This window comes from Macrotis lagotis, chromosome 1, assembly GCF_037893015.1.
Source record: "Macrotis lagotis isolate mMagLag1 chromosome 1, bilby.v1.9.chrom.fasta, whole genome shotgun sequence".
NCBI lineage: Eukaryota > Metazoa > Chordata > Mammalia > Peramelemorphia > Peramelidae > Macrotis > Macrotis lagotis.
This window is the reverse complement of record NC_133658.1, coordinates 931700068-931836604: the sequence shown is the minus strand read 5'-3', so window position 1 is coordinate 931836604 and position 136537 is coordinate 931700068. Positions and strand designations below refer to the sequence as shown.

The following is a 136537-nucleotide window of genomic DNA, read 5'->3' as shown; positions in this document are numbered from 1 at the left end:
TGAGACAGGCTTCAGAATTGATCCAGGTCAATGCTCATCAATGTACAGAAGGAAACTGAAGCAAAGAGAGGGAATTGTCCAAAGGTCTCACCCTTTATAAGAAGCAGCGCCAGCACAGGGAACTATAATCTTGAAAAGTCCAAGGGAATATTGGAAAAAGCTATTTTCAGTTGAAATAAAATTGAGAAATATTCTTCTATGCTAATCTCCTTAGAAGAAGGAAAGTGATGTGTTCTCTCAGAAAGATATGAGGATTTCTGGAGGAAAAATAACTGTCAAAAATGATAGATTAAGGAACTTCCATGAAGAGCTTGTGAGGGGCAGCACAGTGAAAAGAGCCCTGGCCCTGGAGTCAGAAGGACCTGAGTTCTAATTTGACCTTAGAGACTTAATAATTGCCTAGCTGTATGACCTTGGGCAATTCACTTAACCCCATTGCCTTTAATAAAAAAATTTTTTAAAGAGTTTATGAGAAGCTATAGCAAGTGCTGTTTTGTGGGGATAAAACATTTCCTGTGGTCAGTGGAGAAAAAAAATCGTTATTTTCCTCAAAGTGAGAAAGTCTGAACAAGATGAAAACCTGAGGAGGATTCTTTTTTTTTCTTTTTTGGATTTTTGCAAGGAAATGGGGTTGAGGGAATTTGCCCAAGATCACATAGGTAATTATTGTTTCTGAGACCGGATATGAACTCAGGTCCTCTTGACTCCAGGGCCCATACTCTATCTAGCTGCCCCCCAGAGGATTGTTCTTACAAAAATTTATTTATTTTTCTCAACTACAAGTAAAGATAGTTTTCAAAAATGATTTCTTTGTAAGGTTTTGAATTTCACATTTTTCTTCCTCCCTCCCTTCCCTATCCCTCTGATGGACAGAAAGCAATCTAATATAGGTTATACTTCTGTATTTATGTTAAACATATATATCCATATTAATCATGCTGTGAAAGGAAAATCAAATCAAAAAATGAAGAAAAAAAACATGAGAGGGGAAAAAAAGTCATAATACATAAAATAATTTTTAAAAAATTGAAAATAGTAAACTTTGGCCTGAATTTAGACTCCATAGTTCCTTCTCTGGAAGTGCCTGGTATTTTCTATCACAAGTCCTTTAGAACTGACTTTGAAGAAATTCATCATAGTTGATATCACAGTGTTGCTGTTGATAGGGACAGTGTTCTTCTGGTTCTGTTCACGTCATTTGTTCAAGCAATTCTTTCATGAACCTCATCCCTCATGATTTCTTACAAAATAGTACTCCATCACATTCATATATGATAGTTTGTTCAGTTACTCCCAAACTGATGGGCATCCTTACAGTTTCCAAGAAGACCAGCTATGAATATTTTTTACATGTGGCTTTTTTTACCTTTTTTGTTATTTCTTTGGGACCTTGGCCTAGTAGTGGTATTGCTGAATCAAAGGGTTTGCAGTTTTATTGCCCCTTGAGTATAGTTCTCAATTGCTCTCCAAAAGAGTTGGATCAGTTCACAACTCCACCAACAATGCATTAATGCCCTAGTTTTCCCACATTCCATTCAATATGAATCATTTTACTTTTTAGTCACATTAATCACATTACTTATTAGTCACATTTTAGTTTTTAGTTACACTAGTTGAGAAGTAGTACCTCAATTGTTTTAATTTGCATTTCTATAATCAATCAATCAATGATTTAGAGTATTTTTTCAAATAACCATAGAGCTTTAATTTCTTTATCTGAGAACTGCCTCATGTCCTTTGACTATTTATCAGTTCTGGAATGGCTTGTATTCCTATGAATTTGACTCAGTTCTCTATAAATTTTAGAAATGAGTCCTTTATCAGAAAGACTAGCAGTAAAAATTTTTTCCCAACTTACTGTTCATTTTAATATTGGTTGCATTGGTTCTACTTGTGTAAAAACTTTTCTATTTAATATAATCAAAACTATCCATTTTGCATTCTATAATGTTTTCTGCCTCTTTTTTGATCATAAGCTGCTCCCCTTTCTATAGATCTGACAGATAAACTATTCCTTGTTCTCCCAATTGGCTTATGGTGTCACCTTTTATGTCTAAATCCCATATCCGTTTCTACCCTATCTTGGTATAGGATGTGAGATGTTGATCTATGCCTAAGTTTTAATCAGCATGAGTTCTTATCCTTGAAGCTGAAGACTTTGGGTTTGTCAAACAGTAAATTACTATAGGCATTTATGATCATTTCTTTTGTACCTAATCTATTCTTTATTTCTTAGCCAATACCAGAAGGAAACTGAAGCAAAGAGAGGGAACTTTATTTCTTAGCCAATAACAGTTTTGATCATATAATTATCATATAATTTTAGATCTGACATAGCTAGGTCTTCTTCCTTTGCATTTTCTTTTTCACCTTTCCTTCCTCCATATGAAATTAGTCACAATTTTTTCTAGCTTAATAAAGTCATTTTTAAATAATTTTTTTTAGATTTTTGCAAGGCAAACGGGGTTAAGTGGCTTGCCCATGGCCACACAGCTAGGTAATTATTAAGTGTCTGAGACCGGATTTGAACCCAGGTACTCCTGACTCCAGGGCCGGTGCTTTATCCACTACACCACCTAGCCGCCCCTAAAGTCATTTTTAATACTGTGATTTGTATGGCATTAGATAAATAATTTAATTTAGGTAGATTGGTCATTTTTATTGTATTATGAAGAGGTTCTTAAGGGTTCATAATTGCAATCTACATTGAGGTAGCACGAGTCTATTTTCATCAAAGGATGGAAGATATATTGAGGGCTTAAAGAGGCTCTGGGTGTGATGTGACAAAGAATAAACATCTTATGCCTTGACTTTTTCTTGCTTTATTTTGCTAATGGTACATTTTCATTAATTTTTATGTTTATATAGAAATAAGAATAATCACAATGGGGACAGGAAAAGTTCCTTCACTCTTTTTAAAAATAGTGTATGCTCTAGCGTAATGGATAAAGCACCGGCCCTGGAGTCAGGAGTACCTGGGTTCAAATCCGGTCTCAGACACTTAATAATTACCTAGCTGTGTGACCTTGGGCAAGCCACTTAACCCCATTTTCCTTGCAAAAACCTAAAAAAATAGTTTATGCTCTATTTGGAATCAGTATTTTGTCTTTACCTTCCCTTATTTCTATTAATTAACTTCTGAACAGGAAACAGATATAGTAACCCAGTCCCCCTTTTGGAGATATCCAAGACTACAAATTTCTCCTTTATATTAGGGTCTCTTGATTCACTTGTGTTCATTGCATTGTCTTTATGCATAATGTGTTTGTTCAATATAAGATGGAAGTCACTTTCGTTATTGATTAGTAATTGATCCCAAATGGATTATCTAATTCTAAGAGAAATTATTTCAACTCTCTTTCCTCCAATATCATTTATCACCCTGAGGCTAGATTATGATTCCCTACCTCCATTTTAGGAAACCTTTTTTTTTTTTTAGATTTTTGCAAGGCAATGGTGTTAAGTGGCTTGCCCAAGGCCACACAGCTAGGTAATTATTAAGTGTCTGAGGCTGGATTTGAACTCAAGTATTCCTGACTCCAGGGCTGGTGCTCTATCCACTGAGTCACCTAGTTTTCCCCTCTACCTCCATTTTAGAAGCTCAGCTCAGATATCTCTTCATTTCTAACCATGCTTTACTATGTGGGAACCTTCTCTGACTCCCTTCTAGTTAGATACTTTCTCCCCTCCTCCATCTTCTGCCTTTGGGAGGATGTTCTCTTTTACTGCTAGAATACCAGTTTCTTGAGGCTATGGATTAACTAACTATATCTGTCCATGTGTTTGTATCTAGCTCTTAATAAAGATTTTGGTTCAGAGCTGCCATTTTAGCAATTTTTGACAATTGATAATTTCCCCCAATCACTCTTGTTTGGGTACCTCTTATTATACTTTAAAAATGAGACCATTCAAGCTGAGCCCCTTCTGCTTCCAACTGCCTTTTAGACAACCTGAACTACAAGACTAATTCAAGATGACCTACAGTCAATATGTGTAAAAATGAACTCATTTTCTTTCCCCTTCTAGTCTATATTCTGGTCAAGGACCACTCCATCCTTCAGGCCCTCAGGCTCCCAACCAAGAGGACCTATCCCAATTCTCTATCATTCTACTATATTTACTTTCATAATATCTCTAAAATATATCCCATTCTCATCACTGATTTTTTTTGCAAGGCAGTAGTTAAGAGACTTGCCCCCCCCCCCCACAGCTAAGTAAGTATTAAGTGTCTGAGGATGGATTTAAACTCAGGTCCTCCTGACTCCAGGACCAGTGCTCTATCTACTGTGCCACCTAGCTGCCCCTCCACTGATATTTTAGTCTTGATAGTGCAGACCCTCCTCACCTCTCTTGGACTATGGCAATAGCTTGAGGGCATTTGGTCTGATTCAAGACTGTTCTGTTGCTCTGAAGTTCAAACTAAAATTTCCTATAGAAAGTCTTCCCCAACCTCTCTTAATTTTAGTGTCTTCTCTGTTGATTATTTCCTGGTTATCCAATGTATGACTTTCTTTTGTATGTGTGTTTACTTGATAAGCCTCCAGTATTGGTTGGTCCTTGGCCTTTGTTATCTAAGAAGACCAAAATGACAAATGGCAGTGTGTCTGACTGTGATTGATCAGACCAATACAAGCCCAGAATGCTCTACCACAGATCGGGCACAAATAGTCCTGGGGTATCCATTCTAAACTTAGGGATGTCACATTTCCCTTGAGCTGTTTCCATTCTGCCTTCATCATAAGGTGCAGCCCCCTCACTTGATGAGGTCACACCATGCTGGATGGTCCTGGGCCAGTGTCTCCCATTCTGCACAATCAATTCTGAAGTTCTTAAATGAGACCTTCAGGTGTCTCTGTATGGTTTCTTGTGAGCCCTTTGGGAGTGCTTGCCCTGGGTGAGGTCTCCATAGAATAGTTTTTTGGCAAGTATACATTTGACATTCAACAATATGTCCAGCCCATCATAGTTGCATTCTCTGTAGTAATGTTGGAATGCTAGGCCATTTAACTGGAAAAAAAGACCTCAGTGTCTGGTGTCTTCTCCTGCCAGGTGATCTTCAAAGTCTTCCTAAGACAATTTACATGGAAGTGATTCAGTTTCCTGACATGGCACTGGTAGACTGTCCAGGTTTCACAGGCATTAGCAATGAGGTCTGTACAGCGGCTCTGTAAACTTTCAATCTATTGGTCAATCTAACACCTCTTCTCTTCCACACTTTCTTTCAGTCTCCCAAATACTGAACTAGCTCTGACAATGCAAATGTCAGCCCCATTGTCAAGGTGGACCTCCCTGGAAAGGACACTGCCAAGGGAAGTGAGCCTGTTCACATACTCACAACTTCTCCATTGGCTCTAATCGATGGTTCCACATCTGGATGGTGTGGTACTGGCTGATGGAGCACCTGGATGTTCCTGGTGTTCATTGTTAGACCAAAGCTAGCACAAACAGCAGAGAATATTTCCATACTTGTTGCAGCTCAGCTGCTGCACTGAGGCACCATCACCTGGAAACAGAAGATCCTGCACCAACCCCCTCTCATCTTTGATCTTGGTTTGAAGCCTTTACAGGTTGAAGATGTGGGGCAGCTGACTGTGAGACTGTGTTCATCCTCAGCGAAGGTGTGTGATAACATGGCTGAAAACTGTGCTAAAGAGCCTGGAAGCAAGGACACAGCCTTGTTTCACTTCATTCATGACCAGACGGGCTCCAATAATTAGTGAGCTCTTCAGAGGCAGGAACTGTCTTTGCCTCTGTCTGAATCCCTCTAGTTCAGCATAGTGATTGGGACAAAGTAGGCTCTTAATAAGTGTTTACTGATCGATTGATTTAAGCTCCCAACAACCTAGAGAAGAGTGGTTCTGTTGCTCCTCATTCTTGAAGATGAGGAAACTGAGACAGACAAAGGTTCAGGGACTTGGCCCATGTTGGGGCAAGGGAGGCAGCTTTTGAACTCAGGTCTTCTGGACTGTAGGACCAGCTCTCTCTAGGACCCACAGAGAATAGACAGAAGGTGATCAGTCCATGGGGAAAGGCATTGGCTATTTGAGGATCAGAAAAGGTTCCTAGAAAAAGTGATTTTAACATGTCTTGAAGAATTCTTTAGCTTTTGACTCTTATTCTTAACTTGATGAATGTCTTCACAAGCACAAACATTTCCAAAAGCAGAATAGAAAAGGTTTGATTCCGGTGAAATCATGAGTTGTGATCATGTTTGGGTGTCCTGTTAAAAGTATGGGATCATCTCACATATATCCCTCCCAAACCCCTCCTGGATATTTTAAATAAAGTTCAATGACTCTCTTATTTGTCTGTTTGCTTATTTATTTTTGGTGGGGGAAGAATATTCCTTGTTAAAAGAAAGCATGGACTCAGTGAATAGAATTCTAGACCTGGAATCTGGAAGATTTGAGTTCAAATCTGTTTTCAGACACTATGTGTGATGATGGGTAACTTACTTAAGCATTCTTTGTCTCAGTTTCCTCACCTGTGAAATAAGGATAATAGTATTTAATTCAAAGGATTGTTGTAAAGATCCTCAAAAGTGGATTTGGAGAAGAGCTTAAACTCATTCCATTTTATCTCTTCTAAGTCTTGGACATGCCCTGTGGGCCTCTTTGGACAGTTGGTGGTACAGAGGACAGAGAGCAGGCCCTGGGGTCAGAAGGATGAGGGTTCCAGCACCAGCCCCCTAATTGTTATAAATAAATGAAAGAAAACCCTGCTAGAGTGAGAGAAAATTGTAGATTTTATTCATGAATCCTACAGGATAAGGGTACCTCACCTAGCATGAGGCAGGAGGCAGCATTCAAACATCAGTTAATTTGAAGTCTTCAGAAACTCTTTCTCCTCCCTCTTGGATTTTCATAGGCTCTCCGAGATTTTCCTAATCCCATTCCAGAGATGACAAATCCAAGATTAGAAGAAACTAGTCAGCAGCCAGTCAAGAGTGACCTACAGATCTTAATCTAATACAATTGAGTTTGCACAATTAGGTAATTGAATATTATCCCACACAGTCCCCGTAAGGATTGGGGTTCATCAGCATATCATGTGCTGTATGATATGGGGGGGGATCATATTAGGGACATGTTATGGAATTGGTGGACCTCAAATTCTAGCCACAGATACTGCATAGCTGGGAGACCTTGGGCAAGTTATTTCACCCAATTGGCCTCAGTTTCCTCATCTAGCAAATGAGTTGGAGAAAGGAATTGTCAACCACACCATTATCTTTACCAAGAAAACCCCAAAGAGGGTCAAGGACAAGAGTGAAGTAATTGAACAAGAACAACAAAACAGGAGTCTTTGAATACCACCTTTCCCTCTGGGACTCTGAATAATTTCAGAAATTCCCTCTTTCTACCAATCTTCTCTAATTAGGCAAACAGCAGGAGCTTAATAAATGCTGTTTAAATAACAGACTCATAAAGAAGATGCTGATTTATCTTTGTGATGGTTATGGTTCTGCTAAAGGTCTTGGAACCCTTTAAGCCCACTCTTTGTTTTTTTTTTTAATTTACTTGTTCTGTACCTTTTCTTGTCCAAGGGTCTTGTATTTTGGGGTTTACTGAATGTTAACCAAAAATCCTTGCATGTTCAGCAGTTCAAGAAGGAAGAGAGACAAACAAACAAAGATGGAGAGAGAGGAAGACAGAAAAAGGGAGCTAGAGAAAAAGGGAGAGAAAGGGATGAAGGGGTGGGGTGGGAGGGAGGGGAATGGGAACACTGGACATGCATGGAGAAAACAAACACATGACCCTACAGAACAGAGAGGAAAGAGTAAAGGGGTCATACTTGCAATTCAGTTTTCATAAAGGAAAACTTTAAAAAAAGTAGGGAAGGGGCAGCAACTTGGGGAGAGGGGTCCTTGCAGGGAGATAGAGTATGTGATGGTCAACTTCCTAAGAATCAGTTTAAAACACAGAAGGAGAGAGCAAGACAGTGTTGTTACTTCTGGATTCAATTTTCTATCTATTTTTGCAATGAAATGAGCCATAAGGGGAGTTAGATGGTACAGTGGAGGGACAGCTAGGTGGTGCAGTGGATAGAGTACCAGCCCTGGAGTCAGGAGGACCTGAGTTCAAATCTGGCCTTAGATACTTAATAATTACTTAGCTGTGTGACCTTGGGCAAGTCACAACCCCATTGCCTTGCAAAAGCAAAGAAAGAAATTAATAAAAAGGAAATGACCCATAAGGATGGTATTGCCAGCCTCATAGACAATGCTCTAGGTCTGAGGAATTGCTCACTTAGGCTGATTTTGGTTAAGTCTGCAAATGGATTGCTCTCACCTGGGGTGGGGTCTGGAAGTTTTCTGAACTGAACACACAATTTTCAGATGAAGAAATTAAAACTACCCATAGTCATATGAAAAAAATGATCCAAATCATTTTTATTGATATTTTGTATTATTTTTTACAAATACGTGTTATTAAAGTTTTTCAGTATTCGTCTACTTGTATATTTAGAATTACACATTTTCTTGTACCCTCCCTTCCCACCTCTCTTACATCAATAATCTAGTAAATGTTGTACAAATATATTTGTTTTTAACATGCTTACATATTAGTTATTTTTGATATGAGGAATTAGGATTAAGGGAAAAGAAAGAAATCCATGGGATAGGAAGGAAAAACATGAGAGAAAATTTTTAAAAGTGAACACAAGGTTTATTCAGATTTTGTTGTTTTTTGGGGGGGTTCATCTGGATGTGGATGGTCTTACAGGGTTATCCTAGCTCTGAACTGTGGAGAGGGGCTACTTCCATCAGGTTTTTCATCTCTCAATGTGGTTGTTAAAATGTACATTGTTCTCTTGGTTCTGTTTCCTTTTCTCAGCTTCAGATCCTGTAACTCATTCCATGCTTCTCTAGAGTTCACAATTCATGGTTTCTTATAGAACAATACTATTTCATAACCTTCATATTCCATAACTCGTTCAGCCATTCCCCAATTCATGGGCATCCCCTCAATTTCCAATTCTTTACTACTATAAAAAGAGCTGCTACAAATATTTTAGACATATAGAAATTTTCCCATTATTTATGATTTCTTCTGAATATAGGTCTAGTATTGGTATTGCTGGGTCAAAAGGAATGCTCAATTTAATTTAATTTAATACTCTTTCAACATAATTCCATATTGATCTCCAGAATGGTTGGATGATGTCACAATTCTACCAAAGTGCCTTAATGTTCCAGTCTTCCCACAATCTCTCCAACATTGTTTTTCCTTTTTCTCATCTCAGCTAATCTGATAGGTATGATGTGGCTCATAATTGTTTTAGTCTGCTTTTCTCTAATCAATAATAATTTTGACCATTTTTTCTTATAATTATAGATAGCTTTAATTTCTTTATTTGAAAACTGCCTGTTCATATCTTTGACAATTTTTCAATGATTTGCAATCTTATAAATTTGGTTCAATTCTCTATTGTAGAAATGAGACCATTATCAAAACTCCTAACTGTGAAAGTTGCTTCCCAACTTTGTTTTCCTTCTAATCTTGGCAGCATTGGTTTTATTAGCACAAAAAAACCTTTTTAATTAATAGAATCACAATCAGCCATTTGGCAATTTTGAATGTATTCTTTCTCCCCTTTCCATTGATCTGACAAAGTACTTTTTGGTCTATCAATTTATCTATGATGTTGCCCTTTATGTCTAAGCCCTGTTCCCATTTTCACTTTATTTTGGTATGGGGTGTGAGATGTGGGACTTTACCTAGTTTTTGCCATACTATTTTCCAGTTTTCCCAGGAGTTTTTGTCAAATAGTGAATTTCCATGCTAAAAGCTAAGGTCTGGATTTTTCAAGCAGTAGATTTACTATTGTTTCTTTTAAACCTACCCTAATCCACTGACCCACTGCTCTATTTCTTAACCAGTACCAGGCAGTTTTGATGCCTGCCACTTTATAGTAGAGTTTTAGGTCTAGTAGAGCTAGGCCACCTTCCTTTACCTTTTTTGAAACATCAGTTCCCTTGATATTGTTGACCTTTTGTTGCTCCAGATGAATTCTGTAACTATTTTTCTAGTTCAGTAAAATAGTTATTTGGTAGTTTGATGGGTTTGGCACTGAATAAGTAATTTAATTTGCGTAGATATGTCATTTTTACTATGTTAGTTTGGCCTATCCATGTGCACTTAATGTTTTCTCACAGTTTTTACATTTGACTTTATGTGAAAAGTGCTTTATAATTGTGTTCTGGGTTTGTATTGGGAGTTGCATTCCCAAGTATTTTGTCTTGTCTGCAGTTACTTTAAATGGAATTTCTCTTCCTATCTCTTGTCCTTGGATGAGGTTGTTCATATATAGAAATATTGAACAATTTCATATCCTGTTTCTTTGCTGAAATTGTTAATTATTTCAAGTAGTTTTTCAGATGATTTTCTAGTATACTGTTTAAGTATACTACTTTCTAAGTATACTGTCATATCATCTTCAAAACGTTAAAACTTTGCTTCCTCATTGTGAATTTTAATTCCCTCAATTTCTTTTCCTTCTCATTGCTAAAGCTAATTTCTAATTTTCTATTGAATAGTAATGGTGATAATGGGAATCCTTGTTTCATTGATAATCTTATTGGAAATGCTACTTAGCTTATCCCCAAAAGATAGAATATTTGTTGATGGTTTTAGATAGATATTGCTTATTTTAAGGAAAACTTCATTTATTCCTATACTCTCTAGAGTTTTTAAAAGGATTGGATGTTGTATTTTGTCAAAGACTTTCAGCATCTATTGAGATAGTCATAAAATTTCTGTTGGTTCTGTTATTAATATGTTCAATTACTGAGTGTTTTCCTAATATTGAACTGTTACTACCTATGGAGTATAAATCCTACCCAATCATGATGTATTATCCTTCTACTAACAATAATCTCTTTGGTAAAATTTTATTTAAGATTTTTTGCATTAATTTTCATTAAGGAAATTAGTCTATGATGTTCTTTGTTTTGACTCTTCCTGGTTTAGGGATCAGCACCCTATTGGTGTCATAGAAGGAAGCTAAGAAAACTATTTTTTTTAATACTTTATACAGAATTGGAATTAATTGTTCCTTAAATGTTTGGTAGAATTCACTTATAAATCCTTCCTAACCTGGAGACTTTTCTTAGAACTTTACTGATGGTTTCTTCAATTTCTGTTTCTGAAATGGGGTTATTTATTAAGTATTTTATTTGCACTTTTGTTAATGTGGGTAGTTTGAATTTTACAAACATTCATCCTTTTCACACAGGTTGTCAAATTTATTGGAATAAAATTGACCAATACAGTTCTGAATTATCTCTTTAATTTCCTCCTTATTAGTGGTGAGTTCCCCCTTTTCATTTTTGAAATAGATCATTCCAGATCATTATTGATTAGAGAAATGCAAATTAAAACAACTCTGAGGTATCACCTCATTTCTATCTATCCCAAAAGTGAAAATGATCACTGTTGGAGAGAATGTGGGAAAATTGGGACATCAGTGCATTGTTGGTGATGTTGTGAACTGATTCAGCCATTCGCGAGAACAATCTGGAACCATGTCCAAAGAGCAATAAAACTGTTCAGAACCTTTGAGCCATCAATATTGATATGAGGCCTATATCCAGAAGAAATCACTAAAAATGGAAAAATCTCACATGTTCAAATATATTCATAGCAGCTCTTTTTGTAGTGGCAAAGAATTGGAAACTGAGGGGATGCCCATCCCCTGGGGAATGGCTGGAGAAGTTGTGGTACATAAATATTGTGGAGTATTACAGTTTTGTAAGAAATCATGAGTGGGGGTAGCTGGGCGGCACAGTGGATAGAGCACTGGCCCTGGAGTCATGAGGACCTGAGTTCAAATCCAGCCTCGGACACTTAATGATTACCTAGCTGTGTAGCCTTGGGCAAGCCATTTAACCTCATTGCCTTGCAAAAACTTTACAAAAAAAAAAAGAAGAAAGAAATCATGAGTTGCCAGACTTTGGAGAAGCTGTAAAGACTTGCACGGGTGGATACCAAGTGAAGGGAGCAGAACCAAATGAACACTGTGCACATTAATATCCACATCCTGAAATGGTCCAGGAGGATGGAGGCGGCTCCTCTCAGCTGTCCAGTGACCAAGGATGGTCCTGAGAGACCTGCTGTGGACAAGGCCATCCACAGTGAGAGGAAACCACAGTGGACCCTGGGGGCAGAGCAAAGCAGCCATGTTTATGTTTTATAAGCTTCCTTTTTGTCTTTCCTTTCTACCTCATGGCTTTTCTCCTTAGTTCTAATTCCTCTTCCACAACACAACTAATATGGAAATATGTGGAACAGAAATGACTACAACTTTTACCAGACTCTGACCCTTCATGTGGAGGTGGGGAAGAGGGAAAGGGGGGAGACAGAAAAATGTGGAAGTCCTTGAAACAAAAGACAGCAGGAGAGACTAGGGCAAGGTTGCTCCTCGGTTCTGCCAGTCTCCTAGACAAGGTGCTCTGTGGCTGGTCTTGTTTAAACCTGGAATGGGAGGGCACTCACCTGGCGTGGGGGGCTGCGCCCTCCAGGGGCCATTCTCTCGAGCTTCTGGAACCTTCCTTGGCCGGGCCTGGGTCCTCTGCAGCCTGCGCTGGGGAGGGAGGATCCCAGAGGGACCGAGGTCTGTCCTTGTCTTCCTGGGCAGGGGGTAGAGCTAGACGGAGTGCCAGAGGGTGAGACCCCACAAGGGGCAGAGAGAGACGCTGACCTTGCCCTTGGGGAGGGGCTCCAAGGTCAGGAAGGGGCAGCAGGTGGGGCCAAGTCTCTCCTTTATCTCCCCTCCCCAGGCAGAGGGGGAGGTGGACTCCAGAGGGGATGAGGCTGCTCAGAGGCTCCAGGACTCCCCCCATTGCTGCCACACACACAGACACACTCCAGACCACTGACTTCTTGCTTGCCCCAGGAGGGAGGGACAGCTGGCCATGGGGGGGCTCTGGCCCTCTGGCCGGGGAATGACCAGGGGAAGCCTGAGACTCAATCCCTTCTGGGAACCAGCTCCTGGAAGGGAGCTGAGGCTCTGGAAGCCGAGGAGGCAGGGCCCCAGGAGTCTGGGGAAGGGGAGCAGAGGGAGGGTCTCAGAGGGCCCCAGCAGGGAGATCAGGATGGCCAGAAGGACTCCAGAGGGACATTGAGCCTGGGAAAGCTGGAAGACCATGTCCTGAGGTCTGACTAGGAGCTGGGGGTCTCCTGGGACCTTCTGGGAGAGCAGAAGCTTGGGGTCCAGTTTCCAGGGCTGGGAGGGGACTGCTCAGTGCAGACCCTCAGCACGTGGTCAATCGGGCAGGATGAGACCCCAGACCCAAGGCAGCCACAGGCACCAGGAAGTGGGGTGGGGGCGGGGCCTGGGCTCCTACTCACGTGAGCCCTGCACCCCGAGAGACCCCAGTCCAGGAGCAGAGGGCCGGGCTCTGAGGGAAGAGGGCAGAGCCTACTCAGCTGGACAAGTTCTAGCCTCTTCTCAGCCCACTCTGGGGCCCCCAAGTCCCCAGAGCCCCACTCAGCCCAGGACCCCAGGACCCCTCCTCCTCTTCTCCCCAAGCCCTGCCCCCAGTCTGATGGAAGGCCTTCCTAGAAGTCTCTCCCCACTGGAAGCAGCCCTTTTCCACTCCAGACTCCTCCCATCCTTAAAACTCCACCCAAGGCTCCAGGTCTACCTGCCCCCCTCCCCTGCCACTGATCACCTTTGAGAGCTCCTCCTTTGAGACCACCTGCTCCCCCTTCCCTGATATTTAGACCCTCCTCCTCCTCAGGAGCAGGAATGTCATGATCCCCTTTGGGCAGTGGCCTGAGAGGAGATCTTATAGTTTGAGGGTAAACTGAGGGTCCCTCTGTGACCCTTTAGAAGTAATAGTCATTTGTCCTAAACTCAGTTGTAATGTGGAATTATTTCAAGCTGCCTGTGTTGGTCTAGTAGGGGAATTCCAATGTTTGACCTTATAGAGGGAGGTCAGAACTTAGTGCAAAATTGCTTAAAATATGACAAAAAGGTGATATCTTTACAAAGTGTCGCAATCATAAAAGTGTAATTGGAACAACATGACCTGGGTCTCTGAATGCAGCCAATGTTGAACTGATCTAGGCAGGAAGTGATTTTCTATGGATAATAATTTGTAAATGCAGAGAATTGAATTGAAGGCAATTGATTGGCAATTATTTTAGTTCATATTTTGTATCCAAAATATTATTCATTTTATTCTTATATCTGAATTTTTTGATAACTATTATGTATAAAATGTTGCTAATTTTAAAATGATTTCTAGAGGGTGATGCAATGACACCCTTACTAAATTAACCTCTTTAGATTTTTGATGCTGTGAAATGATGAATTAAGCTATCTGAGAGTGTGGTACAGTGTTTTAAAACTATTTAATTGAGTACATTTTGCTTTCAAACAAATAATGATAATAACTTATCCTTTGGGAAAAGTACCAAAGATCTTTTCAATTCTCAATATCTAGGAAGTTTTTGTGGGGTATTTAACAGGTTTCTGGGGACTTTCTCTGAAAAAGGTCCTAAACTCTTCCCAAGTCCTTGGGAAGAAGCTGCTGAAAGCTGCTTGTCCATTCAGACCAAGTAGCTCAGCCTCCTCCCACTTCCCAGGGGTGGGGTTAGAGGGCTGGTTTTGAGAAGTTTGTTTTTAGTGAAGAAATGATTTTGATCTGAGAGATCCTCTGGCCACTGATGATGTGAATTATAAAACTGAAAAATGAATAATATTGAGATAAATGATTGTTTTTCCTTATTTTCCTTCCTCTTTCAGAGGCTTCCCCTTGAAGGTAAGACAGTCTCTTAAGGACAGGACTGGATAGCCCTCTATCTGTGCCTGGCTCCTCTCCTCACAGACTTTCTCAGACTCCCTTCTCCACCCTGCCTTCCAACTGGATACCCTCTCCCCTTCCCCCAATCTTCTACTACCTTTTGGCAATGCTCTTCCTCCATTAGATTCAGGTGAAATTTGAACTCAGGCCTGGGCCTCTATCCACTGTACCCTCTAGTCCATTCCTTGAGACTAGGGACTCTCCATAGAAGAAAGAGGAATAATGATCTCACAGGGTCAGGATGTGCCAGAAGTCTCTTCAACAGAAGAGGATCTGGTGGGCTGAGAAGCTGAACTAATCACCTCCTCTAAGAGATGAAGAACATATACTGCAAAATGGAATGGCTATTTCTTGGACACAGACAAGGAAGGTTTTCCTTCATTGTGCTCTTTGATTTTTTCCTTTAATTTTTATTTTCTAATTACAGGTAGAGATCATTTTCAACATTCATTTTTGTGAAATTTTCTCCCTTCCTTCCCTTTCCAAGATTGCCACCAACATGATACACACAATCATGTAATATGTTACACATATGCATACATTATACATTTACATGAATTATCATGTTAAACATGAAGGGATTGTGGATTCATTGGTTTCTGAATTAGACACAAGAGGTGCAAGGGGAATTTCAACAGATTGAAAAAGTAAAACTTGATTTCTAAAAATCATGAGAAAACACATTCAGATTAAGAATGTGAGGTGGTGTCTTTGCAGAGAGCTCTCCTCTGACTTAAATTCTATCTACTTGCTTGTCTTAGGATCAACTCCCTGAGGTCAAGGTCTTCTTGGAGAAGCAAGGACAATAAAAATGAGATCATTTATGTCAGATTAAGAATGACTCCTAAATTCAGATGCTTTCTCATGTTCCTCCCCTTACTCATTGAGGCCATTAGATCTCTATGATCTCCCTCTGTTCACTTGTAAGCTTTTGATTTTGTAGACATGAATAGACCAGGAAGTAGATCTTGGAGGGAGAAGAAGGGACAGAAACAGCTCATGATGTTCATGAGAGTGATGCTGGTGAGAAAGATGCAAGGGTTCAAGGAATTTGGGGAAAAATCCATATGGATTATTTTTTAACAAGGCAATGGGGTTAAGTGCCCAAGGTCACACAGCTAAGTATTAAGAACCTCAGGCCTAGGAGCAGCTAGGTGGTGCTGTGGATAGAGCACCAGCCCTGGAGTCAGGAGTACCTGGGTTCAAATCCGGTCTCAGACACTTAATAATTACCTAGCTGTGTGGCCTTGGGCAAGCCACTTAACCCCATTGCCTTGAAAACGCTAAATAAATAAATAAATAAACAAACAAACAAATAAATAAAAATAACCTCAGGCCTGGAGTCCTCCTGACTCCAATGCCAGTGCTCTATACACTGAACAACCTAGGGAACACTGATGTCTTCATTGTCCAGTGATATGTATCTGAGTTAGAAAAGAAAACCAAACAGTTGAGGTTCAGGATACCAGTGTTCTCTGGAAAGAATTCTGACTCAGAATTTCTCCAAATCAAGATGCAGGGTTTAGATAATACAGATCATGCTGATGAGGAGCAGTAGCTCAGAGAGCAGGGACACACAGATGAGGGTCCTACATCAGAGACTCCATCTTTTCAAACTAGGACAGGTAGTTACTATCTTGTTTGTCTTATGCCTAGGGACAGGGATTTCTTGATTCCTTACTAGGGAGCATTGCCTTCCCAAAGGTTCAAGGAATTCATCAAAATCACTATTAGAAAAATAAAGTGGGTGAAAATGCCACTAAAGATTATGAAATTAAAACAATTATAAGTTATTTTATCCAATTATATGATCAAAAAAATTTTACAAATTAGCAAATTAAGTGAAATGGCAGAATACTGATAAATGTATAAATTGCCTCTGTTAACAGAAGACCAGGACATCAGGGAGTTGATGCTATGAAATGCAAGCAAATTGGACAAAGGACAGTTTGTTGAGACAATCCCCATCCAGTGATTAAGTATAGGCAAGAAAGATAAGGCAACGAGACTAAGAATCACCACTTTTGCTTTGTAAAAAAAAAAAAAAAAAAATTAAACTGCAAGGCTAAGACTATCAGGATTTCTTAGTGATCTAGACAGGTAAGAAAGAAATGTAGCCTAGCCTAGTTTAAATAATATCAATTGCAATTTTCATTCAATCTGAGCCAATGAGGGCCCCAAGAATGACCATATTCCTGCCTAGATTCCCTTGCTTCAGTCCCAGGTATGGCAGACTCTCTGTGACCCCACTTTGGGTTTTCTTGGCAGAGACACTGGAGAGCTTGGCCATTTCCATCTCCAGGCCATTTTACAAATATGAAACTGAGTCAAACAAGGGCAAGTGACTGTCCCAAAGTCCCACTGCTATTCAGGGTCTTAGTCCACATTTGAACTCATATAAATGAGTCTTCATGATTCCAGGTCCAGAGCTCTATCCAATGGGCAAGGTAATCCCTCCTTGAGGGGAGGCACTGGTTAATCTTTCTTTGTATCCTCAGCCCTTAGCCTCCTGCTTGACTCATAGTAGATTATTGATTGCTTAATAAATGCTTCTTGAATTAACATATTTGAATCCCTGGTTCAAGAGAATTTGAAGCATTTTCTTATTTTCAGCATTTCTGGACATCATACCAACTCTAATCAAGGAAGGAAGACCATTTTGAATCAAGATGGGTGTTTCTTGAGACTAACATAGCTCAAAGGTGTGTCACACTGATTTTATAATTTTCATAATCAATGATCACATCAAAGTGACTTCTTTATTGATGAATGATTTCCCAAAAAATCTCAATAGGAGAAAGATATACAGCATGATAGTAACAAACAGTGCCCCAGATTTAGAACATAAAAGACAATTGCCAAATGATATCAATTCAATTGAATTAATTTCTTAATTATCTTACATTGAAAATCACTTCATCCATCTATTCATTTGATCCTAGACTGATGAAATTCAGAGTAGATAAGGGTCTTTATGATCCAGTTACATTTAATTCTTATTCTTTTTTTTCTTTTTTTTAGTTTTTGCAAGGCAATGAGGTTAAGTGGCTTGCCCAAGGCCACACAGCTAGGTAATTATTAAGTGTCTGAGGCCTGTTTGAACTGAGGTACTCCTGACTCCAGGGTCAGTGCTCTGTCCACTGCGCCACCTAGCTGCCCCTAATTCTTATTCTTATAGCTCCTAAACCTATAGCATTAATTTGATTTTAATTTTAATTATTTTTACCATCAAAATGTGATCTGAGTCAAAAATCTAATTATCTAATGGGAGGACACATCTGACATTTCATAAAATTTTGATTAGGAGAAAATCCAATCAAATATGCTCTTTCAGTTAAGAGCAGCATACAGAATCGAGCTCTTAAGCTATGAGGAAATGGTTACAAGCTGGGTTGGTAAAAACATAAAAGACAGCTAAAGTTGGGGAAAGGGGGAAGTAGAGATAGTTGTCACTAAACAGCCAGGCTGATTAGCTAAAGTCAGTTAAGACCAGCAGTTTGGAGAAGGTGCACGGGAATTAGGGGAGACATTAGGGTGGCTCCAGGGGGGACTTATATATGATGTAACATTATGTTTCTGGGGCAGCTCAGAGTTAAGATCAACATTAAATTATACTATACTGAGGAATTTATAGTGCTGAACCCAAAAAGTGAGCCAGAGACCAAAATTTGATAAGTTTGGAGATCTTTCATTTCCCGGGGAATGCCTGGGGATAAGGAGGCCCCAAATCAGACAGTCCCTGAGTGTTCAAGGGATAGGGTTTTTAGAGTGTTTTGGTGGGGTACTGAGAGCAAGCAGGAAACAGAAGCAAAGACAGCAGTTAGATATGTTGTCTTATACTACTCCAGACATAGGTAAACATATAGTTCAGTATGGATAGAGGACTAGACACAGTGGGAAAGGGTCAAAGTCTCTGTGTTATATCTGAACATGTTTCCTGAGACGGAGGGAGTCAAGTATTCACGGGTTTCCCACAGGTTTGAGGGAGTGGAATTGACCCTCTTATGGTTCCAGCTACATCTGGGGAAGGGGGGGCAGTCCTGGGAGAAGGCAAGAATTTTGACAGATACAGCAAGATAATGAGACTAACAAGGGGGCTGTGTGAATATAAGACACATTTATGGTCTATCCGTGACCCCCAGAGGCAAGCATTTGGGTCCTGTTGGATTACTTTCAGACCCAAAGGTGCCTAGCCAAAGTTATATTTCTGAGGAGTTTCTGGAGGCCTAGAAAGGTGTCAAGGACTCCTTCTATATAGGGATTACACAAGTATTGATATTGTACTTCAATAGTACCTTAATTTAGGGTGTTAGGGAGTTAGGCTCTTTCTTACCTCAAGGGTGCCTTGTAGAGCTATCAGAGCCTGGTGAGATAACTTGGAGACACCAATTTAAATAGAATCACATGGCAGACTAGTTCAGGGTCAATATCAGCTTCTACAGATGAAGTATTTTCACAGAGGGTCTGGTTGCCTGACCCATTCTTTGGTTCTAGAGCTTTGGTGGTATTATGACACTCTTAATACTGAAAAAGGTTTCCCTTACGCTACAAGAGTAGTTTGGGTCTCTTTTTTAGAATAGGTTTATCATTAGTGTGATCAAACAGGATGCAATTAAATACTCCATATACTCCATCATTTCTGTAGTACATAAAGGTTTGCAGCTGCATGGTGCAGTGGATAGAGCACTGGTTTTGGAATCAGGAGGATGGGAATTTGAATCCAGCCTCAGACACTAACTATGTGACCTTGGGCAAATCACTTCACCCTGACTGCTTTGCATCCAGGGTCATATCCAGTTATCCTGATTCCTTACTGGCCACTGGACCCAGATGGATCTGGAGGAGACAGTGAGGTCAGTCACAGCACAGTGCCCCCCCCACTCAAATCCAATTCACATGCTTGTCATGGACTCACCTCCCTCATGTCATGGTCTTCTTTGGAAACAAAGGACAAACATCATCAATGGTTTGGTCATTTGATGCATCTTCTTCCTCAAACCTGTCTGTTCCTTTAATCCAGGTGTTTTGGTAATGATGTTCCCTGCAAGTGTGACAGCTGATGCAATGTAGCATCAGTTGGTTCAGCTGCAATTCTGACTCCAGAGTCAGAAGGAAAATAGTTGTCCAGTCCTGGATTGGTTACACTATGATCTCTCTAGCTCACAGCATTTCCCCTGCCCAGAGTTTCCCCTCTCCAACAGACATCCATAGGTGCAATGGATAGATAAAGCCAAGAAGACTCATCTTCCTGAGGTCAAATCTGGCCTCAGACACTAGCTGGATTCCCCTGGACAAGTTCCCTTAGCCTGTTTGCCTCAGTTTCCTCATCTATCAAATAAAGTGGAGACTGAAATGACAAACCACTGCAGGATATTTGCCCAGAAAATTCCAAATATCAAACACTTCTGAAATCACTGACCAACAAAAAGAAATCAAAATGATGAAAAAGACATCAATTGTATATATACAAATTCTCCCCCCCACCTTTCCCATTGCTTCATTCCCTTCTTTGTTTCTCAGGTTTTCCTTCATTACAACTTCCACACCAGGATGAACACTTCACTCCTTGGTCCAGAGGCAGCCCTCTGGACATATACAACCTGGAAAATCATTTTCTGTAGCACCACCAAGGCAACTACTGATGGGACTCGAAATTCAATAAATCACAGAGCTTTTTAGGGGTGAATGAGTTAAAGGTTTGACCAAATATAGTAGGTTAAATTATGTTGATGATTTTTCATGGATTGTAAATAGTATTATAAATATCTAAATGGTCATTAAGAGAAAAATATTCCCCACCCCTGCCTTAGTCTGTATTCAGTAGGGATCAAGTCTGCTCTCCATGGTGGCCTAGCCCCCTTGTCCCCAGACACACACACACACACACACACACATCTTCTCCCCTCTCCTTTATGTAACTAGTGGCCAAGTTCTTCCTTGTAAGAAGTTGAAGGACCAGGAAAGGCAGAGATTGTCCTCCTGGTTCTGCTCATATCCTGCCTCAGATCACACAAGCCTTCCCAGGACTTTCTGAATCCCTCTCAGCTACCATTTCTTAGGTGAAGTCATTAAGCAGCCACTGCTCAAAACTTCAGTGGTCACAAAGGACCAGTCCCTGCCCTCGAGGAGCTTCCAGTCTCATGGGGGACATGACAAGTCAACACAGTGTTGCTCACCTGGAATAGATTCTCTACCATTTCATCAGAACTCACCTCTTCCAGTTGGGTGGGGTCCTGCCCAGGATGGAGGATAATGTTTCCTGGGTTAGTCCCATCTTATCTCCAGCCTTGTCCTTCAGAGATTGACTTTCAAGGGAAATTCCCTGAAACAGGAAGCGAAAAAAAGAAAAAACCTACAGATGACTAAACTACTAATAATTGGTTATGAATAATGGGAAATAATTTCTTTCAATATTATTTCATATGCAGCTTTATAATTTTTATCATTAGTGACCAGACATTATATCAGATAGAAATCACTTCAAACTTCTAAAACCCAGCCCCCTGCCCTAACCCCTTAGAACTGGGAGATCTCTTAGTTACTTAGTCAGAATTGGACAACCAGCTTTCACAGCTTCTTCTGAGAGGTTGGGAAGATTTCAGGAACTTTTCCAAAGAAAAAGACACCTGTTATGCCCCCCCCAAAAAAAACTTCTTTGATATTGAGAATTTACAAGGAGTTTGATACTTTTTTCAAATGATAATTATTATCACTTTTTGTTTTAAAACAATGTATAATTAAATACAGTTTTTAAACATCAGAACCTCGATCTAAAGTGTGGTTAATTTAGTAAGGATTAATTGTATTACTCTCATTTTTAAATTTGCAACATGCAGTAATTTCCCCAAAATTCTAATAAAAAAGATTAGAATAAGATAAATGATAATTCTATGTAAAATGTGAATTAAAATGATTGCCAATCAATTGGCATCCCAAATGTTCATACACAGAAAATCACTTCTTCATATATCACTTTGCCACACTGGTTGTATTCAGAGACCCAGCAGCATCATTTTGATCCACCCTTTATTGATTCTTATAAATAAACATATCAACTTTTTATTAAATTTTAAGTATTTTGTATTAAGGTCTGACCTCCCCAAGTAATGTCAAACATCAGAATTATACAACTAAGAAAACATGAAGCTTGAAATGATACCCCATTAGCATTCAAACTCAGTCCCATTTGGTTTAGAAATATAAATGGTACTATAGGGAATCTTACTTTACCCTCAAACTTTAGGGCCCTCTCCTTAGTCAGCTGCCCAAAGGGTTTCATGGCATTCTTTCTACAGAGGAGGAGGGTCTGAATCTCAGACAAGGGTAAGGGAGGTGCATGAGGGATGAATGATGAATGGATGGTGACCCAGGTGGAATTTGGAGGACTGAGAGGAGTCTAGAGTGGAAAAAAGGGATCATTTCAGGGATAAGGGCCAGGCAGGACCCTAAGGTGGAGCTCTTGGGACTAGGATGACCCTCCCAGAGTGGCCTGATAAAAAGCCAGAATTTGTCCAGTTGAGAGAGCTCTGACTTCTTCCCTGAGATCTCTGCTTTCTAGAAACCAACTCTGGGTGTTTGGGTTCCGGGTAAGTCTGAATCAATCCTCCCCACCCCAGCCCCCGACTTTCTGGTATCTCCAGGCTGCCCTTACCTTGAGTCTTATCGTTCTCATCTGACTACATGGTGAGTGTCTGGAGTGTGTGTTTCCCTTCCAGCCCTGGCTACTGGACAAGCTCCTCACCACTAGGTCTTTTCCAGACTCCCAATCCCTTTCCAAGTGTCCAGGCTCACCCTCCTCATATCGGCCACTGAGTCACCTTTCCCCAAGCTTCAGACCTTGCCCATGGGGACCAGGTGTCTTGTCTCTCTACCCTCACTCCTGCTGTGAATCATGATTGGACTGTTCTGCCTTCTCACCTGAAGTTGGCAAAGGATCCACCTTGTCTGTCTTCCTGCCCCCAACACCCTACTTTTGATGCAGGAACAGAGCTCCTGTCTGCCCTGCCCTCCCAGACCTCTACTACTCCTTCTACTCCCTCTGCTCCCAGTGCCCTTACCCATCTGTTTTCAGTCCTTGGTCCCTGCCACGGGCTTATTCCCAGACAGGATTGAGCCTCCAGCCTTAGACTTCCCCTGGTCATTTCTGGAGCTCCATCCCAGCCTTCCCTCTCTCCTGAATCTAATTAGCAGGCCGTCTGTTGTCTAGATTTGCATATGTGTGTCTTTGTGTGTGTCTGTGAGTGTGCCTATATATAAGTGTAATAGCAACAATAATAATTACTATAAGTTTTTCCAATTCTATTCCTGGTCAAAGATTTATTTTCTTAGCTGTCCTGAGGAATGGAAGGTGCCCCCCCCCCACTTAGTCTCAGAAGGGAAGACTAGCCCTGCTCTCCTGGGACTTCTCAGCAAAATGTTACCTTCCTCAGGCAAGATAACTTTGGAGAAGGAAGGTTCCCTTCCTTATCTATGAACAGAATGGTCTCCTGGGAAGTCAAAGGTCTTGCTTACTCTTGTCAGGTACATTCTGTACCCCTCCCTTGGCTGCTCTTTAAGTTTTCTGATCTCCCTTTAGCTTGGGATGGTCATCTACTAGAATCACCTTTACCTATACATTGATGGTAAATCCCAGAGAATTAAACTTCATGTCTAACCTATATTTTCCACCACTGCTATATTTTTAAGATTTTGTTTTTAAGATTAATTCTTTGTTGTTTGTGTGTCTGTGTGTGTGTGTGTGTGTGTATCTTATTTGGGGAGATGGGATGCAAGGAGGACTGAGAATGAACTGCAGGGAGAGCTCTGACTCAAGGGCCCATGACTCTCAACCCTTCAGAGATCCAGAGTCCCTTCTGCCTCTTGGGTCTCTAAAGGAAAATCAGGGAGACAAAAAGGGGAGAATAGAAAGAGTAGGAGAGGAAGGGGAGTGGGGGAGAGTCATCCTGCTCAGTCAACTTTCATTGCCAAGCTTGACCCTCCCTGCTACCTCTCTCTGTAGGTTGGGGTCTCTGCCCTGGGGTAGGACCAATGCTTTTGCAATTCCTCTACACCTTCAGCTTCACCCTCTGCGAATCTCTCAGTCATTCTCTGCCCTGGAAGAGAAGGGAAAGACATCTTCTTTTCTGGGATCCATCTTCCTCCCCAGCTCAGTCTGCAGAGGATCACAACCTGACCCAAGAAGGGAGGCTGGAGCCTGAGGGGATGGCCCCTGGGAGCCACAGCCCCCCAAGCCCAGGTGAGAATAGTCTGTTCAAATGGAGCCTGAGAAGGTGAGAACTGTTGTGAAAGTGAATGAATTCATGATTAGCCCTAGAGTTGAAATAGCTCAGGATTTACTTTTCTAAATAGTTGGGGTTTTATTTCACTAGCCTGTAAATTCACAGATTAAAACAAAGGACTAGGCAAGGGAAAGAGTGAAAGGAGGATAGCCAGAAGACCTGGCTGGGCTGAGACTCCAGTGAGACTTGCGAATGGAGAACAGGCCTTAACCTGGAGGACAGGCTAAGCAACAAAATGTTAACTGAGACTTCCTAAGAGGAAGAGAGTAAAGAAGAGAGGCCAGAGTTCTTGCCTAGGCTGGGAGTATGTGGTTTTAGCTGAGAGAGAGAGAGAGAGAGAGAGAGAGAGAGAGAGAGAGAGAGAGAGAGAGAGAGGTTATTGGGCAGAGGGGGAAGAGAAGGAAGAAGAGAGTTCTCTTAGGGGACCCCTCACTTAGATGCATTTCTAGAGTAAGTTGGGCAAGAGTAGCTTCTTGGGGAGTGATTTATCACTTGGTTCCAAGTACTATCCAATACACTTACCACAGAGGAAGCCATCCAAGGAGTGGCCAAGACAGAGAGAGTCTAAACACTAGTCTTTCCTGTCCCAAAAGGCTTGACCTTTAAGTCTCAATGCCATTTTCTGTGGCTTAAGATGATTGTCATGCCTGCATAAAATATATCTAGCTTGACCCCTCAGTGAGACTGTGGCCAAGGTCAGAGTGAAAGACAAGAGGAAGTGTTTTAACAGTAAAGAGATTAAAAGGACCAGTAAGATGACAGGATTTTAACAGTGCAAAAAGATTACAAAATTTGTTTCCAATTAGAATATTTCCTTTGCCCATAATTCCCTGCTTCATATTCACCTAACCAAGATGAGTCAAGGATGTCATTTCCTTCAACCTTGAGGACTTGTTTAAGAGGTTGGCAATACCTTACCTATGATCCTTTCTCTACAAACCTAGGTAATTCAGTACGGAAGTCACAACACTGCCCTGCTCTCCCTTCTGTGTTTTAAACTGATCTGAGACACTTTAGCATCTCAAGCACTAAACACCTGCCTACCCCATCACTGCTTTCTTTCTTCCTGTGTTCATTTTTTAAGTTGTTCCTTGTGATCCCTATGAGAGATGACCTTTAGTGAAGTTTCCTTATGAATACACTCCTATGTCTTTTTCCTCACTTTGTCAGCATTTCCCTAGGAAGCCATGATTTCCCTGAAATGAGGTAATTCCAAAGGGAACCAGACTAGCTTCCTTTCTGATAGGACATCTCCAAATTTGGTAAAAGGAAATGTGTAATGAGCTTTTGTAAACTACTTTGCTCCAGAAGGACAAGGATTAGTTATGAATAATTATGGTAAGGAAGGATTACAGCTGCTTTGCTCCATCAGTTAACCTTAGTAGAAAGATTGTGAACTTGCCCCACCAGTAAAAAGTGAGGTAAGACAGGGATCAGAGTCGGGCTGAGGATAAGAATAAGAGAAGCTTGCGAGCTTCTGTATTTTGGCACTCCCTGGCTGATGCTTGCTTGAGCAACAGGGCTGTTTCCTTTCTCACAAGAAGGAATAAAGACCTTTTCTGCTGTCTGACTCAGACTCCAAATTCTTGATTCCTATGGTTGTCATTGCATACAAGTTCTGACAATTTTTTCGTGAAATCCTATCCCTCACAATTTCTTACAGAAGAATAGTACTCGACCACATTCATATACCATAGTTATTCAACCATTCCCCAATTGATGGAGCTGCTATGAATATTTTTGTAGATGTGAGTTCTTCCTCTTTTTTGTGATCTCTTTGGGATATAGACCTAGTAGTGGTATTGCTGGATCAAAGGTATGCACAATTTGATTACCCTTTGGGCATCAATGACAGGGGGGCAGCTAGGTGGTGCAGTACATAGAATGCTGGCCCTGGAGTCAAGAGGACCTGAGTTCAAATCTGACATCAGATACTTATCAATTTCCTAGCTATGTGACCTTGGGCAAATCACTTAAACCCATTGCCTTAAATAAATTGAAAATTTAAAAAAAATCTAAGGAGGATATATTTTTCTCATTACAAAAAAAAGCTTGGAAAGGACAGATCAGGGAAAGGGCCCAGGCTGGTGACCAGGGAGGAGGAGAGGAAATAGAGATGTACAACTAAACATCTTTACAACAGAGGAGGATCTGGTGACCAGAGAAGCTGTCTCAACTGAACTAGACAAAGGAGCAGCTCCAAAGGAGAGGTGATGAAATAGGCCATACTCTTCCTAAGAGAGGAAGGATGGCTGCAGCATCCTCATCCTCCCCCACGAGGACTCCCTCTACTCTGGCCCCGGTGAGGGAGGAAGAGGATGCTGCTTCTCCAGCCAAGGCCCAGGGACACTCCTGCGGACTCGGAGGCCTGATCCTCCCCAGAAGGAAGCCCCAATTTGACTTGCGGGTGAGATCTAAGCAGGACAGGAAGGAGCAGAGCTTGGGGACGATGGAGACGAAGCTGCCTCTTGGGCGGCCTTGGCCGATGCTTTAGATCAGAGGTTGCCTCCTCTCCCTGCTCTGTAACTCTCCATTTTTAGCACTGCTTGTTGAAAGGGTTTTTTCTGTTTCTTCTTTGCGGCATGACTAGGAGGCTTTCTGTGTTTGTCGGAAATGCAGGCTCAGAAGCATCTGGGCGACCTTAGGGCGGCCTCGGGGTGGGCCTGAGTCTGGTTTCAGCCCCTCCTCAGATGGGGCACCTCGGTGGTGTCCATAGGCGTTCACCGACCAGCTGGGGGAGAGGGGAGGAGGAGGAGGAGGACCACTCTGCACCTGTCGAGATGTAATCAGCATTTTAAATGTTTCCCCCATCACTTCTTATTTTTTTTACCAGTCTGAGGATTTAATTAAACAAGGGAGGGAGGAAGAGGGTTTGGGCCGGGGGGGGGGGGCACCCCTGTAAAAATGTCCAAAACACGGTGGGGGGGCCACGTGGAAGGGGATAAATATGGCCAGGGAACCCCCTAACCCCCATCTTCTCTGAGCCTACGAAGGGGGGTCGCTGGTGACTTCTGATGCCGCAGATGTCCCCCACCCTGCTCCGCCCCAGAAGGGAAGGGGGCACAAGAGGCCTTGACTTTGGCCTCGGGCTTGATAAGCCTTCAGGAGGCTGGCGGGGGGCTTAGCTTCCAGGGGACCCTGTGGGGGAGCCCACACAGGGGCGGGAACAGTAGCTCTGCCTCCAGGGACCCCCGTTCTAGAGAGCGGCTCTTGCCCTTTGGGGTGGGGTGGGCCTGGCCCCTCTATTTCGGGGTGCCCCACCCCTGCTTGGCCAGCCCTTGCCCTGCGGTGGTCCCCCGGGGGGGGGGGGGGCTGAGCCTCGATGACGTCACACGCAGAGGCCCCTGGGCCCAGAAACGTGCTCCGAGGGGCGTCTCTCGGCCCCGGGGGGCCCAGGCAGGAGGCTCCCCACGTCTGAAGGCGGCTGTCTGGGGTGGCGGGGACTAAAGAACGTGCTGAACCTAAAGCCCTAGCCCTCTCCTGGGGGCGGGGCGGCCCGGGGCGGCCCCGCCCCACCCCTTTGACTCCGCCCCCACGTTCGGCCGCCAAAGGCGCCGCCCCGCCTTGGGCGCAGCCAATTGGAATCTGGGGCGACACCGCCTCTGCTCCGGGCCGGACTCCATTTCCCAGAAGGCGAGTCGTCACCGCCGGAAGCGGCCTTTCCCGGGACCTCCGGGCCTTCCGGTCATGGGCCTGGAGGCGCAGGTGCGGCCGCACCGAGACCTCCGTAGCGGGGGCGGGGCCCGGCCCGCCCGGAAGTGACGTCTCTGGCCCGGAAGCCCGCGCTGCGCTCGCCGCCCCGGCCGGGCCGGCCTCGCCTCCTCGGCCTCCCTCGTGGTGAGTGTGTCCCGGGCCGGCCCTGCCCGGGCGCCGCGTCGTGTCCCCCGGCCCGCGGACCCCGCTTTGGGGGCGCAGCCCGGCCCCCCCGGGCTGCTTCCCTTCCAGCCGCTCCCCGTAGAGAGGCCGTGTCGGAGCTCTCCCGGGTCACCCCGGCGGGCCCGGCCCCGAACCCCCCTTGCCGACCGCGCAGTCCGTGACTACACCATCAGTCTGGTGTTGGGGGGCGGGAGGCCGGCCGGGGCAGGGCTCCTTCACCGGCCCCCCGGCACCCCAGAGCCCCCGAGGGGGACCCTCTGGCGCCCCGAAGCCCCTTCGGTCTTGGGCAGACGGTAAAGGCCCTGCCGTCCGCGGGGTGACGCCGGGACACGCGGGCGAGTCGGCCTGGAGAGGGTCCCCGGGTCCCCCCGGGTCCGGGGGTCCTGCAGAGCAAGAGCACTGGCCGGGCCAAAGGCGATCGGGTTAAGTGACTAGGCCAAGGCCACACATCGGCCGTTTCTCGTGACTCCAGGGTTGGAGCCACCCAGCCGTAGAGGAGAAGGGAGGGTAGAGCCATCTTCACCTGTAAACCCCATGTCTCCCTGCCTCCATCGCTGGGGCCAGGACTTTGGAACTCCTGTTGGACCTTATTCCCTGTAAAGCCCTCTAGGTCATTGTCGGGCCCTGGAAGAGAAAAGAAAGACTCCTTGGCCCTCCCCTGCGCAGTTTGCAGAGGAGCCAGAAGGAATGGCCCCTGGGAGCTCCAGATCCCCACCCCAGGTGAGTGCCGGCCGCCCACTGTCGTGTTAGACCTTCTAGGCCTTTTCTAAAGTTAGAGAGGGTTGTCTGCAAAGCTGGCAGTACCTGACTTGTGGATCAGTTTTGGTTTTTTTGCAAGGCAGTGGGGTTAAGTGTTGTGCCCAAGGCCACACAGCTAGGTAATAATTATTAAGTGTCTGAGGCTGGATTTGAACTCAGGTCCTCCTGACTCCAGGACTGGTGCTCTATCCACTGCACCATCTAGCTGTCAGTTTGTTGTGTTTTAACAGAAATGGGTTTTTAGCAGTGTGCTCTCTTGTTTTGAACTAATTCACCACTTTGACATTTTGAGTACCAATAACCTGCTATCACTGCCTCCTGTATCCATTTTTAAAGCTCTCATTATGACTTATGGCTCATCAGGACTGCTATTTGACTTGTTAGTCTCCTTTCCATATAATGTCTTGGCTGTCTGTACATGCCTGGCATCACCTGCCTCAAAACACACACGCACGCGCGCGCACACACACACACACACACACACACACACACACACCCTTTTCTATTTTTCCCTTATTTTTGTTGTGACCAAGCTCTTCCTATTGGTAACTGAAGGTCCAGGAAACCTCTTTACTCTTGAGTTTTGTCTGGAGAAACCTGGAGCAGAGTCCTAAGGGCTTCCCCAGCTACTGGCCATTCTAGTATTGTCTCAGGGATGTCATTTTGATCTTCTTCATTGAGGGAGGAGGAGAACCCGATTGTCTCCAGACAGATATTGGTCTGGTGCTGCTCATTTCTTTCTTCCTCAGATTATCCATGTGTTCCCAGATCTCTTTGAATCCCTCTTTTTTAACCTTTTTTTTTTTTAGAGCTAGTCAGGTAGCATCTAGAAAGTGAAAGGCTTGTGTAAAAACATTGGTTGTTCTTCTTTGTGCTCAAAAATGACGTCACTGAGTTGGGGTCAACATACTGTGACTGAGCAGACAACAGACCATGAGCTCAGAAGGTTCTACTGCAGTTTGGACATACATGGTCCATTTGAAGATTTTTAATGGAGATGTCTCTAAAATTTCCCATCTCAAGTTTCTTTGGAATAACTGTAGTTCTGCTTTGCTCATAGAGCTCAGAGCCTTTTTTTTTTTTAACATAGGCAGGCCAGACTGGGTGGTCCTTTTCTAATGACTCCCATGTTTTTCTTCTTCAGAGAGACTTTGAGAGTATCCTGGTTCCTCTGACCTCTTTGTGAGTGATTGTGTGAGTTCTCCGAAAAAACACTATTTTAGGCAAACATACATTTGGCCTTCATGCATGTCTACAGTCCAGTTGCGTTCTCTGTAGTAACCTTTGAATGCTTGGAAATTTAGCTCAAATAAGGACATCCATGTCTGGTATCTTCTCTTAAGAGGTGAATCTTCAGAATCTTCCTAAGAGAATTTAAATGGAAATGACTGGGTTTCCTGACATGGCACTGGTAGACTGTCCAGGTTTCACAAGACATATAACAATGAGGTCAGCACAACTTGTAGACCTTCAGTTTGGTCTCTCTCACACTTCCCCCTGCCAAACACTGAGCTGACTGGCAATTCATACATTAATCTTCTCATCTCTGTGGACATCCCTGCAGAGTACCAAAGTAAATGGAGGATGTATAACATTTTATTCAGAAATGATTGTGCTCTCAGTGCCACCTCTGAGGCTGAGACACAACAGAGTATGGGTCAGTTCTCTGCTGCTTGTGCTAATCTTGCCTAGATGGACCCCAAGAAAACACAGATGCTCCAGCAGCCAGTGCCACACCATTCCTACATGGGATCATTGGTTACAGCAAATGAGTTTTGAAAGCCGTGCATAGCTCCACTTACCTTGGCAGTCATCATGGCAGAGAGGAAGACAATGAAAATAAGAAATAAGATCCAAGGGGGAACGTATCTGTGGGGTTGGATCCCTTGCTGCCTTTTTTTCAGGCTGTTGCAAGCTATGGCCTTGATAATTCTTGCAAAAGGATCAAATGAGATATTGCTTTTTTTTTAGATTTTTTTTCAAGGCAGTGGGTTTAAGTGGCTTGCCCAAGGCCACACGGCTAGGTAATTATTAAGTGTCTGAGGTCAGATTTGAACCCAGGTACTCCTGACTCCAAGGCCAATCTCTATTCACTGTGCCACTTAGCTGCCCCATAAATGAGATATTTCTTATAAGGTGCCTGGCATATACTGATGCCATATAATCACCCAAACAGCTAGGTAATTATTAAGTGTCTGAGGCCGGATTTGAAATCAGGACCGGTGCTCTATCCACTGTGCATCAGTAGACTTAAGTCATAATTCTACATCGTTGACTGCAGATTTTTCTTGCAAAAAGACATTCTGTCTACCCCCTCAGAGTAGTATTTATAGGAAGTCAAACATCTGATTTTGGGGTCAACCAGTGTCCTAGTTATCAAGCAAGAGAAAATGTCAACAGGGAGCAGTGGTGATGATTCACAAGTGAGAAGAAGCTTCAGGGTTAAATGCAATGTGCTTTTCCATAATAGAAAGTTAATATAATTTTATCCTATTATCTTCAATTATCCCATCAAGACATAATATCAATATTCACTAATACTTAAAGAGGCTATTTGGTCTTAACATATATATAATTTTTATCCATAAATTACCATCATAATAAACTCGGTCTTGCTCTATTAACCCATTAATACAATTAATGATACCCATCAAATTACAATAAATTGAATAAATACTGATTAAATTAATAGGATGTCAACATTTTCTTCATAGTTCCCCCTTGGATCCAAAAAACAACAGGGGCTGTTTTTGGATCCCATAGATGCATAGAGGACATGTGGTAGGAGGCAAAGGGAACAATAAAGAGGAGTGAAGGACACTAATATGCTGAATATAAGTAGCTATTCACTTATATTCTGTTGGAACCTTTTGATTCAAACTGACACACTGCATGGTTGCGTGTATCTTCTGAAGAAGCAAGTTCAACGGGCAATGTAGGAGGGGACAAAAAGGCTCTTGATCTGGGCCAGCATCAAACATGCCCTTTGGTTTTATCCTGTGACATTCCAACAAGCTGGGGAGGCAGGTTTTGTAGCTGTCACAGCCATCCTGAGGAGCATGACATTCTTGCAAGAAATACAAGGGCTGAGAGCCATGGAATGTGAATGGTGTGAGTATCATAGCTGAGAGACCATTGGGGAGGCACTGGGGGCAGAGCCTCAATTGGATGAGAGGCAGCAGAACCAGAGAGGTCGTTGTCTTTGAGTTTGATCCTGTGATCAGGAGATGTTTGTGTGCCTCACCTTGGGGTAGGATTTCTTCAGGTGACAGACACGTGACTGTACAGTTGTCATAGTCCTGACAAAGGACAAATTCCCTTGTCCTGCACCTTCTTTGTTGCTGTTGTAAAAAAATACCTGCATCTGCCACATCACGTATCTCTGAAGTAAAAACAAGTCCACATGGATGATACAAAGGAAAACCCGTTGCTGAGGAGTGGACCTAGTAATTAGCCGGCTTGGTGGTGCCGGTGAAGGAGAAAATGCAGTGACTTGTTGAGTTGACGCTCTAGGAATGTAATTGTTTAAGCAAGACAAGTGATCAGGGGAAACATAGACCCAGGTCAGGAGGCACCAGAAGTAAAGTGAAGGTGGGTTTGTATCATCCTTGGGCATAGATTCAAATAGCTGGGGCAATTGATCTGGATAAGGTTTAATCAGACCCTGTCAAAACAAGACCTTGTAAAGAAAAAGTTCAATACTTACATGTGGACTCTTCATCATCAGAGAGCCGCTCAACCTACTGGTTCTTCTAAACATATTTGTTCAGCTGGCAAAGAACAATCCCCCTGGTGTGGAGCACAATGGCCTGAGGGTTGTTGTTTAAAGTGATTCTTCCTAAGAGCTTGGGCCAAGACCAGAACCACAGGCATTAGTGGTGAAGGTTCCATACGGAGTCCTGGCTGGGGGGGGGGGGTTTCTCTATACATTAGGCAAATGCTTGAATAATATGCAGAGAATATGAAGAAGGCATGGGAGCTGGGGAATCCTCTTTAGGAACCAAGGCATGTTGACAGTTAACACCCCATCCAATGGATGTGAAAAGTTCATCAGGCCATGATTGTAGGTGGAGATGAAAGCTCAGGGCCACTGAAGGTAGACGGATCAGGCCAATCTCCTTGAGTGTCCTGGGTTTGTGAATTTCTTTCAAGGGGCAGGGACATAAGGATAAGCCTAGAACAGTAATCTTGGGCCATTACTACTACAGCACCCTAAAAGTCAAGAAAGTATCCAACTTTCTTCACAGCCTCTTACATTTGCATAACAAAGGGATAAAGAGGCCAGCCATCTGGGAAAGCACAGACTTGGAGCAAGTTGAGTCAAGTGACCTTCAGAAGAGCCCCAGCCAGCCTCTTTATTTCCAGACAGGTCAGCAGCAGTTTGAATTACAGGAGCCATTTCCGCTGACTGTTGCTAAATCAGTTTCTTCACTTATAATAAGTTCCAGTATAGGGAAGATAGGGTCCCTCAGTTTTTTACCATTTGTTTTTTTCATACCTACTTCATGTAATTTGATCATGTGATATGCTGAGCATTTTCTTCCCTTGCTTCTATCAAGGCAATTTCTGGTACAGTCATTACATTCAGGGTTTTTTTTAAAAAATCATTTTCCTCAAAAACACCTTGTAGCTTTTACAAACTTTAGCTCCTGGGGCAACTAGGTGGCACAGTGAATAGAACACTGGCCCTGGAGTCAGGAGGACCTGAGTTCAAATCTGGCCTCAGACACTTAATAATTGCCTAGCTGTGTGACCTTGGACAAGTCACTAAACCCCACTGCCTTGCAAAAACAAAACAAAAACTAAAAAAAAGTATTGAAAACCTACAGTAATGAAAGTAAGCTAAAGCTATACTATGAAAAAAAAACTGGCTCCATAATGATAATCATAACAAGATCTCCAAAGGAGAAAAGTAAAGGAATAGAAGGAGCAGATTGAGTAGCAACAGGATGAGACATAGGAGAGTCTGTAACTAGACTGTGAAACAGTGACTTCTTGATTTCAAACTCAGATACTGAGGAAAGAGATGATCCTGGAGAGGCAGCCAGGTGCTACTTTCTAGTGTGCGGGTGTGTGGAACTGGAGTTGGATCTTGGGACTTAAAGACCAGGTACACTAGAGGCAGGTCCCTGTGAGTTAAGAAGGAATAGAGAATTTAGCCATGCCTATCTAAAAGTCTCACATAGGTATACAATCCCAGGCCCCTGAGGAGTTAGCCCCAGAATATTCAGTCTTAAAAAAAAGGACCTTTCTCTGATGTTTCTGAGAATCAAAGAACTAGAGCTTTCTACCACCAGGGTTGGTAGTAGGAAAAGCCATGACAAATGGCAGGCCAGTTTCTTAAGCAATCACCATTCATAACTGAATTTTGAAATCCTCCTTAAGGTCACTTAGGGGCACAGGTACTACTAGGATTAATACCCAGCCAGCAAAGAATAAGAATGCCTCAAGTAGTCAAGACCACCTGATAATGAAGGAAGGATTCCAGAAGGGAGGTGAGAGATGCAAGTTTAGAATAGTTTCTAGGTTGTGAACTTGAAGAACTAAGAGGATGGTAATGCCCTTGATAGAAATAGAGACCTCCCTTATCCAGTCTGGTGTCAAGGCTCTGTGCATTCCACATTTGCAACATCACTCAAATAAAGCCCCTTCTTTCCAGAGACACTGCAAACTCCTTTAGTACAGGTCTCCATCACCTCACCCTTGGATTATTGCAACAGCCTGTGAGTGGGTCTGCCTGCCTCAAAAGACCCCCCCCCCCTTGCACTGCATCCTCCAATTAAATGTGACTGAAAGAGAGTTGGCAGAGGAAGGAAGTCTGGTTGAATGGCTTCAAATTTTAGCATAAAATAAGAGAAACTATTTAAGCATCAGTCCTACATATGTTCTTCACTATCATGGGTTGAGGAGAGATATGAACTGCAAACCTTCATTTAAAGGGAAAGTTCATCTCATATATATGACTTCTCATTTCCCACCACATGTGCCTGTATTTTGGAACCTCTGTGACCAGCTTCTTCAGCATGTTCTGATTTGAGTACCTTCTCCCCTATCCATTTTCATCTTTTATGTCTTGTCATTCTCCATCAATAGTATACTGGAGGCCAGGGATATTCTTTTCATATTTATTTCCTCAGTCCTCATTACAGGGCATGGTACACAATCGATAATGAGTGTCTCCTAATTATTGACCACTCAAACAGGCTTCTGTAGTTGACTTAATGGAAACTCTGCCCTTTCTTGGGATCATGTCAATCATAAGGTTTTCATTAAATTAAGAATGTTGTTTAGAACTTAAAAGAAAAAGAGGAAATTAAAGATAAAATATTGTTTATAAACAACATAAAATGACAAAAAAAAAGCAAAAACAATTTAATGCACACAATGGAGAATTTGCCCTAAAGTAAAAGAATTTCTTATAAAAGTGAATGATATCACTGTGATTGAAATGGAAGGATATTACATACCGAGCATAATGACCAAACATGTTCTGAATAGAACAAATGGGAAAACTAAATGATCCTACCATATATCAAAATACTTTCAGATCTGTATGACCTCTCCTATTCTACATGCCTCTCATTCTCTTGTCTCTTGTTCTTTGAAGGTCCTTCAGACTTAAGTGTAGATCATTGATCTCATAAAGAAACTGACAGTGTCTATGTCATGAATTAGCTCCAATGTCAGGTAATAAAACAGTACAGTTTAATTAAAAGAAGGAATCCTTCCATCTTAGATCCTCTTATTTCTATGTGATCATCAAAATTTATGAATATGTTCTTTAACAAATGAAAGCAGGGGTGGCTAGGTACCACAGAGGATAGAGCACTGGCCCTGGAGTCAGGAGTACCTGGGTTCAAATCCAGTCTCTGACACTTAATAATTACCTAGCTATGTGACCTTGGGCAAGCCACTTTAACCCCATTGCCTAGCAAAAACCTAAAAAAAATGAAAGCAATCATAGATAAGATAAAAACTGCTTTGGCTATGACTCAGAATACCCAGAGCTACTTCAAATTCTCATAACAATAGATAGCTCCTTCACAGTCTCCTATCATTCAGTTTAGATTCTAATTTGATATGAGAATCTTAAGAATACTTCATCTAGACAGTAATTTATTTCAGTCTTTTATTTTTTTTTTTAGGGTTTGTTTGTTGTTGTTGTTTTTTTTTTTTTGCAAGGCAAATGGGCTTAAGTGACTTGCCCAAGGCCACAGTTAGGTAATTTATTATGTCTGAGGCTGGATTTGAACTCAGGTATCCTGACTCCAGGGCCGCTGCTCTATCCACTATGCCACCTAGCTGCCCCCCATTTTAAGCCTTTTAGAAAATATGTTATTCCTTTTTCTTTATAGAGTTTTCTTAACATAGCATTTATGCCCGTTTTAATTAGGAAGAAATTTCAAATTGCCCTATGTTTTTCTCTTCCAGAGTTCCTCACATCTCTCTAGTAAAACATAACTTCTTAACTTCTCTAATTTCATAGGGAGTAGTAATTCACAGTAAGAGGTTTTTTTTTTTGTTTTGTTTTGTTTTTTTTAGTTTTTTGCAAGGCAATGGGGTTAAGTAGCTTGCCCTAGGCCACACAGCTAGGTAATTATTAAGTCTCTGAGGCCAGATTTGAACTCAGGTACTCCTGACTCCAGGGCCAGTGCTTTGTCCACTGTGCCACCTAGCTGCCCCACAGTAAGAGTTTCTAACCTTTATTCCAACTGAAAATATCAAATGCTTTTGTCAGTATTATATTGAGCGTTGTGTGACTGTTGACTGTGAATCTCATAAAGGGTGTATCTTTTGGGTAAATCCCTTTTTATTTTCCTTCAGTAACTCAGCAAGCATTGGACTGATCAATTTTAATGAGGGTTTCAACTCTTAAATGAGTTTTTTTAATTTTAATTAAGCCAATGGGGTTAAAAGTGACTTGCCCAAGGTCACACAGGTAGTCTTACGAGTTTTGATTTTTTAGGTGGTGACTTTCAAGGATGTGATTGTGGACTTCACCCCAGAGGAGTGGAACCTGTTGGATCATATCCAGAAAGAGCTGTACAGGGATGTCATGGTGGAGAACACTCAGAACATGCTCTCCCTGGGTAAGAACCACTTCTCTTGGAATGGTGAATCTGCCATCAAAAGGGTTATCTTTACTCCCTCCCTAGTGGGGAGTTTCAGACACTTACCATTTGTTACAAAGGTCAAAGTACTGCCTCCATTGTCCATAAGACAAAGTTCTCCTGCTGCCTGGTGTTGCTATGAGAGGTCTTTGTGTTGTGAACTAGGGAGCTGGGAGTTTGCCTCATGGCTTCTGAAACTGCCTTCTTCTGGTTCTAGACAGCTTCAGGTCAAGGACCAAGCCGGTGTTCCTGAATCTCAGACTTCGGATGAATCTCACGTACTATCAAGTTTAATATCTATGTGGATGTGAATTTTGTCTGCAAAATCTTTAAGACTTTTTCCATGAAGATTGGGCAGTGAAGGGAACCCCCTTCCTCTTTGGAAAGTGTTTTGTCATTGGAGTGTTCTTTTTGTTAATAGGGACAAATTTGTATCTCACTGCCTGTGGTGTTACTCTTCAAGCTGTTGGATACCAAGTGTGTCCTTGTTCTTCCTTCAGATATCTCCTAAATTTCAGTATAGATTCAGTTCAAGAAAGAGAAGGGAATAAGTTTATATACATTGACAGTGAGCCCTGTGCTTTCTTTCATGTATGTTATCTCACTTGATCCTCACCACAGCATTTTGACTTTTTGTTTCTATTGGTTTCAATTTTGTTTTTATTATTATTCTATTTTTATCCTCTTTTTATAGTTTAGAAAACTGAGGAAAACAGGTTAAATGACTACTGGTACACAGCCAGTGAGTGTTCAAGGCCAGATTTTAACTCGGGTCTTCCTGACTCCAGGTCCAATGTACATTCCTCTGCACTACCTAATTTCTAGAAAATGAAAGGTATGGGATGTAGCCATTCCTTTATGAAGAGCTAGACAAAGTTGGAATTTTCTGATTCCAAATTGGTTACATCATCTTCCTTCCCATCTGGCTCATAAATCTCCCATCAATAAACACTCTGAAAACCATCTTTTGAGTATTCCTTGGAGCCATCTGTGGTCCTTGTGTGCATCCTTCCTTTCCCTAATGAGGATTAAATGACAAGTTTCTCTCCATCCTCATGCCTCGCTTATTCTCCATGCCTAGGATTTCCAGTTCCCAGAGATTTGATCCACTACTTGGAGCAAGAAGGTCAGAGGACCTCCTGTCCAGGTGAGTGAACTTTTATCCCAAAAGGTCTCTTTATGGTGCTGTCAAGGCAGTGCTAGGCTTGGGGTGTGTGTTGGGGGGTCTTGACTTGGAATTCTTTTTCAGACACATTTTTTCCAGTGAGATCTTGGTCAGGTCACTGAACCTCTGAGCCTCAGTTTTCTCATCTGTAAAATGAGGGGCTTAGATTCTATGGCCTTTCAGTTCTCTTGTAATGATGAATCAATGGTTCTTTTAAAAGTCTTTGTTGGACATTTGTAATGAGACAATCAAAAGCCCAACAGACAAGACTTTCTGGGTTATTAATAATCGATTTTAGCAGATTATCAAGGGACCCATGATGTAGGACTGTCCTAACCCAAAGAAAATTTTATCTTTGATTTTGGTGGTAGGGAGCCACAGCAGGGTTTTTAATATAGGTAGTGAAATGATCTTATGGAAAGTGAATTTGACGCCTGGTGGGATGATTGAGTGGACCAGGAAGAGACCTGAGGAAGTGAACCCAACCAGTCTGTTCTTATGATCACTCAGATTATATGAGGCTCTCAACCAAGAAAAAGGTAAGATGGAAGAGAAAACAATATAGTTAAGAGATATTCCAAAGGTAGAATCAATACAACTTTGCAATAGATTGAATATAGGGAGAAAGTGAGAGATGATGAGGAATAATTGATAGCTTGATTAGGAGCTTGGAACACAGTAATGACAAAGTAAGAAAATTAAATTGTTCTGACTTTGAGAATACCAGTCTCTCTAAAAGTAGGTCCCTTGAAGTAGAGGGGCTTTCAAATGATGAAGATCTGAGGTCCACTTTGTTAGAGGGCACCTTGGATCTTTTAATGGAGGACCATTAGTTGATAACTCTGCCTCAGTTTCTTTTATTGTAGACAGAACAATTTTAGTCACCACCATTTTGGAAAGAAAATTAATCATTTGAAAGAGGAAAATGGATGGCTAACTCTAGCTGTTTAGCCTCAAAAGAGTTGGAAGAAATGACAGCATTATATCATGGGGAGGAAGGGATCAAGTGATTTTTTTTTTTTTTTTTTTTTTTGGATCAGAGAGACATGGTTATATTTGTGGATCTAGCAAAGAAGCCAGTATGGAGGTTCAAAATTAGTGAAAAAAATTGGGAATGATCAAAGAGGCCATATGCTGGGGAAGAGGATGGGAGGGAGTGGGTCATTTATGACTGTACTTGAGTTTACTTTGGCAAGTAAAAGGACCTCCTCAAACAGCACTATGACAAACATACATTTGACAACTAGGACAGAAACCAAAATCTAGGAACTGAAGTCAAATTAAAGCCTAGTGGCCATCAAAAATCAGGGCTTCATTGCCTCCTGTTCTAGGCAATGTGCTGAGCTCTAGGTACACAAAGACCCTATCGTCAAGCTCCAAATCTATTATAGAGACTTGGAGAAAGTTTGAGAAGAAGCAACAGTTCTTGGGACTTGCTCTTAGCTAATCCAGGCAAAGGAGAGTGTTTAGGCTTGGAAATAGCTCTGGTTCACCAGGCCATAGATGAATTCAAGGAGAGAGGAGAACAGTGGTTTATGAAGGAGAGAATAGAGTGGAAAGAAGCAAAATTAAAAATGACAGTGGTAATAACTAACAATTATCATTCTTAATACACTATATAAACTGTGTGCGAAGAACTTTACAAATAGTATCTCATCTGATCCTACAACAAGCCTGGGAAGTGGATGTTTTTATTACCCTTTTTTTTATGGACAAACCAAGGCAGAAAAGTCCTGTGATTTTTCCCAGGGTTGCAAAGCTAGTAAGTGTCTGAGACTGAATTTGAGCTCAAGTGGATCTGTCTGCCTCCACATTACTTTATCCCCTGGGCCACCTGGCTACTCTGTGCTACAAAATACATATGCCCTAGAGGACTCTTCAAGGAGGTCAGACTAGAAAAATGAAACTCTTCAAGTAGTGTTACAACCAGTCATCTAGGACTGGGATTGAAGAAGGTAGCTATAACTAAGATTCATTAGAGCTGTAATGAGTAAGCCACTTTCACAGATTATGATGAAATTTACCAAGAGTTGGCTGTATGATAGAACATCAAAACCTATCCCCATTCAGAACAGTAGAATGAACCTTGTCACCAAATGCATCTGAAGAAAGGATTGAGAATGAAATGAAGAGGAGCATCTGTCTAATTCAGGGAACAGTCACCAGGTTTGCATTTGAATCTCAGTTACTGAGATTTAGGTTCAGTCAGCCAGCCATTCAGAGCTCATGGTCTGAGTTGAAAAGTTTGATAAGAATGTTCAGTCTGCCTGGGCCTCAGGTTTGTTGCAAGGATCCAGGGGACTTATATGTGGAACTCTTATCAATTAATTCTTTATGTTTATCTTATCGGTCCAAATATTTTCAAATAATTGATTCTGTTATTTAAGTTTGAAGACTTCTTTTTTACTAGGGAAATTGAATGTCAATCAGTTTACTTTCTGCCAGTAGAAAACAAAATTATACATATGTATGTATTTGTGTTTCCATTAGATACAGATACCTGGTTTAAGGAGATGAGTAAAAAGCTGAAAAGGATCTTATGGAAGAACCATTCTCAATATGGTGAAAAGAGAGCTGGCCTTGCTTCACATGATAAAATCCATGCTGGAGAGAAACAGGATTGTAATCAACATGTAAAAGCATTCAGACAGCATTCCACTGTTGCTAAAGAGAAGAAAACACAAACTGAAGAGAAATCTCATGAGTGTCCTGAATGTGGTAAAGCTTTTAGGGACCACTATTCCCTTATTGTACATCACAGAATCCATAACAGAGAGAAAGCTCATGAATGTAATCAATGTGGAAAGACTTATAGATACAACTCCAGTCTTGCTAAACATCAGAGAATTCACACTGGAGAGAAAGCTTATGAATGTAATCAGTGTGGAAAGACCTTCCATAGAAACTCTAGTCTTCATAAACATCAGAGAATTCATAGTGGAGAAAAACCTTTTGACTGTGATCAATGTGGAAAGACTTTCAGATACAGCAACAATCTTTCTGTACATAAGAAAATCCACACTGGAGAGAAACCTTATAAATGTAATCAATGTGGGAAAGCTTTCACACGGAGGGCCCATCTTACTGGTCATCTTAAAATCCATACCAAAGAGAAACCTCATGAGTGTCATGAATGTGGTAAGCGTTTTAGTGTGCACTCTTCCCTTATTAACCATAAAAGAATCCATAGTGGAGAGAAACCTTATGAATGTAATCAATGTGGAACAGCTTTCACAGATCAATCTAGTCTTACATATCATCAGAGAATCCACAGTGGAGAGAAACCTTATCAATGCAAGCAGTGTGGAAAGTCTTTCACACTCAAGTCTAGTCTTAATCTACATCAGAGAATCCACACTGGGGAGAAACCTTATGAGTGTAATAAATGTGGAAAGACTTATAGATATAACTCCAGTCTTGCTAAACATCAGAGAATTCACACTGGAGAGAAACCTTATGAATGTAATCAATGTGGAAAGGCTTTCCATAGAAACTCTAGTCTTCATAAACATCAGAGAATTCATAGTGGAGAAAAACCTTTTGAATGTAATCAATGTGGAAAGACTTTCAGATACAGCAACAGTCTAGCAGTACATAAGAAAATTCACACTGGAGAGAAACCTTATAAATGTAATCAATGTGGAAAAGCTTTCTCACGGAAGGCCCATCTTACTGGTCATCATACAACCCACACTGAAGAGAAACCTCATGAGTGTCATGAATGTGGCAAGCGTTTTAGTGCACACTCTTCTCTTATTAAACATAAGAAAATTCACACTGGAGAGAAACCTTATGAATGTAATCAATGTGGAAAGACTTTCAGAAAGAGCTCCAATCTTTCTGTACATAAGAGAATCCACACTGGAGAAAAACCTTATGAATGTAATCAGTGTGGAAAAGCTTTCTCACGGAGGTCCCATCTTACTGGTCATCATACAGTCCACACTGAAGAGAAACCTCATGAGTGTCATGAATGTGGTAAACGTTTTAGTGTGCCCTCTTCCCTTATTAAGCATAAAAGAATCCACAGTGGAGAGAAACCTTATGAGTGTAATCAATGTGGAACAGCTTTCACAGATCGATCTAGTCTTACATATCATCAAAGAATGCACAGTGGAGAGAAACCTTATGAATGTAATCAGTGTGGAGTAGCTTTCACAGATCGATCTAGTCTTACATATCATCAGAGAATCCACAGTGGAGAGAAACCTTTTCAGTGCAAGCAGTGTGGAAAGTCTTTCAGACTCAAGTCCAGTCTCACTCTACATCAGAGAATTCACACTGGGGAGAAACCTTTTGAATGTAATGTATGTGGAAAGTGTTTCACAAGACATTCCCATCTTACTCATCATCAGAGAATCCACACTGGAGAGAAACCTTATGAATGTAATCAATGTGGAAGAGCTTTCAGATGTAACTCTACTCTTATTCATCATCAGAGAATCCACACTGGAGAGAAACCTTATGAATGTAATCAATGCGGTAAGGCTTTCAACAGAAACTCCCATCTTCATCTACATCAGAGAATCCACAGTGGAGAGAAACCTTATGAATGTAATCATTGTGGAAAGATTTTCAGATATAGCAATAGTCTTGCTTTACATCAGAGAATCCACACTGGAGAAAAACCTCATGAATGTAATCAGTGTGGAAGGGCTTTCACACAGCGCTCAACTCTACTTAAGCATCAAAGAATCCACAAAGGGGGAAAAACTTCATGAATGTAATCAGTGTGGAAAACTTTTCACACAGCACTGCCTTCTTACTCATCATCATAGAATGCACACTGGAGAGAAACCTTATGAATGTCTAGAATGTGAAACTTGTAATATACATTCTTCCCTTATGAGACATCAAAGAATCCATAATAAAAGAAAACCTCATTTATATGATCAATGTGGAAAATCAATTTGACAGTTACATCCCTTATTCATACTATGCAATTGATTTTTTTCTGGAATCCCAAGCTTTCTGGTTATTCTGTTATGCCATGTTATTCAAATTTTTTATTTCTTGTGATTTTTCCCTTTTATGTTCTGATTCTTCTTTCACAACATGACTAACATGGAACTATGCTTAATATGATTGTACATGTGTAATTTATAGCAGATCACTCTTGTGGGAAGGGAGAAGGGAAGGAGAAAAACCTGAATCTCAAAATCCTACAAATTGAATGTTTTTGAAAACTTCTTTTTACATTAATTGAAAAAAAATTATTAAATGGAAAAAGAAAAAGAAAATTACCTGATTTTTAAATAAACATGTGAGCCTGTATCCTCTATAGAACAGCTCCAGCTGCTTCTTGACATCTTGAACTGAATGTCCCCAAAACATCTCCAATGGAACTCTTCAGCTTTCCTTTCAAAGCTCAGTCCTTCCTACCTTTCTCATTCTGTCAAGTACACCATTCTCTTTCCAATCACTGAGGCCCGCAACCTAGAGGTCATCCTTCTCACTCGCCCCCTTCCCTTTTCTTACATGGCCACAATCCTATCAAGGCTCTTATCTCCTCCTAGCCACCCAGCTGTTTTCCTGCTGCAAGTCTCTTCCTTATTCCCTTCCATCCTCCACTCAGCTGCATCTTACCGCTTCACCCTAATTGAATTTCAGTGATTCCTCATGTCCTCCAGGATCAAATAGATCCTGGGCATTCAAGACTCTTCACAGCTTAGATGTTTCCTTCCTTTTCCATGTGTTTTTTACTTTTACCTCCACTACACAATTTCTGATTCCATCTCCATGCTCTGTCTCTCACCTCCACAATCTTCAAGCCTCCTCCACTGCTCAGGTCTTGGACTTTATCTACTTTGTATCCATCTTGTATGGACCAAGTGTTTGTGTGTTGTTTCTCCCAGTGGACTGGGAGTTCCTCGAGGAAAGGTGATGCCAGTATCCCTGGGTTTGTGTTTGTGACAATGTGAGAAATAATCGGGTCAGGCAGAGAGACTTTGTTTATTGATCAAGGGTCCAGGATATTTATACTATAACTACAGCATAAACAAGTTTCTACTCCACTTGATTCTTGCAATACTTGTTATTATCAGTTCCTTAATTTCAAGGTACAGGAGTCACAGGTGTGTTTGTCATGATTGCTCTAGTTGTTTTTCAGAGTATGTGCCTAGCCCATATCTGTACAGGACATGGGCCTGAATCACAGCAGTCATGCAGTCTCAGGCCATGTCACAGGTGAAAACCTGGAGCTGGCCTCAGAGGTCCTTGCAGAGCCTGCATCAGTTATCACAGCTTTCCACAGAAAGGGACTCTGTTGCATTTCTGTCTGTCCTCAGTCCTTAGCCCATTGTTTGGCAGAGAGTAGGTGCCCCCTGCCTGATTCTTTAGAATGGGTGACGTTTTGGACTTGGGTGGGGAAGTACTCCTCCCCAGCCTACTGATTGCTGCTTCTCTGCCCCTTTAGGGGTTCAGTCCCTGAGCAGCTCTTCCTGGGATGTTTTCAGGTTTACAAGCTACTTTGTGGTAAAGGGAAGGCAAAATGGCAGTTTATCAGTTCCACAAAGTTTTCTTATTTGATGTCTTAGACCTTCCAGGGAGGTATGATGAGAAATTGTGAGTTACTGTTTCTCTTGTCAAGTCTTGTCATTGTAGGCTTATGAAATTTGTTGTGTTCTAAAGTTCTTTTTGTGGTACGTGAGAAAGATAGTTAACCCTTTTGCTATCTAGTTTGGGTGATCCTCAAACCTGTGGTGATAGGGAAGTATCCACAATGCCCGGGTGGGCTTTGCCAATCAATATCCCATGCTCCATGTGCTGAACCTGGCTTTGAGGTGACCCAGGCTTCACTCAGTGGTGTGCTAGATGTCCCATTGCTACAAAACAAAAAAAAGGAAATCATCAGATAAGTCCACCAAGGTTAGCCTAAAAGCAAGTCTAATCCAAAAGTTTTTAAGATGTAGAAGTCATGAGGCATTCCTTGGACTGTTCTAACCTCTGTGCTGTCCATCACAGACCCATTTCTATCTCTAGTTTTGGCTGAACTTGTATCTGGGCTGGACCCTGCTGGCAGGGAAGGGAAGAAAAGTAGGAACTCTCATGAGCAGAAGGTGCCTCAGCTGCCATCACAGTCTCTGCTCCTGGGATAAATATTTTTATATGTGCTAGATAAATATATTTTTGTAATTTTCATTAAGCTGCTGGTGGCACAATGGATAGGGGTCTGTCCCTGAATCCACAGGACCTGAGTTTAAATTCAGTTTCATTACTTACTAGCTATGTGATCCTGGGGAAGTCATTTAATCTATTCCTATGTGAGTTTCTCCATCTATAGAGGAGAAAATAATAGTACCTACCTCCAAGGGTGGATGAAAGGATCAATATTTGCCAACTGCTCTGCAAGCTTTAGATCACTATGTAAATGCCTGCTATTAGGATTTTTTTACCTTGGATAAGTGTCATGTGGTCACTGGGTTAAAAGATATGGATAGTATAATCACTTCTGTTTTATTCAGTTGATATGCAAAACAGTATAGATGAAAGCAGGATGTTGCACTGGATAGGGAACAAGATGGTGTTGGATTCAAATCCTGTTTCAGGTGTAAACTATCTGTGTCACTTTGGGTAAGGATCAAGATGTCTGTGCTTCCATTTACTTCTCACTGAAAGGAGGAGGTTGGACTCTCTCACCTCAAGGGGCCCTTCCAATTCTATTTTCTCTTCGAAAGTACATTTAGTATTTTTATGTTTCCCTTAGTTCTCTATATGAAAACTGAGGTGTTTATCAGAGAAGCTAGTTGTAATTTCATGTTTTCCTTCAAATTTTTAGTTATGCAATAGCCTTTTAATTTCTTGTAATCCAATTATCTGTTTTGTTTCCTGTAATCTCTAACTCTTGTGTAGTTCTAAGCTCTTCCTTTCTCCATAGGTCTAACCAGAAACTTTTCCATAATCCCTTAGTTCGTTTTCCATTTTGACCTTAATATTCATTGTGAGATGTTCATATGTCTAGTTTCATCTCCACTGCTTTCTAACTTTCTCAGCAGTTATTGACAAATGTTGAATTCTTATCCCAAAAGCTTAGATCTTTGAGTTTATCAGACACTGGATTAATATGATTATTTACTAATGTATATCCACAATCTGTTTCTTAGCCAGTATCAAATTACTCCTTTGTAATACAATTTGAAACCTGGAAATGTAATAGGCTGCCTTCCTTAACATTTTTTACAGAAATTCCTTTGATATTTTTGACCTTTTGTCTGTCTCATGAATTTTGTTACTATTTTTTCTAACTTTATAAAATGATTTTTGGTGATTTGATTGATATGGCATTGAATAGGTAGATTAACTTAAGTAGTATTGTTATTTTTATTATATTGACTCAGCCTACCCATGAAAAATTGATGTATTGTTTCAATATGTCTTTATTTGTAGGAAAAGTGTTCTTTTAATCCCCACCTTAGCAGATAGACTCCCAGCTATTCAAATTCAAAAGTAATTTCTTTTCTCTCTTCCTGGGTTTTGTTGTGAAACTGTGAAAAGTCTCAGTTACCTTGTTCCAAACAATGAACCAAGATAATTCCATCACAGCGGGGGAATGCTGTGCATGTCCATTGATTAAATTGATGAACTCTGATTGCAGGTTGAAGAAGACTTTATTTGCTTTATTTTTATTGTTTGTGTTTTCTTTTGCAACATGGCTAATTTGGAAATTAGGCAGCTAGGTAGCAGTACACAGGTCCTAGATCAGGAAGACTTAATTTTCTGAGTTCAAATCTATCTTTGGACACTACTAGTTGTTTGATCCTGGACAAATCCTTGCCAAGAAAACACCAAATGGGGCAATAAAGAGTTGGACAAAATTGAAACAACTAAATGACAGCAAGAAGTACGGAAATGTTTTTAGCATGAACCCCATGTATAATTGAAATAAAAGTCCTTGATTTCTCAAGTTTGGATTGGTGATTGGGAGCAAATAAGTGAATTTGGAGCTCAAAATATTTAGAAAAGATTGTTAAAACAAATTTTAATGTAATTGGGAAACATTTTAAAAGCCATTACAAACATGAATAATGAAGGACAACATCCCAGCCTTGTGTATGTCCAAAAATTTATATGTTCTATTCTACACTTTTGCTTCTTTTATCTCTATTAAGAGAGGAGTAGCATATTCCATTATCTATCCTCTGGAGTTCTTCATTTAATTAGTTCAGAAGAGACCCCTGCCCCAATCAGGTCCTCTCCTATTGTTGACATCTGTATTTGCACACCTCTATTATGTAACATTTTTTCTCGCCCTTCCTGGTCCCAGCCCAGTGCATTCTAACCCTTCTGTACTTTCATGAACATTGTCATATCAAAACTACTAAAATTTCCAATTAAACTTTTCACCCTGATCATGGTTGAAAAGAGACTTATGTATCATTTCCCCATATTGCATAAACAATTTATCCATAAGTACAGAAAAGATGGTATAATGAATAGAGTATCGGGCCTGAAGTTAGGAAAACTTACATTTCTGATCTGGCCTCTGTCACTTATTAGCCTTTTGACAAGTAGTTGAACATGACTAAAATGATAAGCTCAATTTCTGTACTTCAAAGTTTGTATCTGCCCTGCATTTTTAACATCAGTAATGTAGTGCAAGTGAGATTAAAAAAAAATTAGGTCAAATTTCTCTGAGTAAAATAACATTTTATTAATGGAATGAATCTGAGAACAAGATGGGTCAATGATTTCCTCAGCCTAAGATCTCAATCAAAGATTCCTTTTATATAATTTGAGCAGCACACAATAACAAATTTGATGTCATCATGGAAATCAAGGCAATATGATTGGTTAGAAGTTGGAAATGAGGGGCTAGCAAGAACCCCCTCCTGAGAGTAAATAATTTTCATTGTTTGAGTCCACCTGAAAGGCTAAAACCTATACAAAGCCAACTAGACCTGGAAGAAAAGCTTGCTGGTGAAAAGATATTACACTCAACTCCCTTATGTCCACTTTCACCCCCCAAGTTAATCAAAAGTCCTTGAGGCAAGAATAGAACAATGATTATTATAAAGAGAAAAGGATTTCTAAACTTAACCCATTACAGGAAGCTTTATTCTGAACTAAAAGAGAACCCTGAAGTTATAAGACAAAATCAATTATAAATTAGATCAATAAAAAATATAGAATCAATTCCATCTTCGCTTTCTTCATTGATCAATCAAGTGTCAAAAAGATCCGTTCTTCTTAAGTGAATCCTTTTAAGATTTTTAACACAGTTATATCAAAGTATGGCACACTAATAGACTTTCCCGGTGGCAGATCAAAACATGCTTTAGCAACTAATGTAAAGTTGAAAAAGATTAGCAAGACTGATTAATCATAGCACAAGCAATAGTAGTAATATCTAAAGCCAAGGGCGAATTTTTGGTTTTGGTTTTTGCAAGACAATGGGGTTAAGTGAGTTAAGGTGACATAGCTAGGCAATTATTAAGTGTCTTAAGTTCAGATTTGAACTCGGGCCCTCCTGACTACAGGGCCAGTGCTGTATCCACTGTGCCCCTAAATACCCCTCTGAATACCTTTATTGTTTGGGGTTTTGTTGTTTTTGCTAGGCATTGGGGTTAGGTGACTTGCTCAAGGCCACACAGCTAGGTAATTATTAAGTGTCTGAGACTGGATTTGAACTCAGGTTCTCCTGACTCCAGAGCTAGTGCTCTATCCACCTAGCTGCCCCTCAAATACCTTAAAAATAATGATTCTAAGCAACTCTAGAGTGGCAGAATCCACAAAAGGATGATGTGAAACATGTAGCTCCAGACAAATTGGAAAATCTGCAGGAAGGATCTGTTGCATCTGGGGGAAAGAGGAGCAAAGTACAATGTAAACCCTGCTAGAACAAACCATCCACAGAAACCCAGAAACAAGGTATTGAGGTAACTGGGCTTGTGGCAGATAGCCCAAGATTGTCCCTGATTGTTGCACTGATGGAACAAGCAAGTCCATCAAGGTTGATCATCACCTCCATGTTGCTGGTAGGGTGTACAGTGTTCTAGTTCTGCTCATCTCACTCAGCATCAGTTCATGCAAATCTTTCAAGGCTTCTCTGAAATCCCATCCCTCCTGGTTTCTAATAGAACAATAGTGTTCCATGACATGCATATACCACAGTTTGCTAAGCCATTCCCCAACCGAAGAACATTTATTTGGTTTCCAATTCTTTGACACCACAAACAGGGCTGCTATGAATATTTTTGTATACGTGATGTTTTTACCTTTTTTCATCATCTCTTCAGGGTCCAGATATTCTTGACCTTTTGTTCTTCCAAATAAATTTTGTTATTTTGTTAGTTCTATAAACTAACTTTATTTTAGTTTAGTATGGCACTGAATAAATAATTTTTATTTAGGTAGAATTGTCTTTTTTATTATATTGTCTTGATCTACCTTAATATTTCTCCAGTTTTTTAGATCTGACTTTATTTGTATCCAAAGTATTTTATAGTTGCATTTATATAGTTCTGGATTTGTCTAGGCAAGTAGACTCCCAAGTATTTTATATTGTCTACAGTTATTTTATTTTTATTTTTTTTAGGGTTTTTTTTTTTGGTTTTTTTGTAAGGCAAATGGAGTTAAGTGGCTTGCCCAAGGCCACACAGCTAGGTAATTATTAAGTGTCTGAGACCGAATTTGAACCCAGGTACTCCTGACTCCAGGGCTGGTGCTTTATCCACTACGCCACCTAGCTGCCCCTCTACAGTTATTTTAAATGGAATTTCTCTTTCTATTTTTTCCTACTAGACTTTGGGTAATATATAGAAATGCTGATGGTTTATGTGGGTTATTTTAAATCCTACAATCTTGTGAGGGTTGTTAATTCTTTGAAGTAAATTTTTTTAGTTGTTTCTCTGGGGTTCTCTTAATATTCCCTTATTTCCATTGATTAATTATTTTTATACAACTTTTTTTTTGTTTGATTTTGTTTTGTGAGGCAATGGGGTTAAGTAATTTACCCAAGGTCATACAACTCTCAAGTATTAGGTGTCTATGAAATGAAATTTGAACTCTGATCCTCCTGACACCAAGGCCAGTGCTCTAGCCATTGCTCCACTTAGTTGCAAGGATGTGTCCTTACTTCCATGCGTTTTAGCTCAAAGGCCTTCAAGGAGGATGACCTTGACTTCAAGGCAGCTTCCTTGTTGATGGCAAATTGTTCAACTTGAAAAGGCTATGAGTCAAAACCAAAGTGGAGGAAGGGTTGGTGCGTGATCTTCTGTTTGCAGATGATTGTGTCTCAGTGCAGCCTCTGAAGCTGAGATGCAACAAAGCATGGATCAATTCTCTGCTGCTTGTGCTCATTTTGGTCTAAACAATTAACACCAAGAAAACCCAGGTGCTCCATCAGCCTGTTCCACACCAGCCAGATGTGGAAGATTGATCACAGCAAATGGAGAAGTTTTGAATACTGTGAACAAGTTCACTTCCTTTGGCAGTGTCCTTTCCTTGGAGATTCACATTGACAATGAGGTTGACACATGCATTGTCAGACCTAGTTCAGTATTTGGAGGCTCCAAAAGAAAGTGTGGGAGAGAAGAAGAATGAGATTGAGCACCAAACTGAAGGTCCACAGTGCTATTGTACTGATCTCATTGTTATGTGCCTGTGAAACCTGGACTGTCTACCAATGCCATGTTAAGGAACTGAATCATTTCCATTTAAACTGTCTTAGGAAGGTTCTGAGACACTGAGGTCCTTTCTCAAGCTAAACTGCCTAGCTTTCCATCATTACTACAGAAAGTGCAACTACCAATGGGCTGGACACGTTAGAATGCCAGATGTACACTTGCCAAAAATACTTTTGTAGAGAACTCACAAAGAGCCGAGACTTATAAGGGGGTAAGACAAAATACCAAGAAACCCTGAAGGTCTCATTAAAAAGCTTTAGAATTGACTGTTACAGCTTGGGAGATCCTGGCACAGGACTGCCCAGCATGGCGTGTCCTCACTCTATGAGAAGGGCAAAATTGAAGCAGCTCCAAGGAAATGTGAGATACATAAGTTTAGAGTATCTACCCCAGGAGGTTATATGGACTATCTGTGGTAGAGCATTCCAAACTCATATTGGTCTGATGAACCATGGTCGGGTACACTGTATTTTGTTTCAAATATAGTGATGTCATTTTGGTCTTCAATAGTGAAGGACAAAAACCAACCAACCAACCACCTCTTAATCAAGTCTTATGATTTTTGCAGTGTGATGGTTTTGTTTCCTCACTGCCTATTCTAATTTCTAATTTATTTTTCTTGCTGAGATAGCTAGCATTTTTTGTACATACTGCATAATCGTGATGATAGTGAGTAATCTTGTATCACTTCGATCATATTGGGAAGGCCTCTAGCTTATCCCCATTACAGGTAATACTTGCTGATTATTTTAAATTGATAGTACTGAATGATTAATCAATGAAGCTGTTCCATGTCCCTAGTATGACCTGAACAAAAATAGTAAAACAAGTCAGGAGCATGGTGACTTTGTATTAAAAAACTTGTATAATTGGGAACCTAGTCAGTCCTCAATAAGGAGGGGAGTGTTTACTGGGAACTTGGCCAGTCCTGTAAATGCAGTCCCTATCTGGAGACAAGACATCCCTCCTGAAACTTGGCTAGTTGGATCTTCTGAGTCCAGAGTCACATAGATACTTGGCACCATGCTTTCTTTGTTTAGAGTCCTAAAACTACACAAGCCTTGCTCAGACCCCTTTGTAATCTCACCCAAGGAGAGGAAGCTAAGCCTGGGACCCTTCTGATCTGGACCATAGAAGGGGTTATTGAAAACCAGGGTTCCCTAGCCTGAGGTATCTTCCATGAGTTGTTGCTTCCCACATCCTATTTGGTTGGGTTTTTTGGAGAATCCAGCTTTGACATTTATTCAAAAAAGAGCAGATAAGGACACAGAGCCTGGCCTGAGACAGGGTGGCTGAGCCCAGGCAAGACTCAAGCCTTCCTCCCTGTTCCAAGGGGCCTTCCTCTTCCCTCCCCATGGCGGGGGGGGGGGGGGGAGAACAGGTTAGGGCTAGAGGGGAATTAGACTCTTATTTGATTTTGTTTATAAAAGAAAATTACACCGAGGTTTGGTGCTCCCTGCAACTAGAGGCCCTCCCAGGGTCAGAGTCCCCAAGAGGGACCAGGATTTCTGTACAATCGGATGTCCCTGGCTACTTGTTGGCCTTGGCCAAGTTGTGGGGTGGGGTGATAGGGTAGCCACCAGGATTCAGGCCACTGAACTGCCTGTATTTGCCTTTGTTCTTGTTGGACGGTTTAAGGATCTGAAAAGAGCACATGAGGGTCTCATCCATACTCATGGCGCCTGCATTGTCAAACTTGCCACAGTAGTTGGGGGCAGAGAACAGGGTCACCAGCTGCCACTTGGCAAAGAACTCATAGCTGTCTTCTACCACCTGGTGTGGTCGGCAGATGAGGTCCAGGTCATGCTTGTGAAGAAACTTGGTCACCACCTCCACTCCAAAAGTAAAGGAGATGCTGCAGTCGTTCTCCCCCCAGCCTTGCATGTCTTTGTCAGGGTCCAATCACAGGAGGTCAAACAGCAGCCCTTGGTCCGGCAGTCCGTGGGCCTCATGATGCGCCAGATCTGCTCCATTGACTGCAGGTCTAGGGACAGTCCTCCATGACAGCAGAAAATCTTCTCATCTATGATGGCTGGGATGGGCAGGCAGTTGAAGCAGTCCGTGAAGGTTTACCAGAGCTAGATGTTGTAGCATCTCTTGCATTCATCATAGAAGCCGTAGATATAGTTGATGCTTGCGCACTCGTGGTTACCTCGGAGGAGGAAGAAGTTCTCAGGGCACTTGATCTTGTAGGCCAACAGCAGGCAAATGGTCTCCAAGGACTGTTTGCCCTGGTCCACGTAGTCCCTCAGGAAGAGGTAGTTGCTCTTGGGGGGAAAGCCCCTGTGCTTGAACAATCTAAGCAGGTCATAGTACTGGCCGTGGATGTCACTGCAGATCTTGAGGGGCGCCTCGAGCTCCAGCAGGATGGGCTGGCTCAGGAAGATCTCCTGGGACTTGAGGCACAGGCCGCAGATCTCGTTCTCCTTCAGCTGCACGTTCTTGCCGGGCCTGGAGCCCTGCACTTTCAGAAGATGCCCGATGATGGAGTCCAGGTTGAGCTTCTCGCTGTCGGTCATGGCAGCGCCGCCCCAAGGGCCCCAGCTCCAGCCCAAGCCCGCAGCCCGCTCACACCACCATGCCCTCTGCCCTCTCCAGATCCTATTTGTTTGGTTGTCTGATGGGTAACTTGATTATCTTTGATACCACATTCTATCTCTTTTGATTTTCTTTAATAATGTTTCCTATTTCTTTCATTATCTTAATTGCACTTCTTATACTTATATAATATGTTAGGAATCATTAATTATCATTGTTGCAAGATTTCCTTTTGTTATAATAATAATAATTATCCACTTCGTGTTTTTCTTCTTTTGGACTGTTTCTTACTATAGGTATTGAGTGGGACAAAGTCTGAGATTTCTTCAGTAGAATATTGTAGATTGGAAAATAGTTAACTATGTGCCCCTCTTCCCCTGACAAATAACTTCTGGGATATTGGTGAAGAGTCAGCTAACCCCACCTTATCTATTGAAGTTCAGATGTCCATTCAATTCCTGGGACTAAAAGGATATTCTGGTTTTGGTTTGAATTACATGCTCTTTTCCTTAGATTAATGTATGAGTCTAGATTGTGAAGACCACATTCCTTATTAATGAGGATGGGTCAGTGGTGGGGAGGGCGGGGATAGAGTTAGGATAAATGTGATTCTTGGACCTTTTGTTTTGCCTCAATCTCTAATTGATTGGGGTCCATTCCTTGAGAAATGAATAAAACTTTCTCTTCATACCTTGAGAGATCTCTGAAACTTAAGTGGTATTTGTCCCACATAGTTTGGGGGCTTTCATGCCCACTGGGGACCTCAGCCTCTCAGGGATTGGCAAAAAGACGCCCCTGCCCAAATTCTGGCAGTTTGCCATTTTCTTGGAAGCCTTGGTTTCCCCTCTGTGCGAGTGACCCAAAGTGGAGAGACTCGGTAGGAAGAGAAGAGCAAATCCGAGGCAAGGACCTGAACAGTCAGTGAGGACGAAAAACAGTCATTAAGTTCTGTGCACAAATGCCCAAAAGAAGGGTAAGCCTAGACCTTGGAATCTGAAGGCACTAGATTCCTGGAGGGTCCATTGGGGTGACTGAAGGTTGGGGGTGACCCCTTTAGGTTTGAGCATAAGAGACTTGGGTCTAAAGGCATTTGGTCCTGACAGGTCTCTGTCAGTGTTTAAAATGGGAAGGGCCCTGTCCTAAGCCTTCCCCCATGGTAAATCAGGTAAATAAGACTAAAATATAATGGGAAAAGTAAGAAGAACATGATTAAGTATTGTTGTCTTATATGAGAAAATAAAGATATAGAAGGAAGAACATATTTGGTCTGCCTTTTGGAGGGAGAGATTGTCAAAGGAGAGGCTAAAATCTCCCCTTCTCAGCATTCCTGAGATGTCAGAAATTTGCCATTGGCCTGTGTTTTGAAATTGTCAGTTTGAAAAATTCTGTTGCATTTTATGTGATCTTTGTGCTTGTCTTTCTTTATATGTTTAGATTGTCTATTTACTTGTGTGATTTGTTAAACAGAGGAAAGGAGGAGTCATCGAGTTCCCCTAAAGAATTCCTTGGGTAGCCTCATTTTGTTATTTTGGATTTTTAGGCAGTATTTATCTAACTCATCACTGGCTCTCCCCTTGAGTCTGTTTTATGCCTTTGTTACAGTGCATAATATGATCCCTCCCTCCTCACTCCTGGCTTGTCTCTTGAGCACTTAAAAGAGGGATTTTTATTTTGATTAAAAAGAAATGGATTGGGGTGGCTAGGTGGCACAGTGGATAAAGCACCGGCCCTGGAGTCAGGAGTACCTGTGTTCAAATCTGGTCTCAGACACTTAATAATTACCTAGCTGTGTGGCATTGGGTAAGCCACTTAACCCCATTTGCCTTACAAAAAACCTAAAAATAAAAAAAAAATAAAAAAAAGAATGGATTATGGTTTTAAATTGACCAAACTCCTCACCCTATTATTCTACCATTATGAGAAGTACCCCCCCCTTCCCTGTTTATGTTGCTGTTTTAGAAAAAGGATTAAGAGAGAGAGTTACTTCAGGAAGAATTAGTAAAATAAGTATTAAAAAGGGACCTTATTTTGAAGTTAAAGAAACAAGAAAGAGACCGTGAATATTACCAAATATGTAAACAAAGATATCATACAAAGAAATGCTATTTTAATTGGAAAAAAGTTAGAAATAAATTCGTTAGGAAATACATTTCAGAAAGACTAGAGAGTCAGGTTAATCCTAAAGTATATAATGTGTTACCAAAATATGGCAGTATAGGGGAAACTAAATAGTTAATTTTTTTCCAGAACAATATGGTAACATTAGAGCATCAGGAGTTTATCATATAGATTCTTATAATGTCGGTTATTACAGAAAATCAACCCCCCCCAGAAAGGATTGTCCCTCTATAAAAGTTATCTAGCTTACTCTATTTGAAGGGGGGGCAGGAAATATTCTAATTAGGCTAAGGGATTTTTTGAATGACTGTTTGCTTTCTCTAGGGTTTTAGCAGCTATAATCCAGAAATGTTAAATATTAAATCCTTGGAATGAAAAGTGTATTGTGAAAAGTGTGGTTCTAGTTCAAAATAGTATTAAAGTCAGGAGCTAATGAAAAGGAATGGTAGAACAGTATATTGTGGAAAATGTGAGTTGTATAGTCTGAGTAAAAGGTTCTGAAAATCCAGATGTAGAGACAATTGGGGTTTTTGAACCATTTGTTAAGTATGGAAATTGGCTGAATCATATAGATAGAGGATTTGAGCAGGTTTGACTTTGTATACCAAAGATGGATTTGGGGAACTTTGTAAAGTACTTTAGAAATCATTCTAAGAGAAGGAAGTGGTTGTGCAGCGGCCCCCATGTGCAAATTAGTCTCTCCCTCACTTAGCTGGTGGTAGCTTTGCTAGGTGTACAGAGTTAAAGAAAAGGGAGGAGGATTCTTTTTTTAGTGAATTTTTATTTATTTATTCTTATTTTTGTACAATATTTTTATATACATTACTAAAATACTCTTGTTAAGAGTAAATATAATATCCCCTCCCACTCCAAAAAATATAGACCCACATGAACAATAAAGACAAAAAATAAAATTTAAAATAATAATAATGATAATAATAGGGGCAGCCAAGTGGCGCAGTAGTTGGAGCACCGGCCCTGGTGCCAGGAGCACCTGAGTCCAAATCTGGCCCCAGACACCCAACAATCACCTGGCTGTGTGACCCTGGGCAAGCCACCCCAACACCATTGCCTTGCAAAAACTAAAAAAAAAAAAAAACTCAAAATAAAATAATAATAATAATAATAATAATACCAGTAGGGTGACCAGTTGGCACGGTGGACAGAGCACTGGCCTTGGAGTCAGGAGCACCCGGGTCTAAATCTGGCCTCAGACCCCCAACAATCACCCAGCTATGCAGCCCCAGGCAAGTCACCCAACCCTATTTGCCCTGCACCTCCCACAATAATAAAATAATAATAATAATAATAATAATAATAATAATGATAATGATAATAATAACTGTGCTTCAGTTTGTGCTCTAACACCTCCAGCTCTGTCACAGGTGGATCACATTCTTTAGGATAAATCAATCACAAAAGCTACTCCATATTTTCCCACCATCGCCATTGCTGATCACAACTCCCTCCATTCATACTTCCCCACTACCATATACTATATTTTCTCTGTCCTTTCACTCTGTCCCTCTTCTTAAATGTACTGTAGGGTAGCTGACTGGCTCAGCAGATCTATCCCTGGCCCTGGGACCAAGAGGCCCCAAGGCCACATACCACCCCTTAGGCCCAGCATCCTCCTGGCCTTGTGGTCCCAGACAGACCATCCAATCCCAGCCCCTTGCAAGAAGTAAAAAAGAAAATGTGTTATATCTGACCACTCTTACCCCCACAGTCCACCCTCTCCTCCATCATTCACATCCTCCCCCTCCCCCTGTCCCCCTTCTCTCCTTCTTACTCAGATGTCTATACCCTATTTTGTATAAATGCTGTTTCCTCTCCTAGCCATCTCTGATGTGAGTGAAGGTCCCCTCATTTCCCCTTGCCTTCCCCCTTCCATATCATTGTAATAAAAAAATCTTATTATATGAAATATCTTAGCCCATTCCCCTCTCCTTTTTCTTTCTCTGATTACATTTCCATTTTTTCTATTGACTCCATTTTTACACTATATTATATCTTCAAATTCAGCTGTCTCCTGTGCTTCATCTATAAAAGCTCCTTCTACCTGCTCTATTAAATGAGAAGTTTCTCATGAGTATTATCAGTATCATTTTTCTATATAGGAATACATGCAGTTCATCATCATTAAGTTCCTCATATTTTCCCCTTCCCCTCCACTCTCTATGCTTCACCAGAGTCCTGTATTTGAAGATCAAACCTTCAGCTCTAGCCATTTTAACAGGAACATTTGAAGTTCCCCTGGTTTGTTGAAAGTCCATCTTTTTCCCTGGAAGAGTATGTTCAGTTTTGCTGGGTAGTTGATTCTCAGTTGCATTCCAAGCCCTACAAGCTTCCAATGTAGTTGCTGCTAAGTCCTGTGTGATTCTGACTGCAGCTCCACAATATATGAATTGTGTCCTTGTGGCTGCTTGTAATATTTTCTCTTTGACTTGGGAGTTCTGGAACTTGGCTACAATATTCCTGGGGGGGGGGGGGGGGAATTGGATCTCTTTCTGGGGGAGATCAGTGGATTCTCTCAATTTCTATTTTGCCCTCTGCTTCTAGGATATCTGGGCAATTTTCCTGAAGGAATTCTTTAAAAATGATGTCAAGTCTCTTTTCCTGATCATGATTTTCAGGTATCCCAATAATTTTTAAATTATCTTTCCTGAATCTTTTCCAGATCTGTTGTTTTTTCAACTAAATGTTTCACATTTTCTTCTAATTTTTCATTCTTTTGGTTTTGAAGTATTGTGTCTTGATTTCTTTTAAAGTCATCAGCTTCCCTCAGTTCTATTCTATACCTAAAGGTTTGTTTTCCTCAGAAAGCTTTCTTATCTCTTTTTCCATCTTACCAATGCTGCTTTTTAAAGCATTCTTCTCCTCAATAACTTTTTGAACTGTTTTATCCATTTGACTTATGCTGGTTTTTGACATGTTATTTTCTTCAGCATTTCTTTGGATCTTCTTGACTAAGCTGCTGACTTCTTTTTCATGTTTTTCCTGCATCTCTCTCATTTGCTTTCCCAATTTTTCTTTTATCTCCCTCACTTGATTTTCAAAATCTTCTTTGAATTCTGTCATATCCTCAGTCCAATTTTTGTTTTTCTTGGAGTCTTTAGATTGAGGAACTTGGACTTCCTCATCTTCAGATTGAGTATTTTGATCCTTCTTGGGATCATAGACAATGTATTTCTCAATGGTGTTCCTCTTTTTTCTGTTTACTCATTTCCCCAGCCTGCACCTGGTTTTTGGGATACTTACTGAACTTTTGAGTATTATTGGGACACCCCCCACAAGGATTCCAGTGTGTGATTCCAGTGTCTTCCTTCCTGGTCCTTGAATGACCACAAAAATACCCCTCTGCCTTGGGGCTGATGTGGGGCAGGCCCTACTGTTCTATGGGGGGCATAGCCTGTGATCAGAATCTGAATGTGGTCAGAGCCCCAGAGTCCTGTTCCAGGTACAGAGGACAGACCTCAGAAGACTCTCTCCACTCCCCTACCTTAGGTATGCTGAGTACTCAAGACTCAGTTGCCTGAGGGCTCCTGCTTACCAGCTCTGCCTGCTTCTGGATCCTGGATCTGGGCTGCCAAGGCCATGCTGCTTGCTGAGTCCCCAGAGGGCTGGGCTTCATGCACTGGCTCTGGCAGAGGGCGTGCACTGATCTTCCAAGTTGTACCCCGTGCTCCCCAGAGTGTAGATCAGGAAACTACCCCTGCTGCCTTGAATCGTAGCTTCCCAGCACCCTGGGGTTGTCTCCTGGAGGCTGAAGTTCTTTCACTCTGTAAGGCCACACCTCTAACCCCCATGGAGCGGAGCATTTCCACTATTTTCCAGGTTACCTAGGGCTGGAGAATTGCCTCACTGGATCCCTCAGTGGGTTCTGTCTCTCAAAAATTTAGTTAGAGTCCTTATTTTATAAGTTTTGAAGCATTAGAAAGAGAGAGCACCTAAGAAAGTATCTTCTCCTGTCACCATCTTGGCTTTAACCCTGGGAGGGAGATTCTTAAAGAGAAAAAAAGCTGTGCTTTGGGGAGAGTTTAGAAGTTTAAGAGAACAAAGAACCTTTAAGGGAAAGGGTGAGAAGTTAGAGGAGGGAAGATTTCCTATCCTTATGCTTTCTCCTTGGGTTGGTGGGTTGGATACATGGTGGTCTCAATCCCATCGCCATCCAGTTAAGACTTGGAACACTAGATCAGTCCACCTGATAGCCCCACCCACCTGTGGAGGGAGAGGCGGAGAGAGGAGACCTCAAATACTTAAGCCTTAAAGGGAAAAAGACCCCATCACAAGTGGGATGTGTGATAGGAAAGAAAAAATAAAATAAAATCCAGGGGGTAGGAGATACATTTATTGAAAGGAAATTACATTTAATGAATAATCTGCTCTGTCCATGTGGCCTGAGTAATGACTCTCACTAAGGTTTCTGAATAGTGTTTCCCAAAACTCTTAAGGGTTTTAAAAGAGAGATATTAGTGTTGTAACAATCCGACAAAATTTTACAGAATGCGAGGAATTAAATAATCTAGATTGTTAAATTAGTTTGGGATTATAAACTTTTAACACTATTGTAACTTTTGCAAGGAGTTAAGCAGTTTGGGATTTTAAACTTTATTGTAAACTTTACTGTAACACCTTTGGGTTAAAGAAAAGTGGTATTGTATTACGAAAAAGAAAAATACTTACGTTACCAGGGATGTTTACTGATTTCTTTTGGGGAAAAGCTCTAATTCATTTTAATGTTAAGCCTAATAATGCTAACAATTGTATTTATTTTGGAAAGAGTTTTTGAATGTGAGTGCTGGATTCTCAGTATAAGGTACACTGAAGTTTTATCACACTAAACTGTTGGGAAATTTAGTTGTTATTGATTTGAGGTTTAAATGATATGTATGAGACTGAATTCTGAGAATCTGGGCAAAGAGGTCTGGAAGACAAAAGTATAAAGATCATAGGACATTCATTTTGCTCTTGTTCTAAGGGAAATGAGATGTTTAAATAAGAATTTTATGATTAAGTTAAGAAAGTGGACTTCTTGTAACTGCAGACACCTGATGAGGGGATTCTGACATGCTGTAAGGTAACTTATTGATGAATAAGATGTGTTTATCAGTTATGTGATATTCTTTTGTATTTGCAAAGAGATTATATTTGCAATATTGATTTATCTCTTGTGAATATGTTATTTAAATATTGTATTGTTAAAGCCTGGGATTAGTATATGATTGCTTTGAAGGGCAGTAAGGGAAATACCAAAAAGTATAACTCTTTTCTGGGATAGATAGATCTGTGGGTTCACGAATAATGTAATAATGGAAGGATTGCTTTGTACAATGTAGTAATTTGTGTGTTACTTTTATTGCTGTTCTCTGATATTGAAGTTAATAACACATGTTAGAAATTTAAGGTTACCTAATATGTTGTAATGATTTTAAAGAATTCTGAAAAGTAATTCATTCACGGGGGGGGGGGGGGGGGGGCGGGGCGAGGCAACTAGGTGGTGAAGCTGAGTTCAAATCAGGCCTCAGACACTTAGTGATTACCTAAGCTGTGTGACCTTGTACAAGTCACTTAACTACAATTGCCTTGCCAAAACAAAAATAACAATGTGTATGTTGAGGATAGCTAGCAGCTAAACAAGTTTATATATAGAAGTTTCTAGTTATATAAGTGAACTGGGAATATTTTGGATATGTATGTATGTTCCCAAACTGGTTGTTTTCTTTGAAGTAAAAGCACCATGAGAAAGATAAACACAAGATCATTTCAGACTTTTCTGTGCAATCTCCTGGACAAAGGAGATGTTTATTTGTTGTAAAATACAACAGACTAGAAGGAGGTTTCTCTCTAGCCAAAGGCAATACGATGTACCATCTTTATACAGAGAGAGAATAGATATGATTTCAGGCAAAGGGATGTCTCTAGTAAGAAGTAGAAGATGAGGCCTGTGAGGCCAGTCATAGTTAGAATACCTGGTTTTAGGCCAAGACCCGGGAAGGATGCTCAGAGCTTTAGGTAGGGGTTTCATTAATTGGAACCCCATTAAAATTATAATTGGAATTATAATTTTAGTGAATTTAATGAATTGTATTCACTGGAAGTTCCAATTAGGTAAAATGACTATTTTAGATCATGGGACTTTTAATCAATTTTCTCTTATATCAGATACCAGGATGGTCAACAAAAGGAAATGCCACTGGGTAAATGTCATGTTCTTGGAGCCAAGGAAACCAATGGGCTAAAGATTTCAGGAGACAGGGATGGGCAGCAGAAGGGGCAGCTTCTCAGTATGGCTTTGACTTGATTTCCCCAAAATGACATTTGGATAATATCTCACCTGGAAGAATAAATCTGGCCTACGATATTTGACTTACCCACATGACCTCTGCCTGGACACTGACATTCAATACTTACATCTGTAAAGGAATTTTCCTTTAATGTCCTAGATCTTTATAGTTGGTTACTAAGCAAACTAGAAAAAGAAGTTTTAGGTGAATTGGATCTAATAGCCAGAGACAGGTTAGGTGTCTGGCTCTGACACCTGCTACATGCTAAGATAGGAAATAAGTTTCCTTAGTTTTTGTGTTAGAGGAGATATTTAGGTAAGGAGAAGAATGGGAAATTCTTAGGATAATTACAGTTTCAAGTTCTAGTTTAAGGAAAGGAATGTGAGTTAGCTAAGTACACCAGGAAAAGGAAAATGTGGGAATATTTGGGGGAAAAATTCATTTTGGATAAGGATATTGGAGTCATTATTGTAAGGAGAGCAGAGGTTAGAATTGTTTTATTTTAAACCAGATGCTGGTACTCTTAGAACCAAGATGACTGTTGAATGTATATGTTACAAACTTGAGTCAATGTGATCATTCTCATTGGTAGTTTGCTCATGTAGTAAAACACTAATAGAAGTTTATTGTGTTAAAAGTGAAGCATGGGGGACTTCCGGCCAAGATGGCGGAGAGAAGACAGGCACAGTTCTAAAGTCTCCTGAACTCTTCCCCATCTATCACATGAAACAAACCTCTTAAAAGAATTCTGAACCAGGAAACCCAGAAAGAAAAGCCAGGAGAGGAAAATCTACCTCAGGATTTGTCTCCCACAGCAGCCTTGGCTGAGTACCGACAAGTGAGTCTGGGCTCCGAGGGAAGATCAGCCTGGGATCAGCCAGATTAACAGCTGAATTGGAACCAGGAGTCTGAGGGCCCGAGAGCCAGACCTGCTGGATCAGTGATAGGGCTGCACAAAGGGGGCTTGGGTCTGTTGGGAAGCAGAGGCACTGGCGTTGGTGCTGTCCCCCTGGAGCTTGGGGAAGGGGCTACGGGGAGAGGTCTGGTGCAGGAGAGCTGCAGATGCCATCCCTGGGCTCCTCAGGTCTGAGAAACTCTGAGTCCACGCCTCCATTGCACAGAGGCCTCCTCCCAAACAAATGCAAATTAATTCTGCTTCAGGCCCAGGTGTGTGAGCAGAAGAACCAGCCCAGCTGAGGAATGACCTCAGGTCAGGGTAAAGCCCACCATTGATTGAAGGCAAAAGAATTCAATAGTTCCAACTCCTCCCTTCAAGGAAAGGGAGAAGGCCTCTCAACCAAGGTCACAGACACTCCAGAGAGGGCAATCAGCACCTCCTACTGGCCAGACAGAGAAACTGCACTCAGTAAAGTTTTTAGCGATCCCAAGCCCAGGTGAACCAGCCCCCCCCCCCCCCCCCCCCCCCCCCCCCCCCGCAACTCAAGGTCTTAGCATAATGAAGAAGGGTCAGCAGAAAGGTGGATCCATAGAAAAATTCCTGGAAGGGAAAGACCCCAACTCAGAGAGACCTGGAACCTCTGAGGAGATTACAATCTGGTCTCCAGCACAGAAAGACTTCCTTGAAGAAATAAGGAAGGAGCTTAAAAATTTGGGAGAGACAATTAATACCTTGCAACAAGAAAACAAAACCTTAGAAGGTAAAATTGGACAAAGACAAAAGGAGAATAAGTCTCTCAGATCCTCAAATGAGCAAATGCAAAAAGAAATTAATTCTTTCAGAACCTCAATTGGTCAAATGGAAAGCTCTTTCAAAAGTAGAATTGACCAACTGGAAAAGGAGTTGCAAAAGGTTAATGAAGAAAACTCCTCCCCCAAAAAAAGAATGGAGTCTACAGAAACTAATGACTCCATGAGACAGCAAGAGTCAGTTAAACAAAATCAAAAAATAGAAAAAAATAGAAGCAAATGTAAAATACCTGATCAACAAAACCACTGACCTCAAGAATAGATCGAGGAGGGGCAACCTGAAAATTGTAGGACGTCCTGAAAACATTGAAGAGAAAAAAAGCCTGGACTTAATATTACAGGGTCTAGTGATGGAAAACTGCCCTGATATCATGGAATCGGAGTGCAAAGTAGTTATTGAAAGAGTACATCGATCCCCACCAGAAAAGATCCTAAAATGGAAACACCAAGGAGTGTTGTGGCCAAACTGCAGAACTATCAGATAAAAGAGAAAATCCTGCAAGCAGCCAGAAAGAAGCAATTTAAATATCAAGGAGCCACAGTAAGGATCACTCAGGACCTGGCTGAATCAACATTAAGGGATCAAAGGGGCTGGAACGAGATATTTTGAAGAGCAAGGGAGCTTGGAATGCAGCCAAGAATCTACTTTCCTGCAAAGCTGAGCCTTCTCTTCCAGGGACAAAGATGGACATTTAACAAAATGGAAGAATTCCAAAAATTTCTGATGAAAAGACCAGAACTAAACAGAAAATTTGGATATCAAACAGGAGTTTCAAGAGACACATGAAAAGGTAAAAAAAGGGGGGAGCAGTAAAAGGAAAAAAATGCAATCCAGTAAGTTGAAACTGGCTATATTCCAGCATGGGGTGGGGGAGAGACTCTCATAAATCCTGAGAAATGTAAATCTAACAGAGAGAATACACCTAGCCAGAAATGATGGACATCTATGACCTATCCATGAGACTGCTATCTAGTGGGATGTAACTGGCTTTAACCCCACTTGGGAGAAAGACTCTAATAACTCTCAGGAATTTTGACTCTATCCAATAGAATATACTGAACTAGAAGGGATAGACAATCAGAATTTTCTATGACCTAGATAGAATGATCTAAAAAAATACACTACCTTCCTAAAAAGGGGGACAGGAAAGAGATAGGAGGAGGGAGGGGATTGAATGGGACAAATCTCATTACACTAAGAGGTACTAAAAAACCTATGGTAATAGAGGGGAAGAAGGGAGCAGAGGAGAAACACCTGAATCTTCTTCTCATCAGCCTTGGCTTAAAGTCAACCTACACATGCTCAGTTAACTTATAAAACATCTAACCTTTCACGTATTAAAAGGGGAAAAGGGGAGGGGGGATGGAGAAAGGGAAGGGGAGTAGGGGAAATAAGGTGAAAAAACAAAAGGAAGGGAAGGGAAAAGGGAAAGAAAGGGGAGGGTGTGATATAGGAGGGCAAACATACTGAAGGGGGTGGTATTCAAAAACAAAATACTGGGGAATATGGATAAAAGGGGGGGAAGGGGGAAAATACAAACAGAGGGAAGATAGCACAGAGGGCAATAAAGAATTAGTAATCATAACCTTGAATGTGAATGGGATGAACTCTCCCTTAAAATGTAAGCAAATAGCAGAGTGAATTAAAAAACAGAATCCTACAATATGCTGCTTACAAGAAACTCATTTGAAGCAGAGAGATACATATAGAGTAAAGGTAAAAGGTTGGAGCAAAATATATTTTGCTTCAGCTGAAGTAAAAAAAGCAGGGGTAGCAATCCTTATCTAAGACAAAGCAGCAGCAAAAATAGATAGCATTAAAAGAGATAAGGAAGGAAACTTTATCCTCCTAAAAGGTACCATAGACAATAAAGTCATTTCAATATTGAATGTATATGCACCCAGTGGGACAGCACCCAAATTCTTAGAGGAGAAGCTGAAAGAATTACAGGAAGACATAGACAGCAAAACTCTACTAGTAGGAGACCTCAACCTCCCACTATCAGATCTAGATAAATCAAATCATAAAACAAACAAAAAAGAAATTAGGGAGGTAAATAGATTGTTAGAAAAATTAGATATGGTAGACTTATGGAGGAAACTGAATGGGGATAGGAAGGAATATACCTTTTTCTCTGCAGTACATGGAACTTATACAAAAATTGACCATGTACTAGGACATAAAAACCTAATGATCAACTGTAGAAAGGCAGAAATAGTGAATACATCTTTCTCAGATCACAATGCAATAAAAGTTATATGCAATACAGGACCAAGGAGATATAGACCCAGAACAAATTGGAAACTGAATAACCTCATTTTAAAAAATGAGTGGGCCAAAAAACAAATTATAGAAAGAATTAACCATTTTATCGTAGATAATGATAATAATAAAACAACATACCAAAACCTATGGGATTCATTCAAAGCAACTCTCAGGGGATATATTATAGCTCTAAATTCTTATATGAATAAATTGGAGAAAGAGGAAATCAATGAACTAAGCATGCAACTAAAAAAATTAGAGAAAGATCAAATCAAAAATCCCCAATCAAATACCAAATTAGAAACTTTAAAAATTAAAGGAGAAATTAATAAAATTGAAAGCAAAAAAACTATTGAATTAATAAATAAAACCAAAAGTTGGTATTATGAAAAAAACCAATAAAATTGATAAACCTCTGGTCAATTTAATTAAAAAAAAGAAAGAAGAAAACCAAATTGCTAGTATTATAAATGAAAAATGTGAACTCACCACCAGTGAGGAGGAAATTAAAGTAATAATTCAAAATTATTTTGCCCAACTCTATGCCAATAAATTTGATAATCTAAGTGAAATGGATGAATATTTACAAAAATATAAGTTGCCCAGGTTAAATGAAGAAGAGATTAAATACCTAAACAACCCTATCTCATAAAAAGAAATTCAACAAGCCATTATTGAACTCCCTAAAAAAAAAATCTCCAGGGCCTGATGGATTCACAAGTGAATTCTACCAAACATTTAAAGAACAATTGGTTCCAATCCTATATAAACTCTTTGGAAAAATAGGGAAAGATGGAACTCTGCCTAACTCTTTCTATGAAACCAATATGGTACTGTTACCTAAACCAGGAAGAGTTAAAACAGAGAAAGAAAATTATAGACCTATTTCCCTGATGAATATAGATGCAAAAATCCTAAAATCTTAGCAAAATGACTACAAGTCATCACTAGGATAATACATTATGATCAAGTAGGACTCATTCCAGGAATGCAGAGTTGGTTCAATATTAGGAAAACTGTTAGTATACTCAATTATATCAACAACAAACCTATCAGAAATCATATGATCATATCAATAGATGCTGAAAAAGCTTTTGACAAAATACAGCATCCATTCCTATTAAAAACACTAGAGAATGTAGGAATAAATGGACTGTTCCTTAAAATAATTAGCAGTATCTATCTGAAACTAACAACAAGCACTATATTCAAAGGGGAGAGGCTAGAGGCATTCCCAATAAGATCAGGGGTTAAACAAAGGTGCCCATTATCACCACTACTATTCAATATTGTATTAGAAATGTTAGCATCAGCAATTAGAGAAGAAAAAGCAATTGAAGGAATTAGAATTGGGAAGGAAGAGACAAAACTCTCACTCTTCGCAGATGACATGATGGTCTACCTAGAGAATCCCAAGAAATCATCTAAAAAACTACTGGAAACAATTAGCAATTTTAGCAAAGTTGCAGGTTATAAAATAAACCCCCATAAATCCTCAACTTTTCTATATATGTCTAGCAAGAAACAGCAGGAAGAGCTAGAAAGAGATATCCCATTCAAAGTAACCTCAGACAGTGTAAAATATTTGGGAGTCTATTTGCCAAGACAGAAGCAGAATCTTTTTGAAAACAATGATAAAACACTTCTCACACAAATTAAATCAGATTTAAATAACTGGGCAAATATCAATTGCTCATGAATAGGGAGAGCTAATATAATAAAAATGACAATTCTACCAAAACTAAACTATCTGTTTAGTGCCCTACCAATCAAAATTCCAAAAAATTACTTTAATGAGTTAGAAAAAATTGTAAGTAAATTCATATGGAGAAATAAAAAGTCAAGAATTGCCAGGAGCTTAATGAAAAAAAATGCAAACGAAGGTGGCTTACCACTACCCGATCTAAAATTATATTATAAAGCATCAGTCATCAAAACTGTTTGGTATTGGCTAAGAAATAGAGTGGTGGACCAGTGGAATAGACTAGGTGTAAAATCAGAAGAGGAGTATAGAAATCTGCTGTTTGATAAACCCAAAGAGTCCGGCCACTGGGATAAAAACTCCTCTTTGATAAAAACTGCTGGGAAAATTGGAAGTTAGTATGGAAGAAACTTAGATTAGACCAACACCTCACACCCTTTACCAAGATCAGATCCAAATGGTTACAGGACATAGACATAAAAAACAATACTGTAAGCAAATTAGAAGATCAAGGACTAGTCTACCTGTCAGATCTATGGAAAGGGAAGCAGATTATGACCAAGGAAGAGTTGGAGAACATCACTAAAAACCAATTAGATGATTTCAATTACATTAAATTAAAAAGCTTTTGTACAGATAAAACCAATATAATCAAGATCAAAAGAAAAGTAGTAAATTGGGAAACAATCTTTACAACTAATGATTCTGACAAAGGACTCATTTCTAAAATATACAGAGAACTGAGTCATATTTTTAAAACAAAAAGCCATTCCCCAATTGACAAATGGTCAAAGGATATGCAAAGGCAATTTACAGATGAGGAGATCAAAGCAATCCATAGCCATATGAAAAAATGCTCTAAATCATTAATTATTAGAGAAATGCAAATTAAAGCTTCTCTGAGGTACCACCTCACACCTCTCAGATTGGCCAGTATGACCAGGAAGGGTAATGATCATTGTTGGAAGGGATGTGGGAAATCTGGGACACTATTACACTGTTGGTGGAGCTGTGAACTCATCCAACCCTTCTGGAGAGCTATTTGGAACTATGCACAAAGGGCAACAAAAATGTGCATACCCTTTGACCCAGCAATACCACGACTGGTTCTATACCCTGAAGAGATGAGGAAAAAGGGTAAAAACATTACTTGTACAAAATATTCATAGCAGCCCTGTTTGTGGTGGCAAAGAATTGGAAATCCAGTAGATGTCCTTCAATTGGGGAATAGCTTAGCAAACTAAGGTATATGTATGTCATGGAACACTATTGTTCTATTAGAAACCAGGAGGGATGGGATTTCAGGGAAACCTGGAGGGATTTGCATGAACTGATGCTGAGTGAGATGAGCAGAACCAGAAAAACTATTCCCTTTAATTTAGGAAAAAAAACAGATATCTTATTGTCTGATCTTGTTACCTCTTAGACTTCTCTTCTTTAAGGATATGATTTCTCTCTCATCACACCCAATTTGGATCAAGGTACAACATAGAAACAAAGTAAAGACTGACGGAGTGCTATCTGTGGGGTGGGGGTGGGGGGAGGGAAGCAAGATTGGGAGAAAATTGTAAAACTCAAATAAAATCTTTAAAAAAAAAAACAACAAAAAAAAAAGTGAAGCATGTTTGTCAATATGGCCATAAGGCAAAAATGTAAATTGTAATAATCTCCAGAATCTCATTGTTTTGTGATGGAAACATGAGTTTTGATCTGAGTAAGATGTTAAGCAGTTTCTTTACCAGAAGACAAGGTCTAAACTATTCACCAGAGCTGGAGAGGACTTTTTGGAACAGACTCATGATACAGAAGGGCATGGGATGCCTCCAAGGGAGAAGAGAAGAGAGGAGAGACACTGGACCAGTTCATCTCCACCCTCTCTCACCTATGTGTACACTGCTTATCTGTAACTTCCCCTTGACTCTGTGTGACACCCCTACTTATCCCCTTCTCCTTTCAGAGGAGGGGAGGCAGGGTGAAAATGTTCTCCATTGAGAGAGAAGAGAGGTTATTGGGTGGCACGATTATATCTTCGTAAGTCTGTATATCCTACCTATGGAGAGTCCTATCTGTGATTTAGACAATGGGGTATTAGTCAAGGTGGTAGGAGAGTCCATCTGACAAAGTCATTGCCCAGTCTTTTGGTGTGGCTAACTGTTGGTAGTTCACAGCAGTTTGAGAATTGGCCTTGGGTGGCAGTACCCTGGAGTCTGGCCTAGATTCTCAGTTCCTGGTCAGAGGTGCACTGTGGCACAGGATTCTGACCCAGAGGACAGACATACTAGTGGCATGTGACTGAGTCTGTACAAGGTGACTGTTGTTTATAACTGACTGGCCAGGATATTTCCCTAGGGAGTAGCAACTGTCTGGACATGTCCAGAAGCGGGGCACATATATTCTGGACTGTACAACTTAGAGATAGGTGGCCTCTGAATCATATGAGATTAATGATGGTACCCTGGAGGACTTGTTAAGAGAAACTCTGATTATGAGTTGGTATGGACTTGCAAGGAAAGTGTAGAAATGGCCATTTGCAAGAAATATAATTTAAGGAACATCACTAGGTGTATTAGATATTCTCAGGGTTGATCCAGTAGTACAAAATCAGGAATTTATTTTGATCAATTTTGGAGCCAGGAAGACCTTTCTAAAGACATTAGTATAAGAAAACTTGCCAGTAGAAGGAGGTACAGAAAATTTGGAAATGTACCTATTATCATGGTGATTATAGGGCTTATCTAAAAGGGTCCCTGGGAAGTAAGAAGGTAATCAGGGAGTTGTTATTTAGACATAAAGGCTTAAGGATTTAAGGGGATTGCATTAGGATAAATGTGATTCTGAGTCTTTTGCTTTTGCCTCAATCTCTATAATTGATTGGGTTTTGTTCCTTTTGAAATGAATAAAATTTTCTCTTCATACCTTGAGAGATCTCCAGAATTTATGTAAGTGGCATTTGTCCCACACAGTGTGAATCTGAACTAAAACCATTAATCACACACATACTTAAATCATTATAAGGAATATTCAGTTTATTTCTGTGTTCTCTAGTGTTTCTAATAGGAATGGGTGTTATATTTTGTCAAATACTTTTTTGCATCTGTTGATAGATATGATTTCTGTTGTTTTGGTTATTGATATGGTCAATTATGTTGATAGTTTCCTAATATTGAAGCAAATGCCATCCTGATATAAATTCCACTTGGTCATAGTGTATGAGCTTTATGATAAATTGCTATAATCTCCTTACTAGTATTTTATTTAAAATTTTTGCTTCAATTTTCGTTGTAGAAGTTCCTTCCTCTATTCTGTTCTAAATATCAATTTGAATAAAGGGAAAAGTTATCAAAATGTCTATACCTTTTAGCCCACAAAAAGTTCCAATAAATAGTTTGGAATCTGTTGCACACTTACGTTTTTAAAGATTACTTAGGCCAAAAGATGAATATGGTGCTGTGCCTGAAGGCAAAAGAAGCAATGTGACTCTGGGCAAGTTGTCGAACCTCTTCCTGTTGAAGTTTTCCCATCAGTAGAGTAGAAATAATAATAAGCACTTATTTATGTTCTAGGGTTGATGAAAGGATCAAATGAAGTAAGATTTTAAAGTGTTGCAAGCATTAAATCACCATTTAAATGCAAATTACTATTATTATTATTAATTATTATTACTACTACTATCATGGAGTCTCATAATTCAGTCAGTGGGCTACAAGTTGCAGGTAAGTTCCCTTCAGAGGGCTGGGGATACGGAACCCCAGCACAGGATTACTGCAAAGCTGTGCTTTTCTGTGGTAGAATCCCACCAGCAATGAATCATGAGTGAAAGTCTGTCTGGCTTCACTGAAAGACATTTATGATTCTAATATCAAGTGAGAGTCATTGTAAATTTGAAGTTGGAAAGAGTTGTCAGTAATATTCAGCCTTGATTCAATGTAAAGAAATGATCATAGTAATAACTGTTCTTAGCTTTTGGAAAATAGGGAATGACATTCTGAATAGTGAGAGTATTCAGTCCCTTGAAAAGCCCCCTGAAATGCAATGGTATGAATGTTAACGTTAAGTACTCTGAAATGGCCTTCAACTGGCATTCAGAGGTCATTACACTTCAGAAGTCATATTGGAAAAACATTTTATGTGTGTAATGAAGGTGGGAAAGCCTTCAGTCTGAACTAAAAGGTCATTGACTCAGAGAATTCACACTGGGAAGAAATCTTATCAATGGAATAAGTAATTACCATCCTAAATGTCAACCGATGATAATATATGCACATAAATGGTATGAGAATGCCTTCAATTAGAATTCAGCTCTTACTAAACATCATAAGATTCATACTGTTGAAAAGCTATATAAGTATTTGAATGTGAGAAGATTTTCTGTTACAAATTATTGTCCATTAAAGTATTCATCCCAAAGAGAAATATACTGAATGAGGGACACCTGATGCTGAACATCAGAGAAGCAACACTGGAGAAAATGTTATGAATGTAATAATCAGTGTGAAAATTCTTTCCGGCAGAGCTGCAGTTTTCCTCAGAGAAGTCACAAGGGAGAGAAACCTTCTGAATGTTATCAAGGTGGAAAGTCTTCCAGAAAGAGTCTCAATTGCTAAATATCAGAGTAACCAAACTGGAGAGAAATTTCATGAGAATCATGACAGCAGTAATGCCTTTGATGAACACTCTTTCCCTCTTTGTACTTCAGAAAACAAGTGAGGAATCTTAGGAAGAAACCCTTACAGAAAGGTTCTTCAAAGCAGCTACCATTTCACTCAACATTGAAAACTGCGCACAAAGAGAAATCTTATGAATGTCATCAGTGTGGGCAAGCTTTCTGACAGAAAGTGAAACTCAATGAACTTCAGAGAAGCCTCCAAGGAGAGGAACCTTAGGGGCGCTGGGATGTGGTAAAGCTTTGAGTGGTCCCTCATCCAATATTTTACCTCAAGACAATCCATCCTGGGGAGAAGCCCTATTCATTTAATCAATGTGAAACGGCCAAGAAGCATCCAGTCTGACCAAGGGCCTTCCATTTCAGAAACCTCCTGAATGTGGTGGTCATCCCTTATTTCCCACAGGCAATTCACACCAGGTAGAAATGTCATCACTCTGATGAATGAGGAAAAACATTCAAAGAGTCCCAACTCTGTTCGACCTTAGAAAATTCATTCTAGGGGAAAAACCCTCTATGGCCTCGGGGCGGGAATGCGGGAAATGGTCCAAGTGGAAAGAGCCCTTAGCATTTGTTGGAAAATGGAAGTCGCTGGCCATCAGGATGGGAAGCCAGGAAAGAGGACGGGCTGTGACTGGCAAGGCAGGCCGGCGTGTGGGGTGGCCAGCGGCCCTTGGGGACCGCCTCGGGGGGCATGGCCTGCCAAGGCAATGAGCGGGGGGTGCCCACGCGGCCCCAGCGGTGGGCTTGCAGAATAACAAGGGTGCATGGGGCACGGCCCGGAGCCCGGGGCCTGGGTGCAGCTGCAGTGATCCCCCAGCTTGGTGACCTCGGGCGGCCGCTGAACCCCACGGCCTTGCCAAAGCCAGAAGGCCGAAAACAGAAAACGGGCAAAAGTGATTCATTGTTCGCAGTGGCTAGTGACCGCCCCGCCCCCCAGATAAGGGGGGCCCTGCCTGCTCCTGTGGGGGGGTCTGGGGGGCAGAGGGGGGTGGGCCCCGGAGAGAGACCCGCCTGGGGGCGGGGCTATGCTAAGTCACCGGCCTCGCTTCTCCCCCCGGAGCCGTCCGGGGCCAAGAGCGGGAGCGGCGCCGGGGCCGCGGTCCGGGGCCAGGGAGCCCCGCTGTCTGAGGCCGGACTCGAACTCGCGCCCCCCGACTCCAGGCTCCGCCTCCGGCGGGCCCGGGCGGCTCGGTGTGCGGGCGCCGCTAGGGGGCGCCGTGCGGCAGGGCCGGGCCTCGGGCGCCCCGGGTGGCGGCTTCCGGAGCCGCGACCGCGGGGGAGCCAGGCTCACGTGACAGCTCCGTACCGGGAGCCCCGCCCCATCCCTTGGGCCCCGCCCCCGGAGCCCCGGACCCCGGTTCTCTTCCGGCCCCGCCCGGTGGACGTTCCGGAGTGGGAGGGGGAACGCGGCGGAGCCGTCACGTGGATCTGGCCCCGCCCATCCACCGCCAACGCCCCGCCCGGCGGAGGCTCCGGTCAGGCCCTGGACCACATTTCCCAGAAGGCCGCACGGCAATACCGGAAGCAGCTCCCCCGGAACTCCGGGCAGCGCCCTGGTCCCTCGGCTTTGTTCCCGGTCGCCGGAGCCATTTCCGGTCGTGAGCTTGGCGCGCAGGCGCAGTTCCGCCGTAGGCCGGGCCGGCCGTTGGGCCCTGGGTCGTCTGAGGTGAGGGCTGGGGGTGGGGCGTGAGGGGCTGCGGCGGGTGTGTCCCGGGGGGTGGCAGGGGCGGAGGCCAGGGTGGCCCCCCACGCGTGGGAGCGGCAGGGCGGCGTGGGGGACCCGTGTCAGGGGTGGGCGGGGCCGCGGGCGGGCGTGTCAGAGAGGATGGGGGGCTGGGGGCGGGGGGCCGGGTGGAGCCCCCCGCCGGGGCGTCCGAGCCTGCCGGCGGCTTTGGGGGTTCCGTCCAGAAATGAGGTTCCCCCGCCCCTGGGGCGCCCCCCACGCCTCCGCCCCGTTCCCTCCGGGGTGACCCTGCAGCCCGCCCCGGGGTCCCCCTCCTGCCTCCTGGGGTCCCCGCGCCCCCTCCGCAGCCCCCTCCCCCCGACAGCCGCATTCTGCAGGACACGCATTTTCCCACCCCCAGCGGCCCCCCCAGTCCCCCCGCTCCCCAGCGGCCCCCCCAGTCCCAGCGGCCCCCCCCAGTCCCCCAGTCTCCCCCCCCCCCCGCGGCCCCCCAGTCCCCCCCGCCCCCCGCCCCCAGCGGCCCCCCAGTCCCCTCTCCCCCCGCCCCCAGCGGCCCCCCAGTCCCCCCGCTCCCCCGCGGCCCCCCCTAGTCCCCCCACCCCCCCGCGGCCCCCCCAGACCCCCGCCCCCCCCAGCGGCCCCCCCGGCCCCCAGTCCCCCCGCCCCCCCCGCGGCCCCCAGTCCCCCCCCGCGGCCCCCAGTCCCCCCGCCCCCCGGTGAGGGCCGGCGCCCCGCTTTAGTCCCGGGACACAAGGGCAGAAGCCGAGGCGGGGGGCCCCGGGGGGCCCCCGCGTCTGCCACAGTTCTTGTGACTGCTGGGCTGCGGATGAGCAGGACCCCGGGGGCATCGGTGCCCACAGGCTCTCCGGGCCTGCCCGCCCCTGGTACCCCCACACCCCCTGCCCCAGGGCCGCCTCTTTGCCACCCCAGAGAGACCTTTTCCCCTCCGCCGCTCCTGGGGGACGGGCAGTGCCAATCCACAGCTGCGTTTTACAGAGCGTGTGTAAGAGCCCCTCGTGCCCTCCTCTGTGCCCGGCGCCCTGTCCCTGGGCCCCGCATGTGGACTTCGGGGCCGTTGTGCCGGCCTCGGGGCTGCATCCTGAGCCACGTCCTGTAGACTGGACTGGGGTGGGAACCCCTGGAGGCCCCCCTTCTCTGAGAGGGCGAGACCCGCACCCGCGCCCCAGATGACTCCCACGGAGCGTTCAGGATCGGTTGTGTGTGGCCAGAACCTCCCCGACGCCCGCTCGCTCCCGGTCCGGTGCCCGCCGTGGGAAGAGCCTGGCTCCTGGGGGCACACTCACCTGCCTGGTCCTGCGCAGGTGCCCGCCCAGGTTCTGGCCTAAGGAACCAGGGAGCGAGACGGTGGGGTGCGGCCCTGGACGAAGGGTCAGGCTGGACGCTAGGGTGGACGGAGCCTTGGGGCCTAGTGAGTTTGGAGGGGCTGCCGGGCCCTCAGAGGAGGCTCTGCAGACGGGCCAGGCCGGGAAGGCGGAGGCTCGACCCTGGCTGCCCATGAGGGTCCGGGTCCAGGTTGGGGCCTTGGAAGAGCCGTGGCCCGGGCTGGCTGACTCCGGCAAGAGTCGGGCAGGAGAGAGACGGGACTGGGGGGCGAGCTCTATCCAGGGCCGGCGCCTCCTCAGAGACAAGGGGAAATAGAGAAGAGGAACCGGGGGAGCCGAGAGCCTCCTCGGGGCTGGGCGGCTCTGGCATGGTGTGGACCGGGCCCGCAGGGAGTTCCTTGCCCTCACAGAGCTTGCAGTCTCCAGAGGGAGAGAGGCCGGGAGGACCTGAGCCTGGGTCTGAGCCCGACTGGATGTTGGGGGTTTGGGGAGGTCTAGGGGGAGGAGTCGCTGTCCTCCAGAGGGCTGAGAATGATATCCTGTATGGAAGTAGAGTGGGGAAGGGAGCTTAGGCCTGGGGGAGTCACTTTCTGGGGTGCTCTATGTGTGGATGAGGGGCAGGGGCTGCTGAGCTGGACTTGATGGGTTGGGGGGGGGGTGCCAGAGGGGTCTCCCAGTGCTCCTGGGAAAGATAAAAGAATGACCTTGGAGGGAAGAGGAGGGGAGGCTCCAGGGCTGCTAGAAGGGGCCTAGGCCTTTGTTCCCTGAGGGGGGGAATGGCATGGGTCTGACACCCCCCCATCTCCTCCTTTCTGGCCACCCCCTCCCCCTGCTCATTGGATGTTTGTCTCCTTGTCGTCCCCAGGGCGCTGTGGGGTCTGTGACATTGGTGCTGCCCCCCTCCCCCCAGCCATGGTGATCCCCAGATGCAGGTAGGGATGGATGTGTGTCTGGATGTATCTGGGGTGATGGGAGCGCCACTGTTTATCTTGGGGAGGGGCAGGTCTGTGTGGCCCTGGATTGGCCCCTTGCCCTTTGACTGTACCCAGCTCCCTAAGCCAGAGGGTCTTTTAGTGGAGAAGAGACTCTTGTCCCCCTCTTGGAATGGGACTTTATGAAGGGGCACCCCCAGTCTGTTGGCCATCAGGGATTTCCTTTTTGACCCTCATGGGTGGACTAAGGAGGGCAGCTGCAGGGCGGGGGGGGCCAGGGACCCTGAGGTCGGGGTGAAGTCCCCGAGGAAGCCAGTTGACAGCTTCTCCTAGAATGCTTACACACACACGGCAGTGACAGACTCACAGGGCCAGCCCCCTCTCTGTCTCCCATTTATTTGGTCACTCAGGGGCATGCCGGGGACCGGCCCTGGAGACTCAACATCCTGACTGAGGTTGGGGTTTGGGGGGTTCCCCAGAGCTTTTAGTGAGATGCACCCTAGGAATTGTTTGGGTCACTGTGATTCCAGAATAAAAGAATGGGGAGGCCTGTGGTCCCTGACTGAGAGGAGGATGTTTCCCCAGAGAGCCCAGGGGTCCTGTCCCTTCAGGGGCTTTGATGCCACCCCTCTGGGACAGGCTGCAGGAACTGGGGGAGGGCGGGTATCAGCTCCTAAGTGTTGCTTCCAGATGTCTGCCCTGGAGGCAGCTGCTCTGGGGACCCCGTTTGACAGTTGAGTGAGAGACAGGCAGGCGAGGAGCTGGGGCCAGATGGGAACCCCTCTTGTGGACCCAAGTCAGGGCTCTGCCTGCCGCACCCCCTCTGTTTTCCCATCTCCGTGCCTTTGCTCCCACAATGCCCGCCACCGGTCTTAGCCTCTGTCCTTGGTGCCTCTTCAGTCTTCCTCCCACTGCATCATCATGCCAGGCAAGGCCCACTTGTGGGGAGGCCCGGTGGGATCACCCCCCTGGCTAACAGCCCTCGGCCTTGGTTCTCTCTGCAGTTCCCTGAGGCCTTCCCCAGGAGTTTTAAGGCTGAGACAGATCCTGTGACTGGCACTCTGCTTGGTGTGACAGGACTCGGGGAAAAGCCTCAGCCCTAAGCAGGACAGAGGTGAGTGACAAGTGCTCCTGCCCAGCTTTGCCCGCCTGGGGGACCCCACCCCAAGCCCTCTTTCTCCTTGCCCTTCCTTCTGCCTTGGTGAGGTTGCAGTTTTCCAAAAGGAGGTTTTTGAGCTCCTCCAGCCTGAGAAGGGCTCTGCCCTCCTTTGGGGGGGGGGGGGGCTAGCTTGGGGATAGGGATGAGAAATCAGAAAATGTTTCCTGAGAGCCAAGCCAAGGTGGAGGGCTCACTTTGCTCAGCCATCCCTGTGGGGAGACGGCCCCACGGAGGTTCTTAGGGGGCAGCAGCAAAGCCGACAGCAGGGCCATCACTGTCCAGTGTTGAGCCACTGGAGCAGCCAGGACGTGCGCAACGAGAGCTGTCCTTTCTGGGTCCCTGGGCTGACTGCTCTTGGGTTCGAGGTCCTCCCCTCTCCTGATCCCTAAGCAAGCCTTCCTTCTGCTCCACTCCTCTGGCCATTCTAGGCTCCTCCTCCAGCCCCAGTCCCTTGTCCCAAGGGATTTCAGGCATAGCCCTCCAAGGGGCAAACCAATGAGGAATCATTCACCTGGCTGTTCCCTGGGGTAAGGGACTACAGGTTTGAGTGACCATTCCATCATCCTGTTTGTGAGCAGCTTCTCAAGCACCAAGCACCGGGCCTGGACCCCGTGACTCACCAGCTCCTCCCTTAGGACATCTCCCCTCCCCACAGTGGGCCCTTTCCTCTTCCAGCCCCTGAACCAGCCTCTCCTGCCCTGAAGCTTCCTTTTTGTTGGCCTTCTCTTCCATTGCTCAGAGACCATTCTTGGAGGTCCATGGCAACCCAATCAGAGGCCTTGCTCAGGGAGTTCAGCCCATTTTTCAACTCCTCTCTCTCTTCCTGCCCTGCCACATGCTAAGGGACTTGTTACCTTCACTTACATTATCACCATATTCATGAAATTCTCCTGTCCTGTGGCCTCGCCATCCCAAGCCCCTTCTGCATGACACAGTGAATGGAGGATGCATCTTCCTGAATTACATTCAACTTCAGATGTTCACTGCCTCTGTGACCCTGGACAAGTCACCCTTTTCTGTCCATTGAGCTGGAGAAGGACATGGCAGACCCCTCCAGAGTCTTTGTGAGAACATCCCAAGGGGCGTCACAGGGAATCACCTGCCTTTCTACTACAGTATTATCATCTTGTTCTGATCTCGTCCTCAAGTCTCTGCCATTGGGAACATCTGGAGAAACTGACTTTTTGGACTCTGCCCTGGATCTCTTCCCTGTGACCCTTCTATTTACATTTCCCTTCTTCACTAGGAATTTGTTTAAATACAACTAGAGGAATTTGCCCCATTTGCATACACATTGTCTTCTTCTATTTAACTTTTATTCCTTTTTTAATAAGTCAGTGGTCTTTTTAGACATAGAGAGCTGACTTGGGAATGGGCCCCCTACCTGACTTGTAAAATAAGCATTTCATTTCTTTGGTGATATTATTTAAAGCCATTCTTGTCCAACTCATAGCCCCTGATTCTTTTCTCAAAATGTTAGAGCTGTCTAAGAGGAGAACTTCTTCATGGTCCAGAGGTCTTTACCCTTTCTTATTCCCTATTCATGATCCATATTTTTCTGTAAATTTGTATTGAATCACTCAGCATCAAAGTATTGCAGACTTAATTCTGAGATCCTCAACTTGCTCATAGCACCTCAAGAACCAACCTGGGACCTGAAGCCACAAGTCCTGATTCTTAGGCCAGAGTCTGCTGTGATCCCAGCCTGGCCTTGAGTTTCCCTGGGCTCTCTTTAACCTTTTGTTTTTGTGACCTTAGTGGGAAGTGGGTCTTACCTCTTCAGGACCAGGGACTCTGGGGACCTTCAAGGTAAGGTTGGAGCATTGCTTCATAACCGGTTTTCTTTTTCCAGCTATACTGCCACAAGACTGTCCATCACCAAGAAAGAAGCATGGAGGATGAGGAAGGAGGGCCTTCGGGCTTCCGAGCAGCCAGAGCCCAGGTGAGTCAGGAGTCTTACCTCCTGAAATACCAGGAGGGTGTTGACACCCCTTTTTCTGTTCTTATTTTGGTTTCAGTCCCTGTACTCATTTATTTATATATGTATATATTTTTTTTAATTTGTTTTTGAGTCTTACAATTTTTTCCCTAATATTGCTTCCCTCCCCCACCCCTACAGAAGAGAGTCTGTTGGTCTTTACATTGTTTCCATGGTCCACATTGATCTGAATTGAATGTGATGAAAGAGAAATCATATCCTTTAAGGAAAACATAAAATATTAGAGATAACAAAATTACGTAGTACATAGGACAACATTTTTTTTTAATTAAAGGCTATAGTCTTTGGTCTCTGTTTAAAGTCCATAATTCTTTCTTTGGATACAGATAGTATTCTCCATCGCAGATTTCCTAAAATTCCTCCTGATTTATTGCACTGATGAAATGAATAAGTGCATTAAGATTGGCCATCTCCCTCATGTAGCTGTTAGGATGCACAATGTTCTTGTGGTTCTGCTCATCTCACTCAACATCAGTTCTTACAAATCCCTCCAGGCTTCCCTGAATTCTCATCCTTCCTGGTTTCTAATAGAACAATAGTATTCCATGACATACATATTCCCCAATTGACAGACATTTACTTAATTTCCAATTCTTTACCACCACAAACAGGGCTGCTATGAACATTTTTGTACAAGTGATGTTTTTACAAACCTTTTTCATCATCTCTTCAGGGTATAGACCCAGTGGTGGTATTGCTGGATCAAAGGGTATGCACATTTTTGTTGTCCTTTGGGCGTAGTTCCAAATTTCTTTCCAGAAAGGTTGGATGAGTTCACGGCTCCACCAACATTGTATTATTGTCCCAGATTTCCCACATCCCTTCCAACACTGATCATTGTCCTTTCTGGTCACATTGGCCAGTCTGAGAGGACACCACTGTTTCCTTTGTCCTCAATTTGCCCTGTCTAACTCAAGCCCCTCATTCTGGGCCTTGCCCTGTTTCTCCCCATTTTGTATATCTTCCTAATGGTACCAGGGGCGCACATAGTGGAGAGAGCACTAGACCTGGAGTTAGGAAGAAGTGAGTTTAAATCCAGCCTCAGACACATCCTGGTCCCATCACTTCAGGCTGCCTCAGTTTCCTCATCTGTACACGGGGATGGTAAGGATAATAACAGCACCTCCCTCCCAGGCTGGCTGTGAGTTAATCCTCAAGGATTCCATGATGCCTATGTTAACTCTCAGCGGCTCCTAGCAGGAACTAGAAGATTTGTGGCTGCCATTTGCATTCCTCTGATTTTTACTACTTTGTTCCCATGTCAACAAATGCAGACAGGCGGTGTTCAAACCTTTTTATTGCTCTCTTGGTTTTTTACTTTACCTCCATTTCTCAGTCTCTGCCTCCTGCTCTCCTGGCTGTAGAGCCAGCCCAGAGCAAAGAGAAACAAATATACACTCTCTAATCTTGCCCAAGAAGTGAGTTAATCCCAGAGGCAGGCACCACACTCTCCCTGCACAGTCACCCCCTTTGGCAGAGAAGGGAGTGCGAAAGTTGCCCCTCCTGCTATTCCAGGACCAGTCTTAGTCATTGCAGTCCAGCCCCAAGGCTGTTTTTCCTCTCCCTCCCTCTCTGGGAGCTGGAGCCCAGTGGAGAGAACATGGCACTGGGAGGGCAGGAAGACTTGAGTTCAAATCCTGCCTCAGACATTTCTGAGTCTTCCTGTGCTTCTGTGTATTCCTCGTGATTCTTGCCTCTGATCGCTCAGTGGGATTCCATTGCAGTTGTGTCCCCATCCCCTGTCTAGTCATCATTTCTTAATTTTTATTTTATTTTTATTTTTTTGCAAGGCAATAGCATTAAGGGGTTTGCCCAAGGCCACACAGCTAGGTTATTATTAAGTGTCTGAGGCCAGATTTGAACTCAGTTAGTCCTGACTCCCAGGGCTGGTGCTCTATCCACTGTGCAACCTAGCCACCTCTTCACCATTTCTTATTACACTCCATTTATTGTGTCACCTTTTCCCAGTTGATGTGCAGAGTCAAGCTTGTCACTTCTTGGCTCCCACAATAAGTTATACTGGGGGATGAGCTACAGGGGAAGCCTCGCTGACACCTCATGGCCCCTGCCTTCCTCTCCCTCTTGTGAGGGACTGTCCCGCCTCGTTTTTCAGGATACTCAGAAGCTCCTACCATCTTCCCTATCTTATGCATGAGGACATTGGGCCTTTTGTATCCTTTGGACTTCTACCATTTTCTGAAGTCCTTTCCAGATGACCGGTAAAGACTAAGCACTCACTTCTGCCTCTTTGTCCAGAGGTCCGCCTTGTTGTTCATCTGTACCTGGTGACTTGAATTCATTAAGTGCAGTTCATTGTTGCCTGTCTCCTTCCCCCAATCATGAATTTCTCTCCTAAGTTACTAAAGATCATTTTCCTTCAAAGAGAAAACAAAAAACAAAAGTTGCACGATTTCACCTTCTCACTGTTGGCTATTTTCTGAGGTTTATCAATGCCTGTCCGACCCATCCCTTCTTTGCTCTCTCTCCCCTCCGGCTCTCCGTCACAGGATCTTGATATTTCCTGCACTGCTCTGACAGGCTCATTTGGCTCTTCCATCTTCCTCCATAATGACTGGCCCATGCTGCCATCCTGTCCCTTTTACATCTTATTTCTGCCTTTGTAGACCTTGTGGTCCCTTTAGGCACCTCCTTGGAAGCATGTATGCTCTGTCTTCAGGACTGATTTGTGGAAGAGCTGCTCATCCATCACCTGGGTCCACTTCCCCACTCATCTATCAGTAGAGTAACTGGTCTGAGCTTCTTGGCAGTCTGCCCCCTTCAGATCTGGGGGAGCCTCCCCCACAGGGTTTCCTGTTCCTCCACAGCTCCTTTACTGTGCCAACAAAAACTGAAGAGGGGAACCCTCCCTCTCCATAGTCCACAGTACTGTTCTGCAGCTCCGGGTAAGTGATGTTTCCCAGGGTTCTCCTTTATTTCTTCCTTTTGTTCAACATATCAATCAGTCAGTCTGTCAGCAAGCATTGGTTAAGTTTCTCCTCTGGGCCAGGTCCTGGAGTCCAAGAAAAAAAAGGAAACCATCCCTGCACGTACACAGAAAACAATGTCTAGAAGTAATGGAAACAGAATAAGATGGCAGAAATAGAAAGTTGTGGAATGCAGGGAAGGCAAAAGTGTTTGAGGGGATCGATCAGGAAGAACGTCCTCATGATGAAGATGCTGGTGTGAAAGGAGGAGGAGTTTGGGGTGAGCAGCCAAGAAGCCCAGTTTGATTGAAGGGAAGAATTGAGTGAGGAGAGAGAGAGAGAGATGAGGAAGATAGGTAAAGACTACCAAAGGTCAAAAGAGGGCTTTTTTTTTCAAGGCAGTTGGGCCCACAGGAGTTTATTAAAAAAGTAACATGACAGACTTAACCTTAGGAAATTGTTTTGGTTCAAAAAGATTTTTTTTCCATTTAATAGCTAACTACTTTCCTACTTCCCCTTCTGCACTTAAACTCCACCTCCCCCACTTGTCCCAGTGAAAAAAAGACTTTCACCACAAATATGCTTGATCAAGCAAAGCAGATTTCTCAGCCAACCATGTCCAAAAATTGGTACCTTCCCCTGCATTTTGAATTTAAAGACTCTCGGTAGACTGTGGCCTCAGAGTCATGATTTGGAACTGCATTGACCAGAGGACTCAGATCTTGTGGAGTTGGTTTTTTGCTATAATGTCATTACTGCATAACTTGTTCTCCTTGTTCTGATCATTTCAATTCTTTATCAGATTATACAGGTTATTTCAGATTTCTCTGAAACTGTTCCCTTCATTATTTCTTTTTAAAAATTCTAAATGTTTTTATATTTTTAACCATTTTTATTGGTCTTGTTTTAATATCTTCATAAACTTTTTCCCATTATCCTTTCTTCTCCTGCTCTAAGAGAACCATTCCATGTAACCAAAATTCTTTTCTAAAGACAAAAGGAAAAAAGAAAGCAAGAGGAAAAAAATCAGTTCAACTGATCAATACAATGAAAAAATCTGAAAACGCAAGCAATGGTCAACAACTGTGGACCTCTCACCTCTATAAAAGGGTAGGTTGGAAGCATCCTCTTTTGTCTGTTCTTTCTGTCCAAATTATTCTTAATTTTGCAACATTCACTTAATGGTTTGTATGCAGTCATTTTTTTTTTCTATTTTTATCTGAGTGTTTTCATAGTTGAATTGCTGCAGTTACTGTGTATATTTTTTTTACTTGGCTCTGTTCCTTTCACTCTGCATCAGTTCATAGGCGTCTTTCCATGCTTCTCTATTCATCTTATGCATCATTTCTTACAGCACAGTAGTTTTCTGTCTCATCTACGATAATTTTTTAGCTGTTCCCCTTGTTTCCACTTCTTTGCATTCACAAAAAAATGTTGCTTTAATATTCTAAAGTCTACGGCTACTTTTTTTTCCTTAATAATGACTTCTTTGGGATGTAAACTCTCCAACAGTCTGGTTCAAAAAGAGTATGAGCTTTATTTCCACAGCTCCACCAGCAATATATTAGTGTGCCTATCTTCCCACAACCCCTCCAGCTTTGACTTGCCATTTTTTGACATTTTTTCCAATTTACAGAGTGTGAGACTCAGTGCTGTTTTGGTTTGCATTTCTCTTTATTTGGGAATTGGAGCACTTTTTTCTGTGCTCATGAATTGACTTTCAAGTTTCTTTGTTCATAACTGTTTGTTCATATCTTTTGAGCATTTATTTATTAAGGAATGACTTAGTTTTACATTTATTAATTGTTTTCTATATTTTCAATACCAAAGCCTTATCAGATAAATTTGTGTAAATATTTTTCCCATTTGATTATTTACTTTCATAGGTCTTTGATGTTGATTGTATATAAATTTTTCAGTTTCATGTAATGAAAGTTAGAATTTAAACATTTTATCTTTGGTAATTGCCCCCAACTCTTGTTTAAAGATATATCTTCTATTCATAGCTATGAGAGATGTGATGATTTTCTCCTGGTTTTTTTTTTATAGAATGAACTTTTTAGTAAGGTCACATATTGATTTAGAATGTATTGGGGCTTATCATGTTGGCCTGAGTCTAATTTCTGCCCCATGGTTTTATAGTTTTTCCCAGCAGTTTTTAATAAATAAGGAATATTTCCTAAATTTTATCAAGCAGTGGGTTAAGTTCCATTATTTCAAGTTATCCCTTGCCTACTCTTTTCCATTGATCTCTTGCTCTATTCTTTAACCAATAACAGGTGGGTTTGATGAGTGCTATTTTATAATATAATTTGAAATACTGTCCCCTAGAAACTGTCTTCTCTTCCCTTCTTTTTTATCATTTTTCTTGATAAACAAATCTAAATCTCTAGTTTTTCCAAATGAGTTTTGTTTATCAAGTTCTAAACATTTCTGGTACAACTAAGTGGCAGAGCGAGTAGAGGGCCAGGCCTGGAGTCAGGAAGACCCAAGTTCAAATCCAGCCTCCATCACTTGCTGTGTAGGACCCTGGGCAAGTCATCAGCTGTGAAATGGGGTGCTCCTAGCTCCTCCCTTAGTCAAGTGCTGAGCACGCAGGAGATGCATTACAAGTGAGAGCTTTTGGTCCAGAGAAGTGCAGTTGAGTTTCCCAGGCTGTAATTTGTCTGGCCAGCTGCCTCTGCTGAGTGGCTTAGCCTCTCCAAGTGCAATCTCAGGGGGGAGACATTATTGATGCAGTTTGGGGCCCCAGGCTAGCCCCATGACACTGGCCTGAGGGCCAGGGACTAACCAAATAGTATGTTCACAGTTCACAAACATGGCCAAGAGTTAAGCACAGGAGCTAGGTCAAAGATGACCTTTTCTGTGTGAGGCTGAGGTGGAGTGGAGTCAGAGCCATGGGGAGTTAGTCACTTGGGGAACTGTGTGTTTGTGGGAGTATCCACGTGGACATTCTCAAACCTGATACCTTTAGGGGCAGCTAGGTGGCAAAGAGGATAGAGCACTGGTCCTGGAGTCAGTAGGACCTGTGTTCCAATCTGGCCTCAGACACTTAATAATTACCTAACTGTGTGATCTTGGTCAAGTCACTTGACCCCTCTGTCTTGCAAAAACAAGCCAAAGGGAAAAAAAAAACATTTACTGAGCTTTTTACAGGCCCTGGTGTCAGAAGTACCTGAGTTCAAATCCAGCCTGAGACACTTTAATAATTGCCTAGCTGTATGACCTCAAAAATTCTTTTGAAAATGATACCTTTAACACTTCTGAAATTTTCCTTGCATTATCCACAACATATTTGTTTGATTGTTTTCATTTTATTCTTGTTTTAAATACAAACCTTGAGGGTTCACAACATTTTTTTTTGTTAAATTAGTTTATAAACAAAAAAATGATGTGAACTACTGAGGTATAGTATATCAGCAATAAAAATGTTAATTCAGAACCAAACCTAGCTCTTTGCTTTTTTCATTTCTAAATTTGTTCATTGGAATCTTTATTCTTTTTTAAATTTACTAACATTTGATCAATTTGTTGGTCATTTTATAAAACCAATTTTAACTGATTTTATTAACTCCTATTTTTTATTTTTATTAATTTTCATTTCTTAATGTCTCTCTCATCCCTTATTTTTATCAAGCCATTTTTTTTTAAGAAAGGAAAGAAAGATGTAGATCAGGCAGAATAGCCAGACAAACATAATCATTTTCTTTGAGAGAATTTGCAAAGTTCCACCCCTTCAAGACACCCCTCCCAAAAGACTTTATTCCTTATGTAAATTGTTTTCTTCTTTTCCCTTTCCCTTTCTCCTTTATTGTTCTCCTTTCCCTTGTTCTCCTTTCTGCGGGTGTATTTTGCACAACCCTTCTCCTTGACCAGAATGTTGTACACTCCTGCTCTTGATGCTTTCTGTGAGATAGAGGAGATTGTTCCTTTGTATTCTAAACTTGAACACACTCCAAATAGCCAGGGCATTGGCATCTGCACTGGAGTCAGGAAAGGATTGTGGGAAGTTGTCTGTGGAGCTCCCAGGGATCAGAGCTGTTGTGATTGGCCTGTTTCTAATTCCTGGTCCTTTAGGATTTTTACTCACCTGCTTCTTCACAGTTGAACCTTTGGTCATCCATGGTAGCTCCTACTCTTATAAATTTGAATCTGTTTCATATATGTCTTGGGTAGGAAACGCTTCTCAGAGAAACCCGCTGCCAATATTTCCCTTATCACTGCTGGGAAATCAAAGGCATTCATTAGGCACCTCCTCTTATGAGGCACTAGAAATGCAAAGGTAGAAGATGATCCCTGTTGTCAAGAAACTCACAGGCTCCAGGGATGACATAAAAATCACTATGGGGAAGGCAGGAATATTGAGGAGGATCAGGAACAACTTTTGGTCAAGGATGAGACTTTACCTGAGACTTAAAGGAAAGCTCGGAGGTGGAGATAAGTGAGGACATAGTGGAAAATGCGAGGAAATAAGTTGGGAAACGGAGCTTCTTATTGATGGAATAGCCAGGAGACCAGTATCAGTGGATCAGAGTCCGTACTGGGTACTAAGCTGGACAAAGATTTGAAGATAGCAAGGGGATAACTTAGGAAGGCCTTGGAAGGCCACATGCCGCTCTTTGTTGCACATTCTCCTGGAGGTCATGGGGGGTCAGGACATGGTGACTGAGTGGAGGGTGGATTAAAGTGGGGAGAGACTGGAGGTAAGCAGACCTAGCAGCAGCTATTTCCGTAGTCCAGGTATGAAGTGAGAACATGTAGCAGGGTGGTGTGATGTCAGAGGAGAGAAGGGGACATATTGAAAAGTTGGTGCAGATATTTGGTCATGGGACTAAGAGCAGGGGAGTCTGAGGGACTGGAGGCTTAGGAGAAAGATGAGCTCTTTGCTGGCTATGTGGAGTTTCAGGTGTCTATTGGATGTCCAGTTGGAGATGGGAGATTAGGGTTTGATAGCTTGGGGACAGAGCAGTGGAGAGATTACCTTGGAATCCATGGTAGCTAATGAGATTACAAAAAAGGGGTCTCAGAGACCCAGCAGGAGTCTTGCATAATTAAGTGGGCATGACCTGGATGAAGATCTAGCAAAATTACTTGAAAAGGAGTGGTCAGAGAGAGAGAAGCAAGAGAGAGCATGGTGTGCAGGAAACTAGTGGGAAGAGAGTGTCTACTAGAGGGGGGGTGGCCAGAGAAAAGGTCTGGAGACAGCAGGGGAAGAGTTCTGTCCAAGGAAGAACCACCAGGCCATGGGGGCCACTGGCTAGTGAACCACACAGAGAGGAGGGGTGCCGAAGACTGGAATGGGGGTCAGCTTGGCAAGGGAAGAGGGAACCTCTGGACTTTATCAAGTAGAGGGTGACAAAGACTGGGCCTGTGCTTTCAGAAAAGTGCATTGGTTTTTGTTGGTGCAAATTCTTTTTAAATTTATCTAATCCAAGTTGTTTATCTGGTTATCTTGGGTGCTCCCTGTCCCTTCTTTGTTCATGAACTGATCCCATATCCAGAGATCAAAAAGGTACATTGCTTTGTCCTTCTAATTAATGATGTAGTCCTGGTATTTTTCAGTCATTGATCCATTAGGATCTCATCTTTGTATTTGGTGTGAGGAAATCTGTCTGTATTTCTGCTTGACTTCTTTTTTTGTTTTCCCAGCATCTAGAGACATTTTACCCTTGTAGCCATGGTCTGTGGGTTTATGGAATATAAGGCTATTCAGCTGGTTTCTAGATCTTGTATGCCATTTTCAAATTAGTACCAGACTGTACTTTATTCTGTGGCCTGAGATCTGGTACTGCTAGGCAGAGACAGGAATGAGGACAGTGGGCATCCTGGCTTTTCATGTGATCTTCCTGGGAAAGCCATCAACTTTTCTCCATTAGGTATAATGTCTATTCTTTTTCTTATAAACTATTTACCTTGTTAAGATAAAGTTCATACATTTCTATGCTTTTCTAGTGTAAACAATTTCTACTTTGTTTTTTAGGTGGGAGTTTTGAGTTAGTTGCTTTTCTAATTATCTTACTTATAGGCTGAATCCATTGATTTGTTCGTATTTTGCTGAAAGAGTTGAGGAAAAATAGTATTAAATAAGTAAAGATAAAAAACTACTTATGACTGCATTAAGTATATCCCACACATTTTATGTTAATTTCTTTTTTTTAGGGTTTTTTTTTTTTTGCAAGGCAGATGGGGTTAAGTGGCTTGCCCAAGGCCACACAAGCTAGGTAATTATTAAGTGTTTGAGACCAGATTTGAACCCAGGTACTCCTGACTCCAGGGCTGGTGCTTTTATCCACTGCGCCACCTAGCCACCCCTATGTTGATTTCTTTAAGAAAATTTTCTATTTGTTCCTGAACCCATCTATTTTTCAGTTTTTGAGTTTCCAATAAACATTTTTTTGGTTGGTGCCAATATCTTTAATATTTCAAGCCAGCATCTGTTTGCCATTATCAGTATATATATATGAATCATAAAACAATTTTTCATGAGATTTCTTCTGGAAAGATATTTGAAATGAGTTCCTATGATAAATGAATGAGTAAATTATTGAATGAATGAATGAAAAAACTTAATCAAATCACTTACCTATGTATAAATCGCTATGGTAAACCCTAGTGTTCCAAACAAAAAAATTATGACAACCACTGCTCTTGTGGAGCTCAGGGAAACCCCATGGCCCTTGGGGTACAGTGACAGAGTAGATTAGTACATCTTCAGTGTCATTTCTATCAATCACATCACATCGGTTTTTGATGTTCCATCATTTGCCAACATTAAAGGCCTCTCTTGGCCTGATCTTAAGTAAGTATGGTTGCTGAGGAGGCTACCGAGAGAAGGGGTTGTCAGGTTATTAGTTCTGAGCCTCTTGAATTTATCAGCTCATCAGTGGTCATTGAGTGGTGGATGAGGCTGGTAGATGTAGGGATAGTGGTCCTATTCTCTACAAGACTTGCTTCCTTGATGATGACGATTTGGTGACTCTTTCCAGGAAGCTTTTAATTCCTTTTTCAAAGCCCCTTTATTGAAGATAATGTTTATTGCATTAGAATCAGTTAGTTAAATGTGTCAACTTTCCTATGTGTTTCTTGTCTTCTGCTTTTCCATTTCAAAGTATCTACTCCTTTTTGGCCTTTTCATCAAGAATCCTTAGAAATCTATTTGATTAAAGGTCTGTTTTTATGCTCAGTTATGCCAAATAGATTTTTCTTGGTTGAAAACCTTTATCTTATGCCTTTTGGAATATCATATTCTAAGTTCTCCTCTTTGTTATGGTGGTAGCTCCAAGACTTACATGACCCTGACTGTGACTTCTTGTACTTGAACTTTCTTTTTGGCTGATTATAGAATTTTTTTCTTTGACCTAGTAACCTTAGGTTTGGCTATGACTTCTTCTGGGAGTTTCCATTTGGGCATTTCCATAAGCAATGACTAGTGGATTCTTTCTGTTTTTACTTTGTCCTCTGGTTCTGATGAAGTGTGTCCTCTGTTCTTGAAGAAGATGCTGACATCTGGATCCAGTGGCCAGATATGAATCAGAATGACTGGAGATTTGAAGCCCTGGATTTGAAGCAGTCAAGGTTAAGGGACTTGCCCAAGGCAAAACAGCTAGTGAGTGTCAAGTGTCTGAAGGTAGATTTGAATTCAGGTCCTGACTCCAAGGCTAGGGCTCTATCCACTAGCTGCCCTATTGTTTGGTTCTGGGATAGAGGGGTCAGACTTGTGACTTGCAAAACTCCTGAGTGCAGCCCAGCTCAGATCGAATTGTCACTGAAAAACATCTAAATATTGTATGACATGGAGAATGTTAATTTGTAGTTTTCTAAGTCAACAGACAGCTCACAGGATCTGTTTGATACTCCTGTTCTAAACAGCCTATGTAGTTTTCTTTTATGATTTTTCAAAATCTGATATCCAAGATATTTTTTGGTAGGGAAAGGAGCGGTCATGATTTTTAGGTAGTTTGATTCTGAAATTCTCTCTCCTTGGCCTGTTTTTGATGCTAAATGTCTAACATTCTCTTGATTTTGTTTTAATTCTTTTTTGTCTCTGAGAATCCTTTTTTATTTGACTTATTCCACTTTTCATTGAGTTCACATCTTGAGTAAGGTTTCCTGCCATCTGCTCCTTGGCCCTTTTTCCTCCCTGTTTTCTGTTTTTTACATCATAGTCCTTAAGATGTTTTCTCCGAGATTGGTCAGTTCCCACAGTGTCCAGTAGAGTGTCAGCTCCTTGAGAACAGGGCCCATTGGGTGCCAACATAGACAGAGTGCTAGCCTGCAATCAGGGAGGTCTGAGACATGACAAGCTGTGTGATCCATGGCAAGATGGACTCTCTCAACCCAGTAGAAATGAAAATAACCCAGGATGAAATGAGAGATGGGTAAAGCACTTGGCAAACCTCAGAAAGCTATTCAAATACCCGCTGTTGTCAGGCTCCTCTCTGCCTTTGTAGCCATAGCACTTGGCTCTGGACCTTGCAAATAGCAGGCATTTTATAAGTGGGGCATGAGGATGGGGTTGTCCCTTCTGCTGATCTGGAGAATGTACCATATTACAGGTGTCGGTGACATTTAAGGATGTGGCTGTGGACTTCACCCAGGAGGAATGGGGGCAGCTGGACCCTTCTCAGAGGAACCTCTATCGGGATGTGATGCTGGAGAACTATGAGAACCTTGTCTCCCTGGGTAAGCACACCCTTCTTCTGACCCACCCTCAGTCCTTGGAGGGGATTTCTAGAGGAGTTTATTTGAGATTTGGCTTACTGTGTTAGGGTTCAAAAATTCATGGACTTTGGGGTTCATCTTAATCCTTTATGACGAAGAGACAAAGTATTTCTCTTTGCTACCCAGGTGACTAAATAGTCTTTGCTTGATGTGATTTCAAATCCCCAGAGTCATGAAAATGGTCTTGGGAGCTTTCCCCTCCCTTTTTCGTTTTAGTAATTGGGCGGGGGGTGGGGGTGGGGAGTCTTTCTCTAAAGTTGGAAGGCAGCCCTGAAGAAAGCAGTTAATAATTGTATCTGGTTGCAAATGTCCCCAGTGCCTGAAAGACCATTTTGAAACAAGGAAAGAATGTTTGAGTTGGCATCAGAATCCCTCCATTCAGATCCTAGGACTTTGGGGGAAGGATAGATTCCTCCCTTGGACCTCCAGCTCCTCACCTGTAAAGTGAGGCAGCTGCACCAGGTGGCCTCTCAGGTGCCTTCCAGGTCCAGAGCTCTGTCTGGTGTTTCTGGGAGGGCCATGTGATCCCTGCTTCCTAGCAGCCTCGATCCTTTCTTCCTGAAGAAGAAAAGGTTGGGGACGGTGAAGTTGGGGTGATGCTTTGTTGACTGTCTTTTGAATCTCTTTGTCCATGAGCAGGGCTTCCAGGGTCCAAACCTGATGTGATCTCCCAGTTGGAGAGGGGAAAAGCACCTTGGATGAGAGATGGTGAATTCCCAGGTGAGTGAGGAAAATTGTCTTCTTTCAGAAGCAGCAGCCCAACTAGTTCCCAACCAGTGGCCAGGCAGCTGGTGAGCTGCTGTACCTGACCTTAATCTCAGGGGATCCAAATGTGGACAGACATTAGAAGACTGATGTTTAGGTGCTAAAGGTGGTGGGCAGTTCCAAAATAGCTTTGTGAGGAGAATTTCAAAGTAAATGTGTGCTTCTCTGAGGTGGAAGTCAGGAAGGGGAATTCGTCCCAGCCCTGGAGACCAGTTACATGTTCACATGGGCAATAAGGCCACTCAGTCATTTAAAAAATTTTTTCTGTTCTAATTAGTTAACATTCATCTTCTCAATCTTCCCATACCAACTCTCTGTATTCAATTGAGAATACAAGAACATAAAATTTATTATAAACATATATTATTATTGTCCATGTCCAAAAAACTCTTTGACTCATTCTGTTATCCTGGACCTTCTCCTTTCAGAGGTGGGCAGAATGTCTCCTCATCCATCTACTGGAATTGTGGTTGGTAGTATTCCATAACATCGATACACCCAATTTATGGGCAACCCTCAGAGTGCCATTTTTTGTGTTGTGAATACATCTTTGAATCACCCTCCCTTTAACTTCACCTCCTCCCTTCTTTCCTTTCCTTCCTATTTCCTTGTTTTTAGGAAATGTATTTCTGTGTGTGTGTGTGTGTGTGTGTGTGTGTGTGTGTGTGTGTGTGTGTGTCTTTTCTCTTCAATGGCCAGTTCAGATGAGTGATGTTCAAGGGTCACTTACTCTCCTCCGCTCCTTGTTTGTTGAGATATTGGTTTGCGCTTGTGATTATGTGAGAAATTTTCTCCTCAACTTTCCTTTCTCCTTTCCCTGCCAAATCAAATCCCTACCCCCCCTTTTTGTGCCTGTGTCCCCCTTCCCCTCTCTTTCCTCTTCACATCCTTACAGAATCACTCCCAGACCTTGTCTAATGAGACCCCCCCATGACCCCTGACAATAACAAGGTTTAGCGGTAACATGGATCACCTCCCCTCCCCATCCCCGCCAATGTTTGAATGTAAACAGTTTAGGCTTGCTTGATTTTTTTATCAATATTCATTGTTGTTGACCTTTTTTATGTTTCTCTTCCCTCCTGTTTCATGTTCATAGTTTCTAGTCACCTTTGATGCATCACTGTTTCATTAAGAGCCCATTTTTTCTCTGTAGCATTAGACTCAGTTTTATTGGGTGTGATACTGTTGGCTGAAAGTCCATCTTTTGCCTTCTGGAATATTTTGTTCCAAGTTCTCTGCCCCTTTATAAGCATGGTTGCTAAATTCTTTGTGACACTGCCTGTGGTTCCTCAGGACTTGAAATTCTTTCCTTCTTGCTTCATGTAAGATTTTTTCTTTGTCCTAGAAGCTCTGATTTTGGGCTAATTTTGTTCCTGGGAGTTTTCATTTCAGGATTTCTTTAAGTGGTGGACAGTGAATTCCTTTTTGACCTTTAGTTTGAATTACTCTGAGCAAGATTTCTTGAAATAGGATATCTCAGTTCTAGGCTTGCTATAAAATACCTGATATCATTCTCTATTTTTCCAGTTTTGAGTCTCCATTTTAATGCCTCTTGTCTTATGAATTCATTAGCTGCTTTAAATTCTTGCTTCATCTCTTCCAAGCATCCTAATGGCATTTCTATGAAGCAGATTGATTTTCTCCAAGGTTTTGCTTGTAAATGTTTCTTCTGGGTTTTTGTCCTGAGCATACTTGCACCATACTAGCTCATTACAGAGAATTTCTTTTTTTGCTGACCCATTCTTCTAGCCTTTTCCCTGACATCCAGATGAATATTAGTTTAGGGCTAGATTCTGTGGCACTTGGTAAGAGGAAGTCTGGCTTAGTGTTGCCTCTGCTTCCTTGGTCTAGTCCAGGATCTCGGAGCTCAGTGCTCCAAAGGGAAATGATCAAGGGAAAAGTCTTGTTCATTGACCCGACTGAGGTTTAGGTCTAAGCACTGGAAAGCTGCTAGACTCCACCCCTCTCAATTAACTGGGAAACCCTAATGGGTCAGAGTGATGGAATTCCAGGTTTCCCTTTGGTTTGGGACTTCTGTCCATGCTGTTTGACCCTAGACTGAGTCAGCTGCTGCAAAGGAGATCTTGCTCTGCTTGGAGAGTTCTGGATGCCTTGGCCTCTTCTGCTAGCCTCTGAAATGCCTCTTGTCTTGGTACACCTGTCCTGTGTGCAAATCCCTTTCTCAGTTACCTTGGGTCTGTGCCCTAAAACTGAATAGTAGCCTTCAAGGCTATATATTTAACAAAATAGAAATGAAAATCGACATTTGCTTCTGTGTCTATTCATTAAGTTTTTTGGTGATTTTTTTTCTCCCTAGTTATCAGTGTGTATGTTATTGCTTTGACGATGCTTTTTTTCCACTTTGTATCACTTTATACAACTTTTTCCATAGGTCTTTGTATTCTTTTTATTACTTCTTTTTAGACTTATTATTTATTTTTATGTTCCCATAGCTATTGTTTTGACTGTTCCCTATTAGGAACATGGGTTGTTTTTAGTTTTTTTTGCATTTGAGAAAAAAAATTCCCTGTATAGTTAGGGTTTTTTTTGATAAATTTGGTAGACCTTATGGTATATTGTCATATTTTCCAAAAATTCTTCAGTAGGTCATAGTTTCACTACCTGCATTGAATTGTTTTTCATATTTGCCCATTAGAAAGGGTTTAGGAAGATCAGAGAAGGTAAAAGTCATTGTAAGTCAAAAAGTCAAAATTGTGATGTTCTCTGGGGGGGGGTCTCAGGACCCTCCCTGCCAAAGTCTTTTTTTTCAAAAACCCAATTTTATATTTTTCTTACTCAAAAACAAAGTTAGCAAAAACTGCCTCAGACCTTCACTGGAGTTGACTTGCTTTCCTTGGTACTGACTGTTGTATGAATAATGAGGGTGGACTGGTTAACTCAGTTCCTTCAGTATTCTGGGCCAGAACAGAGGGAAGTTAATACCTCTCATTGTTAGGTTTTAATTTGGGTGTTTTTTTCAGGTTTTGGGGTGTTTTTTTGTTTTTTGGGGGTTTTTTTGCAAGGCAATAGGGTTGGTTAAGTGGCTTGCCCAAGGCCACACAGCTAGGGTATTTATTAAGTGTCTGAGGTCAGATTTGAACTCAGGTACTCCTGACTCCCAAGGCCGGTGCTCTATCCACTGCACCACCTTACTGCCCCCTAATTCTGTTTTTTTTTAGGATCAGTATTGCTAGTTTGTTTTTTGAATAATTGTGTTTCCTTTGACCACTACTAATATATTTCTAAGAGAAAAGCAAGCGGAGGAGTCATCTCCTAAAACTGGGGGTGGGAAACCTTTTTACTGACAAGGGTCATTTGAATATAACATTCATAGGGTATATTTGGTCAAATAATTCACCCCTATAAAGCTACTCGATTTATTAAGTATCAAATCCCATCCAGCAATGGCAAACCCATACAGCCAGGATGTTCCTGCATCTGAATGGGATTCATCACTACAGATGGTCAGTAAGTTCAGCATTTCCTTGGAGATGAGGGCCAACTCATTCCAATTTTTGTTTTGCTCTTATTTAAGGAAGCTTTTTCTTAAATCAAGGCTATTTCAGACTCAGCAATCATCAGTTACTACTCTGGGGCAGAAAACAATTCTCTTCTGTTTGAATGTCCTTCACCACTGTACAGCAAGAATTGGATGCATCCTTAGATAAGATTTTATTTCTCAAGTATCTACACTTGTCTCTTTTTCAGCAAATATTCTTGTTTTTTATTTTACTGAGAGAATTGGGGTCATTTATTGGCACAACTTGCTTCCTTCTTTGAGAACTGATTGTTTAATCATTTCTTGCGATGTTAAAAGATGAGATCTTCTCTTTCCCAAGTCTGACCTCTCTACTTGCACCATTGATTCCCTCTCCTGCAGGATTTATTTCTCTCTCTCTCTCTCTCTCTCTCTCTCTCTCTCTCTCTCTCTCTCTCTCTCTCTCCCTCTCCCTCTCCCTCTCCCTCTCCCTCTCCCTCCCTCCCTCTCTCATCTCTTTCAGTCCATTGGCTTCTCCTTTTCTCCTTACAAGCCATATCTGTATGTATCTCATAAATTAATGATATCAGGCCATTATTCCAGGTCCCTTATCTGGGGACCAGGTCAGTATGTCATTTCTTTCTCTCTTTTCCTTTGCTTTTGATATAATTCTGCCCGTGAATCACTGAGCATTTAAGCTACTGCATGCCAGCTGAGGAATATGAAGACAAAAGGGAAACAGTTCCTACTTTTTGGAAACATCAAGTGCACATAGAAGAATATACAAAATAAATAAATGCCCATTTTGGGAAGGAGACACTAATATCTGGAAGAATTAGGGAAGATCTCATTGAGAAGGTGGTCTTGAGCTGAACTTTGGAAGAAACTAGAGATTTTAAGAGGCAGAAGTAAGGAGACTATGCAGAGGCAAAGAGATGGGAAACAGAATAGCCAGTGAAGGACTGAGGCCACTTTTGCTAGAGTTTAGTATGTGAAGGAAAGTAATATAAAAATAAATTTTGAAGGTAGATTGGAGCTGGGTAGGGATGGTCTTTTAATAAGAAATAAAGAGTGCACATTTGATCCTCTTGGTAATTGGGAGCCAGGGCAGTTTATTGTACCAGGAACTAATGTTAGTCTAACTGGGAGAAGATTAGACCTGTACAGTCAGAATATGCCCTTGGCTCTGTGTAGGATGAATTAAAAAGGGAAGATTTGAGGCAGGGAGGATTATTGGAAAGCTTTCATAATAGTTTAGGAGGAGAATTATTAAAGGTCATGGTAGTTCTTAGTAGTGAGGGGGGGAAGAATGAAAAGGTTTCTAGAGATAGGAAAAACCAAAGGTTAACTTGAATGACTAGAAGGATGGTGGTGCTCTCATCGGGGTTTGGGATATTGAAAAGAGGGGCTGGTTTGGCAATGAAGATGAGTTTTGTTTTGAACATGAAATGCCTATAGCATTATGAATATATGTCCAATTCTTGGTCATAGAAATCACTTAGTAAACCCTTTTTTTCCTTATTTGTTGCATGTTAGACATTGGTGATCTGGAATGGAAGTAAGAAGAGAAGCTAAAGATCATGTATAAATTTGGGTGTCCTTTCCATGGAAAGGATAATTGAATACTTGATGAGTGATTAAATGAGAGATTATAGAGAAAAAAAAGAACAATACCCAGGATAGAAGGGTGGAGTTTACCTACACATGGATTAGAATTCAGCAAAGAATGAGAACTGAAAGCAGCTTCATGAAAGTCCAGAGAAAAGAGAACTTTCTAGGAAAGAGGATGGCCAATAGTTTCAAATGCTATAGAAAAATAAAAAATATATATTATTATTGGAGATGGCTAGGTGGTGTAGTGGATAGAACACCAGCCCTGGAATCAGGAGTCCCTGAGTTCAAATCTGGCCTCAGACACTTAATAATTACCTAGCTGTGTGGCTTTGGGCAAGCCACTTAACCCTATTTGCCTTGCAAAAACTTAAAAAAAAAGATCATTATTGAAAAATGACTATTAAATTGTGCAATTAAGATATAATTGGTGATTTTGGAGAGAGTTATCTCTGTTGAGTGATAGGTTAGAAGCAGAATGCAGAGATTTTAGAAGAGAGGAGAGGAAGTAGAGGAATTTTCTCAAGGAATTGAGCAATAAGGGGAGAAAAAAGGTGATAGCTCTTATTGATTAGGAGATAATGAAGTTCTTTGGCTTTTCAAAAGAGTGAAGGTAGGAGAGTATGTGTATATCTATCTGTAAACAGTAAGAAAGGAACCCCTAGATGAGAAAAGATCGGTGATAAATGAGAATGAGGGTGACGATGGTGGGCAGTTTGTTGGAGGAAGGGAGGAGATAGAATGAAGAGTACATACAGACAGATTTATCAGCCTTGGTGAGAAGGGCCATTTTTTGATCAGAATGTAGTGGTAGAAAGCAAAGAGGTGGAGACTAAATTAATGATAATTCTCATTTTCATACTGTGCATCATCATTCTTTTTTTTTTTAGGGTTTTTTTTTTGCAAGGCAAATGGGGTTAAGTGGCTTGCCCAAGGCCACACAGCTAGGTAATTATTAAGTGTCTGGGACTGGATTTGAACCCAGGTACTCCTGACTCCAGGGCTGGTGCTTCATCCACTGTGCCACCTAGCTGCCTGTGCATCATCATTCTTTATGGAGGAAATCACACTTTTTGTTTGCTTCTTTCAGATTCTTTTATTCAAGAGACTAAGTCTGAAACTGTGGACTCTACTCGAAAGCAAAGTATTTATATAAGAGTACCATCCCAAGGAAGACTCAGAAAGGATGACATCAAGATAGAAAAGACCTGGGAATGTGATGTCAAATTAGAGAAGAAGAACAACCAGAGGAAACAATCCAGACAAGTAATAATCTCTCCAAAAAATCTTGCTAAACAGAGACATTTCCATGAAAGTAATACAAATGGGAGAAAGTTCAATTTAGGATCAGTCTTTGTTCCAAAACAGAACATTCCTTTAGGGAAAAGTCACCAGAATTATGGTACACAAGGAAATAACATCAAACCAGTATCAGACATAAGTAAACATAGTAAAGTCTCTAAAGGGAAGACCCTTTCTAAGTTTAATAGTAAGAAGTCCTTCAGTTATCACTCAGACTTTGTTCAGTTTCATATGATGCATTCTGGAGATAAACAATGTAAATGTAAAGAATGCGAGAAAGCCTTCAGTAAGAGCTCACATGTTGCTGAAAACCAGAGAATTCATCCTGGAAATAAAAGTGAATGTGAGAAAGAGCTAAGCCATAGTGGAAGCCTATCACAAAATAAGAGGGCTATTTTTGGAGATAAACCCTTTAAATGTCATTATTGTGGCAAGGCCTTTAGTAACAACTCAAGCTTGATTCTGCATCTAAGAATTCATACTGGTGAGAAACCCTTTGAGTGTAATGAGTGTGGCAAAGCCTTCAGCCAGAGGGGAAACCTTAATGAACATAAAAAAATTCATACTGGAGAGAAACCCTTCAAGTGTAATGAATGTGGCAAAGCCTTCAGCAGCAATTCTAGCCTTACTCTACATCAAAGAGTTCACACTGGAGAAAAACCTTTTAAGTGTAATGATTGTGGCAAAGCCTTCAGCCAGAGGGGGAACCTCAATGAACATAAGAGAACTCATACTGGAGAAAAACCTTTTGAGTGTAGTGAGTGTGGGAAAGCATTCAGCCAAAGGGGCCACCTTACTGAACATCAGAGAATTCATTCTGGAGAGAAACACTTTGAATGCAGTGAATGTGGGAAAGCCTTCAACCATAGAGTATCCCTTATTGATCATCAAAGAATTCATACAGGAGAGAAACCCTTTGAGTGTAATGAATGTGGAAAAGCCTTCAACCAAAGAGGGCACCTTAATGAACATAAAAGAATTCATACTGGAGAAAAACCTTTTGAATGCAATGAATGTGGGAAAGCCTTTATCCATAAGGGAAGTCTTACTGAGCATCAGAGAATTCATGCTGGAGAGAAACCCCTTGAATGTAATGAATGTGGCAAAACCTTCAGCCATCGGACTTCCCTATATTCTCATCTGAGAATTCATACTGGAGAGAAACCCTTCGAATGTAATGATTGTGGGAAAGCTTTTAGCCATAATGCATCTCTTATTTATCATCAGAGAATTCATACTGGAGAGAAACCTTTTGAATGTAATGAATGTGGGAAAACCTTTAGCCATAGGAGATCCCTTCTCCATCACCAGAGAGTTCACACTGGAGAGAAACCCTTTCAATGTAATGAATGTGGGAAAGCCTTCAGTCAACGAGGGAACCTCTTTTATCATCAGAGAATTCATACTGGAGAGAAACCCTTTGAATGTAATGAATGTGGAAAAGCCTTCAGTCATAGTACATCCCTTATTTATCATCATAGAGTTCATACAGGTGAGAAGCCCTTTGAGTGTAATGAATGTGGGAAGGCATTCAGCCAGAGGGGGCAACTCAATAAGCATCAAAGAATTCATACTGGAGAGAAACCTTGTAAATGTAACGAATGTGGGAAAACTTTCAGTCAGACAGGACATCTACTTAGACATCAGAGAGTTCATACTGGAGAGAAACCCTTTGCATGTAATAAATGTGGTAAGTCCTTCAGTCAGAGAGGAAGTCTTGTTCTTCACCAGAGAATTCATACCAGAGAGAAACCCTTTCAGTGTGGTGTGTGTTCAAAAGTCTTCAGTCATAGGACATCCCTCATTTGTCATCAAAGAATTCACAATGGAAAATAAATTGATAAATATAATGAATTTGGAAACTTCTTCAGCTTTGGTCATCCATGAGGATCATCATAAACAGAAGCTACCAAGAACCAACTAATTTGGTAAATCTTAACCACAGGGAATACCTTACTAAGTACCAGAAAATTCTTCATAATGGAAAACCCATAAGTATAATAGCTGTGAGAATGCCTTCAGCATTAGCTGAACCCTTCAAGTACCAGAGAATTCATATTGAAAAACCGTACAAAAGTTGTAACTGACAAAAACTTTGCTATGGTTCATGCCTCATAAGGCATGAGAAACTTTATGTTGGAGATTAATGGTTAATGATGGGCATGGAATATTCTGGGGGAAGCTTCATGAAGAACTGCCACTTGTCAAATATGGTATAATTAAGATGGGAGACTTCACCACCAACTACGCTATTATTTGGTTCTTTAAGAAAGGAAAAAAACAACTATCTCCCTTTATCATTCTTCTTGTAATACATATCAGCTGCCTTCAATAACACATTCTGCAATAAGTATGCTTGAGCAGGATCTGAAAAGGCATTTGAATAACCAAGATTGCAAAATTGTTTAGTAAAACCATTAAAGTGTTATATTTATTTAGTCACAAGGGTTTCTGTTCTCCCCATACTTTTCTTAAATTTTTTCTTTTAAAAATTCTAAACTTACTATCCAACAACAAATAATATAGTCGCACAAGCAAGAATAAAATATTGTACTTGAAACTATAGACCCCATTCTTTGCAGTTTTTTAAAACAAAATGGGTACATTCACTTGAGGAGGCCAGTCATCATGGAATAGTGGGTTGTGGACTATCTGACATACCTTTGTGGCCTTTGGTAAGCCACTCAACTCCTCTCTGTATAATGAGTAAACTTCCTAGGAGTTAGATACTAACAACAACAAACTATTTCTATTGTGAGTACCCAAAGCGTTCTAGTCACCCAAATTTGCAACCTTCGGATCATCTTTTGTTATCCATTCTCTTAATCCATCTGTTACTGACTCTTGAATCTGTCCTCTTCTTCCCCCTTAGTTAAAAACTTTTAACATCTCACACTTGGACTAAGGTAATAGCTTCCTGATTACTCTCCTCATCTCTTTTCTTGAAAAGAACAGTTTGATCCAAGTGGTGTGATCAAAGAACCAGACTGCAAGCATTTAAAGAATAGGATTTGAAAAAAAAAAGAGAAACCCCTAAGTGTAGGTGGCTTTTTTCCATCTTGAAATAATAGGTCATTTGGAAATTAAAAAAAAAAAATTGGTGTAGGTAAAGTGCAAAGTGAGATCCTCTAAGCAGCATGGGATATTGTCTAATGTAGGTAACTTGAGGATAAAAAGGAACAGACTTTGTAGGGAGTAATTTTTTTAAGGCTATTAGTATATGAAAAGTTGAAAAGAAATATCCAGTCTTGGTTTTTCCTAAGCAATCAGTTATCTCCTTTAATATACATATTTGTTATAAACTCTCATTGCTGCTGGGGAAAGAGAAATGCACTCTCCCTCTTGCCCAACCCCTTGCCGAAAATACAGTGGATAAGAGTACAAGAAGAGAGCAGTTTCCAAAGCTCACTCTTGTAGAATATAGAAGGGAGAGGTTCCATGAGATCACGTACCCTGATAATTAATTGGCAGCCATATATGAGTCAGCCCCTAGTCACTGGAGACTAGTCAGTTTTTTTACATCTTCAGAAATGCTCTAGGATAAATGTCTAGTTCCATGAGAGTTCTTCAGAAATCTCATCGAGTGGATTAATGGGAAAATTTATCAAATTGAGCAACGGTGGTTCTTAACCGGTCTACTACAAAAATGTGTTTAAAAAAAAAAACAATGTTCATTTTAAATCAAGGAATGCCATGTTTTGTTGGACTTTTCTCAAATATATTCATAGTGTGAATTTTTTAATTTATGTGCTGTAATATGTTGATAATATTTCTTCTGTATACCAACATTTCATTCCTGCAATAAACCCAGCTTAGTTATTAGAATGTCAACTCCCTGAGGGCATGAATTTTTTTCTTTTTATCCCCAACATGTAGCACAGTGTCTGGCACTTTATGCTAATCTCTAGGTGATTAAATAATGCTGTTGATGGATGATGAATAATTTTGTACCCATGTTTTATAAATTCATATTTAGGGGGGTTTTTTTGCATGTGTATTCATTTTGCTGAAATTCACCCATTTTAGTACCAATCAGAATTTTTTAAAGGGTACTATTATTATTCATGAAATTGAATAGGAGAATAGTAAAATACACATGGAAAAGCCTTCTGAGCTTCAGACATCTTCCCTTATGAGCTGACTGGTGATTACTTGGCCTCCTTGGCAGTCTCGGTTGGGGCCACCCTCTGTGTCTTTTGTAGGACCTCTTACCTTTCCTCATTCCCTGACCCATTCCTTTACCCCTTCCCTCAGCGCTAAGCAAAATGTCTGGCAAGGAGTGATACTTAATATTTATTGACTGAACCATTGGGAGGAATAAAGAATCTTATACCCAATTTATATTTTTTACATTGGATGCTTTTTAGAGAAACATTTAGAATTTTGAAACATAACTCATATAATTAACATCATCCCTGGGTGTATGAGTTCATGAACTTTATTGGCATGAGAATGGTGACTCTCTATTTAGAGGTTCTCTAGATTGAACTTAGACTTCAGACTGTGTATGGCAAAACTGACAGAGTTCTCTAGCCCCTGTGCTTCCAGCCATAATCCTTAGGAATTAGATAAATGAATACAAAATATATTCAAAGCAAAGTGATTTGAGGAGAAAGACTAGAGGAATCTCAAGTCCTACTGACTTCAGGGCTGGTGCCTCATCCACTATGCCACCAAACTGCCCCCAATTCCATGGTTGTTAAGAGGGACCCAGAAAATGTCTTTGTGTCACTTCTTTTGACTTTTATGTGAGCACAAACCTTGGTGAGTTCTCTTTTTAGGCAAATGAAGCATTTGGCATTGGAATAATGTGGTCTGCCCTTTGGAGTTGTACTCTCTGCAGTAGAGTCTGAATGCTTAGCAGTTTAGCTCAAGTTTCTGGTAGCTTATTAAGTGCCAGTGGTGAGGCAGATGCACTATTCTAAATGCTGGGAGGTGGCACTTAGACTACACCTTCTTGAAGAGAACCAAAGGGATAGAAGTGGTAAGGGCACCATAATGCAAGAAATAATAAAAGAAAACTGCTTAGAACTTCTGAACTCAGAAAAGAAGTGCCAATTGAAATAACATTCAGTTGTGTCTCATGGAGGAGAGGCAGGAAACTTGCAAACGCCAAAACTATAGTTAAATTTTACAAATCCAATGTTCAACCAAATGTTCTTTAAATAGAAAAGTAAGGAAATTTGAATAACAAGATCATTTTGAAACCACAAAAGAGAATGGAATTACATCCTGAAGAGCAAAGGTGCTCGAGAATAAATCGAAGGTTACATGTCCTTTCTGTTGGCAAATTTTACTTTATCCCATTCCTGTAATTTGTTTGCATATAGTTGTCTTCATGTTGTCTTCCTTACACTGAGTTTAATAAATGTTATCTACCGATATTCTGCAATCATAAGCCTAATAATGGGGGAAAGAAGTGGATAATCAATGAGAAGCATCTGAAGCATTCCTATCATAAAAAACCCCAAAACATAAGTGTGACTGCAAAAACAAAAGAAAATCTGTCCAGACCACAGAAAAAAAAAAGGAAAGGTATCAGGGAAAACATTCAACAAAATGAATTATCCCAAGAATAAATGAAGGAAAAAACCTTTAAAAAAAGTTAAAAGGAGATTTGGGTTATGTTGTAGTCAGGTCAGTTGTAAGCAATGAAGGGGAAAAGACTCCTGTAGTCTTTTTAGAAGAGAAGCTTTAGAGAAAACGGGAAGGTGGCAGAGGGAGGGGGTTGAAGAAGGAAACCCTGAAAGATGTGTTGCCACCTTTGTGAATAATTTTTCAGAGCTTAACTACAATTGGAATAGATTATGAAGGTTTTTGAAATTTGATTTTTTGATTTCCTCATTTATAGTGAATTAAAATCCTTACACAGAAATAAGCACTGCACTAATTTGAGGAACTCAGGAAGTAATCAAGCCTTTGGTTTCAGAGTAGTAGATATTAAATGCTTAGAAAAAAGGATGACAATGCTCAATTATAAATGCTAAATTACAAATCTGAAGCTCTATATGATGTTAGGGAATAAGATCCAGGGGCAGCTGGGTTCATTTCTAGGCCCAGGCTAAATGAATGTTTTTAAATGTAAATTCTTTTATTTTGGTGGATTTTTGATTTTATTGTTAAAAAATTCATTTAAAATGATCAGAGTATCATCTAAGATGTCATCATTTTAAGTATTTGGAGTCTAGCTCCATACTAGAATATTTTAAAGAAGTGTAGTGATTTGATTTCAGTGAGAAACCACAAATAAAGGCTTCCTTTTTGGAATATCCTGTGCAGAGTAGTTGAAGAATCTGTTGGATGGACTAGAAAAGAAGGCTGGAGGCAGGAGAGCAATGAAGAGGCATTTTTAGAATGTCCTGGTAAGATGACAGGAAGGCCCAGGCTAGACTGGCAACAATGGAAAGGGAGAGAAGGGAATGCAAGGTCATGAGAAGATGGGAGCGGGAAGGAGAAGTCAAGGACCCCAGATATTTTTATCCTAGTGAGGTAAATGCGATCTGTCAAATCACAGAATCTAACATAGCCAAAATTGGTCCAACTAAAGTATGTTTGAGGGATCAGTGATAGCCAAAGATGAGGCTGTTACTTTCACCCTCAGGGATTGGACCCAACAAGGTACTGCTCCAAGACCTTGTTCAGGGAGGTGATGCTGGAGGAGCACCTTGTCTTCCCACTGGAGATGCTCAGTATCTCCTCAGGATATTGTGAGTCTTCCTAAAGGCTGTGGGCCATTGCAAGTGCTTGCTTTGTTGGCTGCTGCCAGCAGTCATTTTGAGAAATGCATGAAATGAATCTTTCCTTTACCAGAAGAACCATCTTTCCTTAGTACATCTACACCTTATCAGTTCTCCAATGGGAGCAGAACTTCTGGCCCCTTCCTCCCAAGACAAGATTTCCTTCTAACCAAAGGCCACACAAAGAGATCTGAAGATAGGAAAAATGCCCATTCTCTTCATCAGGGAGGGCCAAATGGAATCATTATGGAATCTTTGCTCCTTCCTCACTTCCTGTGAGTGCCATTCAGAACTCCCTTGGATTGAGAATTGAGATGACCCTGCCCCTAGCCCCTTCTTTCTGTCCCTTATGTATGTCATGTTTCCTTTGAACTGCTTCCATTCCACCTTCCTCATAGGTGTCCTTCCAAACCAGCTCAACTCTTCCCCCCTGTATTTCTGAAGGTATTTCCCAAGAAGGACAAGACTGCAGGCTCCCTTTTGGTCTGGACTTTCTGCACTGGTTGTGCCACTGCAGGCTTCAGATTTGACTCGAAACTGTAGCTAAGTCCTCGTTCTGTTCCTGGGTTCAAAAGCCCCAGTTGCTGATGCTGAATTTGGGCTTCCTTCAGCCTTGGTCTTGCTTCTGATTCTTACCCAAGAATGCCACAAGTGGTGGTAATCCACCTCAGACCCTGTGCCCTAGTCAGGCTGTTTGTAGGGTCTATCCCTTTAAAAGCTCCTCCTGACCCTGTCCCCAGTGACCATAGACCTCTCTGTCTCCCTCTACCCTATGGGTTCCCTGTGACTTGCTTTTTGGATTTCCCCATCAGGCTCCAATCTAGGGGCATGTTCAAGATCTGGAGGAGTTTGGGGGTGGGCAAGTTTGTTGTTCTTATCGTGCTGCTCCTTTTTTTCTCTGCCTTCATTCTATACACATATTCAACTCCACATGTCCCAAAAATGAATTTAATATCAACCCCCCCCATCCCTCCTCATGTTATCAAACTTCCTTTTTGCTGTTAAGGGCACAATATATCTCCAAGTCCCCAAGACTTGCAGCCTGAGGTCCCCTCATTTCTCACCTCTAATCAATGGCCACATCCTATAGAGTCTACCATTGTAGCATTCACTGAAGACTCCCCTTTCTCCTCTCTGCCCCTGTCAAGGTCAAGAACACCCCACCCTTGCAGCAGTATTAGTTCAATAACCTCATTTGGTTGGTTCTTGTCCTTTATCAAAGACCAAAATGACATCATTATGTCTGAGACAAATGACAGTGTGTCCAACTGGGGCTGATCAGACCAATACAAGCTCGGAATGCTCTGCCACAGGTCTGGCACAAATAGTCCATGTGAACCTTGGGGTGGACACTCTAAATTTACACATGTCACATTTCCTTTGAGATGCTTCCATTCTAATTTCCTACTAGAGTGCAGCCCCCTCACTGATGAGGGCCTGGCATGTTGGGTGGTCCTGTGCCAATGTCTCCCATGCTTCAAAATCAATTCTAAAGTTCTTCAATACTTTCAGGCTGTCTCAGTGTCGCTTCTTCTGACCCCCTTATGAGCCTTGCCCTGTGTGAGTTCCCCATAGAATAGTCTTTTTTGCAAGTGTACATCAGGCATTCTAACAATGTGTCCAGCCCATCATAGTTGCACTTTCTGTAGTAATGTTGGAATGCCAGGCAGTTCAGCTCAAGAAAGACCCTCAGGGTCTGGCATCTTCTGCCAGGTGATCAATTTAAATGGAGGTGATTCAGTTTCCTGACCTGGTGCTGGTAGACTATCTAGGTTTCACAGGCATAGCGCAATGAGGTCGGCACAATAGTCATTAGTTTTAGACCTCTTCTCTCCCGCACTTTCTTTTGGAGCCTCCCAAATACTGAGCTAGCTCTGGTAATGCAAGTGTCAACCTCATTATCAAGGTGTATCTCCTTGGAAAGGACATTACCAAGGGAAGTGAACTTGTCCACATTACTCAAACCTTCTCCATTTGCTGTAATCGATGGTTCTACATATGGATGGTGCCATGCTGGCTGATGGAGCACTTAGGCTTGCTTGGTGTTAATTGTTAGACCAAAATGAGCACAAACATGAGAATCGAACCATACTTTGTTGCATCTTGGCTTCAGAGGCTGCATTGAGGGCACAATCATCCACAAATAAAATATCACACACCAACACTCCCTCCACTTTTGTCTTGGTTTGTAGCCTTATTCTTATTTATCCTCAGTGAAAGTGTTTGATAACATGACTGAAAGCATCATGCTATAGAAACAAATGTAAAGACTATATTAGATTGCTATAGGGAGGGGAGAGGGAAAGGAGGGGGTGGGCAGAATTGTAAAATTCAAAACCCTTACCAAAAAGAATGATTGGTAGGAACTGCCATTGTATGTAATTGGAAAGCAAATAAAAGCATGAAAGCAAAGGACACATCCTTGTTTCATTCCGGTGGTGACTGGGAAATCTTGGGAGCATCATCCAGTACCCAGAACCCAGGCATGCATACCATCATGGAACTGACATACAATACTGATGAACTTCTCCAAGCAACCAAATTTTGATGTAATTTCCCATAAACCCTCAAAATAAAAAAGGCCTTGGTCAGATCTACAAATGTTGTTTACAGACTTCTGTTCTGTTCCTGTCATTTTTTTCTGGAGTTGTCAGGTAGCAAACACCATATTGATTCTTCCTCTACACTTTCTGAAGCCAAAAATGGCTCTCAAGGAGGTGACCAACTTCCAGATGAAGGATCAGCCTTTTGAGAGGGACTCTGGCAAGAATCTTACCAATGATGAATAAAAGAGAAATACCTCTGTGATTGTCATAGGACAATCTGTTCCCTTTACCTTTATAGAGATGATGGAGGCATCCTTGAATTCTTAGGAGATAACCTCTTCCTGCAATTTCAGTCAGTTTTTGGATGAGCAGTGAACCCCCCAACCTTGTAGATCTCAGCTATAGAATCTCAGGTATAGAATCAGCATCAGGTGCTTTGTCACTTGAAAGGAGTCTAACGGAATTCAAAACCTCCTCTGCAGTTCAAACTTCAGCAAGGGACTGAATGACTTCAACTTGAGGTAAATGGTCAATGGCTTCTGCATTGATTGATGATGGTCTGCTAAGAACACTATGGAAGTGGTCAGCCCATCTCTCTAGGATCACGTCCCTATCGTTATTCAGTGTGGATTCATCAGCACTGAGTAGTTGAGATGCACCATATGTCTGGCCCATAAATAGTCTTCAGGGCATCATAAAAGCATTTTGGTTTGTTACTGTCTGAAGAAAGAAAGCTGAATTTCATCCGCCTTCTTACTGAGTCAAGAATCCTGTGTCTCTCTAAGTTGCACTTATACTTTACTTTTGATGGAATTAAATGCCTCCTTCTTAGAAATGGCTGAACTGTCCTGCTAGTAAACCCTGTGGAGTTCTCATTTCTCATTTATCAGCTTCTGTATTTCCCCATCGTTTTCATCAAACCAGTCTTGGTGTTTGCAAGTGTTCTAGCCCAATTGAGCAAATGCTGTGCCGTACACCAGATCTGCCCACTCTTTTTCTGCTCCACTATGGACCAACTGTGTGTTGGCTCAGTTTTCCCTCCAAGTTAGCAACAATCTGCTCCCATTCAGAGAAACATTCCTAGTCTGGCTCCTTTCTCCCTACCAGTCTTTCCTCTCCCTCAGGCCCCTCAGGTCCTCCCACCCTGGGCTCTGTCCTCCTTGGTCTTCCTGACCATCTCCCAACTGGACACTCACTGTCTGGCCCCATAGGGGCCTCCTCCTTCCATAGTATCCTTGAAACCTCAACTCAGAAACTTCCTTTTGCCTTTCCTAGGCCTTCTTTGAGGGTTTGCCTCTGAGATTATTCCCATGTCAACTGTCTAGTCTAGAACTTGTTTATTCATAGTTCTTGGCCTGTTACCTCCTCCATTATATTGTGAGCTCCCTGTGGGCAGGGTAATAGAAATTGCTTGGGAGTCTTCCTGCCAAGACAGCCTTGCCTTCTCTGGTGTAAGAAATAAAATGGAAGGAAGCAAGTGTCTTATCAAGAACTCAGACCACTGATGAAGCCAGGAAAAGTTTTCATTTACTATCCTGTAGGAAAGAGTGTGTAAAAGTAGGCACACTTGGCAGCTAGGTGGCTCAGTGGATAGAGCCTTGGAGTCAGGAGGACCTGAGTTGAAATCTGACCTCAGACACAATAATTACCTAGCGGTGTGACCTTGAACAAGTCACTTAACCCCCACTGCCTTGCAAAAAACAAAAACAAAACAAAACTGTTTTTAGGGGAAAGCTATGTGGTATAGTGAACAGAGCACTGGCCCTGGAGTCAAAAGAACCTAAAAGTAGGCACACCCACAACTTTTGACCAGTTAACTTTTTATCCTTAACCCTATTTATAACCCTATGCCTAATGTCAGAATTGACCTTCACCAGTTCTTATCAATCCACTAGACTGTTTTTTGGCAGCAGTTTCCTTGAATTTATTGTTTTCTCTTTCAATCTGGGATCCCTCTGCCTTCTGGAAGTGTTATGTGGGTGCAGGTCCCAAGTAGGTCTCAATCAGCACTCCATCCATTTCTTGGCTTCTGGCTGTCTTTACCCTTGGGTTCTCCTTTCACAAACTTCATATTTTATTCACAGGGATCCAGGAGTCCTGCTTTCAGCCTTTCCATCAGTGCCTAGGTTTCTCCCAATTTCTTGTTAGTGATAACATTCTTCTGCCTTCAGATCCACCCCCTGGAAGGATCCACAAGTTCTGCCTTCCTGCCCCAAGCACCACCCCCTCTGGAATCAGGCACCAAAGCTCCTACCTGGTGTCCCCTTCACCACCTTTCTGGACCCATGGTCTTGGTCTGTTTCCCCATCAGATCCTAGTTTCCCTATAAGACATCTTAACAAAAGGATCACCTCTCCCTGGGAAAGAGGGTGTGGAATCACAGCAAAGCTGGGTCTTATATGCAGTTTGAAAGACTTATTCCGCCCCCTTTGTGCTAATCATTGGCCAGGGTCACAATCTTAATTGATACAATCACCTCTAAACACACCCCCCCATTATACTAATGAGCATAGGAAGTGAACAGCAACCTCCTTGAGCAGGTGCAAAGGACAATAACACAGATCCTCATTCAACCTCTGCAAAGTTATTTTTTAATCACATTTCCTTTTGTGTAACTCTTCCCTTCCCCTTCTGACCCTTCTAGGTGGTAGCTAGGTGGAGCAATGGAAAGAGCATGGACTCATGAATCAAGGAGGACTTGAGTTCAAATCCAGATTCAGACACTTAATACTTACTATCTGTGTGACCTTGGGAAAATCACTTAACTCTGGTTGTCTGGCATCCAAGACCATCTCCAGTTGTCTTGATTCTTAGCTGATGTTAACCTAAAATTAAGAGCATTAGAACAGATTTAACATAACAACAACAACAATAATAAAAAAGAGATTATACATGAAGTTTTATTTCTCTGGAATTTACCCAGCATCTTTAGGTAAATGGAGATCATCTCAGAATGATCTCCTTAAACTGAGGGAAATCAGAAAATTTATACAGCAACAAGGGAGGGGAAACAGAATATAGGTAACAAGAGTAGACAAAACCTTAAACATATCTGTGACCATTCTGTTATTTGGTCTCAGAATCTTTCGTCAGCAGTGCTATTTTCCTTGAGGGAAGTAACAGATTTTTGAGTACAAGGAGAGTAGAGTAAAGTCTAATGGTAAACTGAATTCTTTCTTGATTTAAGGAGTGCCAGACAAGATTTGCTTTTCAAATTCTAAAGAGATTAAAGAAGGCAAGACTAGTCTTTCTTTCAAAGTTTAAGGGTCATGTTCCATTCCTCACAGTATCTAAGTACTTTGACCAGGAATAGTTATAAAAGCTTATTGTATTCATTATATTTTGGGGGGATCTGGATATTAGACATTACACTAAAAGGAGGGCCCTGTCAGTTATGCCAGACCTCCACAGATGTGAATCTCCCCTTCAGGATGTTGTGACCAGTGGGATGGGTCAACATTCTATTCATTATGAAGGGGAGATCCTCTGGGAGAGAAGGTTCACATAGTTTGGGGGACCTGGAAAAATCCTTTGCTTAAATGGAGAGATTTTTAAATAAGGTTTGAAGGAAGTTAGAATGCCCAGGGAAGAAGCAGAACATTGCCAACTATAGAGAAAACCAATTGAAAGTCACCAAGTCAGGAGATAGAGGGTCTCCATGAAGGATCAGCCAGGAGACCAGTGTCCATGTAGATTCTCTAAGTACATCATCATATCCTCTGCAGGGTGGTAGTTTCTTTTCCTCAGTGCCTATTCTAATTCCTTTAATTTCTTTTTCTTCTCATATAGCTAGATCTAGAATTCCAAATACAGTATTGGATAGTAGTGTTGATAATAGCCATCCAAACTTCACCCCTGCTCTTATTGGGGAGGCTTTTGGCTTATCCTTCTTACTAATAATGAATTCTGAGGATTTTAGATAGAGGCTAGTTATTATTTTTAAGGAAAACTCCATTTATTACAGTATTTTTGATAAGAATGACTATTGTATTTTGTCAAAACCTTTGTATCTATTGAGATATTGATATTTATTGGTTTTTGTTGATATGGTCAAGTCTACTGATAGTTTTCCTGATAATTGAATCAACTCTATATTCCCTTTATAATTAAATTTATTTTTTTATTTAAGGCAATGCAGTTAAGTGACTTACCCAAGGTCACAAGCTAGACAATTATTAGGTATCTGAGGATGAATCTGAACTCAGGTCCTCCTGGCTCCAGGACCGGTGCTCTATCCACTGCACCACCTCACTGCCCCATATCAACTCTATATTCCTGATAGAAATTCCACCTGATATAGTTTTACTATCTGTTTCCTCTTATAATTCATTTAAGTTTTGCTTTAAGATTTTGGAAGCTATGCATTTTGTACAGGGCATTTTAGCAAAATACATTTCACCAGTTTAATTGTCTTTTAACTACTTTTTTTTATGCTGTAGTTATAAACATGCTTGTTTTCCCAGAGGAAAAATGTATTTGTTAAAAAAAAAAAATTGGACTCAAGATGTCATTAAATCTTTTTTTTGCTCAAACCACTTGGACAATCAATCATCCCCAACACCCAAGGGATTCTTGATTCCTTTAGTGAAAAGTGTTGATGAGGGACTAGTGGTGAAGCAAGTTGTCCAGAAATAATCTTTTTTGGGATAGAAAGTACATAGATTTTAAAATTTTCATTTATTGAAAAAACATTTAGACCTTTTTTTCCCTTGGGGAACAGAGGGATTCAGAAATAAATATTTAAAAACAAAAAGATAATGGCTACCCTCAAAATGTGATAGATCCAAACAGAATCCAATATACTCCAGATGAATATCAAAAACATTATTGACAATCATGATGAGATCTTAGCTAAAACACAAAATATAATCTTAAATATGATGACTAGGGAAATCAGAGTGCTTAAAGATATAATAGTGAGGGGCAGCTAGGTGGGGCAGTGGATAGAGCACCGGCCCTGGAGTCAGGACTACCTGAGTTCAAATCCGGTCTCAGACACTTAATAATGACCTAGCTGTGTTGCCTTGGGCAAGCCACTTAACCCCATTACGTTGCAAAAAACTAAAAAAAAAGATATAATAGTGAAATAATGTGAATATTTAGTATAATTGCAACAAATGGTATCATATCTGCAGATCTGAAATAGATAATAAGGTAGTATAACAACATTAGTACAGCCGAAAAGAGTAAGTCTTTTCTCAGTTTTTCATGACATTTACAAATATTTTATCGTGTGATATGATAGAGCATCAAAACTGGGACATACAGAATGGTAGGAAAAGTACCTAAATAAAACAACATAAAATTGTAATCAGCTAAATGCATTTGAAGAAAGGGTTGAAAGTACAATAGAGAACATCTGTTCAGTTCCACGGAGAGAATACACTTAGGCACCAAGTTTGAGGATTTTTAAGGACCACTATTGTCTTATTGCACATCAGAGAAATCAAACTGGAAAGAAACCTTCTGAATGTAAGCAATGCGGAAAGGCTTTCACATTCTCTCCACTCTTAGTTATAAACATGAATCCACGATGAAGAGAAACCTTATGAATGTAATGAATGTGGAAAAGTTTTTAGAAGAAATTCTGATCCTGCTAGTCATGAGAACGTCCACACTGGAAACATTATGAATGTAATCAAAGTGGAAAGACTTTCAGATGTGGCTCCTCACATGCTTCACATCAGAGAAGTCACAATAGAGAGAAACCTTGAGTGGTAAAGCTTTTAATGGACATTCTTTCCTTATAAGACATCAAAGAATTCATATTAAAGCCAAAAACCTCATTAATATGATCATTGTGGAAAATCAGTATGGCTAAAGGCATGTCTTAATTCATTCTGTTCAGTTGATTTTGTCCTGAGTTCCTAATGTTTGTTATTATTCCACTTTCAGACCATAGTATTCCCATGCCATAACTTCTTCAGTCATTCTTCACTTGGTTCATGCTCACCTTGCTTTTTTTTTCTTATTAGCAGTCATCAAAAGTCCTGGTATAAATATTTTTTATATGTTTGACATTTATTTTTGAAATGAATTCTTTAAGCTGCCAGTGACACAATAAATAGAAGATTTTCGCTGAATTCACAAGACCTGACTTCAAATTCACTCTCTTAAGACTAGCTGCGTGAGCCTGGGGATGTCACTTAACCTATTGCAGTCTGAGTTTCCCCATCTGCAGATGGGAGACAATAGCACCTACCTCCAAGAGTAGATGAAAAGATCAATATTTGTCAACTGCTGTGCAAACATTAGATCACCATATAAATGTTGGCTATTACTATTTTTTCCTAGAATAATGTCTCATTGCAAAATCAGTTGATTGTAAATTCTGATCACTTTTGTTTATTTAAATTAAGTTCAAAACAGCATATTTGAAAGTAGGATATTATTCTGGATAGAGTCAGGAAGATGGGTTCATATTCTGCTTCATTCTCTAGCTGTGTCTCTCTGAGGAATGACATGTTTGTGCTTATTTACTTCTCTCTGAAGTGAGAAGAAATCTGCAATCCAAAAAAAAACTTATGCTAATTTATTGTCCAGGATGGTTCTCTCTTGGCTCCTGACCCTGGTCTCAGTCTCCAACCTCTAAGCACCATCAAAAACAAAACCTAAAAACATAACCTTCCCCAAACCCTTTAAGTGAAAGCAGAACAGATGTGTGGATAAACCACCACAACAGTTTAGGATCAGGGTTTGGCTTGAGCTCTCCAGCACCTGAAGAGGACACATCTTTGTCCCTTTCAATCCATATCTGCCTTCATGTCTATCTTCCATCCATTCATGCTCAGACACCATGTGACTATCCATGGTCCTCTCTGTGTCTGTGTTTCGCCCCCTTGTGTTAATCTCAAGTCTAACCAAGTTCCCATCTGACTGGCTTCAGCCCTCAAGTTCCTCCTCTTCCTGTCCTTTCTCTGTCTCAGATTTCCAAGTGTCCTTGTATTATGACTACTCCCCCCCACCTCGACCTCCATAGGTTGACAGCCTCCTTCCCATTTCCTTCCCTGCCTCCCTTTATCCTCCAACAAATTCACTTTACCTAGAAAATCATGTTACAAAGAAGTCTATGCAATGATCCTCTTGTATAAAGAAAGAACTGTCTCAATAACTCTTTGTTGAACAAATCTAATGACCTCAAGTGCTGGAACTGAATTTACTATTCATTACAAAATGATGGGGAAACTGCCAGGCAATATGGCAGATACACACACATATGTATGTAATTACACACATCAAAAGAAACACAAGATGTACAAATTTAGAGAACCATTCCAAATGTTCAATGGATTATTTGTGCCCAACTCATGGCAGAGCTGATATTGGTCTCATCAGCCACAGTTGAACCCATTCTCACTTGACTCTAACATAGTGATGTCATTTGGATCCTCTTTGAGAAGGAAGGACAACAGCCGACTAATATACCTACGCATACATAATGCCTTTAATATGTATATGCACCTACACACATAATTTTCTTTCATGTTATGATTTTTATTGGGTATTGATAGCTTCCTTTTAGTCATTTCTACCCATTTTGAAGGCATTTTCTCAATTTTTGATATGACTTTTAATGTCCATTTTGATATAACATTTGATAGTTTTTTGTTTTTAGGTTTTTGCAAGACAATGGGGTTAAGTGGCTTGCCCAAGGCCACACAACTGGGTAGTTATTAAGTGTCTGAGGTTGGATTTGAACTCAGGTACTCCAGACTCCAGGGCTAGTGCTCTAGTCACTGCACCACCTATTTGATAGTCTTTAAGCTCAAATTCATCTTATTTTGTGTTCATCTATTTTTAAAATCTTTTAAATTTTATGTAGTAAAATTGTCTCACATTAATAATTTTCCTTTGCATAGTTGTGTTATTTGTATGTTTTCTTATGATTTTTAAAAATCAATGTAATTTTTTTCCTATCGAGAGAGACATTCTTTTTAGCTGTCTTGCTTGTGCTCTAATTCAGAAAGGAAGGAAACAAGATTCCAGCCTTGTGTCTTAAATGTATGTCCCATTCTGCACTTTTGAGTCCTTTATCTCTATTAAGAGAGAGGTAGCATGTTTCATCATCTGACCTCTGGGGTTTGTCTTTTAACTAGGTCAGGAGACAGCTTGTCCCTTTCTGTTGTAAATACTTCTATTTGGACACCTCCATTATGTGACATACTTTTTCCTAACCTTTTCTTTTTATACTTTTATGAACACTGTAATATCTAAACTATTTGAAGAATTTCTAATTATGCCTTTCATGCCTGATCATTATTCAAAGGAGACTTGAATATCATCTCCCCATATTAGAATGTAAGCAATTTTTCCATAATGCCAGTTAGATGGTGCAGTGGATAGAGTGCCAGGTGTGAAGTCAGGAAGTCATTTTTTTAAGGTTTTTACAAAGCAATGGGGTTAGGTGGCTTGCCCAATTACAGCTAGGTAATTATTAAGTGTCTGAGACTGGATTTGAACCCAGGGACTCCTGACTCCAGGGCCAGTGCTTTATCCACTGTGCCACCTAGCTGCCCCAGGAAGAGTCATCTTTATGGGTTCAGATGTGGTCCTAGACACTTACTCTTTGTCCCTGGGCAAGTTAATCCTGTTTGCTTCAGTTTCCTCATCTCTAAAATGAAGTGGAAAAGGAAATGGCAAACCTTCGCTAAAAAATCACCTGGTGTCAGTTAGCTGTACTGGTCTGAAATGAATGAGAAACAAGTACAATCTTTGTACTTCAGAGTTTGTGTGCTGCCCTAATTTTTGTTATTACTAAATTTGGGTATAATTTTACCAAAAAAAATGAGACAAGTTTCTTTGGGTAAGATAATATTTATTAACAAGGGATTAACCTGTGAATAAGGTGGGTATTGGTTTCCTCTGTTTCTAGCTAAAGACTTGAAGCAAAAGGATCCCTTCCCTTTTTATAGGTTTGGGGGAGCAAACAATACTAAACATTCAGGGTGGGTGCCATTTTGAAGGTAAGGGCAGCGTGATCAGTGGCTTAGCTGGAGACATGAGAGATAATATAATTCCTCGAAGGCTGGCTGAAACCTTCCCGAGACTAGGCCCGGCTGCATCATGGCCTGGCCAGCCTTCCTAGGGTCGGTGGTGGTGTAAAGTGACAGCCCCAGCCCCTTCTCCTCCCAAGGTCATGGGCAGCCCTCGGGGCCAGGATAAAGAACACAGGACTTCCAAACCTGACCCTGCCCACCTCTGGCTCCGAGCTGGCTTCAGGGAGGGCCCTCGGCCCGGCCGTGGTGAGCCGAGTGTCTTCATGGCCAGCGGGTTTAAGGACGCGGAGTCACGTCATCCCCGCTCCCCCTGGCAGCCGGGGGCACACGAGTGCCATCACGGCCGCGGACCTTGGATCAGGGCATCTGTGCCCAGCAGGAGCCGCCCGCAAGCGGAGGGAACGCGAGGTCTCCTGGGCCCTCTGAAGGCGGGGCCCCTTCAAGCCAATCAGCGGCCGGGATCGCGCGCCGACGCTCCTCGGCCCCGCCCCCTGCCCCGCGCGTCCTACCGATGAGCGCGGGCGGGCGGGTGCGCCTGCGCGCGCACAAAGGGGCCGGACTGGAGCTCATCCGGGGCCGGGCCCGGGCGGGGCCGAGTCTTTTGTCTGTGCCCGCAGGCGCGGAGGAAGTGACGTGTCGGGCCGGGGCCCGACCGGAAGTGACGTGTCGGGCCCGGAACCCGCGCTGCCGCTGGGGCGGGCGGCCCGGCTCCTCGGCCTCCGGCGTGGTGAGCGTCCGCCGGCCGGAGCCCGGGCCCCGAGGGCCTCCGTGTGGCACCGCGGCGCAGGCTGCCCTCGCCGGGCCGGCCTCGGGCCCGCCCCGCCTCCCTCTGTGCCTGTGGGGGGCGGAGGCCTGGCCGGGCCCTGTGGGGCCCCTCCTGCCCCCGGGGCCCTCGGAGGGCGCCGAACCCGCCCCGGGCCCTCGGGCCCCCCGCGCAGCCGCCAGGCCGTGGAGCCCGAAGGAGCGGCCCGGCCCCAGGTGAGGACGGCTGCAGGGACGCGCCGGGCCGGGCCGCGGGAGCAGGGAAGGGACTGGCCCCGGCGCCATCGCTCCCCGCGGCCCGGCGCCCCCGGCTCCCTAGTGCCCCGGCCACGGGCGGCGGGTTCCTCTCCGCGCGGGCCTAGCGGCACCTGCCCGCCGCGCGCGCGCACACGGACACGCGCGCACGCACAGACATGCACACACCACACGGACACACGGGTGCGCACACACACTCACCACACGGACACAAGGACACGCGCGCACACACACCACACGGACACACGCGTACACACACAGACACGCACACAGACACACGCGCACACAGACACACACAGACACACGCGCGCACACAGACATGCACACACTCACCACACGGACACACGCGCGCACACACACCACACGGACACACGCGCACACACACAGACACGCGCGCGCACACAGACACTTTTTTGTGACCCAGTTCTCCTTTGCAGCCGCTGACTGAAGGTTTGGGAAACCTCTTCCCACTTGAGTCTTTCCGGACAAGCGTGGAGTGAGGGCTGCCCCCACTTCCGACCCCTGCGGCACCGTCCCGGAGCTGCTCGTCTCGTCCATCCAAGTCCTCCCGGGTCTCCTGGAACCCTTTCCTTTGACCTTTTTTAAGAAGTCAGCAGGGTCTTTAGAAAGTGAAGGAACTGTGTGGTAGCGTTGGTTGTGCTCCTTCATACTCAAAGTGACATGACTAACGGGTCAAGATACCGTGGCTGGGCAGACCACAGACCATGAGCTCAGAAGGCTCTACCACAGATTGGACATACGTGGTCCATTTGGGGGGTGGGGGGCTGTAAGGCAATAGGATGAAGCCCACAGTCACACAGCTAGGGAATTACGAAGTGTCTCAGGCCAGATAGGTGCTCTATCCACTGCACCACCTAGCTCCCCCCATATGAAGATTTTTAATGGAGATTCTCTAAAATTGCCCATCTCAAGTTTCTTTGGAACTGTTGCCGTTCTGCTTTGCTCATAGAACTTGGTGCCTTTTTTTAATACAGTCAGGCCATGCTGGGTGGTCCTTTCCCAGCGTCTCCAGTGCTTTTTAGTCTGTTCCAGAATTCTTTAGAGAGACTTTGAGAGTGTCCTTGGTTCCTCTGACTTCCACGTGAGTGATTGTCTTGTGAGTTCTCCATAAAATAGTCTTTTAGGCAAATATACATTTGGCCTTCAGTTATGTCACTGGTCCATTTGTGTTTGGCAGTGTAGCTTGAGGCAGGATCTCAGTGTCTGTCTTCTCCAGCCAGGTGATCATTAGAACCTAAGACAGTTGAAATGGTTGCAATTCAGTTTCCTGATATGTGCTGGTAGACCATCCAGGTTTCACAGGCAAACAGCCATGGGGTAGGTCAGCACCGTGGATCTGTAGTCCTTCAGTTTGGTGGACAATCTTAATACCTCTTCTCTTCTACACCTTTCTCTCCCAAACACTGAGCTGACTCTGGCAATACAGTTATCTCTTCATCTATGTGGACATCCCTGAAAAGTATACTGCCAAGGTAGGTGGAGGAAGACTTGGGGTAAGGCATTTTATTCAGAGATGACTGAGCTCTCGATGCCCACTCTGAGTCTGAGTTGCAAGAATACTAATCTTGGCCTAATAATGAACACCAAGAAAATATCAGTGCTGCATCAACCAGCACCTCACCCTCCATAGGTGGAACCCTCAGTTACAGCAGTTCTGACATAATGTCAGAGAGGAAGACAATGGAGACAGGAAAGATGGTTTAGGCTGATTATATGGCTCCGACATTTGCCAAGCACCTTATAAATCATCTCATTTGCTCCTTTTGCAAGAATTAACTTGGGACAGCCTGAAAAAAAGCAGCAAGAGATGTAGCCCTTCAGGTATGTTGCAGTTTTTGGATGCTTAAAGAGGGCTTTAGCAGAGCTATTTTCCCCAGGCCAAAGAACACCTTATTGGCCTTTGCATAGTAAGCATCCTGCCATACTAGATAGGATTAAGGAGAAGGGAAGCACTTTAATTGATAAAGAACTGTTTTTGTGTAGGGAAATTGTGGCATGATGAACTAGATAACTCAAGTGGTCACTTTCAAAAAAATCAAGTTTTCTTCAAGCTAAAACCAATCCTCTTTATTTCCAAAGACAAATCAGCAGCAGTTTAACTTAAAGGAGCCCTTTCTACCAAATTGGCTTAATCAGTTTCTTCAGAATGGGTTCCAGTATGTAAGAGAAGGTTCCCTAGCTTTTTACTCACTGTTTGCCTCATCCCTATTTTGTTTTTTTTTTTTAAAGAAAGATTTTATTTATTTTGAATTTTACAATTTTCCCCCCATTCTTGCTTCCCTCCTCCACCCCCCACAGAAGGCAGCCTGTCAGTCTTTCCATTGTTTCCATGTTGTACATTGATGTAAATTGAGTGTGATGAGAGAAATCAGATCCTTAAGGAGGAAACATAAAGTTCCTGATCCCTATTTTGATAGAATTTGATCTTGTGTTATGATGAGCATTTTATTTTACTCCTATCAAGGCACTTTCCAGTAAGGCCATTACATTCAGGGAGATCCCCCCCCCACCCCATTAAATCATTACACTCAGTAATGGGGCAGTTAGGTGCATATGTGACTTTGGGCAAGTCACTTAACCCTGTTGTCTTGTAACCCCCCCCCAAAGAAAAACCCCAAACACCTTGTAGCTTTTACAAGCATTAATTTATAGTGATATTCATAACAAGATCTCCACCGGTACCACAGAAGAAAAGGAAAGAAGTAGAAAGAGCAGATTGAGTAGCAACAGGATGAGACACAGGAGAGTCTGTAGCTAGACTGTGGAACAGTGACTTCTTGATTTCAAAGCCAGACACTGAGGAAAGAGATGATCCTGGAGAAGCAGCCAGGTGCTCCTTTCTAGTGTGCCGGTGTGTAGAACTGGAGCTAGATCCTGTGGGATACACTGGAAGTCAGTCCCTGTCACTTAAGGGATAGAAATTTAGCAATGCTCAGCTAAAAGTCTCACACACACTATCCCAGGCTCCTAGAGGTTAGCCTCAGAGGATTCAGTCTCAAAAAAAGGACCTTTGACTTTTCCAAGATTCAAAGAACTAGAGCTTTCTCCCACTGGGGATAGTAGGCAAAATCATGACAAATAGCAGGCCAGATTCTTGAATAATCACCATAATTAAATTTTGAAATCATCCTAAAGGTCAGTTTAGAGACACAGGTACCACTTCAATTAATACCCAGCCAAAACGAATGACAATGCCCCAGATAGTCAGGGCCCAACCAATAGTGAAGGGTTTCCATCACCTGTACTGCAGAAGCAATCTAAGAATAACAAGGTGAAAGATCCCAACAATTTTGCCATGCCAGAAAAAATTTCTAGCATCAAGGAATGGAGTGTCTTCCAGGAATATGGATGATTTTGGTGTCATTGAAACAGTATCTGGCTAAAGGGAAGGTAGAAGACTAGAAAAATAGGGGATGTCTAGGTGATGTAGGATATTGAATTCCAGAGGTTTTTGTATTTGATCTGGGAGGAAGTAGGGAGCCATTAGAGTTTATTGAGAAGGGGAGTGATCTGGTCACTTGTCAGATTTGGGAAGATCACTTTGTTAACCAAATGGAGGATGCAGTGGAGTAAGGGAATCTTGAGGCAGGCAGGCTCTGTCGAAAGCTGTTGAGATATCAGTGGAAAGAAGGGGCTTTATTTGAGTTGCAAAAGGTTGCTTTGAGTTGCTTTGTCACCAGATTGGATAAGGGAGGTGAGATATACACCATGAGAGTGGCTACTAAGTTGTGAGCCTGAAGAACTAAGAGGATGGTGATACCCTTGATAGGAATAGAGAAGGGACAGGGAAACCATGTATTCAGTTTTGCCTATGCTAATTTAAAATATCTATCTCCTGAACAGATAATCAGAAGACTGAAAGAGTTGGGAGAGGAAGGGACCAACGTTGAATGACTTCAGATTTCAAAAGAGAAGCTATTTAAGCATCATTCTCAGTCCTATGTATATCCTTCACCACTATGGGCTGGGAAAGATGTGAACTTCAAACCTTCATTTAAAGAGACTTCTCATTTCTTAGCACTTGCCTGTACCTTGGGACCTATGTGATTGACTTATTTAGCACAAACTGATTTGGGTACCTTCTCCCCTAACCATTTTCAGCTTTCTTTTTTGTCTTTCTCTTTCTCCATCAAATAGTATGCTGCTTGAAGCCAGGCGTAGTTAATTTTTTCATATTTATACCCCCAGTCCTCTGTACAGGGCTTGTTACATAATAGTCACTTAACTGAATGTCTCCTGATTATTGGCCATTCAGACATTGTCTACTATAGTTGATGTAATGGAAATTTCACCCTTCCTGGGGATAACAATCATAGGGTCTTCATTAAATTAGGAAGGTTTTTCAGAACTTTATAGAAATAAAGGAAATTAAAAATGAAATGTTATATAAAAAGGGCATAAATAAATAATTGTACTCGATGGAGATAATGCTCTAATGTAATAGGATCTCTGATAAATGGAATGATATCACTGATTGAAATGGAAGAGCATCAAATACCAAGCAAATTGACCAAATTTTTTCGTCACATAACAGGTGGGGGAAAATAATGACCCTTGTGCGTGTTTCAAAGAACTTTCAGATCTAGACAATCCTATATTCTTCAATCTACCTCTCATTTTATTGCCTCTTCTTCGAAGGTTCAGGATTCTAGGTATGTTTAGATCACTGATCTCATAAAGAAACTCAATTTTATCTCACGAATTGGCTTCCACATTAGGTAATAAAAAAACATTTTATATGAATGAAGGAATCCTCCTTTTTCCATCATTGTTCTTCATTTCTTTTTTTATGGTTTTTTTTTTTATGTTTTTGCAAGGCAAATGGGGTTAAGTGGCTTGCCCAAGGCCACATAGCTAGGTAATAAGTGTCTGAGGCCAGATTTGAACTCAGGTACTCCTGACTCCAGGGCCAGTGCTTTATCCACTTTGCCACCTAGCCACCCCTTTGTTCTGTAAGACTGTCAAAACTCACTAATAATAGCAACCATAAAGCAAGAAATAAAATGTTTTGGCTATGACTTAAAATACCCAGAGCTACTTCAAACTCTCATTATAACAATAGATAATCCCCTTCAGTTTAGATTCTGATATCACTTAAGCATACTCTTCATGTTTCCATCTAGACAGTAATTTATTTCAGTCTTTTAGGAAATAAACCATTATTCCTTTTTCTTTATTCTCTATTCATTGATTATATCCCTAGAATACTCCTCTCAGATTCTTCATAGAGTTTTCTTAATGTAGCATTTATGCCAATTTGAATTGGGAAGAAATTTCATGCCACCCTATATTTTTCTTCTCCAAGGTTCCTCATATCTTTTCTAGTAAAAATATATAATTTCTTAACTTCTCTGATCCCATGAGGGAGTAGAAATTCACAGTAAAGCATTTCTAACTTTTATTCCAATTGAAAATGTAAAATGCTTTTGTCAGTATTCTGTTCTTTTGAGCTTTGCATGACTATGATTCCAAATGTTGACTCTGAATAACAATTCCCTACTGCTGTATCTAGATGAGCATTGGACTGGATCAGTTCTGACTAGGGTTTTAGCTCTTAAGTCCTATGATTTTTGATGTTTTAGGTGGTAACTTTCAAGGATGTGATTGCGGACTTCATGCCAGAGGAGTGGGGTCTGTTGGACCATGATCAGAAAGAGCTGTACAGGGATGTCATGCTGGAGAATGCTCAGAACTTGCTCTCCCTGGGTAAGAACCACTTCCCTTGCAACGCTGAATCTGCCATCAATTCTTAGACCAAAGTGCAGGCCTCCAGTGTCCATGAGACGTTTTCCTGTGAGATGTTCTTGTCTTGTAGGATAGAGAGCTGGGGTTCCTTAGTGACTCCCTAAGCTTGTTTTTTTCTCTGATTCTGGGCAGCTCCAGGTCAAGTACCAAGTCAGTGTCCTGACTCTCAGATTGGGATGAATCTCAGGCATTATTATCATGTCTAACCTCTATATGGATGTTAATTTTGTCTGTAAAATCTTTAAAAATCTATTCCTACTCCTTTTCCTTGAAGATGCACAATGAAGGGAGCCCCCTTCCTTCCCAGGCCACCCTTCCTCTTTGGGAAGTGTTTTGTCATTAGAATGTTCTTTTTTGTTAATAGGAAGAATTTGTATTTTGCTGCCCAGGGTGTTAATCTCAGAACTCTTGAATACCAAGTGTGTCCTTGTTCTTCCTTTATATATCTCCTAAATTTCAGTATAGATGCAGTTCAAGAAAGAGAAGGGAATTAATTATATACATTGACTGTGAACTAAGCCTTGTGCTAAGAGTTTTCTTTATGAATATTCTCTCAGTTGATACTTTTCCACAACCCTTCGTTTTTGGTTTTTATAATATCCCCATTTTTTAGTATAGAAAACTGTGGCAAACAGATTAAGTGACTTGCCCATGGTTACAGAGTCAGTAAGTGCCTGAGCCCAGATTTGAATTCAGGTCTTCTTGACTCCAGATCCAATGTACTCTCCTCTCTACATTATCTAATTTCTAGGAAATGAAAACTGGAATGTGGCCGTTCCTCTATGAAGGGGGTAGACAAAGTTGGAGTTTTCTGATTCTAAATTGGTTGTATTATCCTTCCCCCTTTGGCCTTCAACTGTGAAAACTTATCTTTGAATATTTCTTGGAACCATCTGTGGTCCTGGGTTATCTTTCCATCCTCATGCCTTACTTATTCGCCATGCCTAGGATTTCCCATTCCCAGAGAAGATTTGGACCCCTACTTGGAGCACGAAGACCTGAGGAACTCCCATCCAGGTAAGTGAGGTAAAAGCTGGAGTGTGGACTTTTATCCCTAGAGTTCTCTTCACAAGGTAGGAAAAGGATTGTTATACTTGGGGGAGGAAGACCTGACTTGGAATTCTTTTTCAGATACTTTTTAGCAGTGAGATCTTGGGTAAGTTACTGAACCTCCTTGCTTCAGTTTCCTCATCTGAAAAATGAGGGGCTTGGACTCCATGGTTGTCCCCTTATCTTGTAATGGTGAATCAGTGACACTATTAAAAGACTTTGTTGGGGGGCGGCTAGGTGGCGCAGTGAATAGAGCACTGGCCCTGGAGTCAGGAGTACGTACTCTGAGTTCAAATCTGGCCTCAGACACTTACTTAATAATTATCTAGCTGTGTGTCCCTGGGCAAGCCACTTAACCCCATTGCCTTGCCAAAAAAAGAAACAAACACAAAGACTTTGTTGGAAACTCTGGAATGAAACTTAACAAAATCCAACAGATAGACAATTTCAGGCTAGCAAGTAATCAAGGGCCATGTGATATAGGTCTCGAACAACCTAAAGAGGATGTTATCTTTGGGTTTTCATGACTGGGAGGCACATGGGGTTTTTAGTTTGGGGAGTGGCATGATCAGGCAAGACCTTTAGCTTGTGGGGTGATTGAGTGGACTGGGGATAGACTTGAGAGTGAACCCAATCAGTCTGTTCTTGTGATGACTATTGAGGCCCCTGGGCAAATTGAGAAAGAAAAGAGATAGTCAAAGGATATTCCAAAGGTAGAATCAGCACAACTTTGCAATAGATTGAATATGGGGAGAAAGTGCCTGAGAAATGATGAGGAGTCAATGATGCCTGTCAAGAGCATGGATGATTGGGAGGGTTGTGTCCTGGACAGTAGTAGGAAAGTAAGAAAATGAAAGTGTTCTATCTTTGAGATACCAACCTCTGTAAAAGTCAGGCGCTTGAAGGAGAAAAGATCTCCTGTCATAAGGAAGATCTAAGCTCCACTTTATTAGAGGGAATCACGGACCATTTAATGGAAGGTCATTGGCTCAGAACTCTGCCTCAGTCTCTTATTGTAGGACAATTTTAGTGGCCACATTGTGGAAAGAGCTATTTCAGCTGAATAATGAAGCTGGGAGCCAGACTGCATCGAGTTTTGTAAAAACTAAGAGGAAGGAAAGTAACAAAATACCTATTGTGGATGGCCATCTCTAGCTGTTTAGCCACAAAGGATTGGAAGATATCAGACAACATTATATCATGGGGAGGAAGAAATCAATAGACAGGGTTAGACAACTTATAAGTACCTGAGCCCAAACTTGAATTCAGGGCTTCCTGACTCCAAGCCTAGCTCTCTATCTTCTATACCACCAGCTATATTTTGATGTGAATGAAATGATCCCTTACATGTTTGAAGTGGAAAAATGGGTGAATAATTTTACAAACTCTGGTAAGGGAAGGAAATTCAACGGAAGGAAATTCAGCTTTTGTTCTTAGTTCCCTAACCCATCAACAAAATGTATCTTTAGTTAGCATATACAAGCTTTATAATAAATTAGTGTATTTTTGATAATTGGCTAGTAACAAACATTGATACATGTACTTGAACACCAATTGCATATGTTATTTTGATTCTTTTTTTAAAGAGCTGTTTATATATAAAACAATCTTTTTAAGGGAAGATGCCTTTAACTTTCTTTTTTACTATTCTATAATACTTGCTACATTCTCACAGATAATGAAGGACTGACCCAGGGAGCTAATCAGTACCTTTGAATGTCAGCCTTATAGTGGAATTATAATATAAATCAAAGATAATGTCAAATCAAAAAATAGCCTTAAACATCAGTGAAAAAAACAACATAATGTCTCTCTTCTTTATAGATTGTCGCAATCCATGATTTTTTTTAAGATGGCTTATAATATCAATGCCTAGTGAGATATATGATTTATTTGATAGCCTTCAACTTTGCTAAAGTGGTTATTTATTTCAAGTAATTTTTTTAGTTCATTCTCTAGAATTCTTTAAATAGGGAGGTAGGGAGAGGGAAGGGTGGATGGGGGGGAATATTGTAAAATTCAAAGCCTTACAAAAAAAAGTAGAAACTAGTGTTGTATATAATTGGAAAACAAATAAAATATTTATATAATAGAATTCTTTAAGCATAACATATCATCTGCACAGTGATAATTTTATTTCCTTAAGTTAGCATCAGTTCATGTAAATCTTTCCAGGTTTTTCTGAAGTCTGCCTGTTCACTTTTTTTTTTAACATTATTGCAATAGTCATGTTGTAAAAGTAATAATTCCCCCCCCACACACACACATACACAAAGAAATCTCAAGAAAAATAAAGTGTATGTGTGTTAGTCTGTATTCAGGCATCATCAGCTCTTTCTTTGGGGTAGGTAGAATTCTTTTTTTTTTTTTTTTTTTTTTTTTTTTGTTAGGTTTTTGCAAGGGCTTGCCCAAGGCCACACAGCTAGGTAATTATTAAGTGTCTGAAACCGGATTTGAACCCAGGTACTCCTGACTCCAAGGCTGGTGCTTTATCCACTACGCCACCTAGCCGCCCCTGGGTAGAATTCTTTATCATAAATCCATCAGAGAAATTTCTTTAATATCTTTTTCCCACAGTTGCTGTTAACTATCTGTATTTCCCTCTATCCTATCCCCTCCCCCCCTCATTTATTCTGTTCTTTCTCGCCTTTCACCCTGAGCCTCCTTAAAAGTGTTCTCCCATCCCTTTGCTCTCTTATTTTCCTCTAGGGTAGTATAACTTTCTATACCCAATTGAGTGTTTTTGTTATTTCTTCTTTGAGCCACTTCTGATGAGTAAAACCTCCCTCACTCCCCAGCTTCTCCCTCTTCCACTCCATTGCAAAAACTTTTTATTGCCTTTTGTTGCCTTTTATGTGAAATAGCTCACCCTATTCTATTTCTCCTTTCCCTGTCACCCAGTGCATTCCTTTCTCATCCATTAACTCCATCTTTTTAATTATTATACCTTCAAATTCAACTTTCTCCTGTGCCTCGTCTATGTATGCTCCTTCTAATTGTCCTAATAAATGAGAAAGTTCATATGCTGCTCACCATTTCTTACAGTACAAAAATATTCCATTATATTCATATACCAAAATTTGTTCAGCCATTCCTTAATTTGATGGGCATCCCCTCAATTTCCAATTCTTTGCCGCCACAAAAAGAGCTGCTGTGAATATTCTTGGACATATACACATATGATTTTTGTTTTTGTTTTTTTGTTGATAATGGCATTCTTGGTAGAAATTCCACCTTGTAGAGTTCTGCTGTAATTTGTAATTCCTTTAAAGGAAACTTTAAGAATTTGCAAGCCTATGCCATTTCATATAGTGCATTGTAGCAAAATGTAATTTCCCAGATTATCTTTTTTAACTAGGTCTTCTATGCTGTAGTTATATACATACTTGTTTTCTTAGAGATATTTGTAAGAAAATTGGGCTTAAGGCATCATTAAGAAGTTTTTAGGTCAAAGCACTTGGATGGTCATCACTAGTTCCCTAGGGATTCCTTTTTTTTCCCCTAGGGATTCTTATTCCGTGCTTACTTTGGCAGCACATGTACTAAAAATTGTAACGATACAGAGAATATTAGCATGGCCCCTGTGCAATGATGACACGCAAATTTGTGAAGGGATTCTTGATTCCCTAAATGAGAAATGTTGCTGAAGAAGTAATAATAATGCATCCTTTCCAAAAATAATCTTTTTTTTTAACATGGAAAGTTTATAGATTTAAATTTTTTTGTTTATCAAAAGGGGGGCATTAAAAGATAAAAATTTTAAAATGAGGAGATATTGACTATCCTAAAAAATGATAGGCCAGAACAGAATCTAATGTTTCAGATGAATATTAAAAAAAAAATAGGACTGGCATTCATGATGGGGTCTCAGCTACACCAACAAAATGCAATTTTAAACATGATCATCAGGGAAATCATAGTATGCTTAAAGATATAATATGACTATATAGTATATGTGCAACTAAAGGCACTAAATCTATAGCTCTGAATAGATTATAAGAAAAGGTGACTATCACTCTGAAATTTATTAACTGCTGAATATAAAAAATTGTTTTCTCAGCTTATCATGAAATTCAGAGTTGGCTTAGTGATAGAGGGTCAACACCTGTCCCTTCAGAACAGTAGAAAGCCCACCTTGTCGTCAACAAGTGCATCTGAAGAAAAGGATTGAGAGTAAGATGGAGAAGACTGCCTGTCTAGTGCAGTGGGCACAGCGTATCCACTGAGTTTAAATTTGAGTCTCGGCTGCTGAGATTTTGGTCAGGTCACATAACTGATGACCTAACTTGCAAAGTATAACGAGAAGGCTCACTCTGCCTGTGACTTAGGTTTGTTGCAATGATCCAGTGGGCTTGTATGTCAATTGAGTCTTCTTTTTGGTGTGAGCTAATAGTATTTTCAAATCATTGATTCTGCCCATTTAAGTTGAAAGACCTTTGTGATTGGAAAAATTGGATGTTGATCTTAACTTTCTGCCAACAGAAGAAAGAGGATGTATTAATATTTATTTGTGTGTGTGTGTGTGTTTGCTTCTTTCCATTAAATGTAGAGACCTGGTTTGATGAGATGAGTGCATGGCAGACAAAGACCTTCTGGAGGAACTATTTTCAATATAATGGAGACAAGACTGATCTTACTACACATGAGAGAATTCATGGGGTAGAGAAACCTTATAATTGTAATCAACATGCAAACATCTTCAGCCAGAGTTCCTGTGTGGCTAAAGATAAAAGAATACAAACTGAAGGGAAACCTCATGAGTGCCCTGAATGTGGTAAAGCTTTTAGAGACCACTGTACCCTTATTGTACATCAGAGAATGCACAGTGGAGAGAAACCACATAAATGTCCTGAATGTGGTAAATCTTTTACTGTATACAACTCCCTTACTGTACATCAGAGGATCCACACTGGAGAGAAACCGTATGAGTGTCATGACTGTGGTAAATCTTTTGGTGTCCACTCTTCCCTTATTGTTCATCAGAGAATCCACACTGGGGAGAAACCTTATCAATGTAATCAGTGTGACAAGGCTTTCAGTAAAAACTACAATCTTGATCTACATCAGAGAATCCATACTGGAGAGAAACCTTATGAATGTAATCAATGTGGAAAGGCTTTCAGACAGCACTCAACTCTGCTTAAACATCAGAGAATCCACATTGGGGAGAAGCCTCCTGTGTGTAATCAGTGTGGGAAGCTTTTCACTCAGCACTGCCTTCTTACTCATCATCATATAATCTACAGTGGAGAGAAACATAAATATAGTCAATGTGGAAAGGCTTTCAGATGTAGTTCCAAACTTGCTTCAGATCAGAGAAACCACACTGGAGAGCAACCTTATGAGTGTCTGGAATGTGGTAAAACTTTTACTGTACATTCTTCTCTTAAGAGACATCAGAGAATCCATAATAAAGAAAGACCTCATTAATATGATCAATGTACAAAATCTATTATTAAAGATATCCCTTATTTCATATTGTGCAATTGAATTTTTATCTGACATCCCAAGCTTTTTTATTATTCCTTTTTTGCCATGACATTCCTATGCATAACTTCTTCAGCCATTCCCCAGTCGATTGAGGCTCACTATTTTTTTGCATGTGAGGAGGCATCAAAAGTTCTGATACAAATATTTTTATATTTGTTGGATATATTTATATTTGTAATGATTCTATAATCTGCAGGTGGCACAATGGATTGAGAGCTGTTCTTGAATCCTCAAAACCTGAGTTCAGATTCAATCTCTTAATACTTGCTAGCTGTGTGAGCCTGGGGAAGTCACTTGACATATTCCTGTCTGAGTTCCCCATCTGTAGAAAGAGGAAAACAACATTTACCTCCCAAGGGTGCATGAAAGGATCGATATTTGTCAGCTGCTTTGCAAGCATTAGATTTCTATGTAAATGCCAGCTCGTGTTATTTCCCTGCCATCATGAATCTCATAGCAAGCTTAGTGGGCTAAAAGCTATGGATAGTTTACTCACTTTTGTTTTATTCAGATTGATATTCAGAACAGTCTAAATGAAAGCAGAATGTTTTCCTGGGATAGGGAACCGGGTTAATGTTGAGTACAATACTGCTTCAGGTAACATTCTCTAGGTGTGTCAGTTTGGGTGGGGAACAATATGTGCTTCGATTTATTTCTCAGTGAAAAGAGGAATTGGAGTCTATGGCCTAAAGGGGCCCCTCCCAACTCTTATTTTCTAATGAAAAGCACATTCATATTTTATGAGTTTCCCTTAGTTAACTATATGTTTGAGAAATGAGATGTTTATCAGAAATTCTAGTTGTAAAAACTTTTTTTATCCAATTTTGACTGCATTGGTTTTGTTTGTGCAATAGCTTTTTAATTTCTTATAATCAAAATTAACTATCTTGTTTCCTATGTATAATCTCCTCTAACTCCTGTGGTTCTAAACTCTTCCTTTATCCATAGATCTAACAGGTATCTTTTTCCATGCTCCCTTAGTTTATCACTCTTTATATCTAAATCATTTATCCGTTTTGACCTCATCTTTGTGTTCAGTGTAAGATGTTCATCTTTACCTGCTTTCTTCTCAGCTGCTTTCTAGCTTGCCCAGCAGGTTTTGGCAAATGTCGAGTTCTTATCCCCAAAACTTAGATCTTTGAATTTATCAAACACTAGATTGCTATAATTATTTAATAGTATGTATTGTGATCCACACTGTTTCTTAGCCAGTACCAAACTGCTGCTTTGTAATATTGTTTGAAATCTGGAAATACTGGGCTGCCTTCCATAACATTTTTTCCCCATCAGTTCTCTTGATATTCTTGACCTTTTATTCTTACACATGAATTTTCTTATTTTTTCCAGTTTTATAAAATAATCTTTGCTACTTTGATATGGCACTGAATAGGTGAACTAACTTAGGTAGAAGGTTATTTTTATTATATTGACTTAGCCTGCCCGAGAAATTGACATGTCTCCAATTGTTTCCTTACGTTTTTGAGTGAAAAGTGTTTTGTGTTTGTGTCCTTGTAATCCCTAAGTTTCTCTTTGCAGGTAAATTCCCAAATATTTTGTCTGCAGTTATTTTAAATATAATTTCTTTTTCTGTCTCTTCTTGCTGGGTTTTGTTCTGAAACTGAAAGACTTAAGTACCTTGTTCCAAACAGTAAACCAAGACAATTCCAAAGGATTTAGCATGGGGGAGGGGAATGCTGTGCATATCCAGAGACTAATCTGATGAACTCTGAATGCAGGTTGAAGAATATTTCGCTTTCTTTATTTTTGTTTGTGTTTTCTTGTGCAAGGTGGCTAATATGGGAATCAGGGAGCTAGGCAGCACAACAGATAGCACCCTGAGCCTGCAGTCAGAAAGAGTTCAAAGCTGTCCTCAATCATTACTGACTTTTGATCCTGATGAAATACTTTTACCCTATTTGACTCAGTTTCCTTGTCCTTAAAATTTGTTGTAAGAAAATGAGACAATGCCAAGGAAACCGCAAATGGGGGCCATAAAGAGTTGGACACAACTGAAATGAATAATGGTAACAACAAATATTGAAATGTTTTTAGTATGATGTCCATGTCATACTTGGCTTCTCAAAGTTGGAATGATGACTGGGAATAAGGGAGTGAATTGGGAACTCAAAATATTTAGGAAAAATTGTTAAAAACATTTTACATGTAATGGGGAAATATTTAACAATGCAAAAAAAAGTTGTTTTGTTTGAAAGCGTTATTTATTTCCAAAGTCTTTTCTACTATTGTAAGAAGAAACTCTATCCGGACCAAATCAGAAACTCTAGTAAAAGTGGTGATCACTAAACCTAGCTTTCAGCTACCTCAGAATAGAGTGTGTACAGGTTACAAGTGTGATTTACAAAGGAAAATGACTGCAGAATAGTTCGTTCTTTATATAAATTGGCATTGTGCAGAGTCAACTAAGTAAAGAGTCTTGAGAGAAAATTGCTATCTTGGCTCCTGCCTCAAACCCCATGTAAAAGAAAATAAAACCTAAAAAAAAATCCACCTCCCTGCAAAATCAAGTGAAAGCAGAACAGGTGTGTGAAGAATCACCACAACTGCTCAGCATCAAGGACTTGACTTGAATCTCCAGTACCTGGAGAGGACACACCTTTGTCCTCACCTACCCAACTCCTGTCAGACCCACATGTCTTTCTTCCATCGCTTCGTGCTCAGCATGAGTCTGTCCCTGATCCTGTCTGTCTAGCCCCAGCATGTTGATCTCAGTTCTAGCCAAGTTCCCACCTGGTTGGTTCTACCCTTCATGTCCTTACTTTTTTCTGTCCCAGGCCTCTATGTATCCATGAATGATGAAGAGGTCCCTTGCCTCCAAGGACTTGGAGTCTCCCTTCTGCCTCCCCCCCCCCCCCCCCCCGCAGCTCATCCTCCAATTTATTCACTTTACATAGAAAATTGCCTTACATAAAGATCCATACAATGGTTTATTTGCATAAAGTGAGAATTGTGTCTCACAACCATTTATTGAGAAATCCAAAGATCTCAACTGCTGGAACGAGATTTACTAATCATTACAAAATGGTGGGAAAGGGGACACTAGGTGTCACAGTGGATAGGGCACCGGCCCTGGAGTCAGGAGGACCTGAGTTCAAATCCAGATTCAGACATTTAATAATTACCTAGCTGTGTGGCCTTGGGTAAGCCACTTAACCCCATTTGCTTTGCAAAGACCTAAAAAAGAAATGGTGGGAAAACAGGCAATATGAGACCTAGCTAGAGAACAATATCAAAAAAAATATCAAAAGAAATATGAGATGTGTTAATTTAGAGAATCCATTCCAAATGTTCACTGGAATTATTTGTGCCCAGTATGGTAGAGTAGTCCAAGCTGATATTGGTCTGATAAGTCACAGAGAGAAGGAAGGACAGCAACCAAGCAATGCACAAATAATGCATATATAAATATGTACAGATTCATGTATCTATACTTGATTTCATGGTTCTGAATTTTGTAATCAAATTTTTTTGTCATTTCTGCCAATTTTGAGGTCATTTTCTTAATTTTTTAAAATTTTTGCAAAGATATAGAATTAAGTGATTTGCCCAAGATCACACAAGTATTATGTATCTAAGACCGAATTTGAACTCAGGCCCTCTTCTATTTTTTAAGGTTTTTTGCAAGGCAATGGGGTTAAGTGGCTTGCCCAAGGCCACACAGTTAGGTAATTATTAAGTGTCTTGAGGTTGGATTGGGACTTAGGTCCTCTTTCTTGACTCCAGTTTTGGTACTCTATCCATTTGTGTCACCTACCTGCCCTCAAAGATTTGATATACTCTTAAAACTATGATTTTGCCTTTATCTTCATTTATTTTTCCAAATCTTTAAAATTTTATGTATTAAAATTGACATTTGCTTATTAAGAATTCTCTCCATAGTTGTTAAAGTTATGTTTCTTATGATTTTTAAAAATGAATTTTTTTCAATCAGTATCCATTGCCCCAGTTGTCTTACTTGCCGCCTAATTCAGAAAGAAAAAAACATCCCAAATCATTACAATCATGAATAAAGAATGATTTTCTAGCCTTGTTCTTGTCCAAAAAATATATGTCCCTTTCTGCATTTTGAGTCCTTATCTCTATTAAGAGACAGGTAGCAAAGTCCATCTGTCCCGAAGTCCCTCCAGACAAAAGATCCTCGATCTTCCCAGCCATCTCCCTGGAGCAGAGGAGTTCTGAAGACCGAGAAATAGTGTCATCTTTTTGTGTTGGGAATCAATCTTTTTTGTATTGTTATAGTATTGTGATGTACTTTTCTGTATTGGCCTGGTAGGCAAATAGGATGGAGGCTGTGGCCACGGTGCATGCTGCAGCATCTTAGAGCCACAGGTGAGCTTTGGGGGACAGGTGATCCTAAAGGTGCAGTCCTTGAGCAATACGGGGCCTGACCTCAGTCATGCTCTGGGACCAGGCACAGCAAAAACCCACTACCCAGGCCCACTGCCCTTGGAGTATGTGCAGGAGACTTTCCCATTCCTATACCAGGTTTCACCCACTCCTTACATGTCGCCCCAGTTCTGCTCCTTCCCAGCTGGCTCTCTTTTACCTCTGACTCTGCCAGGCAACTACTCTGGCATTTCTTTCGCCTTTCCTTCCTTCAGGATGGATCCATGTGACCCCAGCTTCAGGTGATTGGATCTGTCCTGATCTTTCTTTTCCCCACTCTGTCAACTTGACCATCTTCTTTGCTGTTATTCTTGCTCAATTTAATCTTTTTGCCTAACCCTATTACCTTAGAAACTCCCTCTTTCTTACCTTAACTCTCCCTCAATTCTCTTGTTGCTTAACCTTGTTATCTCTTTAGAAACTCCCCTTCATCTCATTAAAGTACCTCAAGTTGACTGCCATTGAACCAGAGTCTCCCCTCCTTCCCTGGGACCCGAGATGCCTGTGCCTTCTGGAAGCTGGCACTGCAGGGCTAATTTTCTTTTGTTAATTCGGGCAATTTATATTTTTGTAAATATTCATCCTTTTCACTTAGATTGTCAGATTTATTGGCTTGCTGTCAGGCAAAAGAGCTCTGAATTATTCATTTAATTTCATTTTCATTGGTGATGAATTCACCCTTTTCAGTTTTGATACTTGTAATTTGGTTTTCTTTCTTTTTAATCAAGTTAACCAATTATAGTAAAGGGAAAGAAGGGAGAGCATGAGCATTTAGTAAAACCCACTCAATAGATTTGGGTCAAAGAGTGAATAACATACATTCCCAATTAGGTTTAGAAATTCTTCCTATCCTACAGGGAAATAGAAGAGGAAAGGAGAAGGAATGTGGAAGGGAGGGACTGATAAAAGGGAGAAGGAAAGGGAAGGGGGCAGTCAGAAGCAAAACACTGGTGAGGAGGAATAAAGGAGAGAAAAATACAAAGTGGGCAAGAGCAGATGGAGGAAAACACAGAATTAGTAACCAAAACTGAATGGGAAGGGATGAACTCTCCCATGAAACAAGTGGAAGCAGAGTGGATTTAAAGCCAGAATCCCACAAAATCAAGAAACACATATGAAGCAAAAAGATACACACATCATTAAATGTAAAAAACTGGAGCAGAATGTATTATGCTTCAGCTGAAGTTGAGAAAAAAATGATCTCAGCCAAAGCAAACAAAAATAGACCTAATTAAAAGGGATAAGGAAGGAAATTATCTTCCTAAAAGATACCATACAATGAAGTAACATCAATACTGAGCAAATAAGCACCAAGTGTTAAAGTATCTGGATTCCTAGAGGAGAAGTTAAATGAGTTACAGGAAGACAGACAGCAAAACTATATTAGTGAGAGGCCTCGGCCTTCCTCTCTCAGAGTTAGAAAAATCTAACCACAAAATAAAGAGGAAGTAAGATGAATAGAATTCTAGAAAAGTTAGATATGATGAACTTCTAAAGAAAATTGAATGGAGATAGGAGTATGCTTTTTTCTCTATGGTATTTGGCACCTACATAAAAATCGACCACTAGGGCATTAAAAACCTCATAATCAAATGCAGAAAGTCAAGAAATTCATCCTTTTCAGATCATGATGCAATAAAAATCCCATGTAATAAAAGGTCATGGATAGGTAAGAAAAAAGATAATTGGACACTACTTTTAAAGGATGAGTGAATTAACAAATCTAAGAGCAATTTCATCCAAGACAACGACAATGACGAGACTTCACACCAAAATTTGTCGAATGTGCCCAAAACAGTTATTAGTGAAAATCTGATATCTTTAAATGCTTATATGAATAACATAGAGAAAGAATAGATTAATGATTTGGGCAAGCAACTACAAAAGCTAGAACAAATTAAATTTCCCCAATTAAATACCAAATTGAAAATCAAAGAAGTTAAATTGAAAGTGAGAAAACTATTGAACCAATAAATAAGAGTTTTTTTATGATAAACCAATAACATATGATTAAAATAAAGAAACCAAGTTACCAGTATCAAAAATGAAAAGGGTGAACTCACCCCCAATGAAGAAGATATTAATAATATCTATGCCACAGGATCCTCAGACTACCTCAAGCTCTCAGTGTAACAATAGTTAATCTTCAGTTGGATGAAATCTGGAGGTGAGTTCACCAAACTCCTCAGAGTCCTCCCAGTTTTCCTTTCGAATCAGGCTGATTTCTGGGGACATAAATATGAACAAGCTAATGTTTCCGGCCTCCAGGTACATACTATTTGTTGAAGAAAGACTGGACACAAAAAGTACCCAGGTAGGGGGTCTGGTTCACCAGTCAGTCCGAAGCTCCTGAAGTACAGGAGCCTGGTGAAGCAGGAGGGCCAGGCTGATCCCAGAGGAGCTTTCTCTTTAAATGGAGGTTTGGAGTTCGTGTACTCACCATCTGGGGTGAAGGATATTTGTGGGAGGATTGGGAAGGAAAGAAGTTTGAAATAATTTCTATTAGAGATTTAGAGAATCAATTGGGCACAAATGATCAATCAATAAAAGGAATGCCTTTGTATAATAAGAACTTACATTATGAATACTTTTCAATAAAGAACAGCGACTTAGAAAGTGGGAAAAGATCAACAAATTCCTTCATTGTCCATAGGAGTCAGGATTGAAGGGAACTGAGGCAACAAAGATCTGAGATCAGTTTCCTA

The 136537-nt window shown here is 41.6% G+C and overlaps 2 protein-coding genes, 2 long non-coding RNA genes, 1 other non-coding gene and 1 pseudogene across 5 annotated transcripts in view; 4 read left to right on the top strand and 2 right to left on the bottom strand.

Annotated features, from left to right (window-relative positions):
- The first annotated feature begins 28202 nt into the window (after positions 1 to 28202).
- Positions 28203 to 49221, top strand: LOC141511970 (uncharacterized). Its single transcript, XM_074220916.1, is given in 5 exon segments — positions 28203 to 28686; positions 36692 to 36815; positions 37918 to 37983; positions 40492 to 42701; positions 42703 to 49221. Coding segments are annotated over 5 exon segments (2646 nt in total). The 5' UTR covers positions 28203 to 28653; the 3' UTR covers positions 42916 to 49221.
- A 2933-nt stretch (positions 49222 to 52154) lies between these two features.
- On the bottom strand, positions 52155 to 53143 carry LOC141512361 (serine/threonine-protein phosphatase PP1-alpha catalytic subunit pseudogene; annotated as a pseudogene).
- A 20341-nt stretch (positions 53144 to 73484) lies between these two features.
- Positions 73485 to 129414, top strand: LOC141512464 (uncharacterized). The gene is made up of 11 exons (XM_074221435.1): positions 73485 to 73574; positions 75801 to 75867; positions 76872 to 76981; positions 78879 to 78968; positions 82943 to 83059; positions 90505 to 90631; positions 91310 to 91390; positions 97615 to 99655; positions 112647 to 112680; positions 119608 to 119617; positions 128560 to 129414. The coding sequence occupies exons 4-11, from the start codon at positions 78918 to 78920 to the stop codon at positions 129366 to 129368; spliced, it is 3270 nt and encodes a 1089-aa protein (XP_074077536.1). The 5' UTR covers positions 73485 to 73574; positions 75801 to 75867; positions 76872 to 76981; positions 78879 to 78917; the 3' UTR covers positions 129369 to 129414.
- LOC141512485 (uncharacterized) lies at positions 79083 to 116949 on the bottom strand. The gene is made up of 3 exons (XR_012475512.1): positions 116306 to 116949; positions 109845 to 109934; positions 79083 to 82035 (listed from the first exon to the last, which is right to left on the bottom strand). It is a non-coding gene; the product is annotated as an uncharacterized LOC141512485 (long non-coding RNA).
- Positions 127457 to 127564, top strand: LOC141510492 (U6 spliceosomal RNA). Its single transcript, XR_012474974.1, has one exon. It is a non-coding gene; the product is annotated as a U6 spliceosomal RNA (small nuclear RNA).
- A 5004-nt stretch (positions 129415 to 134418) lies between the features above and the next one.
- LOC141512491 (uncharacterized) overlaps positions 134419 to 136537 on the top strand; it is an 11882-nt gene continuing 9763 nt past the window's right edge. Inside the window, exon 1 of the long non-coding RNA XR_012475513.1 lies at positions 134419 to 136537. This exon is cut by the window's right edge and continues 122 nt beyond it. This is a non-coding gene — a long non-coding RNA (uncharacterized LOC141512491).

What these genes read in the sequence shown, in the direction of transcription:
- LOC141512464 (XM_074221435.1), top strand. Translation starts at nt 78,918, where the DNA reads ATGGAGGATGAGGAAGGAGGGCCTTCGGGCTTCCGAGCAGCCAGAGCC. An exon ending in GAGAGATGGTGAATTCCCAG is followed by an intron (nt 91,391 to 97,614) that starts GTGAGTGAGGAA and finishes TGCTTCTTTCAG; the next exon opens with ATTCTTTTATTCAAGAGACT. An exon ending in CATCAAAGAATTCACAATGG is followed by an intron (nt 99,656 to 112,646) that starts AAAATAAATTGA and finishes AATCCACGATGA; the next exon opens with AGAGAAACCTTATGAATGTA.